The sequence below is a fragment of the Triturus cristatus genome, chromosome 1_1 (assembly GCF_964204655.1).
Source record: "Triturus cristatus chromosome 1_1, aTriCri1.1, whole genome shotgun sequence".
NCBI lineage: Eukaryota > Metazoa > Chordata > Amphibia > Caudata > Salamandridae > Triturus > Triturus cristatus.
The window spans coordinates 359,319,263-359,463,441 of record NC_140579.1 but is presented as its reverse complement, the minus strand read 5'-3'; the positions used below and the strand labels follow the sequence as shown (position 1 = coordinate 359,463,441).

Below are 144,179 nucleotides of genomic sequence, written 5' to 3'. Positions count from 1 at the left end.
TCAGACTTCCATGCTGTAAGGGACGTTTCTACATGGTCAACACAAAGCAGCTATCCTCAAATGACATAGTGGGACAATTATGTTTTGGGGGAAGGTGTCTCTGCTTCCATTTTCTCACTCACTAGACATGTCCATATCAGATTTATCCTTTTCCTTTTTGATGGATGTACAATAATCGTTTATCTGTCTGTGTTCCTTTCCAAGCTTGCTCTGAAGCACATAGAGTGTTGTATTTGGTAAGTGATACTTGCGCCAATATTTGTCTGATTTTGTAAAACCTGAATAAAGAATTGCAATACAATAACTGGTAGAGACATCTATCGACATATGAAAAACTTTTGACTGGCAGAGAAATATAAAGATGGTTGGGGCGATTAAGTTTGAAGAAATGGTTCAAAGGCCTCTGATACCAGCAGAGAGCTTGTCGAATTTGTTGTGGCCCTGATAGAGGTGCACTTAGTGTCAATAGAATGAATCAGAAAGCCAAAGAAGGTATTCTGTGATCTTCAAAGAGCGGTGTTAGTAGTATGTGAGGGCTGTGAGGGCTGTCAGATCAGTTAGTAAATATCTCCTTATACCTGTGCAACAGAATTTGTTAGTGAAGTTTGAGAAGGTTTTGCCTCAATGGACAGAGTTTAACTCATCTCTGTTAACACAATGAGACCTACAGCTCAGATTTGTTAATTTGAGTCTTCTTGGAGTCAACCAGGAACTCTCACTAAAGGCTTTAATATAAAACACTGCCAATACACAAACATGCTCCTGTCAAATGCAGGAGTAAGCGAATTTCAATGGAGAGAAGGTCCATAGAACACTCCAATATTTAATGTGGATATAAGAGAAGTGATGTGGTGCTTTTGGGGCTAGTCTATATTTGTCCAACCCTTTGCACCACACTCGATAGATGAATTAGCTTAAACTCAGCTAAGGATTTTCTGGCACAAAAAGATAAAAATCTCAACAAATCTCAACCCCACCACTCAAATAGCAAGGAGCCCACACCAATACAGTCATTGGTGTTCTTCAGGGGTTTTCCAAATTTTGGTACTGGAGTCAGTTGTAAATGGGGATCTGGCCAGTAGTGTCCAGTTTAGGCCAGGTTCACCGGAATCCAAAACTAATTTAGGAACAGACTGTTTTTATCTGTTTAATGGGGGCAGTTAAAGTTTGGGCCCAAAAACAACAGAATGATTATAATGTACTGACATTGGCTCCTAATCCAAAGACTGGATATCATGGTTTGGGAGAAATGCACTGTATGATACAGAACGACATGGACCATAATCCAAAGCAAGCCCAGAAACAAAGAAAGAACTTTTATAAGCCAGAACTGCACTTGTGATTTACTGGTCTGATTCACTTTATTCTGCGTTTAAAGATCTGGTGCCCATAACTTGGAGCCTCACTGTGATGATCGAAGTTACTAATGAACCGACTTGCCACGGCTTCAACACTTTTCACTGGGAACTGGACTAAACAATTTGTTCTCAACCTTGACTGAAAAGGTCAATATTCCTGGAACAGTATTGACTTAAATGATGGTTAAAATCCTTCTGGAATAGGACAACCGCTTGAACTCAAAATATCCAAACTCCATGCTAGGGTTGGGGGTATTAGTGTGGGCTACCTACTTGTCCTTCTGGGACTTTATAGAGGTTGATAGTAACACTCTAGCGGTACTAGATGACTTGATCCTGATGCAAGCTTACCAATGTGTTGAAGACACAGATGTTGCAGAGCTTGCTTTTTCTTTTTCTGGTTAGCTGAGCTGGGAATGACATTGCTGGCCTGCAACCTCAGCTCTTCTGATATCCTCATCATATATTTTTCAGTCAACTGGGCTTTATGAAGATTGTACTTGAATCAGATCTGGTACTCCTAGATAAAATTGTCTAGATCCTTGTGCATGTATGTAATCTCTCTGTCTTTCAATAGCAAAGTTGCTTCATTAAATCCTTCTCATAGCTTTCCGGGTGTAGGTACAGTCTAGAGAGAGAACAGCAACACAGATTAGGTCCAGTTACTGGTGAAATATCGTTGCAACTCTGGTGTGCAGGGTTTTCCTAGTAGAGAGACTAACTATAAAATATTGCCTGAGAACAACCAGTATTATTCCATCTTCGGTTGCCTAAGTATGGAAGCCAGAGCCAACCAGAGTTCGGCCTGTTTCAACTGTATAAGTGCTTCTCCGATCTCTTCTTCATCCTGTTTTCTATCTACCCCATTTCACCCCCTTGTACTCTAAATTATTGGCATTATATATCTTTGCCTTCTTCATTTTCCTTCCTTCCTAACCCCATGAATTGTTTACTCAGCCTTTTGGAGCCTGACGATCACTGAATCATTTCCGTCTAGTCTTACATGACCCGTGTTGGACCTATCAGCCTTAGGGTGGTCTCCCCCTACATTTTTGCCCTTGTGCCTCCCATTTTCACCGTACCTTTTTGTTGGACTTAGGCCTCTGGGCGCCTCACCACTGCTAAACAGTGCTGAGGTGCAGGTGCTCTCCCCTAAAATATTGCGACGCTGGCATATCTGTCCCAAGCCCCTGCTACTGCAGTGTGGCTTAACCCTCCATAGGCTAACATTGGGAACCCCCCTTATGGGATAATTTCTGACAGGGACCTAATAAATATGTCATGTTTGGTCTTGTTGGACTCGGGGTGGGGAACCCTTTCCATTGATATATGGGGTTTGGGCTCTACTCCTTTAGCAATCCCACTTTTAGGAAGTGGATATTTTCCTGCCTACATTTAGTCTGGGCACTGCAGTCTCCCCCCCCTCCCATCTACACACTGATAGCTTCCTGGGTTGGGAGATGGGAGTGGTGATTTGCACCTTCTCCCCTTGAAGGGGCTGTGAATGGCTGCCCACTGGAGCCTTAACGGCCCTGTTTCTCGTCACTGTGACAGCCAGGTCAGGTATGGTAGGGAACATCCCAGAACTCCCTGGACTCTTCCAGAAACCCCCTGCCCCCAGATCCTTCTAGAGACTTCTACCACCTTCCAGCAACTAGACTGCAGGGTATATAATGGAGGGTCCTGGCCTCACATCTTGGTTACACTCCTGGACCTGGACGAAACTCGGCTGGAGTGAGGACTGATGCGCCAGGAAGGATTACCATTTGGAAGGAGGCTGACTGCTCCCAGGAACTGCTGCCCCAACCAGCTGAGTTGCCCTACTGCCTGCTGATCCTGCCCTGCTGGGGAGAACTGGAAATAACATCTCCAGAGTGTCTCCACAACCCTTTTAAAGACTGCCTCTGCAGAGTTCGTAAGGATAACAACGTCTTTCTCTAAAGGAACGTGACTCCCTTCCAAGAACTGCCTCAGCCGCATTTTTGAGGACTACAACCTTCATGGGAACTGCCTTTCTGGATCTGCAACCTACTTAAGGACTGCCTGTACCAAAAGAACTTTTTTTGTACTTAAAATTATTCTCCACGCAGCGTGCCGGCAGCTGCGCTCAACGTGGGACTGACACCGCGATTAAAACTTGCCCGGGATCACCGCTGCGGGCCCGAGTCGAGCCGCAACCACAATTGCCCCCGAGATCACCAACGCGGCCCTGGGCTGAACTGGCACATTAAACTGTTCCCAGAGTCACCACTGCGGACCTCGGGCCAGGGAGTGAGTTACAATTGCCCCCAAAGTCACCACCGCTGCCCGAGTCAAAGCGAGTCAAAATCACTGCCGGAATCACCGTCGCAGGCCCAGGAGACCCGGGGAAACCCGTGCGCTGCCCCGCTGACATCAGGGCAGGGCCGCGCTGGAATTGGATGCAACCTCCCAGGAATTCCGCAGTGTCAGCATGCCGTGCTAGCATTGGTTCTGCCTCGAGGGCTTCCCCACACTTTGGCTGGGACAGGAAGAGCAGCGCTGGACTCGGAGAGAGAGAAAGAGAGCCCACCTGCTTCCCCCTGTGCAGCCGCATCAGGACTCAAGTGCCCCGAGGAACGGAGGGGCCTTGCACCGGTGTCTGTCTCACCCCCCCCCCGACTCCAGGTAAGACTTAGCGGTGGGCGCTAAGTCCCCATGGGTCTCCAAGCACCGGGCGGGTTGAGGGCATACCGGCCAGTGTGCGGGTAGTGACCCTGAAGGGCGGGCCTGCCGGGAACTGCTCCGGAGCATTTGTGGACCGGAGACCGTGGTGGGGGTACTATTTTACCGATCAGGCCTGGAAGGATTTAAAGCGCACTAGTCCTGATGAACCTTAATCACGAAGGCAGCCTGTGAACTGTCAGCGCCTCTGTGGGGGCTCAGCGGTATGATTGAGATCTGACTCCATAGCATGAAAGACTCTGCGCGTTAGAGGCAGCGCTAACATCAAAAGACCTCCTGATCTTAGCCTACAACTCATTCCCATGGGACTTTTAACCCCTACAAATCTCAGAGACTGAACCAGTGCCCACAGAGCGGACCCAAGAGACTGAACTGGTGATTTTCGTTCTTTATGGACAGTGCCCTTTACCAAAGACTCACCTAGGCCGGCGCCTCTATGGTTATCCTATACAAGGGAAGTCCTTAGCCCATGTGAATTTCTTTAGTATTGGTCTTGCATGGAAACTGGATTCATTTTATTATTGATCTGGCCTGGAAACTGGATTTATCTGATTATTGATCTGCCTGAAACTGAGATAAAGATATTTTTATTTTTATAATTCATTGGTGTAGTGTCTTTTTGTGCGTGTTTTACTGTGTACTGTGGGTGTGTGTTGCACAAATACTTTACACATTGCCTCTTAAGTTACGCCTTCCTGCTCTGCGCCAGGCTACCCTGTCGGAAGCGGTGGTCCCTATTTGGACTAGGGTGCATACCCCTGCCAACTAGAGACCCCGGTTCTAACATTGTTGGCAGCGGTGGGATTAGGACTTGTGCTTGTGTAACAGCACACAGTAACTCGGTGTACACCACAACCCTACACCTGACTCCACTGAAGTTTTTTGTCTACCCTCTCCAATTGGCATTTTTATTTTAAATTCTCCCTGACTGGCTGCTCTTTTTCGAAGTCCTTTTGCCTAAGTCCCGTTTGATTTTCTCTGCAAAACGTCTGAGGTCCTACCTAGCAAGATGGAATTTGTGCTGGCCAACCTGGAAGCTTACACGGTGGCGCAGCTCAAAGAATTCTGCGAGGAGAAAAGGGTGCCCTTCAAGTGAAGCGCCAAGAAGGAAGAGCTTCAGAAAGCCTTGAGAGCATGGGTAACGGCCCACCCAGAAGGAGAAGGGGATGGGCAGGGGTCAGAGCACGACGCCGCAGGAGATCTTGACCTACTGCACTTGGTGGAAAATGGCAATTTGTTACCAGGTACAAGGGTACCTTCCAGGGCAGGCAGTTGTGTGTCAGTAAGGACCCTGTCCTCAGAAGAATTGGAGGACAGGAGAGAGGAGAGACAGTTCAGATTGGAGCTTGTCAAGCTACAGAAAGAAAAGTGGGCCATGGAGCAGGATCGCGAAGAAAAGCGACTGGCTATGAGGGAAAAGGAACTTGCCCATGAGCTCAGCCTGAAGGAGCTGGAAATCCGAGCCCTAGAAGTAAGGGCCAACAGCAACAAGAATGGTGGCAGCGTACCTGCTGAAGCTTCACGTGTGTCCAGGGTCTTTATGCCTAAAGATGTGATGGCCAGTTTTAAGGTGGGGGATAATATTGACAAGTGGTTAGCAGCCTAAGAGGTGTCCCTAAGAGCCCATGGGGTCCCAGAGAGTTACTGGGGGGGGTGGTTTGTACAAGTACCTACCTCCAGAAGTTAGGGACACACTCCTTTACCTAGAGAAGGAAGACCAGACCAACTATTCTGTCATCAAAGCAGCGTTGCTCAAAAGGTTCGGTCTTACCCCTGAGAGGTATAGGCAGAGGTTTAGGAATAGCCACAAACTTCCCACACAGAACTGGGTAGATTTCTTGGACTACGCTTGTAAAGCTTTGGAGGGCTGGGTGCGGGGCAGCGATGTGCATGACTATGAAGGGCTGTATGACTTGTTCTTGCGAGAGCACCTTCTAGAGAAATGTTTTCCAGAGCTGCACCAACACCTGGTTGACCGCAAGTTGACCAATCCCTGGAAGCTTGTGGAGGAGGCGGACACCTGGGTCAGTACCAGGGTGTCCAACAAAGGTTCTGGGGGAACACCCAAAGGGGTGGTCAGGGTTCCCATCAGAAGAAAGAGGGGGGAGATAAAAAGAAAGAGTTCTCCAAAGGTCCCCAAAACAATTCACAAGGGAAAGGGTCTGGGTCCCTGTAGGAAGCGCTTCTTCAATTAAAAATGATGATGAATCCACAAAGGAGTAGTTTAAGAGGAGAAGTTTTAATTTCCTTACAAGTAACCCAAGACAGGTCCAGTTAAGCAGCAGATACACAATGAATAATGCACACAAAACATTCTAGATCTAAGAATACAGAAATCTTTTAATTCTATTAAAGGTATATGACATTAAACATACCTTAAACCACTCTCTACACCCCCCCTTCCTATAAAACAAAAAAAAACAAAAAAAAAACATTAATAATAAACAAATTCATCAGAACGAAAAGGTGAAGTTCTGATACGAGAACTGCATCTGACTTGAATGTTATCTCCAGATCCTTTGACATTACTTGGAGCATTTTCTGAAGCAAAATAAGTTATTTTAACATGTTTTCTTATGTCATAATTCTCCTTATACCTTCTTTGTTTTTCTTCCACATGTTCTCTAACTTTATGCAAATCAATAGTATTAAAATCAGTATTACCCAATTTGCTTCTCAACCATGATGGACTAAACAGAGAAACAGGTTTTCTACCACGTAGCAAAACATAAGGAGAAATATCTGTGGTTGAATGGGGAGTAGTATTATAACTCCACACCTTTTCACTTACATACTTGTATACATCAAGACTATTTGCCATAGCTGTTTGCACCCCTTCTTTTAATAGCCTGTTCGCTCCTTCCACAAGACCATTTGAGGCAGGACTATATAAAGGTACCAAAATGTGCTTAACCGAGACTTCACTCATGAAATTTTCAAACTCATTGGATACAAAATGAGTACCATTATCAGTCACAATTTTGGAAGGAAGACCTTCAATTAAAAACAAATGTTGTAAAAACGTAATAGACCTAGAATCAAAATTTCTCACAAATGAGAAATACAACCATTTCGAAAAATAATCAATGATTACAATAAAAAATTTATTATCACTCCCGAGAAGATTAAAAGGACCAGAAAAATCTAATCCTAACTTTTGCCACGGACCTTTTGGCCATTCAACCGTACATAGAGGAGAAGTGGGAGTACGCCAATGCTTATCAGAACACAAGCATTCTGGACATTTATCAACAAAAGACTTAACCTGACTATCAATACCAGACCACCAATACATTTCTTTTTTTTCCGAACAGTACTAGAAATTCCTAAATGTCCTTCATGAGCAAGGGAAATAATGTTACACCTCAGACCTTCAGGTGGTACTATTTTGTCTTCGTGAACTAGAACGTCATTCACTAAAGACAACTCTGCAGCAACTTGTGAATAACATTTGTCTTGCATAGACAAGCTTCTATCACAAGGTCAACCCTGAACTAAAAACTTCTTCACCCTTCCAAGACAAAGATCATCCCTATCACAATTAATCCATTCTTCCTCAGTTAACTTGCTAGAATGTGTCAAATCATTAATGGTGAAAGCAACATCACAATCATTGTCCTTAATAGGACTATCCATATCCACACCATCCAAAGGAATTTGTGACTAGCAGTCTGCTCTGATATTTTTGCCACCTGGAATGTATTTAATATCAAAGTTAAATTCTTGCAACCTAGCCAAGAGTCTTTCCAATCTTGAAGAAGCTTTGTTAGAGCAACTGTCCCCAAGCATATAAATTAAAGGTTTGTGGTCTGTGAACAGTTGAAACCTAGAACCCCAAATATACATCCTGAATTTTTCTACGGCCCAACAGCATGCTAAAGCTTCCCTTTCTATTGTGCTATAATTTGCCTCTGCTCCGCTTAATGTTCGGGAGGCAAATGCAACGTAAACTCTTGACTATTAATAATTTGACTCAATACTGCACCTAATGCTTTAGAACTAGCATCAACGGTTACGACACTAGTTTGACCATGAGTAAAAGCTCTAATAGCTGGTGCTTCCAAAATTAATTTTTTAACTGAATCAAATGACTTTGAGTTACATCAGACCAAATGTATTTGGCATTTTTTTTAAATAAATCCCTAAGTGGTTGCACGATTATGGCGTAACTTTGTACAAAACTAGCATAATACTCGCAAAGCCCTAAAAATGCTCTTAAAGCATCTTTATCTTGAGGTCTGGGAGCATCTTTGATAATTTTGGTTTTATACCATTAGCAGAAATATTGTGACCTAAATAGTCTACGTCTTGAGTGATAAATTTACATTTGTTCTTATTAACAGTCATACCAACTTCCTCTAACTTTTGCAAAACAGTGTCAAGTAGACTATAATGTGATTCCAATGTTGCAGTGTGAATCAAGATATCATCTTGAAACGCCTGGATACCATCAATATGTGAGAATAATTGGTCCATCAAGCGTTGAAAAACACTATCAGCGGATGCTAGTCCAAAGGGCAACCGTTTGTACATATAGACCCCAAAAGGAGTAACAAATGTGGTTAAGGGTTGAGATTCTTTTGAGAGTGGGATCTGATGGTACGCTGATTTTAAGTCTATTGTGGTAAAATACCTACTACCACCCAGATTCGCCAACATTTCCTGAATACGGGGTAGGGGGTGACAATCTACCACTATATTGCGGTTTAGAGCCCTTAAATCAGCACATAAACGGATCTCGCCAGAACTTTTGCGAGCGACAACACTGGTAGAAACCCACTCAGAGGATTCACCAGGTTTTATGATGTCTTGTACACATAAATCATCAAGCATTTTCATTAAATCGTCTCTGGCTGATAAAGGGATGGGTCTGCATTTTTGAATCACTGGGATAGCATTTTTTTTAAAGTTTAATGTTGTGTTGGAAGCCTTTAACCAAACCTACTTTGTCAGAAAACACACTAACATATTTGGTAAATAAATTCGCTAACACAGTATCATCATACGTTTTGACAGTATCATGTAAAATATACAAAATTGGCAAATCACCCAAGACAACAGGTTCTGGATGTCCGGTTTTCAAAATAATTCCTAAATTCGCTTGATCCTGCCAGCCTAAAATATCATGACCATTAACAGCCACGTATACTTTGGTATAAATAACTCTCCCTGTAAAATTGATGGAATCTGAAAAATATCTGCACATGATAATATCGAATTCCCCAAAAGCCTTGGGATTTACATCGGTGGGTTTAAGCAAAACTTTAGACCAGAATTTGTTGAAAGTTTTAACATCTAGTATCGTGATTGGAGACACAGAATCAGCCATAACATGCAAGTCAATAGGTCCTACAGATACATTGCATAAGGGACCTTTACATCTTTTAGTATCATCGTGTAATGTGTTAATTTCAATGGTAGACAATGTGTTGCTCATGGCCTGACACAATTCATCCTCATCAATATCAATGGAATTAACTTTCTTCTTATATTTAGCTGATCTACACACGGTATTGAAATGGCCAATCTTTTTACATATGTTGCACCTCTTACCTTGTGCTGGACAACTTGAATTATTGCCCATATGATACTTTGAACCACATCTGTAACAAGAACCCTTTTTTTCTACATTGGAATTTGGTCTAAATTTCGTAGAAACCACATTAACAACTGGTTCATTACCTTTAATATTGGGAGGAACTTGTGTGAGATCTAAATTGTTAGAAGATTTACTAGCAGAATCTTGTGTTAAAATTTTAGATGACATAACAGATCATTCAATACTTCTAGCAGTATCCATTACCTCATCAAGGGAAGGATTTTTGCATGTTAATATGCGCTCTTGAATTTTTTTATTATAACAGTTGTAAACCAATTGATCACGCAAGGCTGTGTCCAAGTATGAAGCAAATTGGCATTTTGCTGCCAAAACACGCAGAACAGCCAAATAATCTTCAATTGACTCATCTTGTGTTTGTTTACGCTTAAAGAACACATGCCTTTCAACCATGACAGATGGTTCATCAACGTAGTTTTTACCAAGCCTAGCTAAAGCCTCAGAAAAAACATTCCATGTTTTGTCACCAGATGGTGCTGGTACTACAGGTAAGTTATCAAATACATCTTGACCAGCACTTCCTAAATGATTGAATAAAAGTGCTTTTTTCCTTGAAGCAGAATATTTTGTAGCATCTATTGCCTCTAAATAATTATCAAAAATCCTGTACCATTTATGTCAAGGCACGAGAGGCTTACCTGGGTTTTGTAAGAAAGGTGGAGGCTGCATTACATTGTTAGAATTAGATGAAGCCATTATGTAAATACTTAAAACAGTAAAGTGTTGTGTATAAGTGCAATAAAACAAAATATAAGTAACATAAGAAAATGACCAGATAAATGTTAGAAACTGTATATAAGTTAAAGAGTCACAGCTGAATAATAAGTATCCAATCTCAGCTTCAAAGCGTGTGCTAATCACGGAAGAAAAGCACCGATGAAATCGACATCTGAAGAAACTTGAAGTTCATCTGATCAACAGCTTAGAAAATCATCATGTAAATGTTGGACGCGTGAATCTAAGATGGCCGCCACTGCGTGAATAACCTGATGACAGAGGACGTGAAGATTAACTCAAGCGTGATGATGATAGACGTGAGTAGCGTCTCTGACGTGTTGGAAGATTGTGCAGAGAAGGTTACGCAGACATCATTCTGAGAGCTTCGTCAAGGAATACTCGGGGCATTCACGAGTGAAAGAATGGATGCAATTTCAAACGAAAGCAATCAGCAAACGGTGGACAGAGTCAACGGTAACCAAAATCTTTTAGCTGGCGATAATTAAGTATTACACTCTAGCGCGCATAGAGTTATTTTTAAGTATGTGTGCGTCTGAATGTACAATTAAGCTGTCTTTGAAGAACAATAAAGTTGCCTTCAGGAATCGATAGGAAGATCGCAATCCGGAAAATAGTGCAGAATAGTCCAATGATAAGGATCACAATTCCACGGCAAAATGATAGCATGCAAGTAGAGACAAAATAACGAAGTATTCCTTAGGAGTATTTTTCTGAAGAATAAAATAAATATCTGGATCCAAAATTTTCCTCATAACAGTCGGTCGGTGGGTTTTAGTTTCAATCGTCGCCAATAAATGTAGGAAGCCCTTCTTCAATTAAAGATGATGATAAATCCACAAAGGAGTAGTTTAAGAGGAGAAGTTTTAATTTCCTTACAAGTAACCCACGGCAGGTCCAGTTAAGCAGCAGATACACAATGAATAACGCACACCAAACATTCTAGATCTAAGAATACAGAAATCTTCAAATTCTATTAAAGGTATACGACATTAAACATACCTGAAACCACTCTCTACAGTCCCAGCCCCAACCTGGCCACCGAAAGCCCACTTACCCTGACAAAGGTCAGCAGCCCAGAATTGTCCGTTGGTATGAGTGTGGTGAAATTGGACACCACAAGGGGGATCCCAAGTGTCGCAAGAGAGCATCACCTCCCACTGGAGGTAAAAACCCCAGGGTGGCTAGTGTAGTGCTTGGGGAGGAGCTGTCCCTAGATAATGGGAGTGAGGGGGCAGGGCTTGTCCTAGTGTCCCTGGGAGACAGTGAGATGGTTCCTAAGGTCCATGTGCCCTCAAATACTACCAAGTATAGGCAGTGGGTCACCCTCAATGGTCGGGGGGTGGAGGCCCTGAGGGACACAGGTGCCAGCATGACTATGGTAAGGAGTCAACTGGTGTCCCCAAAGCAAATAATTCCTGATGCATTCCACCCAGTTGTGATGGCTGACAACAGGGAGGGTCACTATCCCGTAGCACAGGTTCCATTTGAGTAGGGAGGGGTTTCAGGCCTTTTAAGAGTTGCTGTGAGACCAGCCATGCCAGTGGACTGTCTGTTAGGGAATGACCTTGAGCACACTGCCTGGAAGGAGGTAGAGCTCAAAGCACATGTGGAGATGCTTTGGTTACCAGAGTGGATCTGTGCTACCACACGGTCCATGGCTGCCCGGAAAGGGAGTCAACCAGGGCTGGAGCCTGGAACAATGGCCCAGCCAGCTGCTAAAAAGGGAGGAGCCCAAGGGTGTGGGAAGCCCTCCCCGGGGCGGTCACCCCGTGAGATGGATGGGGCACCTGAGGAGGTCACACTGGAGTCCACGGAGGGGACGTTGCTCCCTTGGGGGACCTACCTACCCCTGCAGAGTTGCAGGTGGAAGGAGGGCCCACCAGGGAGGAGTTTTGTCGGGCACAGAAGGAGTGCCCCATCCTTGAGGGTATGAGGCGACAGGCCGAAGCCCAAGCAGCAGGCAATGCCTCTGGGAAGTATCACATTTACTGGGAGGATGGCCTCCTTTACAGTGAGCCCAAACCTCCTGTGCATGGGTCATCAAGGGCCTTTGTGGTCCTCCAATGCTACAGGGCCTTTCTTTTGGAATTGGCTCATGAGATCCCATTGGCAGCACACCTGGGCCAAGACAAGACCTTTGCTAGGTTTGCACCACATTTTTATTGGTCACAGATGAGGGTCTCCTCAGATACCTTCTGCAGGACCTGTCTGACCTGTCAAGCTAGTGGGAAAACAGGGACCAAGCTAAAGGCTCCCCTGGAACCACTACCTGTCGTTAGCACCCCCTTTGAAAGGGTGGGCATCAACATTGTTGGGCCTATGGATCTGCAGACTTCTTCTGGTCACAGGTTTATCCTGGTGGATCACGCCACCCGGTACCCAGAGGCTATTCCTCTGAGAACCATCACTGCACCTGCGGTAGCCCAGACCCTGATGCGGATTTTAACCAGTGTGGGTTTCCCCAAAGAGGTTGTGTCCGACAGGGGTGTCAATTTCACGTCTGCCTACATGCAAGCAATGTGGAAGGAGTGTGGGGTTACTTAGAAGTTTTCCTCCCCTTACCACCCACAGACCAATGGTCTTGTGGAGAGATTTAACAAGACCCTAAAAGGCATGATCAGGAGTCTGCCTGAGGAAAAAGTGGGACATCCTCTTGCCCTGTTTGTTGTTTTCCTACAGGGAGCTACTGCAGAAGGGGGTGGGCTTCAGTCCCTTTGAGCTTTTGTACGGTCACCCTGTTAGGGGACCTCTCAGTTTAGTGAAGGATGGGTGGGAGAAGACTCCAAGGAGACTTCCCCAAGATGTAGTAAGCTACATGCTGGCCTTCCGCAGCCAAATGGCTAAGTTGTGGAAGCAGGCTTCTGACAACTTAGAGTCCAGCCAGGCGGTAATGAAGGAATGGTACGACCAGAATTCTCACCCTGTGGAGCTAGAGCCTGGACAGAATGTGTGGGTCATGGAGCCTGGAGAGCTCAGTGCCCTCCAGGACTGCTGGACAGGCCCTTATGAGATATTGGAGAAGAATGGTAAGTCCAATTACCTGGTGGACCTTAAGACCCCCAGACAACCCCACGGAGTGCTACACGCCAACCGCCTCAAACCCCACCATGAGAGGTCTGAGCTCACCTTACTGATGGTGACTGATGGGGCTGAGGAAGAGGAAAGCGAGCCTCTCCCGGACCTTTTTGCTTCTAAAGAGAAGGACGGATCGGTGGAGGGAGTGGTCCTCTCCCCATCCTTGACTCCTAAGCAACAGAGGGACTGCCGCCAGGTCCTGGAGCAGTTCTCCTCAGTGTTTTCCCTTATCCCTGGGATCACCCACCTGTATACCCATGATGTGGACACAGGAGACAGCCTCCCTGTCAAGTCCAGGTCTTACAGGCTGTCAGATAAGGTAAAGTCACTAAGATGCTGGAGTTGGGGGTGATAGAGCCCTCCAACAGCCCCTGGTCCAGTCCGGTGGTGCTGGTACCAAAAGCTGCCCCACCGGGCACCACACCTGAACTTAGGTTCTGTGTGGATTACAGAGGACTGAACTCTGTGACCAAGACTGATGCTCATCCTATCCCTAGGGCGGATGAGCTCATTGACCGGCTGGGGGCTGCCCGATACCCGAGTACCTTTGACCTTACGTCAGGGTACTGGCAGATCGCCCACACTGAGGGAGCCAAGGAGAGGTCCGCCTTTTCCACCCCAGAGGGCCACTATCAGTTTAGAGCGATGCCCTTTGGACTGAAAAACGCTCCTGCCACCTTCCAGCGGCTGGTGAACTGGGTTCTCTCCGGTTTAGAGGCCTTCTCTGCTGCCTACCTGGATGACATAGCTGTCTTCAGTAGCAGCTGGGAGGACCATCTGTGTCACCTCCAGGAAGTACTTCAGGCCCTGCAGCAGGCGGGCCTGACTATCAAAGCCAGCAAATGCCAGATAGGGCAGGGGTCGGTAGTCTACCTTGGACACTTGGTGGGCGGGGGTAAGGTGCAGCCCCTACAGGCCAAGATAGAAACCATCCTGGCCTGGGAGCCCCCCAAGACGCAAACTGAGGTCAGGGCTTTCCTGGGCCTCACAGGGTACTACCGCAGATTTGTCAAGGGCTATGGTACCATTGTGGCCCCATTGACTGAACTAACCTCCAAAAAACACCCTAGGAAAGTAATATGGACAGAGGCTTGCCAAAAAGCCTTTGACTCCCTAAAGCATGCCATGTGCACGGCTCTTGTGCTCAGGGCCCCTGACTTCTCCAAAGAGTTCATTATCCAAACGGACACCTCAGAGCATGGCATAGGGACAGTACTTTCGCAACTCAATGAGGAGGGCCTGGACCAACCAGTGGCTTTCATCTCCAGGAGGCTACTCCCCCGGGAACAGCTGTGGAGTGCTATAGACAGAGAAGCTTTCGCTGTGGTCTGGGCTGTGAAGAAGCTGAGGCCATACTTGTTTGGCTCCCACTTCCTGATTCAGACTGACCACTGGCCCCTCAGGTGGTGTAGTAAGGACTCCCTTAATACGTACATACATTGTTAAGTTAGCATAACCACGTTAGAAGTTAGAAAGCCATCTTGCTGCTTTTGCACACGACACTGCGTTCACATGTTATTGCTTAAACAAACTGCTGACTCGAGTTTTGCCTCACACGAGAGCAATCTGTTGTTACCATCCCGAGCTCTGCGAAGCGACCTTGGTCTGCACACGATGTGACAAACAGTCTGAGTTGTTAGACAATGCATGTTTTCCACTCTAGGTTGATCGACCCACTATTTAGTCATAACACACGAGCAGCTGCACATACCTGAAAGTTGGTGCTTTTAATATCACAGACATCATGTTTATTATTCAGACCGAAGACGAGCCTTCCTGCGAGAAGACTCCTGATGCTCCTGTGATGTGATTTCACTAAGCTGATCTTTGAGGTATGGGGTCCCCTATTCAAGCCTAAGAGACCTTCTGTTAGTCTAATAATAATATTAGCCTCTTAGTAAAGGGAAAGTGGTAGTATCCACTGTCATTATAACATGATCACCCCTTTTATATTCTATGGAATTGTAACTATGTTGATGGTTTTGATTTTAATCATTTGTCTGCTTGTATTAGCCAAAGTACTGCATATTAGGACACGTTGTCTATAAAAATAAACTCTTTTTATTTTCACCGTGTCTCTGTTGATTCTTGTTGTGGACTGATGTGAGAATAATATACGAACAGGTATTTCCGATTCCCACCATTCCTGAGTATGTACTGAGTCGCGTGTTCTGGGTTGTCTTTTCATTGGGACCGCCGAGCTAAATCTCGGATAACGAATGGGACACTTATGCTAGCCGGATACTGGGTTCTGGGTTCTGAGGTGAGTTTCTGGTACACCACAACTCACTGAGGTCCTGGGGTTCTACGCATAGTTCTGTGTATAAGCAGAATCCCTGCAACATGGCGCACCTAACGTTTGGTCTATGAGTTGAAACGCCTTAGTAGTGCTCGCGTTTGTCCACAACACCCTCACTCTTGTTTCCGGATAACAAGTCTGACGGATTTAAACCTACCTAGGTCTATTGATATAGGTTCTTTCAAGCTTGATAATTAAAAAGGTTAGTGAACCCTTGTGCTACTGATAGTTTCACGTGTATTGTCCTAATGTCGGTGGATATTGCGGCGCATAGCCGTGCGGCTCTGAAACGTCATTTGACGCAGTATGGGGTACCGGACACTGGTATGAACGTCATCTTTGTGGTGGGAGCCGATGCGGCTCATCCCTATGAGTTGTTCTACTCTTGGGTGACGATTCCAGCGGTGGGGGATGATGACACCTTTCATTCTTATACTGCCGCTGCAGTGCCGGCGAACTATACGCCGTATAGGACACAGGAAATACCAATATCTGCTTGGCAGCATCTTATTTGGTTTAATGGCGCCCTTCCCCATGTGGTTATACCGCCGAGAATGGGCCCTTTATCAATTGCAGGGGCCACTTGGCCGGTACTAGCCGGATTTACGCCTCATCCCCGTTACCTCACGGTGACGGTGGCTGAGCTGCGTGTACTACACACTGCCCTCATTACGGTATATAGGGCGTTGGTGCAGTATGTGTCGCGCAATATGCAGGCGGGGGCGCCTGCTGTTGCGGGACAGCCTACTGATCATCACGCGGTGGTCATTAGTCCTGTTATGGTCAATTCTGTTATGGGCAAGCGCCCCCAAACTAGGGATGATTTCCCCTTTTGGCTTGCTGAAAAATTTGACCAAATAGAAGCGGTTTACCCGAATACTTCACCTGTGGAGAAACACAGGATCCTCACCATTAGTTTGCCTAAGGACTTGGTCCCCCACATTGATGATTGTACAAATTGGGGCAAGGTCTTTGCAGCGACGTACGCGCAGTGCTATGGCACTCCGTCTATGTTGCAGCTGCCCTCCGTAATCAAAAGAGTTCAAGAGAACCATGGTGCGGAGTCTGCGATAGAGTTAGGGATGCGGCTCCTCGGGCAATTTGACCTGGTGGCTACCATGATAATTGGTAACCTGAAGGGTGATGCTTTGCATTTCCAGGTTCGTAATGAACTGAAACGAATTCCTGAGGAGGACAAACCGCAGGAATTTGCGAAAATAATCGCAGAGGCATATCGGGATTTGGGTCGTAGCTCTTTAGGAGTTAAGCCTGTCATAAAGAATCCCGATCTAAAACAGCAGGGTAAGGCAGAAACGTCTGGTAAGGACGACCGGCCCTTTTTTCCTAAACAAAAATGGCAGGTTAAACAACAGGGGAAGCAGCAGCAGCAGAAACAGGGCTCTCGGCCTGCCTCTCCCGTACAGTCAAGTAGTGAACGCACTTATGATCTGCGCGATCGTGCTGCTATAAAGTTTCCTGATAGATTTCAGGTTTCTGAACAGCGCTCTCCTCGTTCTTCACAGGAAACATCGGCTACACAGTCCGGTGGCGGAGGCGGTGGCAAAGGTCGGGGTGCTCCACAACAGCGTGACCAGCCCCGACAGACTGAGGGTAAAGGCAAGCAGGACGAATTTGCACGACAAAGACCCCCGTTTCAGAAGAAGAAAGTGGCGGCTCTGACGGCAAGGTATGCCTCAGATAGTGCGGACACAGCTTCGGAACCGGACATGGGCGCTGACGCTCCTGGACAGCGCAGCGGAAATTACCATAGTCCGTCAAGCTCTGCGTCCATTTCTGGCGGTGACAGCAACTGATATATCGGTTACTGTGGAAACAGCTGACACCAGAGTGGCTCCCCCTGATAGACTTTATGAAATAGTCTTATTAATTGAGGGTGACATACAACGTACAATAAAAGGGATTTTTTGGGATAATCTGACCACCTCCTATGATATCCTCCTAGCGGAGGCAGATTGGCCCCCAGCTTTCATTTTAGAGGCTCCTAGAGGGGAGGAAGTAATCCTCCCGTCCTTTGCGCACACAGTGCCTAAGGACCAAGCTGAAGTGTATGCTGAGGAGTGGGCGCTTGCGCTTGCGCCGGCGGTGTATCGTACTCAGGTGGGATGGGACAGATTGTCCCCCTGCCATGAGATTCCATTGCGGTCTATGCCCCAGCCTCAACCCCAATATCCTATGCGTCGTGAAGCGAGACCCCACGTCGCGGCAATCCTTGAACAATTGGAATATCAAGGTGTTATTGAAACATGTGTGTCCCCTATGAATAACCCTTTATTCACTGTAACGAAGCCTGACGGCTCGTACCGTTTAGTTTTGGATTACCGGCACCTAAACTCCCACTGCCGGACCTGCGCGGTACAAAATACACATAGCTCGGCTTTGGTCGACAGTCTCGTGCGTAAAAGATTTAAAACGACACTTGACATTTCCAATGGCTTTTTTAGCCACAACCTGTCCACACTGAGTAGCCAGTGGACAGCGTTTACTTCGGGCGGAAAACAAAAACAGTTTACAAGATTAGCCATGGGTTACAAAAATAGCCCTGGCGTCTTTTCTGCTCGCGTGGTTTCTCTTTTAGAAAGAATAGACCCCGAAGCATACTCATATGTTGACGATATCTATCTTACGGATGATGAGCTGATGCCGCATCTGTCTCGCGTTGACAATATTATCGTGAGTTTTGCAGACTATGGCTACAAATTCAATTTTGCGAAGTCACACATCGCAGAATATACGGTGTTGTTTTTGGGCTACGAGCTCAACAATGAAGGTAAGGGGTTAGCCCCCCACTTTCTGGAAAAGTGTGCACGCTTGAGTGCTCCTACGACACTGAAGAAATTACAATCTCTGCTGGGTTTTCTGAATTTCGGCCGTACGTATATTCCTGATTATGCCCAGCGTATCAAGCCGCTTTACGCCTTGGTACAGCCTTCATTTTCGAAGTCTAGCTGGCAGCTAGAACACTCTGCTATTTTACAGTCTTTACAGGCTGACCTTCTTGCTTCACAATACTTGCTGACACGTGATAACCGCACTAACCTGGTGATAAGAATAGTACCAGGCGCCGTGGGGTTCACGTATTTGACGTTTAATGAGGGCGACACAGTCCCCATTGCGTACAAATCCCACTTGTACACCTCTGCTGAATTACGTTTTTCCACGGTCGAAAAAGTTCTGACTGCTGTGCAGATGGCGATCCTCAAGGAACGCGCACTGTCGCATGGGAAACAGATTCTGGTTGTAACTCCATATCCTGCTTTAGAGGCAGTGACTAAAGCAAGTGTACCCAATTCTAAAGCTTTGCATCCACGGTGGATACAATGGGCTACAACACTGACGTCGCCAGACGTCACTTACATCTTTGATGCCTCATTACAGACTCAAGAGTACTTGCAGTATGAATTCGTTCATCCGGCACCTCTGTCTTTGCGCCCGCTCGAAGAATACCATTGTGTCATATACACTGACGGGTCTGCGCAACCCGCAATTGGATCGAAGCACGCTTATTCAGCGGCTTGCGCAATTGTCGTAGGTACATTCGTAAATGGTGAATTCCAATCTGATGCAGTGCATACGCAGTCATTGGGTGATTGTACCGCACAATTGGCGGAGCTCCGGGCTCTGGTGCTTGCACTGGAGTTTGCTGATCCCCGAGTCACTACTCTTATAGTAAGTGACTCCTTCTACTGTGTCCAGTCTTACAATGACAATTTACACTTCTGGTCTCAGAATGATTACCGCGACACTAAAGGTAGCACAATTAAGCATAAAACGCTTTGGGTTCGGGTGGCAGACTTTAAAGAACGTCTCCCTCTCGTAAGTGTTATACACACTCTTGGACACCAGCGGCTTGGTGTCCATGCTGTCGGCAACAGCTTAGCTGACGAGGCAGCGAAAACAGCAGTGGCTACATACTTAGTGGCAGCAGTTACAAGATCCAAAAGTAAGATTGATGATGACATCTTGGCAGCTATTGCTGCTACAGAGAAGGGAGGAGATTACCCGAAAGGTTTTCCCTCTCGGTATATTTATCATTTAAGTCCTGATAACGTCCCGTTAGTGAGGATTTACGACGTTGGTGATAGAATAATTCCCAACGCGGACTGCAGACCAGCACTGATCTTGGCTGCACATGAGGGGTTGGCGTCAGCCCACGCCGGTGTGTCAGCTACAATATCTCTGCTACAACAACGTTACTGGTGGTTTGGTTTATATAAACAAGCGCGCGCTTATGTTCTTGATTGTGACATTTGCCAACAGATTAAACCTTCTACTGTTGCGCGCCCACCACAGACACAGCTGTACATCTCTAATAAGCCATTTGGTTGTGTTTATTTAGATCACTGCGGTCCTTTTTCTTCTGATACTGCGTACAAGTACATCTTGGTTGCAGTGGATTCGTGCACACGTTTTCTATGGGTGTGGCCACAAAGGAGTGCTGACTCGCGGACTGTCATCAGGGATTTGCGTGTCTTTGTGGGAACTTTTGCGTGTGGTACCTTCCATTCTGATCAGGGCCCTGCGTTCGCCTCTAAGGCTTACAAGGAGGCTATGAAAAATTTGGGGGTCCTTGTCAAATTTTCGTCTCCCTACCGACCTGAGGGTAATAGTGTGGTGGAGCGAATGAACCGTGACTTAAAGCAATCATTGACAGCACGTGTTTTAGGCACAGGCCGGAACTGGCTAGCCCATTTGTATAACGTTCAACGTGCACTAAATAATCTCCCTAGAAGGTCTCTGGGTGGGCGGACCCCGTACATGATGCTCTTCGGAATCAGAATGTTTGTTCCAGACCTTGATGGTCTAGACATTGCGGCGTCGACCGCACCCTTTGACGTAGATGATCACTGTGCTGTTTTGCAGACTCTACAAGAAGCCAGAGACTCTCTTTCGAAAGAACATTTGCCCTCCACGTCTGAAGCTGAGGTTCAGATTCCGGTAGTTGGCTGGCTACCCCGAGTTGGTGATCTGGTCCGTGAGAAGGTGGAGAACAAGAAGGAGTTCGGCCCCTCTTATCGTGCACCAGTTCCAGTGCTTGGAGTGCAGGGTACAAGAACAGTCATTTTACCTCCACTTCCTGGTCGCAAAGAAAACAGGTACATCTCTATTGACAATGTCAAACTTCAGCGAGTGGCCGATACTTCTTAGTATGACTCCGGCAGTTTCAAGCCAGACAATGCAAAGAAATTCAATGATGGTTCCTGCTACTACCACCTTGTCTGATGTTGCAATCGAGATGCATTCAGTTACTGATCCCTTGCTGATACCACCGGCTGGTGGTTTGTCCGATGAGACTGAGTATGCTTATCCTACACGTGGACCTTCGCCTGTTTTACAATCTACAGCACTTGGCCAGTCACGTTTTTCCTTTGACACTAACTCTTTGCCCCCAACTCCCCCATCAAACATTGCTGTTTTTGTGAGCTGGTTTAAGAAGCATTTTTTGATAGCTCCTTGGACATACATCTGGTTGATGCTTTTTGGTATTTTTTTGTTTATGTCCATTGGATTTGTTGTAGTTTTCTTCCGTTTGGTGGATGGCCATTATCTCAAAGAGAGATCGACAATTAGACTTATCAATGGAACTTTGGCCCCCCACTCCTCATCCCACATCATGAAAAGGGACCAGACTTTTGTGAATATTACTGCCTGGCCCGTCATGGATGGAATCGCATGGGATGCTGTTAAATTTCAAATTCATGGGCCTACAGAGGTCATTAATGTGCCTAATGTATTTCGTGTTTCTATGGGTGATGTAGTTAAACAGAACATACGTTCTGATGATTGGGATGTACACGCCATTGAAGCACTGTTTTCAGATTTGAAATATTATGCCGCCTTTGATGCAGAGGATTTGTATGAAAATGCGGCTAATTATGCGGAACAGTATTGTTTTCAACATTATGGCAATCACTTCTTGCATAAATCAAATTTGTTTAGAAATTTTGTAAATTTTACCCAGTGGGAACATTGTCCCACCCCCTCGTTTGGCAGTTCACACACATTAGTTGATAAGTTTACTTATTTTACTGATTTCAGTGTTTCAGCCCCGGCTTCCTTTTATTTTAAAGTTAAGCCTGAGTCTGCCTCCAAGGTTAGACTGACACACACCAAATTGCTATATTCTAAGTCCTTTATGGATGAGTTGTCAATCAAAGGTTATGATCTATGGAAGGCTACTATTGATCTTAAGTCGGTTTGGGGTTCCAAACCGTGGCAGGTTCAGGGAACTGAAGCTTTACACCGTGCCTGTCTAGTACCAAATCATATGTTGTTTTTAAATGCAACCATCTTCCAAACCACCTGTTTCGGATTGGCCACTTCTAAAAAACTAAATTCGCCTTCTGTGCCGGATCTGGGTGCTTACCCAAATTGGAATAATCACACAGATCTGTCCCTTCCTGCTTTGCAGTTATTGGTTTCCAATTCGTCTTTCAACATTTCGAAATTTAATAGTGAGGGATGGTTAATTTGGCAAAGCAGTTCTGATACCTGTCAACGTCGTTTTCTAGGACTGAAACTGGGGTATACTCGAGATCGAGTGGACCCCCGGTTTGAGTCGTCACATACAGTAACTACATACTCTGTAGGGAAATTATGTCAGTCCTGGCTGCGACATTCCACCTTGGCATCTGTCAAAGTTAATTTATCAAAGTTACATGACAAAATAGATTTGAATGATTTTGTTAAAGGTCCTGTGGGTGGCAGATCCAAGAGATGGGCGTATGCTATTTACAACGAAGTATGGAAACTGTCGCAAATTGAGGCAGCTTCGAGATTGAGAGCTATTGATCAAGCTAATATGGAAAAAGTATTAGCAGTTATTGATAACAGCATTAACACTCTCTCTTCTCGCATTTATACATTAGATAATATTGTATCTTCAATTGTTGATATTGTGCAGGATGATATGTCTGTGTTGTATCATGGTCAAAACCAGTTGCGTTCTGTTATGCAGTTTGCTTGGACATTACAAACATTGAAGGCAGGGAAGGTCCCTTGGGACTATCTGAATACAACATCGTTATTTCTTCCTTTTAACCTTACTGACAAACAGCAGTTCATGTCCATGAAAGATGCTACATATTCCCTGCTCCATATTGAGAAGTTGGAGCCGTTACCTTTTTCTGTTGCGGAAGTCGATTCCGCTGTGTGGCTCTTACACGGATTGATAAGTCTACCGTTTGCGCTTTTTAAGTTTACCTCCTGTATGAAACACTATGCTCTGGGTAGATATGAACAGCTGGGTACCGCTTTCATACATGAAGTCTGGTCCCTCCCCTTTACGTATAGATGTACAAGGGACGGTACTGAGGTTTATCTGAAGGGTGAAGAATGTACAACGTCACCTGATCATTCTGTTGTATGTAGGCACATTCAATTGCACGGTGCTTGTAATGTACACGCTCCGAATTTGGCCTGCGTCCTCAAAGGTATCCCGGTACCAGTGATTACGCCATCTTTCACGCTGCTTGCAAACGGTAGTTATTTAATTTTAAACAATGAAGCTTGCTGCGGGATGTTAGTAGGGATCCCGTATATAGTAACTGTAACACAGAGGGTTGTCTGCTGCAATAACGTCCTGTTTCCACCCCCGCATGGGAGGCTGGATGCTTCTATCTGGCCTTCAATTCCAACCTTGAAAGCAGAGTTCGACAAAATGAGCAGAATAAGAGCGCTATTGTCCCAAAAGGAGGTGCCATTGACTTCCTCCCGGGAAACATTTGTCCTTCACGTAGCAAATACGCGCACCGAGGTACAGGCGCTTTTGAATACTGACCTCCCCCTGCATTTTGGTGCTTTGATCCAAACAATTTTCAATGCCTCGTCCACGACTGGCCTGGCTCATTTTTTTAAACTTGTGGGCTCGGACCTCGTGACCTCTTTTCAAACTATTTTTGGTGTGATTCCGGCATTTTTTCATTCTATTTTCTCCAGCGTCTTTGGAGGTGTCCCGTTAATTCTGGCTCTAGTGGCAGGTGTGCTGCTTTTACTTTTCATCTTGCGGAATGGCTGCTCTTTCTGTGCCACACGACAGCCTGTCCCGTCTGCAGCTTCTTCGTGACAGGATGCTTGATTACTATGGTGTCCTGCCGTTGGCGACTTTGAGCCTGGCATATGGATTATCCTTCCGGTATTCCTACTTCACCTGCGTGCAACCTGTCTTCCACTGCCTAGATTGTCCCTTTGAATGGCCTATGGATTTGTGTTTAACCAACATGGTGTCTCCGGACCCGGATTTTGATCAACTGATGAGGCCCTTAGTGTCTCACGAGTCTGCCTGTTCTGGTGTTCGGATTATGGCCTGCGGTGCGGCACATGGTATCCTGGGTAATTGGGACATCGTGAGAGCGGCATATGACTTCTTGAATATGAGTTACTTGGAAGTACACGCTGGTTGCCCTCTGATGGTGCTAGAGGCTCCGCTGATAGAAGAACACGTATGTTCCTTTTCTTTACTTAACTGGATGGCTGAAACTTTCAGTGGCCGTGCCAATGATTTTCTGCTGGAAGCAGTGGCCACATATGCTGCATATACTTTTATGGATTGAGTGAACTTTCGTCCACAGTGTTTTCCTCACGTGTCTTGAACTGTCCCTGTACGTCTGCACTTCTGCCCGGTGAGGCGTTTTTTTTTTTTTTTTTCTCACATCCCACGTGATGTTTGTGTTTTTTTTTTTTTCTCTCTACTTTTGATGGTTTTTTTTCAATTCGAACTTTTCCTCGAACTGACCAGTTCCTTTTTAAATTGGATACGCCTTGTTCTGCTCTGTCGCGCTTGAACTCTGCGTTCTCTCTTTTCTTGCATACTAAGTAGTGCTTCGATCAAGGGGGCATGTAGTAAGGACTCCCTTAATACGTACATACATTGTTAAGTTAGCATAACCACGTTAGAAGTTAGAAAGCCATCTTGCTGCTTTTGCACACGACACTGCGTTCACATGTTATTGCTTAAACGAACTGCTGACTCGAGTTTTGCCTCACACGAGAGCAATCTGTTGTTACCATCCCGAGCTCTGCGAAGCGACCTTGGTCTGCACACGATGTGACAAACAGTCTGAGTTGTTAGACAATGCATGTTTTCCACTCTAGGTTGATCGACCCACTATTTAGTCATAACACACGAGCAGCTGCACATACCTGAAAGTTGGTGCTTTTAATATCACAGACATCATGTTTATTATTCAGACCGAAGACGAGCCTTCCTGCGAGAAGACTCCTGATGCTCCTGTGATGTGATTTCACTAAGCTGATCTTTGAGGTATGGGGTCCCCTATTCAAGCCTAAGAGACCTTCTGTTAGTCTAATAATAATATTAGCCTCTTAGTAAAGGGAAAGTGGTAGTATCCACTGTCATTATAACATGATCACCCCTTTTATATTCTATGGAATTGTAACTATGTTGATGGTTTTGATTTTAATCATTTGTCTGCTTGTATTAGCCAAAGTACTGCATATTAGGACACGTTGTCTATAAAAATAAACTCTTTTTATTTTCACCGTGTCTCTGTTGATTCTTGTTGTGGACTGATGTGAGAATAATATACGAACAGGTATTTCCGATTCCCACCATTCCTGAGTATGTACTGAGTCGCGTGTTCTGGGTTGTCTTTTCATTGGGACCGCCGAGCTAAATCTCGGATAACGAATGGGACACTTATGCTAGCCGGATACTGGGTTCTGGGTTCTGAGGTGAGTTTCTGGTACACCACAACTCACTGAGGTCCTGGGGTTCTACGCATAGTTCTGTGTATAAGCAGAATCCCTGCAACAGTGGCTCATGGAAATGAGGGGCGAAAATCCCAAATTGTTGAGGTGGTCCATTTCCCTACAGGGGATGGACTTCAGGGAGGAACACTGTAGGAAGGTGGATATCTGACTATGGTTACCCCCAAATTTTTGCCTAGTGTCTAGCTGGTTTTTCGACTTAGTTGGCCTGAGATCCTGCCATTCAGGCTCTCAGGCTATCTGCTCTCTCTGTAAAATGGACTCCATGTACCCTAGGTACATACCCAATTGGTTGGATCACCCTGTCAGCCCCTGTACCAGTGTACACTAGGTACCCAGGGCATTGGTGTATCCAAGGCCTGCCAGGGGCTGAAGCATGTATTATGCCACCCCAGGCTTGGCCTAACAATCTGACACAACTGGCTGATCACTCAGCTGGGGTAAGTTGGTGTAATCACCTCTTACTTAGGTGTAGTATACCTATACCTAAACTTAAATGGGACACCTGGTAACCTATAAGTCACTCCTATGGCAGGCCTTAACAATCCTGAAGGCAGAGTGCTTGGTTCCATGTGAGATGGTGCTCTGGCATGAGCTGAGCCTGTCTGCAGTGGTCGGAACAACTTCCTTCTACTGTTTCCAGATATCGTCATACCATATACTCTTAAGTGCATTATGAACCTCGCGGTTAAATGCTATCTTTGGTTTGGCTTTATCAAAACATGTCGAGTAAGGTGTCATACGAATTGGAATACTAACCCCTCGCCAATTCTGGCGACGGGGTTAGCATTCCACCCTTCTAGAGGGACACGACATGTACAGTGCCTGAAACGCGGGTAAAATCAGACATAGCCTCAGCTCCACAAAATGGATGCTGCCACCACAGACACAAGTCTGCCCTCCTGCTGCTGGGAGTCCTTCCAGCTTGGGAGGTGTGGACAAAGGGTTTCCTGCCAGGGGAGGTGCGTGCACCACCCCAGACAGGATTTTGTGTATTGGTCAGGTAGGGCTTGAAAGAAACCAGACATGCCTGTGGCTCACAAGGAGCCTCGGTGCATATGCCAGTTCAAACCGGTCCTGGGGCACACCAGTCCCGGGCCTGGGGCGAGCTGGACAAAGGATTGGGGGTGTAACCACCCCCCTTCCTGGTCCCACCCATAGGGAGGGACCTAGCAGGTAGTCCGGCCCCTAGAATCCGAATAAAGGTAGGAGCTGTGTCCTAAGACTTTAGACATCCTGGAATCAACTTGAAACTAAGAAGAAGACGGGAACTTCGACATTCTGCTGCACAGAAGACTGAAGAAAATCTCCCCTGTGGTCAGGGAGTGACCACCTTGCTAACGCAAGCACCATCCAGCGCATCAACGTCTGCTTTGCCGCCGCCTCCCGCCGGAGCCCGAGCCCAGAGACTGACAAGACCTGGACCTCCAGACCTCTCACCGCCCGATCCACAGTCCCTGAAAAGAGGAGACCCGTGGAGGCACCGAGACACGTGGAGCCAGCCATCTTGGAACGACTACGACAAGCTGACCAGTGCAACAACCGAGGCTCCCTCCAAGTTGTGCTTTGGGTCCTGAGAAGCCCAACCCTCGAGCAGCATCTGCACCAAAGGTGAGCCCTCCAGCATCTCCACGATCTGCGTGGGGCCCTTCTGCATTTTGCCACTCGACGCGCCTAACCGGTTGCTGGCCCGCTGGCTAGTGGCCATCTTGGCGACGAAATCTACGACAAACACCGCTGGTCTGGTTGCTCCAGACTGGCCCTTGCTCCCCTCCAAAGGAGCAATCCATCTGACCTTGCTGGTCAGAACCAACAGCTGATTTCCGAATCCTCCTGCAATTGCTTTTGCCAAGGCTTGTTTGCTTCGATCAAGTCGCCGACACCGCCGACAGCGAGAGCCTGCGTGGGACAGCTCGTGAGCCGACTCCTGGACGTCGTCGACCTTCAGGGACCACGTGGCTGCGGAGACAAGCTACCCCTCATCACCTGTTTGCACCCGACATCGCCTGGTACCCACCTGGTGCCACGCTGGTCACTGGCTAGTGACTGTGAACACTGTCCCCTCTGCTTACAGGTCTTCAACATCTCCGATCCACTCTTGGATCCACTGCATCTCTTCCCGACCGACCGCCTGCAGCACTTTTGTCTACAGGCCCCACGGAACAGATAGAAGAAACCCGACGCACTTCGAGGCCTATGCACCCGCTTCCTGTGGGTGAGGTAAAGCTGGCACACCTGTGCCCAAGTGTAGTATTACATCTCTAGTGCCTGTGTTCCAAATCTTAAGTTCCTAGGTCATCCGGAAGATTCCTTTTGCAGTAACTTTGTACTTTTTACGCACCCATTGAAACCTATGGGAGCACGCGTGTGACTATTTGCTCTGCACACGCCACCCGTGGACCTCCTGGTCACTAACTGACGTTAGCTCCTTGTAGGCCCAGCGATTCTAGAGGCCTTAGGCCTTTTCCCTTTTCTGTTCGTGGTACTTATACCACTATTTTAGTATATGGTTTGAGTGGCCACCAGGGCCTATCCATATAAAGTGCAACTTCTGTGTATTCTGTGATAATCTTGTTTGACGATTTGTGCTCCTGTGCTCATAAAGAGACTAGGGGTTACTTTGAGAAATAAATACATATATATTTTGAATATATATCTGTGTGGTGTCCTTTCATTGGTATAAAAGGGGGTTGCATTTGGTAAAACAGCTGGCTTAACACGCTTCACGAGTTTAGCCTCAAAGACTGCTTAGCCTACGCTACCACTAGGGCAGCTAGTCCAAAAAGGTTGACTTACAACCACACCATAAGGGTTGCTTGGCATGGTACAAGGTGGTCACTAGAACTAGTGAACAGCATATACCAGGCCAACTTCTCACATTGGTGAGCAGCGGTTGGATTTGAGCTTGCTGTGTTTTACCATTGTAATCTCTTGGTTACCAATTGAAAGATCACATAGGTACCTGTAGGTACATATAAAACAAGATTAGATATACTTAAGTTCTACTGAACTTAGTTGTTGTAGAGCAAAGGGAGTAGCACACCCTGACTACAACTACTAGATAGGTTTAGTAGGTAAACCCAAGTGTAGGTAGATTGCAACACATCCACCCACACTTAAGAGCAATGGCCGGGGCAGAGGGGTCCACTGTACCCATCTCTGTTGAGAGTGACCCCCAGAGGGCACCATCCAGCTTTGCTACCCTTAATCAGAATGAGCTCAGGCATTTGGCAACTCTTAGAGGCCTTAAACAGCCCAAGAACCCAAACTCTGCTGAGCTCAGAGAGCTCTTACAGAATGATGAGAATCAGAGAGCACTCAAGAAAGCTTCCCAGTTAGCCCCCTTAGGGACAGGAACAGGAGGCCCCCCTTCTGAAGATGCCACTGAAGTACCCCTTCCCAATAGTCACCCCTTAGATGGGATGCCTACCACAGAGGAAGAAAGTGATGGGGATACAGATGTGAGTGGGGATGAAGGGAGAACTAGCCCAGTGCCAAGTGTTATACTTGGCCCAGCTAAACTAAGGCTATTGGGGACTGACAGTGGGTTCACCCCATTGGATCTCCCCAGTGGACTTAACACAGGGCTTGGAAGGCAAAGGAATCGCTCAGGTGACTCCAATGCTTCCCATGGCTCTAGAGGCTCTCAAGGTCACTCCAGAAGGAGACTGACCACCCCTCAGAGGAGGGAACATGAGGCCAGAATGCAGGAAGCCCAGCTGAGGATCAGGAAGCAGGAGCTAGAAGTAGCCCTGATGGAAGAAAAACTGAGCAAGGCTAGGCAGCATAGAGAGAGTGGGTCTATACCCACTGGTGGCAGCAATGTCCCTAGGGACAAAGATAGGGTCTTTGACAATAGGAACCTGTCCAAGATTGTGCCCCCCTACAAAAGTGGGGATGACATCCACAAATGGATGACTGCTCTTGAGAGAGCCTGCAAAGTGCAGCAGGTTCCTGAAGACCAGTGGGCAGCAATCTTATGGCTCTCCTTTGAGGGGAGAGGCAGAGATAGACTCCTCACTGTTAGAGAAGAGGATGTCAGAAATTACAGAGTCCTGAAGAGTGTCCTAGTTGATGGGTTAGGCTTAACCACTGAACAGTACAGGTTAATGTTCAGAGACACCCAGAAGACACAGACTCAGGACTGGTCTGAATATGTGGAATGTGCCACTAAGGCTTTGGAGGGTTGGTTGCTGGGAAGTAAGGTGTCTGATTATACAGGATTGTACAATTTGATGATGAGAGAGCAGATTTTAAGTAATTGTCAAAACCAGCTTCTCCATCAACACCTGGTAGACTCAGATTTGACCTCTCCCCAAGAATTGGGAAAGAGGGCAGATAAATGGGTCAGGACCAGGATCAGGCCTAAAAACCAGGGTGGTGACCAAAAGAAAGATACCACCAAGCCTCAAGAGAAGGGTGGGGATAAAGAAAAAGAGAAACCGTCCTCAGGGCCCCAAAACTCCACACAGGGTGGTGGGTCCCAAGCTCCCTCCTCTACCACAGCTAAAAAGCCCTACTGCCATGAGTGTAAAACTCCTGGGCATTGGAAAACTGACAGCGGTTGCCCAAGGGCTAAAAACAAAACTGTTCCTCCAATTACTCCTGTCACACCACCTATTACTGTCAGCAGTAATCCCCCAGGTGGTGGGAGTGCCCCCAGAAATCTGGGTGGGTTTACTTGGGGAACACAGGGGGACCCTGGCTTAGCCAATTCCCCTACAGCAACCACTCTTGTCTGTGATGGTGGCATGGGGTTTGCCAACTTCACTGCCTGTCCCAACACTTTGGGTAGGTACAGACAGGAGCCCTACATCAATGGTACAAAAGCTGAGGCCTACAGAGACACTGGGGCTAGCATCACAATGGTGGCCCATTGGCTAGTTCCCTCTGAGCAGCTTTTGCCCGGTTTCTCCTACCAGGTGACTAACATTGATGGCAAACAGAACAGTCATCCCATGGCAGAGGTATGTCTCAGCTGGGGAGGGGTCACTGGCCCTAAAAGGGTAGCAGTGTCCCCAACCTTGCCTGTAGACTGCTTACTGGGGAATGACTTAGAACTCTCAGCTTGGGCTGGAGTTGAACAAGACACCCATTCTAAAATGGTAGGCCTTTCACAAAAGGGTAGGGGGGTTGTGCCATTCACAACCCCTGTCCAAATAGATTTCCTCCCTGAAAAGGTTGGAAGGGCAGTGGTAGCCACAGCCCAGGCACAGACAGACTTCCCTGTAGGGACTGGCAGAGCTGTGACAGTCACAGCTCAAACACAAACTGAGTGCCCCCCTGAAAAGGTTGGCAAGGCTGTAATGGTCTCAGCCTATACTCAGACTGACATAGGTGTAGTGAAGCCTGAAACAATGGATCACTCCACACAAACTGAGAGTAGTGGGGAGGAAGAAAAGTCTCCCTCTCCCCAGACATTAGGAAAAGGTCAGCCTCCTCAGGGATCTGACCTCACCCCTTGTGAAGGAACTGCCCCAGAGGTAGCCAGGCCTGGCCTGGCAGAGCCTCTGATGTCAGTGGCCCCTTCCAAGGTGGGATCCAGTCTGGTGCAGGTAGCCTGCCTCTCTCTACCCTGCCTCAGTCAGCCCAGGGCTGCAGAGGTCAGGGAGGCCAGTGGACCCCCAGAGGGCCCCTGTCCACAAGAACCCCCCCATCAAAAGAATGAGGATTGCCTGGCTAGTAGCCCTAGTCAGGTGATGGGTAAAAACATTCCTGAGGGATCTCCTTTACAGGTAGTTAGGGACCTCCCCCAGGGGGATTCTGTTGGGCACAGGCAAACATGGGACCTTAGGGCCCCAAACCTGACCTGTCCCTCCAGTAAGCCCACAAAAGGGACCCAGCCTCCAGCTTTAGGTAGCCAGAGGCTGACCCTGAGAGCACAGTGCAACTCAGTTAAAGAAAGAAAGGCATCCATGGTGGAGGATGATCGGAGGAAGCTGAGGCCTCACTTTGAGGACACTCACTTCAGTACTCCATCTCAACACCAGCCTTTTACTTTGCCAAGACACACCACAGGTAGAGATTCCCTATGGTGGAGACCCTCTGATACCCTTAGGGTGAGGGATTGCTTAGTGGACCATGAGACAGGGGGTAACCATGCCAGTGCTGGTTCCTCCTTATATGGCCACTTGGGCAATATAGGCTTACCTGGTCAAGGTCAGCCTTATCTCCCTTCGTTTGGGGGGGGGTTGTGTAGGAAGGTGGATATCTGACTATGGTTACCCCCAAATTTTTGCCTAGTGTCTAGCTGGTTTTTCGACTTAGTTGGCCTGAGATCCTGCCATTCAGGCTCTCAGGCTATCTGCTCTCTCTGTAAAATGGACTCCATGTACCCTAGGTACATACCCAATTGGTTGGATCACCCTGTCAGCCCCTGTACCAGTGTACACTAGGTACCCAGGGCATTGGTGTATCCAAGGCCTGCCAGGGGCTGAAGCATGTATTATGCCACCCCAGGCTTGGCCTAACAATCTGACACAACTGGCTGATCACTCAGCTGGGGTAAGTTGGTGTAATCACCTCTTACTTAGGTGTAGTATACCTATACCTAAACTTAAATGGGACACCTGGTAACCTATAAGTCACTCCTATGGCAGGCCTTAACAATCCTGAAGGCAGAGTGCTTGGTTCCATGTGAGATGGTGCTCTGGCATGAGCTGAGCCTGTCTGCAGTGGTCGGAACAACTTCCTTCTACTGTTTCCAGATATCGTCATACCATATACTCTTAAGTGCATTATGAACCTCGCGGTTAAATGCTATCTTTGGTTTGGCTTTATCAAAACATGTCGAGTAAGGTGTCATACGAATTGGAATACTAACCCCTCGCCAATTCTGGCGACGGGGTTAGCATTCCACCCTTCTAGAGGGACACGACATGTACAGTGCCTGAAACGCGGGTAAAATCAGACATAGCCTCAGCTCCACAAAATGGATGCTGCCACCACAGACACAAGTCTGCCCTCCTGCTGCTGGGAGTCCTTCCAGCTTGGGAGGTGTGGACAAAGGGTTTCCTGCCAGGGGAGGTGCGTGCACCACCCCAGACAGGATTTTGTGTATTGGTCAGGTAGGGCTTGAAAGAAACCAGACATGCCTGTGGCTCACAAGGAGCCTCGGTGCATATGCCAGTTCAAACCGGTCCTGGGGCACACCAGTCCCGGGCCTGGGGCGAGCTGGACAAAGGATTGGGGGTGTAACCACCCCCCTTCCTGGTCCCACCCATAGGGAGGGACCTAGCAGGTAGTCCGGCCCCTAGAATCCGAATAAAGGTAGGAGCTGTGTCCTAAGACTTTAGACATCCTGGAATCAACTTGAAACTAAGAAGAAGACGGGAACTTCGACATTCTGCTGCACAGAAGACTGAAGAAAATCTCCCCTGTGGTCAGGGAGTGACCACCTTGCTAACGCAAGCACCATCCAGCGCATCAACGTCTGCTTTGCCGCCGCCTCCCGCCGGAGCCCGAGCCCAGAGACTGACAAGACCTGGACCTCCAGACCTCTCACCGCCCGATCCACAGTCCCTGAAAAGAGGAGACCCGTGGAGGCACCGAGACACGTGGAGCCAGCCATCTTGGAACGACTACGACAAGCTGACCAGTGCAACAACCGAGGCTCCCTCCAAGTTGTGCTTTGGGTCCTGAGAAGCCCAACCCTCGAGCAGCATCTGCACCAAAGGTGAGCCCTCCAGCATCTCCACGATCTGCGTGGGGCCCTTCTGCATTTTGCCACTCGACGCGCCTAACCGGTTGCTGGCCCGCTGGCTAGTGGCCATCTTGGCGACGAAATCTACGACAAACACCGCTGGTCTGGTTGCTCCAGACTGGCCCTTGCTCCCCTCCAAAGGAGCAATCCATCTGACCTTGCTGGTCAGAACCAACAGCTGATTTCCGAATCCTCCTGCAATTGCTTTTGCCAAGGCTTGTTTGCTTCGATCAAGTCGCCGACACCGCCGACAGCGAGAGCCTGCGTGGGACAGCTCGTGAGCCGACTCCTGGACGTCGTCGACCTTCAGGGACCACGTGGCTGCGGAGACAAGCTACCCCTCATCACCTGTTTGCACCCGACATCGCCTGGTACCCACCTGGTGCCACGCTGGTCACTGGCTAGTGACTGTGAACACTGTCCCCTCTGCTTACAGGTCTTCAACATCTCCGATCCACTCTTGGATCCACTGCATCTCTTCCCGACCGACCGCCTGCAGCACTTTTGTCTACAGGCCCCACGGAACAGATAGAAGAAACCCGACGCACTTCGAGGCCTATGCACCCGCTTCCTGTGGGTGAGGTAAAGCTGGCACACCTGTGCCCAAGTGTAGTATTACATCTCTAGTGCCTGTGTTCCAAATCTTAAGTTCCTAGGTCATCCGGAAGATTCCTTTTGCAGTAACTTTGTACTTTTTACGCACCCATTGAAACCTATGGGAGCACGCGTGTGACTATTTGCTCTGCACACGCCACCCGTGGACCTCCTGGTCACTAACTGACGTTAGCTCCTTGTAGGCCCAGCGATTCTAGAGGCCTTAGGCCTTTTCCCTTTTCTGTTCGTGGTACTTATACCACTATTTTAGTATATGGTTTGAGTGGCCACCAGGGCCTATCCATATAAAGTGCAACTTCTGTGTATTCTGTGATAATCTTGTTTGACGATTTGTGCTCCTGTGCTCATAAAGAGACTAGGGGTTACTTTGAGAAATAAATACATATATATTTTGAATATATATCTGTGTGGTGTCCTTTCATTGGTATAAAAGGGGGTTGCATTTGGTAAAACAGCTGGCTTAACACGCTTCACGAGTTTAGCCTCAAAGACTGCTTAGCCTACGCTACCACTAGGGCAGCTAGTCCAAAAAGGTTGACTTACAACCACACCATAAGGGTTGCTTGGCATGGTACAAGGTGGTCACTAGAACTAGTGAACAGCATATACCAGGCCAACTTCTCACAAACACCGACCCGGAGTAGATCACGCCAATGCTGACGGTCTCTAGGTTCTTCCGCCTTAGTGATGAGAACTCCCTAGAGGTTGGGTAGTTCTCCCCACTTTCAGCTGGGGGGGGGGACACGTGTTGGACCTGTCAGCCTTAGGGTGGTCTCCCCCTCCATAGGCTAACATTGGGAACCCCCCTTATGAGATAATTTCTGACAGGGACCTAATAAGTCTGTCATGTTTGGTCTTGTTGGACTCGGGGTGGGGAACCCTTTCCAATGATATATGGGGTTTGGGCACTACTCCTATAGCAATCCCACTTTTAGGAAGTGGATATTTTCCTGCCTACACTTAGTCTGGGCACTGCAGACTCCCCCCCTCCCATCTACACACTGTTAGCTGCCTGGGTTGGGAGGTGGGAGTGGTGATTCGCACCTTCTCCCCTTGAAGGGGCTCAGGGGCGTAACAAACACCCCCGCAGCCCCCGCGGTGCGGGGGGCCCCCACTCTTCAGTAAATGAAGGGGGCCCCCTCAGCTCTTCGGTAGAGAGCTGTGAGAGAGAGGCTTGCTCTAAATCAAGCCTCTCTCTCTAACTAAAGCAGCCTGCACAGAGCTCCTGCACTGACCCAGGACTGAAGAGAAACAATGTAACAAGTTACATTGTTTCTCTTCAGTCAGAGCCACCAGCCAGTCCCGGAACAAGGATGGGGGTGGGGGCCCCAGAGAGAGCAGGAAGCAGCACAGCATTCCCCACAGGGCACTGCCTCTGAGAAGGGAGAGGACAAGGATGGGGGTGGGGGCCCCAGAGACAGCAGGCAGGAGGCAGCACAGAGGAGAGCTGACAGGGGAATGGATGGGGGTGGAGGCCCCAGAGACAGCATTCACCACAGGGCACTGCTCCTCTGAGGCAGCACAGAGCTGACTTCAGCCAGCAAGTTTGCAGCTCCAGAAACAGGATCTGCTGGGACACATCAGAAGGTGAGAGTTAGAGCTATTGATGTTGTAATGGACAATGTATTTTACCTATACGTTTTCTGTTTGGAGTGGAGGGAATGTGTGTGGTGTCAATTGGACATATATGGTTTGGATTGGAATTGTTGGTTGTGGAATTGTGTTGCGTGGATTGGATCTGTGTAGTGAAATAATGTGGCATGGTGTGCAGTGCAATTATGTGGTATTGAGTGGAGTGGGATTGTGTTTTCTTGGAGTGGGATTATCTGGAATGGTATTTTGTGTTGTGGAGTGGTATGTAGTGGAGTTTCCTTATGTGGTGTGCTGTTAAATATTATAGCATGATGTGGAATTTGTGGTGTAGATTGGATGTATGTGGTGTGTTGTGCATTTGTGGTGTTAGTCTGAATTATGTAGTTTGTTGTGAATTATGTGGTGTGGAATGGAAATGTGTAGAGTTGAATTGTGTGACGTGGAAGTTGCGGTGTTGAGTGAAATTATGTTGAGTGGTAATATGAGGCATGGTGTGAAGTGTAGCTATGTGGAGTGTTGCTACGTGGCATAGACTGGATTTATGTGGAGTGTATGTATGCAGTATGGAGTAGAGCATAATTATGTGGAGAATAATTATGTGGAGCTGAGTGGTATTATGTGGAGTGTTATTATGCTGTGTGATAAATTGTGTGGGGATGAATTGTGGAATTGTGTGACGTGTGGAATTATGTGGCATGGTGTGGTGTATAATTATGTGCAGTGGAATTACGCAACATGTTGCAGAGTTGTATTTTGTGGAGGGTAATTATTTGTTTTAGAGTTGAGTGTAAATATGTTGTGTGGAGTGTAATTATGTGGTTGGGAGTGGTATTAAGTTGTGTGGAATGTGATTCTGTGATGTGGAATTATGTGGTATGGAGTGAAGTGGAAATATGTGTATTTTTTGGATTGTAATTATGTGGTATGGAATGTTGTAGGGTTAAATTATTTATAGTTGAATTGTGCAGTGTGGATTTATAAGCAGGGGCATAACACAGGCCCCAGGGGCGTAACACAGGCCCCCACAGCTCCCGTGTTGCGGGTGGGCCCCAGCGCTCCAGAGGCCCCCTCAGCGGTGCCAGCAAGCACCACAAATCCGTGACTGTCTGGGATAGTTAATTAATTAATATAGGTAGGTTATGTAACTTACGCTTGCTCTAGACTTTTCTTTATAAATTAAATGGTAACATTTAAAAAATGTTAATGGTGCACACTGTGCAGCGTGCAGATGTCTCCGTCGCCGCGTCTGCGCGGTCTTACTCTTCACCCTTAGGGTGCGGCTGGTGACCAATTGTCATGTGCATTGCTGACTGGTGAAGCGAGGAGTCATCCCAGAGGCCAGAGTGGAGACAATTGAGAGGTAACGTGCGGCGGCGACTACCTGCCATCATTTAATTATTTCTCTGGCTAGCCTTGTTTGCCCTGTCTTCTGCGGCTCGCGCAGGTGAGTCTGTTTGTTCGCCCAGTCTATGCCACCCCCCCGCAGACAAGTGCACCCCACCCAAAATTAATTGCGACGACCACTTGTGTGCGTAAGGTCTCTAGTTTAGTGTGAAGGCATTTAGTAAAAGAAAGGCGCCTTTGTACATGAAGGTTGTTTGGAAAATATGGGGGGGGGTTATGTTACACATTAAAGATTAAAAGTGCGTGTCATTAGTTTCACCTGCGATTTATATTGATTTGCGGATTTTACAGAAAACACAAAAATCGTCATTGAAGTTTGTGGGCGCAAGAAAATATACCCTTCACCTATGAATTTACACCTTAGTCTGTGACTTTGGGAGAAGTTTCCCGGTTTCGCCCGACTTTGTCAAGGCAAAGTGATACCCACTTCCCCCCAAAACTGACCCGATTTCTTGTCGCTGATTTCTAGTTGTCAAGTGATGTTGGTTCTGAAGGGGCAGGTCCAGCTGAACTGGACATCAGGGTGTGAGTGGGGCAGAGAGGGGGAGGATTGGGGCTGTGGTGGCAGTGGTGCTAAATAAATTGCAGCTTGCAGATAAAATGGTTTCTAGCTGAAACAGTTAAAAGTTACTAAAATACAGCACCATGCATTGCTGCACAGTCGAATGCCCTTCGCTAAAATTGACAGGCCACCTTTCAGTTACTCTTTGCTGTTTGGTTGTTAAACTGAGACTGAGGTGAAACATTTGCCAGAACAGTCTTAAAAGGTGCAAAAATTACAAAGAATTAAGTATAAGTATCACAAAATGTGCGGCATTAGACCGCATAATTTGCCTTTTCCTGCTGCATAATTGAGTACCTGCAGCATAATTCTCATGGCACTGCATACCATGTACTTCCCCCCTGTTTACTGCTGTCTCAAAGAGCCACCAATCCTACCCCATTGATATGAAAGGAAAAAAATAACATTTACAGCCTTTCTATGTTACGAAGCATGTTCTACCAGAGGTTGTACGTGACTTCCGTGGAAACGGGCACCAGCGTGTGTAACTGTCTTCTCTTTCTGGACTTTTTTTTTTAACGCCAGCACAACCTACCTCACTTGCGACCTTTGATCTGTGGGGCGCTCCATGCACTTTCCCGCCCTGAAGCCGTCGTACTCCACTCAGTAGCAGTAAAAGGATCAATGTTTCTGGTCCATAAATGGCTCCAAATCCCTGACTCTGTGGGTGTGACAAGATCACCCAGCATCCTGCCCCAAACACCTGCCAGCCTCACAGACCTCTCCAGGCAGAGAAACCTGCCAGCCCCACAGACCTCTCCGGCCACAGAAACCTGCCAGCCCCACAGACCTCTCCAGGCACAGAAACCTGCCAGCCCCACAGACCTCTCCGGGCACAGAAACCTGCCAGACTCACAGACCTCCCCAAGCAGAGCAACCAGCCAGCCCCACAGACCTCCCCAGGCACAGAGACCTGCCAGTCCCACAGACCTCTCTGGGCACAGAAACCTGCCAGCCCCACTGACCTCTCCAGGCACAGAATCTGTCATCCCCCACAGACAACTCCAGGCAGAGAAACCTGCCAGCCCCACAGACCTCCCCAAACACAGAAACCTGCCAGCTTCACAGACCTCCCCAAGCACAGAAACCTGCCAGTCCCACAGAACTCAAGCAGAGAAACATGCCAGTCCCACAGACGTCCCCAGGCAGAGAATCCTGGCAGTCCCACATACCTCTACAGGCATAGAATCCTGCCAGACCCACAAACCTCCCCGGCTAGAGAAACCTGCCAGCCCCACTGCCCTCTCCAGGCACAGAATCTGCTATCCCCACAGACCACTCCAGGCAGAGAAACGTGCCAGCACCACAGACCTCCCCGGAGACAGAATCCAGCCAGTCCCACAGATCTCCCCAGGCACAGAAACTTGCTAGCCCCACAGACCTCCCCGGGCACAGAAACCTGCCAGTCTCAAAGACCTCCCCGGGCATAGAAACCTGCCAGCCCCACAGACCTCCCCAAGCACAGAAACCAGCCAGTCCCACAGACCTAAACAGGCACAGAAACCTGCCATCCCCACAGACCTCCCCAGATAGAGAAACCTGCCAGTCCCACAGACCTCCCCAGGCAGAGAAACCTGCCAGTCCTACAGACCTCTCTGGTCACAGAAACCTGTCAGTCCAACAGACCTCCCCGGGCACAGAAACCAGCCCGTCCCACTGACCTCCCCAAGCACAGAATCCTGCCAGTCCCACTGACCTCTTCAGGCATAGAAACCTGTTAGCCCCACAGACCTCCCAGGGCACAGAAACCTGCCAGTCCCACTGACCTCACCAGGCACAGACACCTGTTAGCACCACTAACCTCCCAGGGCACAGAAACCTGCCAGTCCCACAGACCTCCCCGGGCACAGAAACCTACAAGCCCCACAGACCTCACCAAGCAGAAAAACCTGCCAGCCCCACAGACATCCCCAAGCACAGACACCTGCCAGTCCCACAGACCTCCACAGGCACAGAATCTGCCAGCCCCACAGACCTCCCCCAGCACAGAAACCTGGCAGTCCCACAGACCTCCACAGGCACAGAATCTGCCAGCCCCACAGACCTCACCAAGCATAGAAACCTGCCAGCCCCACAAACCTCCCCAGGCACAGAAACCTGCAGCCCCACAGACCTCCCCAGGCACAGAAACCTACCAGCCCCACAGACCTCCCCAAGCACAGAATCCTGCCAGCCCCACAGACCTCCCCAGGCAGAGAAACCTTCCAGTCCCACAGACCTCCCCAGGCAGAGAAACCTGCGAGTGCCATAGACCTCCCCAGGCACAGAAACCTGTTAGCCCCACAGACCTCCCAGGGTACAGAAACCTGCCAGTCCCACAGACCTCCCCGGGCACAGAAACCTGCCAGCCCCAGAGACCTCCCCGAGCACAGAAACCTGCCAGTCCCACAGACCTCCACAGGCACAGAATCTGCCATCTCCACAGACCACTCCAGGCAGAGAAACCTGCCAGCCCCACAGACCTCCCCAAGCACAGAATCTTGCCAGCCCCACAGACCTCCCCAGGCAGAGAAACCTGCCAGCCACACAGACCTCCCCAGGCACAGAATCCTGCCAGTCCCACAGATCTCCCTAAGCACAGAAACCTGCCAGCCCCACAGACCTCCCCAAGCACAGAAACCTGCCAGTCCCACAGACCTCCCCAGGCAAAGAAACCTGCCAGCCCCACAGACCTCCCCAGGCAGAGAAACCTGCTAGACCCACAGACCTCCCCAGGCAGAGAAACCTGCCAGTCCCACAGACCTCTCCGGGCACAGAAACCTGCCAGTCCCACAGACCTCTCTGGGCACAGAAACCTGCCAGTCCCACAAACCTCCCCGGGCACAGAAACATGCCAGTCTCACAGACCTCTCTGGGCACAGAAACCTGCCAGTCCCAAAGACCTTCCCAGGCAGAGAAACCTGCCAGTCCCCACAGACCTCCTCGGGCACAGAAACCCGCCAGTCCCACTGACCTCCCCAAGCACAGAATCCTGCCAGTCCCACTGTCCTCTCCAGGCAGAGAAACCTGTTAGCCCCACAGACCTCCCAGGGCACAGAAACCTGCCAGTCCCACAGACCTCCCCGGGCACAGAAACCTACCAGCCCCACAGACCACACCAAGCAGAAAAACCTGCCAGCCCCAGACATCCCCAAGCACTGACACCTGCCAGTCCCACAGACCTCCACAGGCACAGAATCTGCCAGCCCCACAGACCTCCCCCAGCACAGAAACCTGGCAGTCCCACAGACCTCCACAGGCACAGAATCTGCCAGCCCCACAGACCTCACCAAGCATAGAAACCTGCCAGCCCCACAGACCTCCCCAGGCACAGAAACCTGCAGCCCCACAGACCTCACCTAGCACAGAAACCTGCCAGCCCCACAGACCTCTCCAGGCAGAGAAACCTGCCAGCCCCACAGACCTCCCCAAGCACAGAATCCTGCCACCCCCACAGACATCCCCAGGCAGAGAAACCTGCCAGTCCCACTGACCTCCCCAGGCAGAGAAACCTGCCAGTGCCATAGACCTCCCCAGGCACAAACACCAGCCAGTCCCACAGACCTCCCCAGGCACAGAAACCTGTTAGCCCCACAGACCTCCCAGGGTACAGAAACCTGCCAGTCCCACAGACCTCCCCGGGCACAGAAACCTGCCAGCCCCAGAGACCTCCCCGAGCACAGAAACCTGCCAGTCCCACAGACCTCCACAGGCACAGAATCTGCCATCTCCACAGACCACTCCAGGCAGAGAAACCTGCCAGCCCCACAGACGTCCCCAAGCACAGAATCTTGCCAGCCCCACAGACCTCCCCAGGCACAGAAACCTGCCAGTCCCACAGACCTCCACAGGTAGAGAAACCTGCCAGCCACACAGACCTCCACAGGCACAGAATCCTGCCAGTCCCACAGACCTCCCTAAGCACAGAAACCTGCCAGCCCCACAGACCTCCGCGGGCACAGAAAGCTGCCAGCCCCACAGACCTCCCCAAGCACAGAAACCTGCCAGTCCCACAGACCTGCCCAGGCAGAGAAACCTGCCAGCCCCACAGACCTCCCCAGGCAGAGAAACCTGGTAGACCCACAGACCTCCCCAGGCAGAGAAACCTGCCAGTCCCACAGACCTCTCCGGGCACAGAAACCTGCCAGTCCCACAGACCTCTCTGGGCACAGATACCTGCCAGTCCCACAAACCTCCCCGGGCACAGAAACATGCCAGTCTCACAGACCTCTCTGGGCACAGAAACCTGCCAGTCCCAAAGACCTCCCCAGGCAGAGAAACCTGCCAGTCCCCACAGACCTCACTGCCGGGGCATATGAGAACGTTTTTCTATTTTTGGGCTGTGGCCAAAATAGAATAATCTTACTATGGGCTAATTATTGTTGCTATGTCAGTGCAAAATGAATTTGTTCTGTTTTTTACCTGGTGTTAAAGTGGATGTCTTATGGCCCGAAGTTGTAGGTCTGTTGTTTTTCTAATGAGATAGGTCCATAACTGAATTAAGAGGCATGTCTGATATCTTCACAGTGGCGTAAGATAAGCCCCCGCAACCCCCTCGGTGCAGGGTGGGCCCTCAAGCTCCAGGGGACCTCCTCTGCAAAAGTGGTAGGTGGTGGCCCTGGGAGGGGGCCCCCTCCGTGTACTTTGCAGGGGGGCCCCCTCAACTTTCATTACGCCACTGAAGGGGCTGTGAATGGCTGCCCACTGGAGCCTTAACGGCCCTGTATCTCGTCACTGTGACAGCCAGGTCAGGGAAGGCAGGGAACATCCCAGAACTCCCTGGACTTTTTCAGAAACCCTCTGCCCCCAGGCCCTTCCAGAGACTTCTACCACCTTCCAGTAACTAGACTGCAGGGTATATAAGGGAGGGTCCTGGCCTCACATCTTGGTTACACTGCTGGACCTGGACCAATCTCGGCTGGAGTGAGGACTGCTGCGCCAGGAAGGATTGCCATTTGGAAGGAGGCTGACTGCACCCAGGAACTGCTGCCCCAACCAGCTGAGCTGCCCTACAGCCTGCTGATCCTGCCCTGCTAGGGAGAAGTGGAAATAACATCTCCAGAGTGTCTCTACAACTCTTTTAAAGACTGCCTCTACAGAGTTCGTAAGGACAACAACCAGAGGCGGCCTTAGGCATGTGCAAGCTGTGCACCTGCACAGGGCCGCCAAACCCCAGGGGCCGCCACGAGGAATCGGATACAATACATATTCGTGGCGGCCCTTCGGAGGTGCAAGGAAATGAGCCCTAACGACAGTCTGCAGCCTTAAACGACCTGTCCCCGGGGCCTGATGGAGCATTCTTAATAATGCTACGGGTGATAATGAACGTGGCTGCTCGTCTCGCTTGCTGGGAGCAGACAAAGCCTTTGTTGCACCAACAGGCGAGCTTCCGGCTCCGAGCAGTGCATCCACGTCCCGTCTGCAATTGAGCGGAAGCGCCTAAATAAACCCAGAACAGCTTCGAACGGCAAAGCAGCTGGTTGTGTTTTTTTTTCATTTCAGAAGCGAGACAATGGGAGGTGTGAGATTGGGAGCTTGTTTGTAAGGGATAGTAAATGAGGCCGGAAACATTAAGCTTTGGAAAGCAGTTTGTAGCACCCGGCGGAGAGATAGGTAGCTATTACAGATGAAGGGGGAGAGAGCGCGGAGAATGGGGGGAAGAGGGGTATGAGATACAAAACGGAGAGGTGAGGAGATAATGGAGCGAGAGACACAAGAAAGAGAAACAGAGAAAGGGGGTGAGATACAGAGCGGGCTGGGGAGGGGAGAGGGGAAGAGGAGAAAGTGAGGAGCAGATGAGATACAAAACGGGAGAGAGAGAGGGGTAATGAGGGAAAAGAGTTTGGAGGGAGAGAGAGAGGAAAGAGAAGCAGAGGGAGAGGGGGTGTGAATGAGAGAAGGGAGGGGGAGGAGGACTGAGGGGAAGAAGGGGAATTGAGAAGAAAAAGAGAGAGGGTAAGAGATACAGAACTAGGGAGGAGGGGAGAGAAAGAGGAAAGAGAATAAGAGAGAGAGAGGGAGGAAAAGGAAACAGAGAGAGATTGGGTGCGACATACGGAGGGCGGAGTGAGGAGAAAGAGGGGTGGAGAGAGGAAAGAGAATCAGAGAGCGAGAGAGTGAGAGAGTGATGTGAGAAAGAGAAGGGGGTTAGAGGTGAATGGGGAGAAAGCCAGGAGAGAGAGAGCAACCGAGAGAAAGGGCAGTGAGAAAGAGAGCGGTGAGAAGGAGAGAGGTCAGTGAGGGACAGAGTAAGGCGAAAGGGAAAAGAGAAAAAAGCTGTGGGAGAGAAAGAGAGAGAGAATTGGGAAAAAGAGGGAGAGAGGTGGGGGAGCAGCGAGAGAGAAGCAAGAGAGAAGTACTTCCTTGGTGGAGGGAAGGCATCGGAAGGAAAGAGCATAATGAGGAGAGAGGAGTTGGAAAAGTGGGCGAGAGAAGAAGCAAAGGGAGGGATTGGGTGATAGAGAGGGGACATGAAGGACAGAGAGGTGGTCGAGAGAGGGGGAGAGTGCGGAGAGAGTGGAGAAAGGGGGTGATAAGAAAGAGATAGAGGAAAGCGAAAGAGGGAGACAGAGAAAGAGGTATGGGAGAGAGAATGGAGAGAGAGGAAAGGGAGAAATAGGAAGAGAGCGGTCGGAGATGAGAGAGTGAGGAAACAGAAGGGGAAGAGAGAAGAGGGCACGAAAGAGGGAAGAAAGGAGAGAGGTGGTAGAAGGTGTGTGTGTGTGTGTGCGTGTGTGCATGCGCGCGCACGTGTGTGTGTGTGCGGGCGTGCGCTGTTTGGATGGTGTAACAGAAATTTCCATGGAGAAGTCATAAGCATTGACAATTACTCTGAGTGTACTGGGGTCCTTCTCTTTTTGCTTTTTATTTATTTACATTTTTGTCTAATGCCATTGAAATGCTAGAATGATTTGTATATGTATTGGATTGCAATTGTATTAATATAGTGCCTACTCCCCCTGACGAGACGCTGAAGTGCTTTGCAGTGTGTTGCACACTCCTCCAGAACCCAGGGTCAGTGGTTAATCCAGTGGTTATTGGGCTTGTAATGCACTTTCGAGACAACAGCCCTTCCGTGCGTTCACTCCGGAGGGCTGTAAAATAAAATCCACTTGTCCCTTTTGGTTCCAGTAATGTGACAAATTGCTCCAGCTTTATTATTATGTAGACTTTAAATATGTCATCTCTGATTTTATCAGGGCTTTGATCAGGGTTTGAAAGATAAGCTCTGATTTTGCTATCACAAATTTACACACAAGGATTGAAGCAGGATGGTGTAGTTCCAGGGTTGGAATACCTTTATAAGTGTGTACATCCACAAACTTACATATTTAAGGGTATTCTCCAACACTCCCCAATCTCTCTCCATACTGGAAAAGGTTGGAAATGACTCCTGTCAAGGGCAGGAATAAAACATTTTCCATGGTGGGAACAAGGGAGTGTAGGGAAATTGAATGAGCAATCACTCAGCAGATTTTTACATAAGCAAATAAATGTTTGTATATTCGCTTATTCAAAAATGAAATTCACAAAAGTTTGTTGAGAGTACTGTTTTCAGGCTTGGCTCCGTAGACTCTTGTGATTTCCTAAAAGTTGTAAAGCTGCACCAATGAAAGGACGTGTACCTTTGTGTGCACATATGTGATTATTTTTTTTTTTTAAGTAGTAAAAAAAAAAAAAAAAAAAAAAAAAGAATCAAGCCCCTACTTTAGTTTCTTTTTTCCATAAGGTACCTACATGAGTTTTACACCGAATCTCTATTATTCATCTTTTTTTTTTAATTGGCATGCGTCAAACATGTTTTAGTAAATGGTCTCTCAGACAAGTTATATTTAAAGTTGTACAATATTTTCACAAAATAATTTTTTCATGGTGCATATTTTTTGAGTACGTTTTAGTTTGACAACAACCAATCTTGCTTTTATGCTCCCGAATGTATTATGCATAGAGTTAGGGATCATTCTAGCAGCATTATAATTTATAAATCTTCTCAATTTTTTTACATCGTGCACACAAGAGTTCAGATTTTTATACCGGAACTACTGTCATTAAGGCAATCTGAGCTCACAGCATTTTCTTAGAGTGCTTGTGCTTATTGCAAAGGTTTTAATATACATGAATCATTTCTACAAGTTTGACCAACTTGCACATATAGATTAAAATCTCGTTTTTAGTGGCTGGCAGACAGTCTTTTTTTTTTTTTTTAAGAATCTTTATTCGGTGATTAAAAAACACCATAAAAGCACATATATATACATGGGTAAAAAGTCATTAAACATTAATCGAGATCCTTGTACAGAGTTAGTGCAAATAGAGATACCGACATACAGGGTCATAAAAATAGAAAATCCAAAGTCTTTCATTCCTCTCCCCTAGTCATCTTTAATCGGACCGCAACCTTAATAAAATTCATAATACAGCACAATGTTAGTGGATCAGAGGCTTTTTGCAAAAAGACTAATGCGTCCCTGGCACGTTCCTGTTGGGCTTTTTTTAAAATAATTACAAGAAATCTGCTCCTGGGCATAGAGAAATAGGGACAGAGCAAAACAAAATGGAGGGAATCCTGCGGAGACCTGTTGTCGCAGCCGCGGGGTCCCTTCTGCTCAATTGACGTGGTGAAACCTGCTGGTGAGGCCAACATAAAAGGAAGTAAATTCAGTCTAAAACGGCACATAAGAAATCTATCCTGTGCATTATGCACAAGATACAGATAAGGCTCCATACCCTCCACACTCTTTACCAAATTATGAGCCCTCACCGTCTTTTTAACACCTTCAGCCTCAGCTCTACATTGGGTTTTCCGCTCTAGGAAAATTTCCCCTACTTGTTTCTTGTGCTGGGCTGAAATTGTTGTGGGGTTCGTGAAGAGGTTTCCAAAGCCTAAATCTTCAAGGGTGTTTCTTACATATTTAAGCCAGGGGATGCGCATACAATGGGTCCTATCTAAGCAGTCCAATAAAATTTCTCTGCTTAGATGCGCATCTGGATTAACCCATATTTTTAGCCAGGCCATAATTGGCCTAAGTTTTAACAGGTCATCCAAGTATGGTCTCCCTAGCTCCCTATGAGCTATGATTCCAGCGGTACTTGGTGGTGCCCTCAGGATAGATTTCAGATATTTGTTTTCTTCCTGTTGGATTCTAGTGGTGTTCACAAAGCCCCATAGATTTCTTTGGAGCATGATACGGAGCCATACAAGTTCATCACCTGTTCCGGGCTCCATCTACCTAGCCTCCTTCCATATCCAGCTATAGCCCCATTAGAGGCAATCATTTTGCTACAACGATCCGCCACTAGAGAGTTAAACTGCAAAACGCCATCAAAGGTTACTCCAAGATAAGAGAACGTTTTGACCTCCTCTAAAGTATGGGTGCCTATTGTATAAGTAAATTTAGAAGAAGGTTTTTTGCCGGCCAGGAGTACATATGATTTGCCCAGGTTGACAGATAGATCCAGTGTACTCATGAACCTAACAAACCCGTCTATCAGGATTTGTAAGCTTCGGGGTGTGCGTGCAAGCAGAACCGCATCATCTGCGTAAAGCAGAACAGGAATATGCCGCGCCCCGACCCTTGGGGAATCTGCCTTTAACCCCAAAAGGAACTGCTCCAGGTTATTGATATAAAGGGAGAACAAAAAAGGGGCAAGAATGCAACCTTGTCTGACTCCACTCTTACAGGGAAAAGAGTCAGACAATCTTCCCTCCCTATTAAATCGAACCTTGGCCGTGGTGTCGCTGTGTAATTCCCTTAATATGGTAATTAAACCACTCTCAATCCCCATGCTTGACATCATATCCCACAGCTTTCCTCTATTGACGTGATCGAATGCTGCTGCCAGATCCATGAATCCCATATAAATGGGTTCATCACTGGCCAGAGTATATTTGGCAGTCAGCATGTAAAGGTTCAGGCATTGATCACTGGTGGACCTCCCTGTCCTAAACCCGTATTGAGTGTCCGAGAAGGTGTTATTCTCTTCGGTCCACTCAGACAGTCTGTTGAGGATTGCCCTACCCAAAAGTTTAGCCGATACGTCAATCAGGGAAATGGGCCGGTAGCACTTGGGGTCATCCCTATTGCCCTTTTTGAAGATTGGCACGATGATCGCTTTAGACCAGGATGGCGGCAGGCCACAAGTGGTCGCAGTATTTATGACCCTGGTCATCAGCGGGGCCCATAGTTCTATATTACTAAGAAACAGGTCAGGGGGAATTCCATCCGGCCCCGGGGCTTTATTTTTAGTCAGACCCTCCATCCCTGCAGTAATCTCCTTAAGAGTGAATACTACCGAGGGAACCTGACTTGTGGTTACGGGTGACTCTTCATGGATACCGGACTCATGGTTATATAGACCCCTAAAGTGTGTGACCCACTGCTCCGGGAGGATGTTATCCCCTATCTCTGGGGCATCATTTTCTTGACAGGTCGGTTTATTAATGATTCTCCAAAATCCCGCTAGATCCCTTCTTTCGCCTGCCTCTCTTAAGTCTGCCCAAGCTTCTGCCTGCAGGGCAAGTTTCCTCCTTTTGGTCTCTTTTTTATATTTTTCTCTGCATACCTTGATTTTTTGAGGGTCCCTTGGTTTTAGCTTAAGGGAGCATTTCAACTCCCTCAATGCCTTAGAACAGTCTTTATCAAACCACCGGGGATTTACCAGATTACGTGTGGGCGCACTGGTCCTAAGTAGGCCATCGACCAGGTTAGCGATCTGGTCAAATGCTTCCAGTACCCTTGGTCCCTGGACTTCTAGGTCTAGACAGTCGTTAATGGCCAGTAGGCCCTTGTCACCCAAAATTTTATAAAACTTTACCCCATCTATTTTGGACCATTTCAGTCTCCTACCTTGATCTGTGACCCTCTCCTCAATTGAGCGGTGGACTCTAGTTCCAGCACCCACCCTATACGAGAGCATCAAAACAAGGGGATTGTGGTCACTGAAACTGCTCCAATCTATCCCTACACTGATTATTTTGTTTATCAGGGATCTCGAGGCCAGAATATAATCTATAATAGATGAGCAACCCCTGCCCTTGAAAGTTGGTAGAAGTGTACCATCCGACTGTGGGTCTATCATATTAATGGTATGCTCTAAGTCGTACTTAAGCCGAAGCAACCTAAGAGCCAACCCAGTAGGCGTATGAGAAAAATGCGGCCCCTTCTCCATTGGGCATTGTGACCAGTCTGTGTTTACCTTAACCAGTGCCGGACAGAGGTGGCAATTAAAGTCTCCCACTAAAAGCAGCCCGTGCGGCGGCCCCTTATTTTGGAATGTTGTTTCTTGTCCCAGCCTATGGTCTAGTTCAGCTAGTAGCGGGATATGGTTGTTTACTATCTCAGTGTTATAGATGTTAAAAACAGAAAATCTTAACCCCTTTCCAAGGAACCGAACTACCTGAATCCCGTGTGAGTTCCAATCTGGGGAGGACCAGGAGCCTGGGAGGTCTAAATCTACGTAGATGCACAAACCGCCCATTGCTTTCCCTGATCTGGATTTTCGGGCGGGGACAAAAAAACACTTGTACCCCTGTAGATGGTAATTATTCACCAAGGCCCATGTCTCCTGTACACATATGACTTGAAATTTTCTAATAAAATCAACCCATTCCTTGTTATTAAATTTACCCGCTATGCCTGCTACATTCCAGGAGATGAATCTCACTCCCTCTCCCCTCCGTCTTGAACCCCCCTGGGGCATTGATGGTATCTCCTGTATTGACCCTTGCGTAACCAGCCCATGTCCCCTTCCTATACATTCTATGGCTGTAGCGTTAGGTTCAGCAAACATGGAATTCCCCACACCACTCGGTAGAGTTTGCTGAGCCTGAGAGTTTTGCTCCTCCACCACCTCTACCAAAACGCCCTTATCCATGTAACCCTGGAGGGCATTATCTGTTTGTCAATCCACCCCCTCTAGACCGTTCAGGCAATTAAACCGGTTATAGGTGTACAAGGGTGGTTCTGGTCGGCCAAATAGTGGCCTAGGGTTGAATGCCCAGTGTCTCCCCCTCCTGCCAACCCTCTCCCAGTTGTCATGAATTTGGGGCGGCTGCAATGGGACTGGAATAATGGGGAAAAAGAAAGATACACGAAGGGTTTGGATAGTGGATTCTCTGGATCTATTCTTCCCTTGGCATATGTAGGACACGGTTCCTGTGTCCCTAAAACTCACCAATATGCAGTCCCCTATAATAGATTTGTATGTTCTCCCCACCCATGGCACCCTTCTTACCATTATGATTTTGTTATTAAGGTGTGTCGGGAGGGGTCTGTTTATGTTTAACCACTTAATAACCCTACTTTTCAGGGCACAAAAATCCTCAGTTTCACCTTCTTTGAGTGGGGGGACACCCGCCATGACTACAGTGAAATCATTAGTCTCTGGGGGTAGGTTAGGTCTGCGTGGTCTCAAGGGAAGCTTCATTAGGGGAGTCTGTGTGGTACTATCTACCGGCTGTGCTGGATGAACAGGGCCTGAAGGAGGAGTAGGCCTGTTAGAGTTAAGGGGCTTAGTTGGTGCAGGCTTGGGCCTTAGGGGTTTTAGCGGGGCCGCCGCATTTGCGGCTTGTGGAGGGACTACGTTTGCTGCACTATTTACAGGCTGTTGAGGGGCTATTGTGGCGGGGGTAGATTCTAGATGCCTTCCCTGATGACCAGCCGGGATTTTCAGACTACCTAGTGTGGCCTCCAGAATAGTTAGTCTGATCTCAATCTTTTTTATACTCTCGCTAATCGGTAGTAATAGAGACCTTAGCAAGAATTCCAGATTTCCAAGCGGGACAACAGAGAAGGGGACATTAGCGGTACTAGTTTCTATGTCTTTTATCAGGGCGGGAGCTAAATCCTCCCGGGCAATAGATTTGGGGTGTGATTCAGCCGGTAATTTCGCTGCTAATGCGGGGGGTTTTGAAGATTTCCCAAAGTCCGAGTGAGAGATCTTGGGTTTACTCCTTCCCTGGGCTCCCTTCGATTTCCTCCTACGTTTATTAGGAGGGGGCCCCGGTGCTCCTTGTGTGGTGACTGGCTTGGGTTTAGCTTTCCTAGCCTTAGAGGCTGGGGAGGGTTGGGAGACTAAATCAATGGTCACCCTTGTAGGGCTTGGACTGGTAGCTGGGACTATACTCATGGCTGCAACTGGTGGAGTGTTTATACAATCCCTCAGCAGGAGTGGGACCTCATCTATTAGGGACAACTCCTCCCTGGGCGTAGTGGGTTGTTCTCCAAGGGGGATGTTTTTCAAGTTATCTATTGAGCGTCTCCGTTCTGCCCTTAACCGGGACAGGTTGCACTCTTTGTCCCCCTCCCCCGCCGCCCGGGAGAAATAATTCTCTAGGGTCCTATTTTTAACTCCTCCCGGCTTCAATGGGGTACTCTCCCTTGCCGGAGACGGCATAATGTGAGTGATGGATTATAATCGGCAAGGGGCTGTGACAGTAAATAGGACCAGGGGTCGAATGGATGACCCAAGAGAGTAGGCCCAGCCCGGCCTACTCCGGCCTCTGACGGCCACAGACGGTCCCGCCCTTGTCCCGGGCTTCTCCCGGGACGCTCCCGCGTGCGCTCCCGCGCAGCGGGAATAACAGATTGAAAAAATAGAGACTCTCGTTAGTGGGGGCGGGGCAGGCAGGGAGAGCGGCCCAGATGATTGTAATTAGGGCTGGCGGGGACTCCTGGGAGAGGTAGTCCCGGTCCCGCAGCTCGCAGCCCTGCCCACACGCACTCACACCCACTGCAGGCTCCGCTTTGGCAAGGAAACAACTCCAGGGGTCCAAAGGTCCAGGACAGCACACCCCTCGAAGCGGGACCCGCGAAGCGGGTTCCGCGAGGCGCTGCAAGGAAAAGCAGCAGTCAGGGCAGCAGTTCTCCACACACACCAACAGGTCAGCCAGGCGTCCCAAAGTATAACGGAGTCCCAAAGGTTTTAAATTTGTTGGTGGGGGCGGGGCAGGCAGGGAGAGCGGCCCAGATGATTGTAATTAGGGCTGGCGGGGACTCCTGGGAGAGGTAGTCCCGGTCCCGCAGCTCACAGCCCTGCCCACGCGCACTCACACCCACTGCAGGCTCCGCTTTGGCAAGGAAACAACTCCAGGGGTCCAAAGGTCCAGGACAGCACACCCCTCGTAGCGGGACCCGCGAAGCGGGTTCCGCGAGGCGCTGCAAGGAAAAGCAGCAGTCAGGGCAGCAGTTCTCCACACACACCAACAGGTCAGCCAGGCGTCCCAAAGTATAACGGAGTCCCAAAGGTTTTAAATTCGTTGGTGGGGGCGGGGCAGGCAGGGAGAGCGGCCCAGATGATTGTAATTAGGGCTGGCGGGGACTCCTGGGAGAGGTAGTCCCGGTCCCGCAGCTCGCAGCCCTGCCCACGCGCACTCACACCCACTGCAGGCTCCGCTTTGGCAAGGAAACAACTCCAGGGGTCCAAAGGTCCAGGACAGCACACCCCTCGAAGCGGGACCCGCGAAGCGGGTTCCGCGAGGCGCTGCAAGGAAAAGCAGCAGTCAGGGCAGCAGTTCTCCACACACACCAACAGGTCAGCCAGGCGTCCCAAAGTATAACGGAGTCCCAAAGGTTTTAAATTCGTTGGTGGGGGCGGGGCAGGCAGGGAGAGCGGCCCAGATGATTGTAATTAGGGCTGGCTGGGACTCCTGGGAGAGGTAGTCCCGGTCCCGCAGCTCGCAGCCCTGCCCACGCGCACTCACACCCACTACAGGCTCCGCTTTGGCAAGGAAACAACTCCAGGGGTCCAAAGGTCCAGGACAGCACACCCCGCGAAGCGGGTTCCGCGAGGCGCTGCAAGGAAAAGCAGCAGTCAGGGCAGCAGTTCTCCACACACGCCAACAGGTCAGCCAGGCGTCCCCTGGCTGGCAGACAGTCATGTTACACCAATCCATACTGTGCTACTGTACACTTGCAGCTAAAGTGTTTATGCTGCAAGGGGATAGGCATATTATCCAGTGGAAAACTTAAAGATAAAAACTTGTTGTAGTTGACCAAAAACAATATGTTATGGGCATCGGGCTACCGGAATTCCACATGCCTACACACTGTCTTTTTTTTGCTGAGATAGGTGAGAGAAACTTTTCTCAGATGCTGATTATGCACCACACTTTTGATTGACCCTATCAGCAAGTTGTGTGTGAGAGCTCTGCAGTAGAATAAAAAAAAAAAATTGAACGTGTTTCGCTTGGTGTCCCATTTTGGTTATGCTTTTGTTGGTACTTGAGGATTAAAAGGGACATTTATGTGACTTCTCAGAATGTTGCGCATTTTTTGCTAATTTTGATATGGTGTGACTAGCGTCAGGGCTATACTGGCCTCAATGTGAAATAGCAAAGTCTCTGCTCAGTTCAGTGTAATCCTCTTTGTAAGCAACACAAAAAGATGATGGGTGGAATGCTGAGGATTGTCAAACATTCACTCCTAGTCACAGATCTGGGTTAAATCCATTATTTTTTTGCTCACCAAGTCACCCCAGTTTGGGCCCAGCCATTTGCAAATCAGTCTTGATCCTGCTCCCCATGGGAACAGTCCAGCCTGAAGTTCCAGGCCAGGCCCTCCCAAGAATGGACAACAAGCATTCTGCAACTGGTTACTGGGTATCCCCCCCTCAGCAGCCAGGCTAACTTGAATCCAGTGGCACAGTGAGCATTGGACCCTCGTCTGGGCATACCTTTCCCTCTTAGGGTGACTATAGCAACACAAAAAGATGATGGACGGAATGAGGAACATTATCAAACATTCACCCCTCAGCCACAGATGTGGGTTACACCCATTGTTTTTTTGCTCACCATGATACCCCAGTTTGGATCCAGCCATGTGCAAATCAGTCTTGACCCCGCCCTTCATGGGAACCCCGCTCTTCATGGGAACAGTCCAGCCCAAACTGCTAGGCAAGGTCCTCTGTGGACCAAGCAAGAAGCATCCTGGGACTGGTTTTGGGGTATCACCCTTCATCAGCCAGGCTAACTTAAATCCAGTGGCATAGCAAGCACAGGACCCATGTCTGGTCATACCCGTCCCATTTAGGACGCTAAATGCGAAAAGAGCAAACAATGGACGAAATGCTGAACGATGTCAAACACTCTGATACTCCGAAATAGGTTTCCATGGTTGATTCATTATTCCAAAGAGCTCAAAGGAAGGAACCCTTATTATATATACTATTACTGTGAGCACAGCTGTAGTTTCTGCTCCTTATAAATGGTAATCTATTTCATATACTTTTTTTTTCTAGCTTTTCACTGATCTCGTGGAAAGAGAAGACTTGGCTTTCGAGGGATCAAAAACTCATTTTTTTGTTCTTGTATCTGTACCGTTGATCCAAAAATATATTTCAGATTTCTCAATTATAGGGATTCATTTGTAATTTTACATTTTAAGTAGTCAAATTAGTCAATGAGAAAGCCATTTCAGTGTCAGCTTTCAGAGCACCACAAGGTTGTTCCCTTTCGCACCAATCCGATGCTTTTCCTCTTTGTTTTTTTTTTTAAAAACGTTTTTAGTGGCATTTATAGGTAATAATATACACATGCACAGGTGGTATCGCCATTAACACAGAGACTTACATAGCAAGAGCGCCCAATCGCAGCCCTTCCGATCTCACAGTCTCGTGGGCGCTCAGGCCATCCGACCCTATCCTAAGTAGGGCTGCAGGTGCGTGGCCGGGATCAGCCGCTGGGTATGCCCTACCGAAGCGCGCCCTGATCGCCGCGCCGCAGGGGCGCCGTGCAGTGTGATTGAACCCCTTTGGGTGGTGCCTCGGGGGCTAGAGAAGTGCAGCCAATGAGTAACTATGAACAAACTGGGGGCAGGGAACCAGGGGATGGGGGTGCACTAGGTCGTCTATCAGGAATGCTTGTGGCTATGCGCTCGAGAGCTGGATCAACGTGAGAGAAAAAGGAAAAGGGGGAGGTTCGGGGTGGTCACGGATGCAGAGAGGGGGAGGGGGCCGGATGGGCTGGGACATCGGTCGCAGCCTATGAGGGATCTGGCGGTGGGGCCTGTGATGCCTGCCTCTGCGAGGCACCGGGTGCTTGGATTGCCCGCGCCGCTCCCAGGGTGGGCTCCGGGGTCGCTGGCGCCCCCAGGGGATCAATCGGTTGTGTACGCGCCGCAGCCGCTGTTTCCTGCGTGAAGGCGTGCAATAACATGGCCCAGGGCATGGAGATCGGGTGTTTGCGCATCCCTCGGGCCTCCTCCGTTCTAAGTGTAGTCTCCTCCGCCTTGCCCCATTTCTTGACCGCTCCCACCCATGCCGCTACCGGGGGCCCCCCCGGCGCCTTCCAATGCATAGCGATGCATCGTTTAGCGAGGAGCAGCATTAAGAAAGCGAACCTCCTTTCCACTTTCTGCGACTTGTGTCGTGCATGAATACCCAGCGCACACGCCTCCCATGTGTCCAGGTCCCGGAACCCTGTAACCGCTTGTAGGGCAGTGTGAATGGTGTGCCAGTAACTGTAGAGCGTTGGACAGTCCCAAAACATGTGCTTAAACGAGGCAGCGGGCTCTAGACATCTAGGGCAACCAAACACCCCGTCGGGGAAATATTTCTGCAGCTTTTCGGGGGTCAGATACGCCCTGTGCAGGATATGCAGCTATATGTTCTTGAACCGATAATTGCGGGACACTTTTTTGGTGTATTCCAGGGCCCTGGCCCACTCCCTGTCATGTAGAGGCCGTTGGAAGTCATCCTCCCAGTGTTCCGGGAGGGTCGCTAACGTAGGACTCCGCAGGGATCTCACCGCTTTGTAGATCCACGTGACGAGATGACGACCCGGCCCCATCTGCAGTATCGCATGAATGACCGGGTGTGTGGGGGGCTCCGTCTCGATCCCTCCCCACTGCCTGCGGCAGTCCGTGAGGAGTGCTTTTCCTCTTTGTTGATAGTTGTATAACTTTCCTGACTTTTACTTGTCATTCTTATGGTACAAAATGCAGGCACATCCAGCATGCATACATCTGGTGCCCTATTTAAATTCTCAAACGTCTCCTTCCTTGCATTAGCCTGTATAATGGAACTAACATTGCAGTAGTTGAATTCTTGTAGCCTCTCATGCTGTTTCTAGTTCCATAGTCCTCTTTCCAAGCTTGTTCTTGCCACCCTGCAATGGCCTCTAGTTTCAGCTTGGTATTTCAGATCCGCTCCATCTTCTGTTGCAGCCTGTGCTCTTGGTCCGTGGTTTGCAGTTTACTCGAAAGGGTGAAACAGCGAAAGCTGGCAAAACGCAGCGGCAAATTTTGGCAAAAGTTAAACGCTTGTGTCACGAGGCGGCTATGCAGTGTCTGCAACAGAGATGGCCATGCGTAAGACACCATATTTGATATGGTATCGATATTACTGTTTCCAGGCAAAGAGCCACATATTATTTCTCTGTGGGGGGGCTGTGGGTCCGGGCCCCCCTGTCATGGCCCTGCAGCCGTCTGTGCCAGTCCCTCACGTCGTGTGTCACAATGCCCTCCTCCTCCTAAATGTTATCGTTCTGAGACGAATTCGGAAGGGTAGGAGCAGCCGCAGGTACTGGTCATCCAACGCCTTTACTGGACGTTTTATTAAAACACCTTCCTGAGCTCCGCCCCGCCCGGACCCCCTCTTCCGGGGCCCCCTACCTACGCTCCCTGCAAAGGGCCACCCTGAGCCTAGAGCCGCCCCTGCAACAACGTCTTTCTCTAAGGGAATTACCTCTGCAGAGCTCACAAAGGCAACAACGTGACTCCCCTCCGAGAACTGCGTCAGCCGCATTTTTGAGGACTACAAACTTCATGGTAACTGCCTTTCTTGATCTGCAACCTACTTAAGCACTGCCCGTACCAAAATAACTTGTTTTGTACTTAAAATGATTCTCCATGCAGCATGCTGGCGGCTGCGCTCAACGTGGGGCTGGCACAGTGATTAAAACTTGCCCGGGATCACCGCTGCGGGCCCAAGTTGAGCCGCAACCACAATTGCCCCGAGATCTCCACCGCGGCCCTGGGCTGAACTGGCACGTTAAACTGTTCCGAGAGTCGCCACTGCGGACCTCGGGCCTGGGAGTGAGTTACAATTGTCCCCAAAGTAACCACCGCTGCCCGAGTCCAAGCGCGTCAAAATTGCCGCCGGAATCCCCGCCGACTGCCCGGGAGACCCAGGGAAACCCGTGCGCTGCTCCGCTGATGTCAGGGCAGGGCCGTGCTGGGATTGGTGCGACGTCAGCCACAGGCCGCGCTGGGATTGGGTGCAACCGCCCAGGAATTCCGCAGCGTCACCGGCGTGCCGCGCTAACATTGGTCCTGCCTCGATGGCTTCCCCACGCTTTGGCCGGGACAGCGAGAGCGGCGCTGGACTCGGAGAGAGAAAGAGAGCCCTCCTGCTTCCCCCCGTGCAGCCGCATCAGGAACGGAGGGGCCTTGCACCGGTGTCTGTCTCGCCCCCCCCCCCTCCCCCCGACTCCAGGTAAGACTTAGCGGTGGGCGCTAAGTCCCCGTGGGTCTCCAAGCACCGGGCGGGTTGAGGGCATACCGGCCAGTGTGGGGGTAGTGACCCTGAAGGGCGGGCCTGCGGGGGACTGCTCCGGAGCATTTGTGGACCGGAGACCGTGGTGGGGGTACTATTTTACCGATCATGCCTGGAAGGATTTAAAGCGCACTAGTCCTGATGAACCTTAATCACGAAGGCAGCCTGTGAACAGTCAGCGCCTCTGTGGGGGCTCAGCGGTATGATTGAGATCTGACTCCATAGCATAAAAGACTGCGCGTTAGAGGCAGCGCTAACATCAACAGACCTCCTGATCTTAGCCCACAACTCGTTCCCACGGGACTTTTAACCCCTACAAATCTCAGAGACTGAACCAGTGCCCACAGAGCGGGCCTAAGAGACTGAACTGGTGATTTTCGTTCTTTATGGACAGTCTCCTTTACCAAAGACTCACCTAGGCCTGCGCCTCTATGGTTATCCTGTACAAGGGAAGTCCTTAGCCCATGGGAATTTCTTTAGTATTGCTCTTGCCTGGAAACTGGATTCATTTTATTATTGATCTGGCCTGGAAACTGGATTTATCTGATTATTGATCTGCCTGAAACTGAGATAAAGATATTTTTATTTTTATAATTCATTGGTGTAGTGTCTTTTTGTGCGTGTTTTACTGTGGGTGTGTGTTGCACAAATACTTTACACATTGCCTCCTAAGTTACACCTTCCTGCTCTGCGCCAGGCAACCCTGTCGGAAGCGGTGGTCCCTATTTGGACTAGGGTGCATACCCCTGCCAACTAGATACCCCCGGTTCTAACAACCCGCCATCTCTCCTCCACCATTAATCACCTTCCACACACTTACTCAACCCGCCATCTTTCCTGCAATCCTCATTCTACACCATGAATGAATAAAAACTGCCTATAAGACCTGATCTCTGACACTCCAGACCTTCTCCTCATCAGTTTACATGGTTGTGGGACAATGCAGCCCCCAAAATGTACTACACCATCTCACCTATCAAGCAAATCATCGTAAGAAACCAACCTACTGAGTCCAATGAAGCTGTAGTCATCATCTTCAAGAACTCCTTACTTCAACCAGTTTTCAAGAATTTTCAACATAAGAATGCAGATATTTACTTGGCAGCTGCTCACTTTCCCCACCACACTTCACTTCTACTGGTCAACAAAATGCCCCGATTAATTCAGTAATTTCAGATGCCCATCTCAGTCTCATTGCTGACATTGTCATCATCCACCACAGCCATTGCATTTTTGGGTTTGACAAATTACTGTCCTCAAACAAGATCTTTCCTTGTGAACCAAGAAACTATGAACTTTTTTTTAACTGTACACAGGGCATAGACACCCTCTACATGATCTTTACCATGGCAGGACACTTCAGTGTGAAAGCAAATCAGCTCATTACCTTCAGTGACATCCACAAGATTCACTTTGATGTCACTCTGCCATCCGCTTCTGTTTTATCACTTACAGGGGAAAGAAACTTGACTGAATCACTCTCCAATCACTACTGGTTGATGCATTACAAATTACCCAAATAGTAAATGTGGTCTAGTTACCATGCTCCAGCAAATCCAAAAAGCGCCTTCCATTTTCTACATATAAGGCTACAGGACCACATATATTCTATTTCATTGTTATGTATTGCAGCATTTATATATTGTGCATACTACTCGTATGTAGTGCACTAAAGCGCTTGCCTACATGAGCAACATGCTACACTACGTAGGGGTGTGGTTGGAAGGATGTTGTTTTCATCCTATGTGGAAAGTGTTTCCATGTTGTGCATGATGATCACCGAGGTGCGATTTTTCATGTTATGGGACGCAGCATGTAACCGTGTTGGATGATGAATCATAAAAGATAGAAGCACAGTTTTATGGTTTTCAGTATGATGTTAGCAGGTCCCTTTATGGTATTATATATAATATTGTCTCCATAGCTGGTTATGGCACTGGGTTGTCCAATCTGTGAGTTATTGTATAGTTGTGATTATGAGCTGGCATGGTTAGGGGGAGAGAGAAATGGAAGGAGCTGTAAGGATGGAAATTATTGTTTTTTTTAATATATTTGAGTGTCTATATGAGATGTAAGAAGGGGTCAGATTGGATACAATTTGGGACCTGCAATGAATGAACTAAATTAAAGTAATCCAAAACTGTCTCTTCAGTTATTCCATGCCTGTTCATTAGGTGACGTTTGTGTTTTGTTGCTGTACAGTGCTGGTGATGGGCAACCCTCATAACAGATATGTATTACATTAATGTATTAAGTATAAGTTACAATTTGTTGCTGACTGCTGCATATTATAGTTCTAATATTACTGTGGCCCATACCAGTTCCATTTGGAAGCACATAGCTGTATAAGGTCATATCAACCCATAGCTCAGCCATTTTTGCTTACCTGCATAATAAAAGCAGTTTGCTGGTTGAGTTGTTTGCAATTCGCGGTTTGTAAGTTGAGAATTGCATTTGAGGTTGAAACTGTTTTCTGGGCTCTGTTGTCTGCAGTTGGTTAATTTATCTAGGAAGTAGCCAAGTTTTCAACTGTCTTTGGAAGTGCATATGCTCCTGGTTGCTTCTAATGCTAGCTGCTAGTGGGTTCCAGAACTTGGCAGCTTGTACTGAGAAAGCAGTGCCTCCTACAGATGCCTTATCATAAGGTGGAACAATGATAAGTGGTGCAAGCCTGGAGTGCAGTGTTCCATTTGTTTTGAATTGCTTGAACTTAACTTGCAGGTATAGTTGTCCTTTTCCTTGGTAGGCTCTGTGGACAATGCAGAGTGCCTTGAACATTGTCCTTCTGGTTACATGTAGCCAGTGGATTGATTGCAGGACAGCAGTCATGTGTGCTCTTGGTTGAAAGTGGAGAAGTAGCCTTGCAGCAGCATTTTGTATAAGTTGTATTTTGCATATAATTAATGCGAATGGTAACGACATCTGACCATGGTATAGGCTGTTGACAAAGTCACGGTTGGAGTGTACGAGCATGAGGATGGCTTACAGTTCATGTTGGCTTGCAAAGTATGGGACGATGTGATGTAGTGTTTTCATTTTGTAAAGGAACTCTTTGTGACATTGTTAGTATGAGGTAGCAAGGATAAGTCTGAATCCATGGTTACTTCTTGGTCCCTTACTACTCTTGATGTTGTTGGAGGGGCTTCAATGTTCTTAGGTCATAAAGTAGTAGGTTGGTAGTTTTGCCCTTATCCACAAGTCATAATCTCTGTCTTTGCGGTGTTGAGCTTTAGATAGTTCTTAATCATTGTAGGAAGGTGGAATCTGACTATATGGTTGCCCCCACTTTTTTCCTGGTGTTTGAATGGTTTTTGACTAGTCTGGCTGGGATCCTGCTATCCAGGACCACAGCCTAACTGCTTACTCCCTTAAATGATTGGTGTGCATATTAGATGCACTAGTGATTGGATACTGTGGTGCCTTATGAGCCCCTAGTATATGGTACCTTAGGTACCTAGGGCATTGGTACTTCACAGGCCTACCAGGGGCTGCAGCATGTATTATGCCACCCCTGGGAAGCATTCTCAATCTGACACCACAGGCCTGCTACTGCAGCCTGTGTGAGGTAGTGTTAGCACTCCTCACAGAGGTATAGGTTCCTATATCTCACCATACACACACATATAAACCTATCAGTCACCCCTATGGTAGGCCCTATCAATCCCAAGGGCAGGGTGCATGGTTTACTATGTGAGGGGGTGCTTCTGCCTGAGCAGGACCCCTCTGCAGCTGGCAGTCTATTCTCTGCTACTGTTTGTGGATGCGGTTAAACCATATACCCTTCTAGAGGGGACGACATGTACACACTGTACTACACGGTAGAAATCATCTAGAGCCCTGGCATCACAAAATGGATGCCACCAGCACAGACACCGGGCTGCCCTCCTGCTGCTGACCGAAACTCGCAGTGGAGGGAGCCCAACAAAGGGTTTCTTGTCACAGGGAGGTGTCACCACCTTCCAGACAGGATTTAGTGTATTGGAGCTGGGTGGGTGCACTCTTAGAGTGCTTTGAAGTCCTGCACTGGGGGAGCAGTAGGCTCCTCTGTGCATATGCCAGCTCAAACCGGTTCAGGGGCTACCTGCCCCTGCTCTGGCGCGAAACTGGACAAAGGGAAGTGGGTGTAACAACCCACTACCCTGAACCCCCTAGAGGAGTGGTCATAGAGCTAGTCCCTCCCATATTTTCACTATAAGATACCACACATTGCCAATGCAATTTAGATTACACCTGGGCGACGCTCTACGAAGAAGAATCCTGGCCCTTCAACTTTCTACTATCTCTAGAAGACCGAAGGATCTCCCTTGGAGTCAAGGAGTGACTCCCCTGCTTGGCAGGCACCAAAACTACTGAACTACGGTTGCAAACTTTACCGCTCCCGCCGGAGCCCGAAGTCCCTGCGTCCCCTGAAGCGGATTTCCTGACCTCTCAACGGCCATTTTGAGTCCCCAGCGAAGCTGTGGCATCTGGACCCCACGAGTGACGAGGAACGGCAATACCAGGGAACCGTGCACTGATTTCGAGTGCAAGCCCTAAACTACGTCCAACGAAGTTGTGCTTTGGACCACTTGTTGTCCAAGTCCCGTGCAGGTCTAGTACCGAAGATCAGCGGCCTACCTCGTCCCGAGTGACCGTGGGCTGTTGGTGAACTTTTCCTGCAAAGGCATCTTCGCGGTTGCATGCCCGTTGGCTAGCGACTCTCCAGAAGACTTCCACATCACCTTCAAGGGCTCGCCTGGTTGCTCTGGGCCTGCCCTCACTTACCCTCGCTGGGTAAGTCCATCAGACCTTGCTGGTCTGCTCCATCGACAATCTTCCATCCACACGAGACTTGCAGTTGCCAAGGCTTGTTGGCTCCAAACCGAGTGCCGACACCGTCAACAGCTGCAGACGTCGTGGGACCCTCCGAATCCAGCTGCTGGTCTTCCTCGATCCCTCCTGGTCCTCGTGAGAGAAGAGACAAAACGACATCAGCGACCTGAAGAGACGCGACAGCTGTGGTCATCCATCTTGCTGGCCACCGGTCACTGGCAAGTGACTTTGAACTCTGTCCCCTCAATTTCTAGGTCTTCTGCAACTCCAATCCATCTTCAGATTCCAGCGGACACTTCTCTCGACGACACAAGCAGCAAGTCTTCAGCGATCTCCATTGAAAACAGCATCGCGACCCGACACCAAAGGACACGTATGCACCCGGCTTCCCTGGGTGAGGTAACTCTTGCATCACGGTGCCCAAGTGTGCATTGGCTCTCGAAGTACTTACCCTGTAAGTTGTTTGCTTGTTGTCCACTCCGAAGTGCCCTAGAACTGTAAAATACAAACCGCGACATTTGCCATTGAAACCCGCGTGTGTGTTTAGGCACTGCACGCGTCTCCTGTGGGCTGGTTACTTACCTGCTACCACTGCAGAAGTGAAGCCCCAGCGATTCCCAAGGCCCTAGGCCTCTTCATATTGCAAGTCGAGTTTGTTAAACCACTATTTTAGTATATGGTCTGGTACGCCCCTAGGGCTACAGCCATATTTGTGCTTAATTTATTGAGAACTGTTGATCTTTTGAATGTTTACTTGGGTCTAATCTCATAAAGAGATTAGTAGAGTATATTTAGAAATAAATACATATATATATGATATATATACCTGTGTGGTGTCTTTTCATTTGGTAATTCAAGAGATTATAAGGTAAAACAAGCTGCTTTACATTCCTCAGAGACTTAGCCTGAAGGCTGCTCTCCACAGCTACCACTAGGATAGCTTTCTTTAAAAGGTTGTCTTTAAACCTATCTACCAAGAGTCGAATTGGACTGGTGCAAGGTGGCCACTATAACTAGTGACTAGCATATGCCAGGCCAACTTCTCACAATCATCCATTTTGAAAATGATTTGGGTGTCATCTGCATACTTGTAACAATTAAGGTTGTAAGATTTAGTTAGATTTGGTAAGGGCTCTGCAGTCTCTCTATTGACTGATTGTGACCACTTGTAGCTCTTTCAGGAGTCTCTACATCACCCAGTGGGTCATTTACCTTATAAGACTAACCTCATGCACCTTAATATGAGGCTTATCTTGCACAATATAATGGTTCAGTCCTCCAAAGATGCAGTCTTGATCATCCCTGCTTTCATAAAAATGCATTTTGATGCTATCTATCTGTGAAGACAGCAACCTCTGAAGCTTTCTCCTTGGATTCATGAAAATAATCCACTTCAGAACTTCAGGAGAGCAGTAAGGACACTGTTGTTTCCACTCAGATAATCACGCACAGGTCAGATTACAGGGGGATGGCACCTATCCAGAATCTTGTTTTACATTTTATACTTATATCCATGCAGTGAATGCAGATGAAAGTGACCTGATTGGAGCATTTCTCAGAACCTTCATCATTACACCTAATACTTTTCATATTATTTATATAGGCCAGCCTACATTCCCACACTTTACCAACCAAGCACAACTAACAAGAAGATGGTATGTGTTTGAAAATGCAACTCAATTTCTCTTAAATCCTTGCTTCACGCCATGCTTGGGCACGACCATAAGTTCAATATGGCACAATTTGAGCACCACATGTTCTGCGTTTATTTATTGTAATACTGCTACATATTGTCTCTATCTTGTGCCTCTGTTCTACTCCCCACAAATATTACTTACGCCTGTGTATTAATACCTGCTTAGCCGAAATGTGTTATATGATTGCTTGTGTGATGGTCATCTGATTTATGCAGTTACACTGTCGTCTACATCATGTCATGTATACTGTTTATATGAAAAATTAAAACCTTTAAATGAACGGATTCAAGGAAAATAAAACAATTTGAGCACACCTCAAGCCCTCATGCATAACGTCCAGTATTTCCCGTATAGGCCACACAATGGCAACTGTGCACAATAAACAATGTTGCCTTTTATGCAAAAACTTAGAAATGCTTTGGGACAGTATTGGGTGTATGACATGCTATATAAATCATCCTGCAAAACAACATAGCACAATTTTAGAGATATGCTTCCATGCCAGGCAGACCTTTCCATATGTTCCTATTTCCTTGAAGACCAGTTGCAACACAGGAAGTGGAGGGTGAGTGAGTTTCACTAGAATGGGGAAACGTAATCTGACAAAAGGAATTGGCTGGCAGCTTTCTCCCCATACACACGCTATAGTTAGTTTCAGAGAGGGGGATCTTGAAAAGAGTATGTGCAGTCTAGCATATTAATCTTTTACTAAGATAGTCTTTTAAGAAGGTCCCCATCTTGTGCAGCATGCACCTGGGATCAAATGGAATCAACCATCGACCTAATATCAGTAAATCACACACTGTCAGACAGAAGTGGAATCAGTGTTTACCAAGCTGACTCAGTGGGTGCGTTTCTATAACAGTGAAGTGCTTTGGAAATAAAGTTGCATTGAGATATATATATTCACTGAAAAAACCATAGGTTTTAGGGACGTTATAGTTAGTTGGACATTTCACTCCTACAAAATCATAGAAATTCAGCTGTTCTAGTTAGTTCAGCTAACTATAACTCGCGCCCCCGCAATGCACTGCTGATGACGTCACATATTACATCATTCATGACATGGTCAGTGACATCACTGATGACATCTCAAATTACATCACTGATGACATCTCCAATGACATCATCTAGTGACTGAGTTTTTTTTATAGTTTAAATATGTATTATATATATGGCAAGGTGTATTGAAGAATGAGTCGGTGTATGAGTGTCTGAGTGATTTAGTAGGTGCGTCACTGACTATAAGTGAGTGATTAAACATATCTTACTGAATGCATGGGTTCCTGACTAAACTGTTTGAATGTCTGTATCAGTCTGTCTGTTTAAGCTGCTGCTTGGGTTGGTCAGTAGCTACACGAGTGTCTATATGGGTTATTGATTAGTTGCCTGAGTGTTTGTATGGGAGATTGAGTGTGTGTGTGGGTGGGTGGGAGGTGTGTGACTACGCATAGATGTGTGAGTGGTTGGGTGTATGGGTTGAAGAGTGCATGTGGAAACAGATGTATAGGTGGGTGAGTTTGTGTATGGGTGTGTTGCTGAGTGAATGGATGTCTCAGTGTTACATGTCCAAGTAACTACATATCTAAAAAGCAGTGCATGTGAGAGTTGCAGTATATAAATGACTATACATGTGAGTCAGTGATTGTGAGTCTGGCTCTATGGATAAGTGTATACTTCTATAAGTGATTGTATAAGAGAGTAAGTATGTGTTAGTATCTGTATGAAGAAGTGAGGTGGTGTGTGTATAAGTGTATAGGTGAGTAAATGGAAGTTATTATTTATTCTTTGCATGACTGACTAGCTGTGTGAGTAACTCTGAGTGGTGGTGTGTGAGTGTCTGTGTAGTTATATGAGTGCATATGATAGTGTTGTATTGATGAGTGACTGCATGCATGAGTGATTGTATGGGTGAATGAGTGGATGTGTGTGTAGACCTAAGAACCAGTGAGTGGATATGTAGTAACTGGTATAGGTGTGTCTATGGTTTCAAAAATGGTATTCTGGAGTGGGTGTATCAAAGGTTCTATTAGGGTGTGAGGCGGTGCATCAGATTATCACATGGATGATGTCATCAGTGATGTCATTTGAGATGTCATTAGTGATGTCATCAGTGATGTCACCGACCATGTCATGAATGATGTAATATATGACGTAATCAGCAGTGCATTGCTGGGGCGCGAGTTAAAGTTAGCTGAAATAACTATAACGGTGGAATTTCTATGGTTTTGTAGGAGTGAAATGTCCAACTAACTAACTATAACGTCCCTGAAACCTATGTTTTTTCAGTGAATTTGTAAGGTTTTTTAAATGCTAATTTCTAACTATAACGTACCTGAAACCTATGGTTTTTTCAGTGAATTGAAAAGGTTTTTTAAATGATATTTTGTAACTGTTATATGTTAAAAATATTTTTATATTGGTTTTTATTTGTTGTAAAAATAATGTAATGTTTTTTAAAATATATTTTTTTATTTATCTTTTTGCAAAAAAGTGGAGTGGCGTACCGATCGTGTCCCTACCTCGGTGAGTGAGCGGATTCAAGCCGCCATATTGGTGAAGTCGTGGAGGTTGCGCGTTTGATATGCGATGGGTGCGTGGTGTTACGCCCCCTGTAATGTCACGTACGTAGGAGATCGCGCTGGGTGCGCGACTTACGTAAAATATTATTATTTTAAAAGTCTATATGTATAACTTTAATATGTGTTTTAAATCAAGAGATTATGTAAACTAATTTGAAGAAGCATATATTAGTAATTTTATTAAAGGTATATTATTGTTAAGTAAATTTTTCAAACTTCGCGATCAAAGCACGGTGGTATGTGACAGGTGCACGGTGTCTGGCCCCGTGTATCGTCACATACGTATGTGGTCGCGCCAAGATTACTGAACTGTGTATATATATTGCTCAAGGAATTGTAGAAGTGCATGAGTTAGTGCCTGGGGCACTGCGTGACTACATGGGTACTGACTGGATGATTAGAGTACTGCAAGGTGACTGCATGGTGAATTTAAAAGTGCTTGGGTTTTGGCACAGTGATTAGATAAGGACATGGGACTGGCTGAATGATTGGAGGAATGCATAGGTAGTAACAGGGAGATTACTGAACTGTATATGTAGTGCTCAAGGAATTGTAGAAATACATGAGTTAGTGCCTGGGTCATTGCATGAGTACATGGGTAGTGACTGGCTGAATAGAGAACTACAAGGTGACTGCATGGTGTATTTGAGTGGTTGGGTTTTGGCACAGTGATTAGATAAGGACATGAGACTAACTAGATGATTGGAGGAGTGCTTAGGTAGTAACAGGGAGATTACTGAACTGTATATGTAGTGCTCATGGGACTGTAGAAGTGCCCGAGTTAGTGCCTGGGTCATTGCATGAGTACACTAAACATACATGCAACTGTATAAATAGTAACTCATTACATACTATCTACTTAAGTACATAAGTGCAACATGCCACAAAAGGTATTATATGGTGGTTTATTTTTAAGTTACATCTTGACCATTCAATCTACAAATATGCGACATCATTAAACTATACCTCGCAACAGACTTAAGAAAGAAGAGCAATTAACAACACATTCAATGATCATTTTTAAAACCACATATATCTTCAGCTTTGTATCTAAAATTATGTGTCATTATTCAACTAATCCTTTCCTTAGACGACAAAAAGAAACCTAATTAACAGCACCTTATTTCACTATACTATCTTTAATTATATGCCGTAATTTAACTTTACCTTCTGTACAGAATATTAACAGAAACCTAATTAATAACACCGTATATGATCATCTTTGAAACACCACAGTTGTACTACATCTTTACCAAAGTATCTATAATTATGCAGTAACATTCAACTATACCTTTGTAGAGCGAAGGAAAAATGAAGCCTCATAAACTACACCTTATATGAACATCTTTCAAAATGCAAATTTATACTGCATCTTCAACCAGCTATCTAAAAATATCAGGCATCATTCAGCTATACTTTTGAACAGACTTAAAAATATACATATTACTGTACAGACTGTTTTTTAAACAAACTTCCAGTACAATGAAACTAATTCCAATATACATCTCTACATTTAATAATATATTTCAAACAACAGTTTTAGAAACATTTTAAATCTTTTTTAAATAAACCTCAAAAATATATAACTCACCTTGCAAATAAATCTGTTGAATGAAAAATCTCACACACTCGGACAGGATTTTCTTTTAGACACAGTCAATATAAATCACCAGACTCTGCAAGGTGAAACCAGTAATGGCAAGGTTTCCCTCTCTTTTTCCATACAAATACACATAAGCAACAAATGACATTGCTTCCCAAGGATTTTCAAATTGTAAAACACATTTCCATTGGTCACAGATAATAACCCTTTTCAACTGACTTTTTCACCCCTTCTCCTTAATGTCAGTTTCCATAGCAACAGGTCATGCAACATTCAACTTAACTGACAGGTCACAAGTTCACCACACAATGTTGCAAATGACAACAGCAGGTGTGGTTGGCTTCGCAAAACATGACCTTATCCTTTCTGCTGTACCTTCCAAATACTTTTTACTAACCAATAAGAAACTTGCCTTTTAAACAAAGTAAAATGCACCCTATTTTTGAATGTACATTGTTCTTAATCAGCCGATCAATTCTCTACTTTCTTAAAAACACCATCTTGTCCACCATTTTAGATATCGCTCATTCTACCAACAGACTACCTCAACTACAGACATCTTTTCATTACCTACAATCATCACTTCAATATGCTTTCAGTGTGGATTGTTGGGCACAGCTATGTTTTCTGTTGCAAAAGGTATGCTGAACGCAGAGGTATTGACAAAGACCTAGCTTTGCAAAATGTAGACATTAAATGGATTGGACAGAGAGGATTAAAGTGGCACCAATTGATGCCTTTGGTTAAAACCTTTTTGCATCTCTAAGCCCCTGACCTCATAATTGTGCACTGTGGAGGCAATGACCTATGCACATTGACTGGGGTAGGTCTGGAAATGCTAATGAAGGGCACCTTTGCAGAATTGATGTTGCTTTCCCCCCAAACTGTCTTTGTATACTCTAACATATGCCAAAGACAGAAATGGAAGTGGTCCGATCAATTTTGTCCTCAGATTGAGAAAGCTAGAAAAAATGTCAATAAAGCTGTTTCTGCTTACATGAGAGACCATAGGATGGGCTCCATCTATAACAATAATATTAGTTTCAATATGAATGGCATCTACAGAAGTGATGGAGTACACTTCACTGATGAAGGCAACGGAGTGTTTCTCAACAACCTGAAGCTATGCATCTGCACTTACATGTTGCTACAACAATTGCCCAATGAAAACAAGGGCTCTTTTTAGAGCCACTCAATAACCCAACTTATAACCTAGGTTCATATGAATTTTTGTAAAAATATTTTGCTTGGAATCGCACACCCAACATGACTACAGGAGCCGTGCACCCCTTGCGTTCACAGCAGGGGGCCACGCTGGGAGCCACGCACACCTCCCATTCACACAAGGGGGCCGCGCTGGGAGCCGCACACCCCTTGCGTTCATACTAGGGGGCTGCGCTGGGAGCCACCCACCCCTTGCGTTCACACTAGGGGCCGCGCTGGGAGCCGCATACCCCTCGCGTTCACACTAGGGGCCGCACTGGGAGCCGCACACCCCTCACGTTCACACTAGGGCACTGCGCAAGGATCGCGAATCCAATCTTTGGCGAAAAAAAATGTCTACTATTATTAATTTATATTCGGCCTGGGGACCCCATCCCCCGAGACATGCCAAATAATTACAATTTTTTTTTTTTTAAAAGGAAGGGGGACCGTGTGGCCCTCCTCCCAGGCCATTTTTGGCCCCGGGGACCCCATCCCCCGGGGCATAGCCTCACACATGGGAACCGTGGAGGGGAGCCCCAATGCCCCACGGTCCCGTCGGTTCCCCGCTTCCTGCGGGAGTTGGCATTGCTTTTCTACAAGGGGAGCTGCTGACATGCAACTCCTCTTGTGGAAAAGCAATCCTGCTTTGCTTCATAGAAGCAAGAGCAGGTCTCCCTGCTCTCGCTTCCATGAAGAAAATGTAGGAGTTCGCAATCACAGGGCGGGAGCCCCACGGCTCACTGTTATTGCAAACAGCAGTGTCCCGCGAGTGGGCACCCTGGGACACTGCAAGAGCCGGCCCTGGGGGGTGGCAGTCCCCAGGGCCTTCAAGGGCTCCTCGAGGGGGGCGGCACGGCCCCCTCCCTACTTTTCAATGCCCCGGGGAGGTGGTGGTCCCCAGGGGTCTGCAATGGACCCCCGTATTTAAATAACTTCCAAGGGAAGGTGGCGGTCCCCGGGACTGTGGGGGCCCCCACGGGCCCCCATGCATGAATTCGCAAGTGCCCACGGGACCCGGCCCACCCGGGGGCTTTTTGAAAATAACAGTATACGCTTCTTTTTTAAAAACATTCCCGGCAGGGGTCGCGACCCCAAAGCGACTTCTTCTGCGTTTTTTTAAATAAAAATATATTTTTCTTCTTCGGGGTCCTTGTGGGACCCCCTTAAGCATCCCTAGGGGGGGTCAGGGTGTTTCTACCCTGCCCCCTTTTCTTCATTTTACACGTTGTTTTACTGTTGTCTTGTGACTTGATTCCTCCGAGTCACAAGATGGCTGCCAACAGTTCCTGGTTTGGAGTGTTGGCAGCCAATTGGAATGAAGCTTGTGGTTGGGAGGGTTTGCGAACCCACCGCGTCCCTAGGTATAGATATTTTTTCTTTTTCTAATTTCCCAGGAACGACTCAACTGATTTATACCGTTTAACAAAAGGGACTCTTCCTGAACCAAGGGCTACCTTTTTTGCCAAATTTGGTGCAATTCCGTTCAGCAGCTCGGGCTGTAACCGTGTCTAAAGTTTCCCATGGAAATTAATATGGGGAAAACGTGTTTTTGGACACCCCTTTTTTCTCTGCCCACGCTTGATGAATCACCCTGAAACTTTCAAGACCGGAGCTGACCGGAGCATGTCCCGGTGCTTTCTGGGGTTACCTCTTCTGATCTTACATCAGTCAAGTTTGCCTCCATATCAGGCAAAGGGGCTTCGGAAGCAACTGTTACAACGAGGTCACGAAAATCCCTAAGGGATTCAATCTTTGGGGAAGCCAGCCTCTTTGAAGACTGGGGTATAGATCTTTGGGTCCCACCACAACAAAAATATTCCCACGTTCTTCAGGATGATCCAGTGAGGCCGTACATCAGAGTACAGAAGGGAACTCTGGGAGCAACCCATGTTTGGCTGCCAGACGCTTCAAAAGCGGATAATCTCATCAACATTTCATGCAATAACAACCAACGCTTGGTGAGCTGTAAACCTAGTCTCTCTCCCTTCCAGTATACCTACAGCTGCCATGGGCACTCCCAGGGAGAGCCTCCAACCATATGCTCCCAGGAGTATCCTTCCTAACGGCTCAGCCAAGTGGTCAGATTCCAAACTGACCATCTCTTCTTGGAATGCTGCTGGGCTAAAGTCAACCCTTTCATCCACATTAGCAGTGGAATATCTGAGCAAAAGTGACATTATTTGTTTTCAAGAGACCTGGTCTCTATCTCCATCGGCTCTCCATGGCTATTATGAACTCTTTCAATCCACCTGCCAGCCTAATTCCTATGGAAGACCTTCTGGGGCCTCTCCATTTTCATCAAACATAGGTGCAAAATCGCAGCTACCCCCCTCTATGGGAATTGAACGGCAGGGCAAATTGTACTAATTACCGGTCTTTCAACTTCAATCAGGGCCTTTCCTTTGCTTTTAATCAACTATTACCACAACACAGCTAAAACATCAAAACCAATGGCAACAGCCCCTATTGGTCAAAAATCTGAAAGAACTCTTATTGGAATTCACTTCTGCAGAAGTCCTGTTATTGGGCGATTTGAACACCAGAGACCTGGGATTCAACGCCCATTTAGTCACCAAAACTAAAGAGCAAGAAGTCATGATCACCTTTTTAACCAATTACAATTTACGTTCTGCGAAGCAAATCGCATTGGAACAGGATCCTGGTGCCCATCTGTCTCCAACATTTAAGAACCTCTCGACCATTGACTACATTTTTGTATCTCCATCTCTGGCAAGCAAGTTAATGATGATGGAAATCTCCACTCGTACCGATAGCGACCATAACCCTTTTGACTGTAACAATGGATCTGCAAGCTTCTGTTGCTGCCGAAACAACTGAAGTGGGGCATTTAACACAGGTCGAACTTCACACACTAGTCAGACGATTAAATGGGACGCTTCGAGTGCCGATAAGGTGGGCACCTGGCTCATGGGAACAACTCCAAATTTTATTCACAATCCTCCTACAGACTACCATTACTGGTGGGACAATGCCATTGCTAAATTATGAAACCTTTTAACAGGCCCTGAAGCTCACCACAGACTCCTCAGACCTCGCCCCCAGCGGATTTTTTGACCCGGTGTTGGCCATCCAAAGAAGAGCCCTAAGGAGGGCTGTACGCCTGCACAAATCGAAAGGCACAGAGCTTTCTGCTAATAATATGGCCTCACTGCGCAAAGCCTATAAAAAGGAAAAAAACCTGACCCACTTTTGGAACTACATAAACAAGCTTTGTTCCTCCAACAAGAGCAGGGGGGAACGCGGTCCGTGAAGAAGTCTGGTCCCAGTATGTGATTCAACAATACTGCTGTGATACCTTGGATCCTGCAGAGAGCGAAATTAGGGATCCTGCTGATACTATGCAGATAGAAACCTATGAGGTCACTATTCCGGCCGAGGTCTGCAAGTATTTGAAAGCCATGAAAAACGATGGTGCTCCCGGGCCCAACGGCCTTCCATCTGCGGTATTCAAATGTGCGCTGGAAGATTGGGCTAAGCGATTAGTCCCTTTATACAACTACGCATTTACTACCTATCGGTTACCAGACTCATGGAAAGGCTCGATCTTATGCCCAATCTTTAAGAAAGGAGATCCCTCTCTTCCAGCTAATTACCGACTCATTGCCCTATTACATCTTAAGGCTAAGGTATATGCCCGGTGTCTTCTCAGGTCGCTAGAAAAATGGGTAGTGAATACAACATTCTACCATACTTTCAAACTGGGTTTCGATATTCGGCCCCCACAATAGATAACATCACCTCCCTAGCCATCCTGAGTCAATAAGCAGCGCAAACAAATCCACTCCCCCTCTATTGCTGCTTTATAGACTACAGACTTCGACCAAGTGTCTCGTAACACTGTATGGAGGAAATTGGACAAGTGGGGGATCCCTCAGAGTTTGCTAGGAGCCCTTATCTCCTTGCATAAGAACACATGGGTATAAGTCAGAACTTGTCCAACGACGGACTCTGCAAAAATTCCAACTTCAGATGGCCTAAAGCAAGGATGTGTTCTTGCTCCCCTCTTGTTCAACCTTTACACCGCCGATCTGGGAAGATTCCTGGAGAAAAGCAGTCTCCTTCCGCCAAAACTGGGCCTTGCAAAAACGAACCTGCACATTCTGCAATACGCCGATGATATTGTCATAATGGACCAGGCAAAATCTGGCCTCCAAAGAGCCTTGAGTACGGTCCACAAATATAACACTGCTAACGCTCTAAAAATTAACCAGGAGAAGACCACGGTCTTGATTTTCGGCTGTTGAAAGAAAAAGAAAAGTTTAACGTGGAACATTGGGCCCGCAAAGATCAAAACAACATCAAAATACAATTACCTGGGGGTCTGGTTTAGCGAGTCTTCCAGATCATCAGTCCACTTGGCAGCCTTGAAAAAGAGAGCTGGAGCAATAACATACTGCCTGACCCGACTCAACCAGTCCCTGAGTAGTCCTTCTGCCGAACCCATTCTGAAGGTGATTAAAGCCACTCTTCTCCCTACCTTAAGTTATGGGCATCAGGCCTTTCCTGGCACATACTCGGCCAGTTTCGACCACGCCCAGGTTTCCATTTATAAAAAAATCTTCCATCTCCTGAATTAAATCCACAGGGCAAGACTACGACTGGAGCTGGGCCTTCAAAGACAATCGATTTTCTGTGAGGCTGACACCCTGAAATACTTTATAAGGACATTAAAAGCTGCAGACAACACCCTTAAAGCCTGGTTAAAAGAAACTCTTGCCTGCTCTGGGAATTCGTGGAACCGTCAAATTGTAAAGGCCATAAGAACGCTACATATCGACGAATCATTACTTACCGCAAATACTATTCCATACACAGTCTGGAAAAGGGTTAGCAACAAGCAGGTCGGACACATTTCCTACCAGATGGACATCCAGGTCCTAAAAACAATAACTGTCCTGCCTCCCCTGAATGACTCATACCTCCCTGGGGAACCTCAATGTTACCTTTTGGATAGTCTGAACACAGTGGCCCGTAATAATATAATGTTCATGCGCCTCTTAGGTTTACGCTCCACTGCCTTCAACCGATGGGCTCCAACAAGCGAGGAGGGGGCCTGCAGACTGTGCAACTACAAGTCTGAATCATGGTTGCATCTCCTGTCCTTTTGTCCCGCCCTCGACGCCTCCAGAAGACATCTTTTAAAACCCTTATATTTAAAAAGGGGCATCAGTACATGTTGGGAGGCATCTGCCCTCTGCTTTACTTCCCTAGACATTCAAGTGCTTGCAAGGTCTGGAAAACTTGTGAGACTCTTGGACAATCTGCTTTCACCCTCTCCCGTCCCTGCCGTACCAGTCCCTCCCCCCCAAAAAAACTTATCACTGACTTTTTTCGCCCTCTGCCCTAGCTTCCCTGTAGCAAACTATTTTATCCTTGGCTTTGGAAACCTGTCACGTGATTATAATAGTAAATATAAGACTGCCTCGTCAGTAATATGTCTCTGAATTTAAATTTGATTGTTTTCTTTGCTATTGCTTTTAACGTGGTAACGGCGCTATGCTGAGATTTTATTGCAATGGTTTTAACTAACTGTGCTAATTTAATAATAAACTATAAACTAGACAGGAGCTGACCGGAGCGCCCCACTAGTTTTGAAAATTTCTCGAAGATTCGTCAAACGGCGTCAAAGTTATTGGGAAAACAAAAAATGCTTTTCCTATGGAAACTAGGTCCTAACTGGCGACCAGTAGGTAATTAAAATATATATATATATATATATATATATATATATATATATATATATATATTTCCCTGAAAAAACCATAGGTTTCAGGCCTGATATAGTTAGGAATTAGCATTTAAAAAACCTTAGAAATTCACTGAAAAAAACAATAGGTTTTAGGGGTGTTATAGCTAGCTGGACATTTCACTCGAACAAACCATTGAAATTCCTCCGATATAGTTAGTTGTACTAATTGCATCTTGCGCGCCCGCAATCCACTGCTGATGATGTCACATATTACATCATTCATGACCTGGTCAGTGACATATTTGATATTATTGATGCACACGCTACAAATTAAACCATGTCTTAACACTGGAATGAAAATATCCAAATGAGACTTCTGTTCTTCTTGTTTATTCACAATAGAATCTTCCAATCCCAACGCATTTCGTCGTTTGAAGGGATTAACCCATACGACTTTCTCAGGGCTGGAAGCAACACAAATATCAGTTGTTGGAAATTAAAGTGATAGTAAGTATTATACAGATAATACCCCCAAAATCGTGAATTTGTGCAGAGGAATCAAAGGTGCTAAATATTAAGGATCATATACAGACAAGTGCTCAGTAAGTATACATGTGTATAGAAGTTTGTTAGCTCATCAACAAATATGGGAAAGATCACTGTCTAAAGAAATTCAATAAAAGTAATCAAAGTATATTCCTGTGAACACAAGTTATTATGTGTTATTGATTCACTCACCAACCCTAGTGAGTAACATGCTCTGTGCATCAAAAACAACATACATATAGAAATTCGTACCTCTCTTGTCAAATTTGAAAACCTATAATAATACACATTAACGTAATTACTAACCACGTCACACATGAGGCAAGGCAAATCAATACGCTGTTACTAACGACAAATATCAATACCTTCCAATGTCTTGTGTAACTGCAAGGGATATCCTCCAAAAATAAGCTGGTACGTAACCCTTAAGGTAATACTCTCAAATTAAGTATAAAGAACCAAATTAAAGCTGACCACAAACACACAGGTGAATAAATATCTGTTCTTACCTCGATTCTAATGTCCAATTGTAGTAATAAGTTGACACTTCAAAGAGTATAATTCTGGGCAAACCATGGGATATCGGGCCTGAATTTTCGACCATCTGAAAAAACGTTATACACCGAAGTGTCTCAATATACTGATCACAAAATTGTTAAAATTAACCCTAAACTCACATGCAAGCCGAACTCTTACCCAAATAGCGGCATTGCCGAACTGTATAACGAAGCAAAAACCAAGCAAGTTCGTTTCAGCAAGATAGTCCCTGTAGTACGAGGACCTACAAACAAAAGGAACCTGTAATTAACCAAACTACTAAGGTAGTCCAGGAACCATAAATATTAACACAACGTGAAATCTAACTCACCTTAAGCGGCTCTGTAAACCCGAGTGCAGGTAATGAGCGTCGCGAGTGCTGCACCGTAACGTTACTTCCGTGTATATAAAATAGTAGAAATCAAGAAGGTGACTACCCCAAGAATTATAACGTGGGCGCCATATTTAAATATTGTCAAACCTCGTATATCTGGTGCTAAAGAAATGCCACCGAGGGATATAATATCAGTATATTTCGTTGCCACATCCAACATTTATTATGTATGTAGTCAAAGAGTAAATAGGTAAATAAAGCGTCATTAAACATTAAGTTGTAAATAATTCCTAAATAAACGGTTCTTGCGAACACTAATAGAGACAATCGCAAGTCAATGGACTACCAGTAGTGTGATGAGTAATTAAAGGACTAGTGCCTCTAACCATTCTAAAATTATGACACTATATACTACGCTGAGTAGATTACTGAGAAGGTTAAAGTATCAAAATAACAAGTACCTTAACCACTATATGTCTCAGTATATATTGTGTGTTTTTGGTAAGCAGAATATTACTTCTAGAAAGGTTAAAGTGTCAAAATAAGTACTTTAACCATAATTCCAACCGAGTTGCTTTTATAAAGCACATCATCATAGGTTTATATCTCTAGTACCGATCCAAACAAAAATAATGTAAGTTATAACAAAAGTATATAGTATTATTATGATAAAGTTACCACAATTGTATGCCCATATGTGACGAAAGTATAAAGTCGCTATATATTGAGTAACTCTATACAGAAATACCCAGACTGTCTAACACCATAGAAGGTCTGTTCATAATAATTAGGCCGAAGATATGGTCATACTAAATAATGAGTTCACATGTTCTCTAGTATTAATCGCCTAAAAAGTACTGTAGCTCCTGGTCATAATTAAGACCATCCTCCACGGCCCTCAGACGCATGATCCACCTTGCCTCATGCCTACGCAATTTCAGCTCTTTGTTTCCACCACGAGGATCTAATCTAACATGATCAATGCCAAAAAATTGAAAAGATTTAATCGGACCTTGCGCTTGACAATTGTAATCATGTTCGGCAATAGGATATCTCGCATCATAATTTTTGATTGCTCTCATGTGTTCACTAACACGATCTTTTAGAGCCTCAATTGTACTGCCTACATAAATTCTTTCGCATTTACACAATATAATATATACAACATATTTGGTGCTACAAGTTATATTCAAAAGAATATTGTACAAACGACCATGCTTATCCTTGAACTGTTTCATTTTGTCTTTGGCATGTTTACACATGCTACAATGTCCACATTTGAAAAACCCCTTAGTAAATTGCGAGAGCCAAAACTCTTGCTTTTTGTCAAAAGGGTAACTAGGACTTAACATAGATCCTAAAGTCCTACCCCTACGAAATGTAAGCTGCGGTTTGTCCGTTAAAAATTCTCGCAAGGTCCTATCTGCTTGATAAAATATGCCAATGTTTATTTAGGCTTTTACGTAGAGTCACACTAATCGGAGTGTGATCTGTGATCATTCTAATAGGTGGTGTGTTTGATGTAATAGTTCGACTAGGCATTAAGGTGGATTGCCGTTTAATCTTTAACACTTTGTTTAGCTGACGCAATATCATGTTTTGAATAACCCCTTTGGGAAAATCTACTCCATGTCCTCAATACATTTAACAAATTGTTTATTTTCACTGCAATTACGTCAAGCTCTAACCATTTCTCCAAATGGGATTGCTCGTATCTGATGTCAGGGGTGTGCACTATCTGCATGCAATATAGCACTGCACGATGTGGGTTTGCGATACATATTACTATGAACCTTATTGTCTTTAATATACAGCTCTACATCCAAGAATACCACTTTTGATGCACTTGATAATGTTGTGAATTTGATATTCAAATTATTATTGTTAAGATAACCAACAAATTCTTGTAGCATCATTTCAGTACCTGTCCAAATCATAAGACAATCATCTATAAAACACCCCCAATATAAAATGTAATCATGCCATTGGCTAGCTGATGAGCCCCATATCCCATTTTCTTCCAGCCAGCCCATAAATAAATTGGCATATGAAAATTTCGACCCCATGGCTACTCCTTGAACCAATCTTGTTTGAAAAGGAAAAAAATTATCTAATAATAATTCTGTCAAGGTCAGGAGCATTTGGGTATGTTCCCAATGACTCGCCGGTTTTTTTAGACAAGAAATATTGTATTGCTTGCAAACCCAGATCGTTGGTATGCTGGTATATATTGATACCACGTCAAGTGTTACCAACCACATACCGGTTTCCCATGTCGCATCTCCCAGTATATTTAGATTGTGCCTAGTATCTTTGATATAGGAGGGCAAATTAATGACCAGTGGTTGTAAAAATAGGTCAACATATTGGGATAGACGTTCCGTAGGTCCCCCAATACCTGACACAATTGGCCTCCCTGGTGGAAAAGGGAGGTCGTTGTGGATTTTCGGTAAAGTGTACAAACAAGGATAGCGAGGGCGATTAACCTTCAAATACAAAAATTCGTCATCGTCCAATAAGTGATTATCATGCCAATTTTTCAACAGACCATTGATCTTAATTGTAAGAGAAAACACAGGGTTATGTGCAATCTTCTGATAACATTGTACATTGTTCAGTTGTGAATAAATTTCCTGTTCATAATCATTTTAATTAATTGCAACCAAGTTGCCCCCTTTGTCTGCTTTTCTGATAATCAAATCAGGGTCTTCTGCTAAAGTTCTTAATGCTTGTCTTTCATGTGTCCTCAAACTTTCTTTCTGATATCTAAAGGGAAATTTGATGTTTTTAACAGTTTTATCCAGATCATTAATAACCAAGGTATGAAATATTTCAATATTATTACCACTTACAAGATTCGGAGACCACCGAGATTTCTCTTTAAGACCACTAGATATCGAAAAGTCTGGTCTGATATCTGAGTCTAAAAGAACCCTCCCAATCGTGACTGGATCCTCCTCCCTTTCTGTAATTGTAAGTAACATCATAGTATCCTGTATATCATTAATAGATATTACATTAGACAATGGGTTATTCAATGGTGATATAGTTTCTTTATTAGGTTTAGGATTCAATGCAAAGTATTTTTATAATTTTAGACGTCTCACAAATTTGAATAAGTCGATTTTGGTGTCACAGATGTCCCCTATATAATATGGACAAAATCCTAGGCCTTTTTTCAATAACCTGATCATTTCTTCTGTAAGTATCCGGTCTGATAAATTAACCACTTCAACCTCCCCACCTGCTACTACTTCTGATCTTTCTTGTCCCAGGATCGTGTTTTCATCCCTGTTCTGTCTCCGTCTGCTACCGCTCCTGTTGCCCCTCCTTGTTTTCTTATAGTTTCTGTTCTTTTGTTCAGCTCTCGATTTCCCCCTTTTGATACGATTCACTTCCTGTAGGAAAGATGAATTCCCTAAACCTGTCTTCCCTCTACACCAGACCCCCCTTCCACATCACTACCACTAGTGGGTACTGTGTTTAAGGAAGTATTACTTGAACTGGTAGACTGTGGTTGAGGAACTTGTTTACTCTTGTCAACAGGGATAAGGTAATCATATTTCTTAGCAAAAGTAAAAACTCTGCCACTATTATAGTCACCCTCATCCCTCTTTAACTTCCGTGCCTTACGTTGTTTAATATCATTCTGTTGATTCAAAAGTACTCCCTTCAGTATTTCATGATTCTTAGCTGTCACTTCTGGCATGTTTAGAGACACAATCTCCCCCTCTAATTGTACAATTTCAGCCTGTAATTTCTGTACCTTCCTTTCAGCATTTTCAATAAGAATTTCCATTAGTTTCATGGAACTTGAAGTAAGTTCTTTCTCCTGAATTACAAGGAGGTCTAAATATACTGGGAGATGTGACATGGGAAACCGGTATGTGGTTGGTAACACTTGACGTGGTATCACTATATACCAGCATACCGAACGATCTGGGTTTGCAAGCAATACAATATTTATTGTCTAAAAAACCGGCGAGTCATTGGGAACATACCCAAATGTTCCTGACCATGACCGAATTAATATTAGATAATCATTTTTTTCTTTTCAAACAAGATTGGTTCAAGCAGATTCAAGGAGTTGCCATGGGGTCGAAATTTTCACCGGCGTATGCCAATTTATTTATGGGCTGGCTGGAAGAAAAGGTGATATGGGGCTCATCAGCTAGCCAATGGCATGATTACATTTTATATTGGGGGTGTTTTATAGATGATTGTCTTATGATTTGGACAGGTACTGAAATGATGCTACAAGAATTTGTTGGTTATCTTAACAATAATAATTTGAATATCAAATTCACAACATTTGCAAGTGCATCAAAAGTGGTATTCTTGGATGTAGAGCTGTATATTAAAGACAATAAGGTTCATAGTAATATGTATCGCAAACCCACATCGTGCAATGCTATATTGCATGCAGATAGTGCACACCCCTGACATCAGATACGAGCAATCCCATTTGGAGAAATGGTTAGAGCTCGACGTAATTGCAGTGAAAATAAACAATTTGTTAAATGTATTGAGGACATGGAGTAGATTTTCCCAAAGGGGTTATTCAAAACATGATATTGCGTCAGCTAAACAAAGTGTTAAAGATTAAACGGCAATCCACCTTAATGCCTAGTCGAACTATTACATCAAACACACCACCTATTAGAATGATCACAGATCACACTCCGATTAGTGTGACTCTACGTAAAAGCCTAAATAAACATTGGCATATTTTATCAAGCAGATAGGACCTTGCGAGAATTTTTAACGGACAAACCGCAGCTTACATTTCGTAGGGGTAGGACTTTAGGATCTATGTTAAGTCCCAGTTACCCTTTTGACAAAAAGCAAGAGTTTTGGCTCACGCAATTTACTAAGGGGTTTTTCAAATGTGGACATTGTGGCATGTGTAAACATGCCAAAGACCAAATGAAACAGTTCAAGGATAAGCATGGTCGTTTGTACAATATTCTTTCGAATATAACTTGTAGCACCAAATATGTTGTATATGTTATATTGTGTAAATGCGAAAGAATTTATGTAGGCAGTACAATTGGGGCTCTAAAAGATCGTGTTGGTGAACACATGAGAGCAATCAAAAATTATGATGCGAGATATCCTATTGCCGAACATGTTTACAATTGTCAAGCGCAAGGTCCGATTAAATCTTTTCAATTTTTTGGCATTGATCATGTTAGATTAGATCCTCGTGGTGGAAACAGAGAGCTGAAATTGCGTAGGCATTAGGCAAGGTGGATCATGCGTCTGAGGGCCGTGGAGGATGGTCTTAATTATGACCAGGAGCTACTGTACTTTTTAGGCGATTAATACTAGAGAACATGTGAACTCATTATTTAGTATGACCATATCTTCGGCCTAATTATTATGAACAGACCTTCTATGGTGTTAGACAGTCTGGGTATTTCTGTATAGAGTTACTCAATATATAGCGACTTTATACTTTCGTCACATATGGGCATACAATTGTGGTAATTTTATCATTATAATAGTTTATACTGTTGTTATAACTTACATTATTTTTGTTTGGATCGGTACTAGAGATATAAACCTATGATGATGTGCTTTATAAAAGCAACTCAGTTGGAATTATGGTTAAAGTACTTGGTATTTTGACACTTTAACCTTTCTAGAAGTAATATTCTGCTTACCATAAACACACAATATATATTGAGACATATAGTGGTTAAGGTACTTGTTATTTTGATACTTTAACCTTCTCAGTAGTCTTCTCTGCGTAGTATATAGTGTCATAATTTTAGAATGGTTAGAGGCACTAGTCCTTTAATTACTCATCACACTACTGGTAGTCCATTGACTTGCGATTGTCTCTAATAGTGTTTGCAAGAACCGTTTATTTAGGAATTATTTACAACTTAATGTTTAATGACGCTTTATTTACCTATTTACTCTTTGACTACATACATAATAAATGTTGGATGTGGCAACGAAATATACTGATATTATATCCCTCGGTGGCATTTCTTTAGCACCAGATATACGAGGTTTGACAATATTTAAATATGGCGCCCACGTTATAATTCTTGGGGTAGTCACCTTCTTGATTTCTACTATTTTATATACACGGAAGTAACGTTACGGTGCAGCACTCGCGACGCTCATTACCTGCACTCGGGTTTACAGAGCCGCTTAAGCTGAGTTAGATTTCACGTTGTGTTAATATTTATGGTTCCTGGACTAACTTAGTAGTTTGGTTAATTACAGGTTCCTTTTGTTTGTAGGTCCTCGTACTACAGGGACTATCTTGCTGAAACAAACTTGTTTGGTTTTTGCTTCGTTACACAGCGCGGCAATGCCGCTATTTGGGTAAGAGTTCGGCTTGCATGTGAGTTTAGGGTTAATTTTAACGATTTTGTGATCAGTATATTGAGACACTTCGGTGTATAACGTTTTTTCAGATGGTCGAAAATTCAGGCCTGATATCCCATGGTTCGCCCAGAATTATACTCTTTGAAGTGTCAACTTATTACTACAATTGGACATTAGAATCGAGGTAAGAACAGATATTTATTCACCTGTGTGTTTGTGGTCAGCTTTAATTTGGTTCTTTATACTTAATTTGTGAATATTACCTTTAGGGTTACGTACCAGCTTATTTTTGTAGGATATCCCTTGATAACAGATAACTTTTGAACCCTCCTGAGGCACAGCCGGGAGTAGCAAGGAAAACTGAGCATAACTTTGTTTTAAAAGTGTAAAATTTCACTTTGCTTTTAAAATCACTCACCTTCCCTGTCACATCACTGCAGTGTGCAGGCACCCTTTCCTGCTGAAAAACGAGCACTGGTAAGGGCAAAAACGCCGTTTTCCCGCCAACTTCATTCCCCTCTCCCTGACTGGGACACGCCCACCTTGAGGTCACGTCTCTCGCATTGCTCCCTCCCTACAAATATGTGCATGTTCCGGAAGCGCAGCGGGCGCGACGAATGCGCGCCAAAGGCGCGCATAAGGCAAGCTCGTCTGTGCTCGTCCGTGCCGAGACCGGGCCAGGGGCCAGAACCTCTGATCAATCCCCGCGACAGGCTCCCCACATCTACCCCAAATCTACATTGATGGCACTGCGCACGCCTAACACCGACTGCGCTCAATATAATCCACACCTATGGTCAGATACCACAAAATTTACATGTCCCCACTGTAACGTGAAGCTACAGATAATGAATGAAAAAATCAAAACTCATGCTGTCACTGCATCTATGTCTTCCGACATCACCGCTGCACTAATCAATGCACGATCTCTTGTCAAGCACCGGCAAGAAATACACGATCTTATTATCAACAACAACCTTGATTGTCTCATTCTCATGGAGACATGGACGGATGGAGCATCCGATCCTGACATGGCAGTTGCGACCCCCCCCCCCCCCAGCCTATAACGCCTATCGCCTAGATAGAGTGGGGCAGCGCGGAGTAGGACTAGCCATCATCGCCCGCGTCCACATAACAGTCAGAATATCTCACATTCACTCCACCTCCTGCGAAGCCCTTCTTTTTGATCTTAAACTCACCCCATCGTTTCATTTTAAAGGCATCTTACTATATCGACCACCAGGCTCTCGCACCAACTTTCTAGCAAATCTGGGTGCAATACTAGAAGCTCCAGTGCTGGAAGACTCATTTACATTATTGGGCGACTTGAACTTCCATCTTGAGAATGCATCTGACAAAGATACCCAGTCCTTGATATCAGACATGCACACCATGAGTCTTCGGCAACTGGTAACCACCCCCACCCATATAGCCGGTCACACGTTAGACGGCATTTTTACTAATATGCAAGGCGTTAATATAATAGATACCTTACCAATGCCATGGACCGACCACTTCGCCATTTTTATAAAAATATCAGTCACATTAAATAGACTCAGACCCCACTCTGTACCGAAACCACAAACCATCAAAGTTTGGAAGGACATCGATCACGCTGAGCTAACGAGCCTACTTGAAAAAACTCGTCCTGACTCAACATTTGATCCAAACTTGGCCACACGACAATTTCAGGAGTGGATAGGTACCGCCACCCACTCCTTAGCCCCAACTAAAAAACTCTCTAGAAACAGAGCAACGCCATCAGCCCCATGGTTTACAGAGGAGCTCCGTATTAAGAGGCAATTCTGTCGAAACAGGGAGAGACATTGGCGCAGATCCTACAGCGCTGAAAGCAAGACCAGCTATAAGGAAGCACTCGGACAATACAAAGCTCTTATTGTCGAGACAAAAAAATCCTATTTCACTGAACAAATCAATTCTGCTAAAAACTCAAGTAAAAAACTTTTTGAGATAACTAAGGTCTTAGCGGGAAACGCACCGGACCTGAATTCTCCACAATCCCAAGTCTTTTGTGATTCTCTGGCTGATTTTCTTTTTCACAAAGGTAAATGATATATATCAAGCATTCTCCACAAAAACAGTAATCAGCCCCCCCATATCTAACAACGGGACCAACAATATCGAACTTTCTCAGTTCTTAGACCTTGGAGAAACACAAATCAAGGAAACAACGGCCACAATCAAATCAGGCTCAGCATTAGATCCTTGTCCTCTAAAAGTCATTCGTCCGATCATTGACTATCTCTCCCCTCACATTGTATCAATCTGCAACACAATGTTCAGAACTGGGATATACCCAGACTCCCTTAAAAATACCTTGGTCAAACCCCTACTTAAAGTTAATTTGGACCAGGACCAACCAAAAAACTACCGCCCCATAGCCAGTCTCCCCTTTTTAGCAAAGGTAGTGGAAAAGGCTATGAACTCACAACTCTCAGAGTTCATAGAAAAACATCAACTACTGGACAACACCCAATTTGGTTTCTGCAAGTTCCACGGAACCGAAACTGCCTTAATAAAAGCTACAGAGGACATAAGAGTGATCCGGGACCAGGGAGGTACAGCAATACTCGTACTGCTCGATCTGTCGGCAGCCTTCGACACGGTCGACCACAAGATCCTGGTCGACCGTGCCGAAAACCCGGGCATCCGCCACATGGCTAGAAATCTGCTCTCCTCCTTCTTGGCCGGTAGATCACAGGTGGTCACACTGGGGCCCTTCCAATCGCACAAGCTGTCACGACCGTGTGGGGTTCCCCAAGGCTCATCCCTTAGTCCGACACTATTCAATATCTACGTGTCGGACCTGGCCTCTGTCATCAAGGCCTATGGGATGAGCCTTACTTCGTACGCGGATGACACCCAGCTTGTGTTGGCCATTAACGGGAATGGAGACAAGGTAGCGGAAAACTTTCAAGAGGGCATGCGGGCGATCGGTGAGTGGATGGCCTCTAACTGTCTAAAGTTAAATGCCGAAAAAACTGAGGTCGTCATATTTGGACATCTCTCCCTAGGATGGTCAAACACCTGGTGGCCCACCACGCACGGAACATCACCTACACCAGCCATCACCGTCGGAAATCTGGGGGTGATTTTTGACGATAAATTAAATTTTATGGCCCACTCAAATAAAATAGCAGCAACAGCCCATCACAAACTTAGGTTGATCAAGAAAATCATGCCGTTTTTACCAACCTCAGCAGGTAAGACGCTGGTAAGCGCCCTCGTGCTGTCATCTCTTGACTATTGTAACGGCTTATTCATCAACGCCCAAGCAAGAGTGACCAACAAAATGCAGACCATCCAGAATGCTGCAGCCCGCCTCCTGTCTGGAATCCCTAAGTTCTCACCAATCTCTGAGACTATAAGGGACTTGCATTGGCTCAAGATTCGAAACAGGATCAAGTTTAAAGCGCTGTGCATACTCTATAAAGCATTGCACAACTGTGGTCCACATTTCCTGAAATCCCATCTCATATACCAGTCCTCCATAAGATCGCTCCGATCTAACAACCTTAAAATCCTTCAAATACCACGAACAAAAACAGTTAACTGGGGCGATAGACGCTTCCTTGTGGCAGCTCCCAAGTTATGGAACTCCCTGCCAGCATCCATCAAAGACAGCCCATCCCTGATGCATTTCCGTAGTAAGATAAAGACCTGGCTGTTTGATCAAGAATAGTTACCGGCTTAACCTCGGGAATACCTTCAAAGTTTCTAGCGCCGAGACGACTACGGGCAATTGTACGCGCTGTATAAATCTCAAACATAAATAAATAAATAAATCCCTTGCAGTTACACAAAACATTGGAAGGTATTGATATTTGTCGTTAGTAACAGCGTATTGATTTGCCTTGCCTCATGTGTGACGTGGTTAGTAATTATGTTAATGTGTATTATTATAGGTTTTCAAATTTTCGACAAGAGAGGTACGAATTTCTATATGTATGTTTTTGATGCACAGAGCATGTTACTCACTAGGGTTGGTGAGTGAATCAATAACAGATAATAACTTGTGTTCACAGGAATATACTTTGATTACTTTTATTGAATTTCTTTAGACCGTGATCTTTCCCATATTTGTTGATGAGCTAACAAACTTCTATACACATGTATTCTTACTGAGCACTTGTCTGTATATGATCTGTAATATTTAGCACCTTTGATTCCTCTGCACAAATTCACGATTTTGGGGGTATTATCTGTATAATACTTACTATCAGTTTAATTTCCAACAACTGATATTTGTGTTGCTTTCAGCCCTGAGGAAGTCGTATGGGTTAATCCCTTCAAACGACGAAACGCGTTGGGATTGGAAGATTCTATTGTGAATAAACAAGAAGAACAGAAGTCTCATTTGGATATTTTCATTCCAGTGTTAAGACATGGTTTCATTTGTAGCGTGTGCATCAATAATATCAATTATTTACATCAATCTATGATTGAGCCTTTTGGGATTTTGGGTGGTGTTCCCTATATTGATAGCACCGCAGATGATTTCTAATTATACTAAATAACTTATGTGGAATCTTGTTTGTAGCGCCATTTCGCCTTTCACACCCACTAAGTATTCAACATGGTCAGTGACATCACTGATGACCTCTCAAATGACATCACTGATGACATCATCCAGTAAATGTGGTTTGGTTCGTTATTTAAATATGCATTATATATACATATAGCAATTTGCATTGAAGAATGAGTGGATATATAAATATAAATATCTGGATGGAGGATTTAGTAGCAGTGTGATTGACTGTTTGCTTGACTAATTTATAGTGTCTCACTAAATATATTGGATAGTGACTAAACTGTGTGAATATCTGTATCACTTTGTCAGTTGTTGTGTAAACTGCTGCACCAGTTGGTTACTAGCTACGTGAAAGTCTATATTAGTTATTGATTAGTTAACTGAGTATTTGTATGGGAGAGTGAATGTGTGTGTTGTTCGGTGGGGGGTGTGTGACAGCCCAAAGATGTGTGAATAGTTGATTGAGTAGGTATATGAAGTTAAAACTACATGTTTGTAAGACCTGGGGTCTCCAGGCCCTAAGGGGGTAACGTGACACGAGCGGCTGGGCACCCAAAGGCTTGTGTGTAAAGCGACCATACAACACACGCATCCTCTGAAGCAAGGAACGCCCACAATAAGGGACGCCACACTGTAGAGATTTATGCAAATAACTCAAGTTTATCCAAGCAGTTCAAGATAAATGCAGTTCATGGGATATCAAGGCAATTCATGAGATATAAATGCACTTCATGAGATATAAATGCAGTTAATGAGATGACAATGGCAATTCCCTTATGTCAGCGTTTGATCCGCCAGTACCATATTCACGAGTATGATATTCACCAGTAGGTTATTCACCAGTATGTTTCTGGCGGGCTCTAGGCCACCCTTGTATATCTTACTGCCCGTGGTAGGGTTTGGGGACTGTAGCGCCACTCCTGGGGGCGTGCAGGGACCCAGGGCAGACCTCGCGGGCCTACCGCTACCTTGGTTACCTGTAGCGCCTCAGTGGCGATCACCGCGCTCTACGCCCTAAGCGGGCTTTGTACACCTCGGGACAAATCTGACGAACACCTTCAGAGCAGAGCATTAGAACATAGCGCCACTCGTAACCAGCACGCAGTGAATACTTCAGCACTGAGCATTAGTACATAACGCTACTCGTAATCAGTAAGCAGTGAATACTTCGGCACTGAGCATTAGAACAGAGCGCTTCTCGTAATCAATAGCAATGAATACTTCAGAACGGAGCATTTAGAACATAGCGCTACTCGTAATCAGTAGCAATGAATACTTCAGAACGGAGCATTTAGAACCTAGCGCTACTCGTAATCAGTAGCAATGAATACTTCAGAACGGAGCATTTAGAACCTAGCGCTACTCAGTAATCAGTAGCAATGAATACTTCAGAACGGAGCATTTAGGACTTAGCGCTACTCGTAATCAACAGCAATGAATACTTCAGAACGGAGCAGTTCACGGAGCACAACGATTCTTGCGGAGCGAGCCTCTCGCACTCCGGTGCAGTTCGTGGGGCACAGCGCTCCTTGACAGTCTGCAGAACAGGGGGGCAATCCCTCGGAGGGGCCACATTTCTGTGTTAACGGGGGACTCCCACGGAGGGGGAACCAGGGTCTCAGGGTGCGGTGCTGATCCCGGTCGATAGGGGGCGCACCGGGGTCCTTCCCAAGCCTTCCGGCTCACCTTGATCACGACGTCTTGAGGCGTCTAACCCAACTCCGGCCTCCGCAGTTGATCCTTCCACGACGGGGGCAGGCCACGGCCTCACACACCTCTCAGCAGCTGCGACGGCAGCGACGGGGCCCCGGGCTTCTCCGCAGGCCTCGCCTCGATGAGGGGCACTCTTCCGGTCTCCGGGCCGCAGCGGTGAGCGCGCTTCAGCCTCCACGCCACCGGGGGGGGGGGGCTCAAATTAAGCTAGGGAGCTCCGCGCTCAACGGAGCATGCTGCCGGGGATCCCAGGCCAGGTCAGGGAGCGCAGGGGTCACAGCGCTAAGACCTGGTTGATCCTCAGCGATACCACAATCGGTTAGGCATGTAGTTTCGATGTTCAGTCGTGACACAAAGTCACAGCATTCAGTTTCAGTATTCAGTTGTTCTATAAAGTCTTAATGGCGCAGATGTCTCTGGCGCCCTTGGGGGTTCTGTTCCTGGGGGGTAGGGAATGAGTTGGCGACTAGGTCCTTCCTAGTCAGGCTGGGCAGAGGTTCCCTGGGTCCTCCTACTGCTGGGCAAGATCAGTGGGTTTCACAGTATCCCTCACTCACTTAAGAGGCAGCACCTAAATACATCCTGTCACTCTCCGAGGCATAAGTCCCTGGCTAGGCCCTACCGCCTACACTCCTGCGTGGATTCTCCAGCTCTGCTTTACCCCACTGGCCAACTGACTAGAAAAAGTTCCCCCCCTCACTTAAGTAGCCCTAGGTCAGGTGACCTCTAGCCAAGGCGGCAAAAGTAAAACCACACCTCCCTTCTAGAAGGTTCCAGCACATTCCAGGAGCTTCCCCATTCTACCTATGGGACAAAAAAGGCGGGCTGGTGTCGCAACATTGTTGTGGGGTTCCAGCCAGCTCCTGGCAGCTAGGGTGCTACTAATAAAGACCACTCTGCAGTAGCAGGGGTCTGTGGCAGCCATCTTGTGAGAAGGGAGCACCTGCACCTTAACACTGATTGGCAATGAAAAGGCGCCCGGAGACCTAAGTCCAACATCAAAATGAGGGTGGAAAAAATGAGGCACGGTCAAAAATAGATGGGGAGACCACCCTAGGGCTGACAGGTCCAACAATGTTATAACAGTTGTTTGGGTGAGTGAATATCTTTATGGGTGTGGTGATGAGCCAATATATGTCTCAATGGTACATGTCCAACAAACTAGAAAAATAAAAGCCAGTGTATGTGTCCGTTGTTGTATATAAATAAGTATACATAAGACTCAGTGATTGTATGAGTGACTGTATGGATAACTGTATACTTGTAATAGTGTTTTTATAACACACTAAGTAGGAGTTATTATCTATATGAATAGATGAAGTGGTGTTTTTATAAGTGTATAGCTAAGTAAAAGTAAGTATGATCCGTTGTTTGCATAAGTGAGTAGGATGACTTCATAAGTGATTGGGATGTGTGCTGGTGTGTAATGTCGATATAGGTGTATAACTATATTTGATAGTGTTCTGTTGATCATTGACAGCATGTATGAGTGAATCTATAGGTAAGTGATTAGATGTGTGTATAGATCTAGGAATCACTGAGTGGGTGTTTAAAAACTTGTATTGGTGTGTCAATGGTTTTACATCTGGCACTCTGTATTTTACAGTGAGTGGTGAAAGGTTATACTAGTGTATGATGAGGTGTATCTGATTGTCACGTGGATGATGTCATCAGTGATGTCACTGACCAAGTCATGAATGATGTAATATGTGACATCATCAGCAGTGGATTGCGGGCGCGCGAGATGTAGTTAGTACAACTAACTGTATCGGAGGAATTTCAATGGTTTTGTTCGAGTGAAATGTCCAGCTAGCTATAACACCCCTAAAACCTATTGTTTTTTCAGTGAATTTCTAAGGTTTTTTAAATGCTAATTCCTAACTATATCAGGCCTGAAACCTATGGTTTTTTTCAGTGAATTTCAAAGGTTTTTTAAAATGCTAATTCCTAACTATATCAGGCCTGAAACCTATGGTTTTTTCAGTGAATTTCTAAGGTGTTTTAAATGACAATTTTTTTTTTGTATTTTTTTTGTATTTTTATTAATGTTCCACAGACATCCACAAAGAGATGGTAATACAATTGATTTTACTAAAACAAATTAAAAAGAAAGAGGAAAAAAACCCAAGAAAGAGTTAATCAGTGAAATAATCAATTAACGGTTGCCAAATAGCAATACCAAATTTCCTCTTACGTGGTTTTTTCAACATATACATGCTAATTTCCAAATTATAAAAATTAAATAGTTTGGCCCGCCATAGATCAAAACTCGGAGCTTCAGGTTGTAACCAAGCAGTTGCAATAGTAAGTTGTGTTACAGCAGCAATAATAAACAGAAAATAACGATAATTACATAAAGATTGTCCCTCCTATAGATCTCCTCCAATCCCTAATAAGATCATACTTGAAGAAACAGAGACCGGTTTGCCTAAGATATGAGACAAAAAACTTTCAATTTGATTAAAAAAAAGACGTAAAGCAGGGCAGCAATAAAAAACATGTACAATATCAGCATTGCCCGCTTGGCAACGAAAGCATTCTCAATTCCCTAAATCTGGGGAAGAGTTGCCCCATTTCATGATGACCGCGGGAGTGCGGTATAAATTGAACATAGTTTTAAAGTGCTGAGCTTTTAACGAGGCAGAATGCAAAGTCTTGTGAGCGATCCTGATAGAATCTTCGACATGAATAGAAGAAGATGCTAACCGAGTTCTCCACTTCACATTTGTTTTATCCAAATCATCTGCTCTGGAATCCAGTAATATATGGTAGATGGAACCTATTCGTAGTTGAGAGCTTATAGCATCAATAATGCGAATGGAGACAAGATGAGAAGTGTGTTTATGGAGGAAGTCCCGGATCTGAAGAAATTTAAAAAATTGATTATTAGCTAAATCAAATTTCTTTTTAAGTTCATCAAAAGAAAGACAAACACCCCCTGCGGAAACGAAAGCCCCAAACTGTAAAATCCCTTTAGAATGCCATTGACGAACAACTGAATCACAGAAAATAGAAGGTAAAAGATGTGGTGCAACAAGAGGAGTATAAATAGTATATTTAGAAATATGGAACATCTTTTTTAAGAGTTTGCCAAGCAGAGAAAGCGGGGGAAATTATTTTGAAGCGGGTGCGCTTGTAATAACTACCATCAACCTCAATTTGCAAACAGTTCTTAGCATAACAACCAAGCGCCATTTGAAAGATTGATGGAGCTTCTGCTAAATTACCAACCTCTTCCCCCATAAGAAGGATGCGCATCTTCAAAAGTAAACAAGACATTTGGTATAGCGCAAAATCCGGCATTCCCCAGCCCCCACGGTCAAATGGTAATGTCATCAAGCGGGAAGCTCTCCGAATCCTCCCTGGAGCCCAGATATATTTTTCACATAGGGATTGAAGCTGTCGGATCTGTGGCTTGGAAACTAATAGAGGGACAGCACAGAAAAAGTAAAGTAGTCTTGGTAGGATAACCATCTTTAAGAGATTGGATCTGCCCACAAGAGTAAGGTGGAGACTCTGCCACGAATCCAAAGTGGATTTGGTTTTATCCAAAATATCATTCCAATTGACTGAGATAAAGTCATCCAAGTTGGATCTGATCTTGATTCCAAGGTACACCACTTCTTCCACTACCCTAGGATTAGACACTGTGGCTAAATTCATCCAGAGACATTGAGTCTTGGCGGTGTTTAGCTTATAGCCAGAGTATCTGCCGAAGGAGATCGCAAGATGTTCGATAGCCGGCAAAGCGACCTCCAAATTGGAGGTAACAACAGTAATATCGTCCACATAAGCAAGAACAGTGTAGGGCAAGTTCTGAGATATAAAAGGGGGAATTTGGGCATTTAGCTCCAACATTTTCACAAAAGGATTAATGTAGAAAGCAAAAAGGAGAGGAGAGCAGGAACATCCCTGACGGGTCCCCCTGCAGATCTGAACCACCTCCGATTTGATTCTCATTGCGCATATCCTTGCTGTAGGGGCCTGATAGAACACCTGGAGAGCGCGAATGAAACCAGCACCGAATCCCATGCGCATCACTATCACCCAAAGAAACCCCCATGAAACCCAGTCAAAGGCCTTCTCGGCGTCTAGCAGGACGAGACCCAGAGATCTGGACTCGACCTGCGCGACGTCGAGGAGAGCAACAACCTGGCCAACATGGTCAACTGTACCTCGGCCGGGGACAAACACATGCTGCAGCGGTGAAACCAGTTCAGCAACTAACGGAGCCATTCGATTAGCAAGAAGCTTGGAATACAGTTTACCGTCGCAATTGACCAAGGAAATCGGGCGATAAGACCCCGGCTGGTCAGTAGGCTTCCCTTTTTTAGGAAATATAACAATATGTGCTTCATCCCAAGAATGGGGGGGGGGAGATCCCTGCCTGGCCGCCTCGAAGGCATTCAGCATATCTTCCCGCAGTTCAGAAAAAAATACCTTATAAACCTCCATAGGGAGAGAATCTGGCCCAGTGGCCTTGCCCGAGGGCGTTTTAAATAACGCCAAGTCAATTTCTTCGATTGTTACTGCCCTATCCATTCTCTCGACATCCACCGAGTCCACCTGTTCCCAAGTCAAAGCAGGTAGCCCCAGATCGATAGGAAGATCCCCAGTGTTCGATTGGGATTATAACTCAGAATAAAAATGATGGAAGACCTTCACGATAGTGTTGTATAACAGATAGTCTGGGGTTCGTGAACTAATATGCCTTGAGCATCATAAATGGCGTTGATCGTTGAAGCCTGGCTTTTGGCACGTATTCTTTGAGCCAAGAATCTCCCTGAAGATTCACCAAATTCATAGAGTTGTCTCCTATAAAGATGGTGTTTAAGCACCATCTCCTGCGCCCATACAAGGTTGATATTGGCCTTGCATTGTGCGAGTTTATCTAGACTCACTTTAGGATCAGTTGCTGCCCGTAGCTGAAAAGCTAGATCCAATTCAGCTTTCCTCGGGTGAGAGAAGAGCTCTAGCATTTTTTGTTTAAGTGATTTTTGTGCAAACAGACCAAAGCTAAGAACCTCACCTCTGAGACAGGCCTTAAAAGCGTCCCATACCCCCGCAGGGGAGGCAGAACCACGATTACACAAAAAAAAATCCTGAATCCATTTTTTCATGTGAACCAAAAATAAGGGGTCATATAACAGTTTCCTGTCAAAAGAAAAGGCCTTGGCACCTCTAATGGTAGCAACGTTACGAAGAGAGATGACTACAGGGGCATGATCAGAAAAAAGTCTCGGGAAGATTTGAATTTGAGTGCTAGAAGCCCAAGCAGCTGGCACCAAAAAGTAATCTAAACCGAACAGTTTGTTATGAGGTGAAGAAAAAAAAGTATACCCAGGATCCTGTGGATAAATCGTGCTCCAAACATCTGCCAATCCATGGTCCTGAATTAAATTCTTAAGCGCTTGAAAAACTTTGGGTTTGCGGCCTTTATAGACACAGGAAGAACATGCCCAATTACCAGTTAGATTAATATTCAAATCTCCACAGAGTATTGGTAGTGAGGGCCAGAGAGCAAGTTCCCCGTTTAGAAAATTAAAAATATCTGGTTCATCTAGATTAGGGCCATATACAGTGCATAAAGTGAATCTTGTCCCCCCCCACTAAACATTCAAAGATTGCCCACCGGCCAGAGATATCAACCGAGGAGCGCCCCGGAGGGACTAGGGAAGGTTGTGCTAAAATAGCCACCCCACGCTTCGTATCAGACTGTTTGGAAGTAGCAAGTATGGAATATCCTAAATCAGCCAATTTCTGCCTATGAGACCAAGAAATATGCGTTTCCTGCATACAAATAATATCAGGAATAGTAATTTTCAGTTCTGCTGGAATCTTCTTACACTTATCGTAGTTGTTGAGGCCACAAACATTGTATGTACCTATTCTAATCCCTTTATTAGCCATAAGCCAGCATGTTCTAAGTTACCAGTACATATAAACCTACTCAATGAAACAGAAAATAAGCAGTGACAAAAAAAAAAAGTAAGTCTAAACGTGTTCTGTGAAACAATATTTTTTTTATATACTCCCCCCCCCCCTAAACCCTTACCCTTACATTTCCGAATTGTACCATCGAGTGGGGCCAGATTCATAAAACCCCCCATTAAGCAGTCGTCTATCTCGCCCTGGCTGGCAGATCCAGCCTCATACTCAGCCCAGTCTCTACTAGTAATATCGTCATCCGAGGTCGATGATGCGTCTGAAAGTGAAAAAAAATTATCCAATGCTTCAGTATCTTGGCTGGGTTCAGTTCTCCCGCTGCCATCGGCCGCAAGTCCTGCCCCGATTGCCCCACTCTCCAGGATAGCACCCAGCGTTTCTGTAGCCCTGCCAGAAGAAACTGCAGAAACAGTAGGGACTCCAGATCCCATAATACATCCTGCCGGTGCGTCAAACAGCCTGATGGTCCGTCATAACTTCAGCGGGTACTGTATCTTTAGAGATTAATGCCCCCCCATTATTTTGAACAAGAGAATGAGTCGTATTATGCACAGTCAAGGGGGGGGTTAAAGACGCCTCAGAAGGTAACCCGGAGCTGTCAAGCTTGGAAGTGTTTTGAGTTTGCGCCGTGTTCTTCAAAGAGCGTTTCAAAAACAAGGGGGCAGTATTCTTAGCAAGATTTATAGAAGCGGAGGGGGTCTTACCGGTAGATGTCTTCGCCGAATCAGTGAGGCCTTCAGGGGGGGATTTATGCGTCTTCAGAGCCCCCCCCCCGGATTTCCTGAGATGTCAATGCCCGCTGTAGGCTGAGTGTTGCGGAGTTTGCTGCTCCTTGCAGGGGCTTTAGTAGTTAACTTGGGTGGCATCTTTCCCCTGGCTGTCTGGGGATTACCGACGACCGAAGAGGAAAGAATGGTGAGAGAGCGCCGAGCGCAATGGCGAAGAACTCCAATGGCCCCAGGACGCCAGTTGCTTCTGCGCGTCGGGATCAGTAGAGAAGCTGCCGCGAGCAAAATAATCACCTCTTATGCACAGCTAGTCCAGAAGTCCTGCATATCGCAACCAAAAGAGTCGGTCTTCGCCGTAGAAAATGTACGTAGGGGAGCGCCAACACCAGGGAGCGTTCAACCCAGCTCACTCGACCGACAACCAAGGACTTACCCAAATTCCACAACACTTTGGGAACATGTATATGTATAATCTGAAAAACAGTCTTATTAGAACAGTGCCTTCTTTTACAATGTGCCAGCGTGTTCCCTGAAAGTGTAAAGGTGGTTTGTTGTGCACTTCATTGGGAGACATCTGTCACGCAGGCACATTATTGTTCTTAACAACAAAACATCAAACTAAAGCATTTAAAACATGAAGACCTGTTGACAAGTGTTGTGAGTGCCTAGGTATAATACTTTTTGACTAACAACTTGAATTATGTCAGTTGTCACATGGCCATCCGTTACCTGATGACACAGTTGGCAACACATCTGACCCACTGCCTGTCATGTGGAGTGGCACACATGTCCAAACCCAGGACAATGCATAAGCTAATGGGCCTGCAATTGTGTTGTAAAAAGGCATACCTGCACTGAGGAGACACCTCATGGCAAGCCAGAATGTCCACACAGATGTCAGCACACAAAGACCAAACTACGTAGCATCTGGACCACACACTGGTGCAAAAAATGTATGAGCAGGAATCATGTATTTAAACAATTTACACATGCTGAAAAGCACAAACATTAAACCCTTCACAACATCACTGGGTCACTGCACGTTGAGTCTCTGTCCAGCCAACTATCACACACAGGTCAGACCTGGCAAGGAGACATAAGAATTGGCCATGTAGGCCTCGCCCGCAAAAATCCCCCAGACCTGAGACCATGTGACTGAGACAGATCAAGAAGTGACCCCTCTTAATTAGGGTTTACAAAAATGTGCTGCAAGAATTCCCAAATGTACTCCACATCACCTTGTGAGGCTGGCAACACCTATTTGTGACAAACAACCATCAACAGATAGTTGTGAATAGACACACAGACACTGCCCAGTGTGAGTATGCCCAAGCCAAATGGGGTCTCCCTGTCCAGTGGACACATGTAGCACACTTTGTATAAATACAAATGAGGCCAGGGAACAATGCCACAGAGGCAAACCTATGCTGAACACACTGAGAATGGACACAGTGTTGGATGACACACATGAATCATAGGCAAGGGTGTCTCAGGGGACTGTAGTGGGCACACTGCTCCTTGTTCCTGGAATGATCTGACTGTAACATGAGCAACCGTCCTGGCACTATGCATATCTCCCACTCATGCACATCATGTCTGAGGCCACAACATTGGTCATGCATGCTGCAAGTGTGTTCATTTGAAATCTCACACTCCTATGTTGACTCATCATCATTGGCAACAAATATGGACCCCCAACAGAGTAAACAGGACAGGGCACAGGCAAGGTACCAACACATGTCACAGACCACCCTCGCACATGATGCAGAAAGCAATGTGCACTTGGATTAACTGGCAGCCTAGATGACCATGTGCAATTGTGATTACACACAGACCAGGGGACACATGTCAAGGAGGGGAAGGGATGAATAAGAGCACCGGTTGACTATGGGGAACAGAATATGCACTGCACATATAAACCCTGGCAGTGTATCCAGGCTACAGAGCACTTCCAAAAGCTGGAGACACACAACACAACAAACAGACATGTACCTACCCCCTCCTTGCTGCTGTCCCTCCTGTAACTGCCTATCCAGGTCAGGGAAGACCACCGCCAGGACACGCATCATGTGGGTGGCCAGGCGTCGGCGCCCGCCGTGGGGGCGTGGAGGTGAGAGCCCCAGCTGGACCCGGGCGATCCGCCAGGTCCAGCACCGGATGTCCTGCCACCGTTTTCGGACTTGGGCTAGGCGCCGACTGCGACCCCCCCCCCCCCCCCCCCCACCGATCTCGCGGCCCTGACAATCTCCTTCCAGATCCCCCCCCCCCCCCCCCCTTCTCGTAGGCAGTTACCTGTGAGGATGACAAAGTGAGACAACATCACTACACCTGCACCATGTCACAGAGACACACATTTGAACATCTTTGATATGTTGAACAGGGCATAGGATGCTGCCTAGGAATTGCATCTTTCTCATAGACATTGGCCTCTGTGGAAGCCCCAATGCACTACATGGCATTGAAAGTACACAGGTGGCAGGAGGGGTGCGACACACTCCCAGATCATGGCACACACTGCATCACATGCAACACCAGGCTGATGGACAGCACCTCAAAGCAGTTACATGCCCCAGGCCACTGACGCAACCTCAGCAGAGTACACAGACACACACATGCACAGATCAATCACCTGCCATTGGCAACAGCGGATACAAACCTCACTCTGCACATGTGCCACTTGCCTGTGGGGTATCGCAGGTGTCGGGCTAGCTCAGCAAGTCAGACACACAGCACGGCTTACTTCTCACATCAGATGGGTAGAGCTGTTGCCTCCTCCATGCAGCTGTGGTGCAACACTTCACATAGACACTCACCCACATGACAAGGAACATTCACACACATCAATGTCCAGGAGGGCTCACACATCACTCTCACCACAGCTCCCCTCATATCATACACATCTGTGGGTACAGTCACCTGTCACACCGGGGGGGCCACTGAATCACCTCAGGACAATAGCCAAAAAATGCCACCAAGGATTTGCCAGGCTGAATGTGTCATGCACTATGCAGTGAATATCACAGTAAGCACAATGCAAGTGAGGAGTGCACACAGGAACTACATCATGCTCTGCATGAGAGACATAAGCATCCCCCCCCCCCTCCTGGGACCCACTCTAAACAACATTGCATGTCTGTCACACCTGGACACAATGCCAGAAGTGACAGTCACATAAAAGGTGCACAGTGAACGGTAGTGGAGTCAGCACTCACCTGCTCCCCTGGTCTCCCATACAGCTTTGGGTACTGTGGGAGGAGGACATCCAACAATGCCTCATTCTCCAAGTGTGAATGACTGGGCCCTCTCCACAGTACGCGACATGGTGCCGGAGGAAGCACAGACAGCAGCAGTGTGGTCGACAGGAAAGTTGTGCAGGCAAGTGCCCTCTCATAGGTTCTGGCTGACTTATATCTGTCTTGCTGGGGGCTTTCATTTACAGAGTGATTGGTCAGACTCATTTGCATCCTACGTTTCCTCCAATCCCTTTAAACATACACCAATGACACGAATTTGCATGGTTCAAATTTTGAGCATCATAGCAAGGCAAACACCACTTTGCAACATTGTAATTTTTGGGCCAACTGACTTTTCAAGCCCACATGATGGCCACATTGCAACTGAAATCTCTGTATCCATGATAACCAGCATGCATTTTGGGCCTAATACTTGTCCCCTATGTAATTTTTGAATCCAAAAAACATGTACAGTGCGTTTCACACGTACCCGTACGGCACCACTACAATATTGATACGCACCGTACTCACACATCCATAGCGTGGGTACGGTGCGTATCACTGTTGTAGTGGTGCCGTAGGGGTACGCGTGGTACATACCGTACACACGCTCGGAGAGCGTGTGTACGGTCCGTACCATGCATACTCCTACGGCACCACTACTATAGACTATGGAGGTCTCCGACTCGCACAAGGCTGTACATCAAGTCATTGTCATTGCAGACTTTCATTTGCAGGGCCTAGGTGTGTCAGGCAGTGATATTGCACGTCTTCTCATGTAGTTGCACAATTGATGTGGGATGACCTGTGTACACGTCATGTGTGATGGGGCACTATGTGGCACACTTCCCCTTCACACTTTACACATGTGTGTCTGTAGTACAAACGTGTCAAGCACAGCATCACTGGTATGGCACAGTCACCACCACCCGCAACTGTCCCCTGATGCCAGGGACAGGGACACTAACAACTGACATTTCACGATCAGCGTGCCCCGATGTGACTATGTCATGTGTGTGTCATGTGTTCCCATGAGCTTGCTGTTAGTGTTCTGTCAACTACATCTGCTGTTCCTGCATACAACATGTGTCTGTGTGGAGATGGTCCTGGCACACATCTACGCACAATGATTCTCATGCGTTGGCTGGACACAGGCAACGTCCCTCTGGGCACACCGTAGCAAGCGAAAGCTGAGCGCGTTTTAAACCTACAGTCAGTTTCTCTAATCTACTACAAACCATTGTTGACAAGGCTGTGGAAAACTGGACCATCGATGAGAAAACCAAAAGATTCTTGATCACTAAGCACCCTAGAACACCCACCCTCCACATGTTACCTAAGATTCATAAGGACCTCATGAATCCTCCACTACGTCCAATAGTATCCACAAGAGGCAGCATACACGAAACAATTGGCAAGTTTTTGGATGCTCATCTTCAACAGTTTGTTTCATGTATAAACACCTACGTTAAGGACACCACGGATTTTTTACTCAAGATCAATCAGGTTACACTGCCCAATGATGAAGAAGTGTGGCTGTGCACCATTGATGTCAAGTCACTCTATACCACTATTCCCCATGATTTAGGGATTGAAGCAATTGAAGAGGTACTACTTCATTCTGATCTGGACCATGATTTACAAGTTTTCTTGATGGAACTTCTCACCTTCACACTGTATCAGAGTTATTTCAGATGGAATAACAATTTTTATCTACAGCTCACCGGTACATCGATGGGCAATTGTGCCGCACCCACCTACGCGAATTTGTTCATGCATGCATTTGAAAGCAAATTCATTTTGAGCTTGGATACATGGAAGGAACATGCACGTCTGTTTCTGCGTTACATTGATGACATTTTCGTCTTATGGTTTGGCACACTAGATTCTCTCAAGACAGCCTTGACAAACCTTAATCAGATCAATGACCGTATTCAATTCACTTTCAATTTCCATGATACATCTATAACCTATTTGGCTGTCCAGCTGGCAATACGTGATAACCAACTCACCACCACTCTGTTCAGAAAAAACACCGACCGCAACAACCTTTTACATTACACCAGTTTTCATCAACCGGCATTGAAGAATCATCTACCATTCTCACAACTACTTCGGGTAAAAAGAATTGTGTCAGATCATTCAGAATCACAAGATCAAATTCAGGCCATGGCACATCGTTTCACCACCCGTGGGTATCCGCAGGAGGTTGTTTCCAACGCCATTACAAAAGTGGCCAACATACCACGTGGAAGGTTGTTACAACCCACTGTACGTAAAGAGCAGCATCGCATGGTAATGGTTTCCCGGTTTTCCACCATGAGCCATAAGTTCAAACAATCCATCAGAAAACATTGGCCAATGTTGACTTTTGATACTGATTTCAATGGCATTTTTAGCAATCCACCGATGTTTGCTTATACCAGGAGCAAAAACATTCAAGAGCTAATCCGACCTAGGATTGAAGCACCCATCACTCCATTCCGAGGAACAGTCCCCTGTCTAAACTGCAGTAACTGCAATAATATCATCAAGGGTAATTCAGTTGCACATCCAATGAGAGGCACTCCCTCAAACTACATGTCAATGCCACTTGTGACACCAACAACGTCATTTATCTACTGAAATGCCCCTGTGGCCTGGTATATGTTGGCAAAACTCTAAGAAAGATCAAGACACGTATACTTGAGCACAAAAGTAATATACGCATTGGCAATTTGAAATCAACTGTGGCTACTCATTTTCTTGAAAAACAACACAACATTGCGCAACTGAAATTTTTGGTCCTGGAAACTGTGACAAAGATGGAGGGCAGAGACACTGACACCTTCTTACTACAACGTGAGAACTATTGGATTTACAAACTGGACTCTCTGAAACCTAAGGGTCTGAACGACCGCTTGGAATTCGCTTGTTACCTATGAATCAGGACACTTTCATGTGCATGTTTACATTTCTTTTTTACCATTTTTTATCTTTTTTGTGTATCCTTCTCCTATATCCTTTCTTTGCCACCTTTTTTTTTTTAATGATCTTTTCCTGTATCATTCATGAAGCATGGTGGGACCATGTTTATGTAATATGTTGTGACATTTTCCTATCGTTTTTGCTCCTTCACCACTCCTTGCAACATGGCGCCGATTATTCCCGTTGGTGTAAGATGTCTATGCGGTTTAGCAACCTTGCATCACTTCCGGTTTGTGCCGGCTTTTTTCTTTTTTGATATACGTGCTTTATTTTGAGCAGTCACACACTCAACCCGAGACCGTTGACCGGCATTGCTGTATTAAACAGCACGAAACGCTGAACTACCGGCACGAGGTAAATGTTTGTTTTAACCGGAGCACTTGTGCGTTTAGTCGTTTTCACCTCAGTTCACGTACCACGAATTGTGAATATCACTTGTTTCACTTTTTCGCCCGTAGTTTGTATATGATTAACTTGCACATGACGCATAGACGTTGCAAATACTTTTTTCCTTTGCCTCTCCTGTTTTTTAATGTTCACGGAATATGGTTTTGTTTGGGTCCACTTTCTTTCTTTCTCCTACCTTCGGCAACTTATTATTTTTTAATCACTGCAATTCGAGTAACACACATTCGTCCCGCACGGCACGTTCTATCTGCTTTTCATTGTGATTATCCATTGTAGTACATGACAGTGTGGCCACTTAAGTATCTTGGTACTAACTGCAACTTCATTGGCAGGGTCCTTTTTCGGCTTTTGTTGTATGGCATAATCCCTCATTGTAAATGTTCAGTTACATATGTGTATCTCTTTGTTTAGATTCCCCTGATGAAGGGCCAGATGGGCCCGAAATGCATTGGGATCATGTTAATCAGATGATATGGAGTGTACATAATATCATCATCATTGCATCTAAAGCACATGAAGCACTTTGAAAAAAATCATTGTTCAATAAAACTATTGACTCTAAGTATCTACTGCATCCCTACTCAATGCAGCGTTCAATTGGTTTAAAATGCTCTCAGCTTTCGCTTGCTACGGTGTGCCCAGAGGGACGTGGCCTGTGTCCAGCCAATGCATGAGAATCATTTTGTCTTTTCACACTCGCAGGGTTACGAGAGTGATACCTCAGTGGCACCCAACAAATTCTTCATTTTCACCACTTGCCAGGTCTGTGCACGACCCGACTGCTCTTTGGATCTTCAAACACATCTACGCACACCATGCCACATGTGGATTCCCACGTAAGCAGGGTCCGTATGCATCGGACATCATATTTTTACATGAGGACATATCTGCGTCGTCTCAATGTCTGTGTTTTCTTTTTTCACATGTACCCCTTCATCGCAATGTGTTTGATCTGTACATTTGACATTCCATGTGACCTGTGCGTCTAGCTTGCCGTCAGCTGTCTGTATGAGATGACATCCTTTAAATGCAGCTATGTGGATGTATGTCACTCCTGTGATGTCTCTGGCTGTTCACTCAGACTGGCCCCAAGCTCGTTTCAGGGCATGTCATGTAGACTTGCCAATCAACGGGTGTATCTGGCTTTTCGTAGGAGTATCACCAAGCTGGCATACGTGTCCTGGATGTATTGCACAGACCAGACTCTGTATTTAGCTGATGTGTAGTAGCAGTTTAGCATGTGCTCTGTTCATTGATATTGATGTTGTTATGCTCTCAATCTTCGTTATTCAATACAATTTTCTGCAGGGCACCGCCTGTCCCCCGACCAATGCCAGACTTGGCTGCCATGAGGGAACGTGCCTGCATCCGACGTTACAGATTCACTCAACAGTTGATTGAGGACTTGACTGACAAGCTGGCACCACACCTCCAACCGCGACACAGGTATCCTACTGCGCTGACCCCCAAGATGAAGGTGATGTCAGCCCTAATTTTTTTTGCCACAGGTACGTTTCAATTCACCATAGCTGATGTTGGTGGCATGTCACAGACAATGTTCAGCCGTGTCCTGCGTGATGTTTTGGCAGCCATGTTGGAGCACCTTGATGAATTCATCCATTTTCCTACTCCTGAGGAGTTGACAGGTGTCCAGGGTGATTTCTATGCCCTGGGAGGGATGCCCCATGTCATTGGGTCCATTGATGGGACACATGTGGCTTTGGTACCACCACAGGCACAGGAGGTAGCCTATCGCAACCGTAAACATTACCACTCTATAAATGCCCTTGTGGTGTGTCTTGCTAACATGCTGATTTCCCATGTCTGTGCACGTTTTCCAGGGTCAGCACACGATGCCTACATCATGAGGCGTAGAAGGGTGCCACAAATGATGCTGCGGCTGCACAACGAACGAGCATGTCTTGTTGGTGGGTATACTCTGTTTGTCCTGTGTGTTGCAGTATCTTTGGCTCTTACGGCATCTCCTGACCCACTTATTTACATGATGTTTCCATGTAGGGGACTCTGGCTATCCCAACATGCCATGGCTGATGACACCTCTCCGCAGCCCAAGAGCAGCTGCAGATCACCGGTACAACAATTTACACGGGAAGACAAGGCGAGTGATTGAGAGGACGTTTGACCTCCTGAAGAGCCGATTCCGGTGCCTTCACAAGACAGGCGGGTCCCTCCCAAATGCACCGGAGAAGGTTTGTATAATCTTCCTCGTGTGCTGCATGCTGCACAACATGGCAGTGGAGAAGGCAGGAACATCCCCCCCCCCCCCGTGGAGGATGAAGGGCTTGGTCACGAGGCAAGTGAGGAGGAGGAGGAGGAGGAGGAGGAGGAGGATATCCGGAGTCAGCTCATACGCAACTTCTTCTCATAATGGTGAGTCACTGGGTCTGAGTATGCACGCTTGAACCCTTGGGTGGCATGTGTTGCAATGTGTGTGTCCAGCTGACTGTATGCGAAGTGACTTAGATGTGTGTTCTGATGTGTCACTCGAGTGATGATGTCATTCCCCACATTTTAGCAGAGACACTTTCTTTTAAATTAGCATTGGGACAACATTGTTCATGTTTAGTAAATGACCATGTATGCGGAGAAAAATCTTTTAGCTGACTTCTTGTGTGTCTGTCATTCTCAGGTTCTTGCGCATGTTGTCTGCTCGTGTCATCGTTGTCCTCCTGCTATTCCTCATGAGTATTGCAACGTGTGCTGAATCAGCGTTCCATGCACGGACATGGGAAAATGTCATTTTGGGTAATGATTGCAGCAAGGCATTTTGGGGGTGGTACGTGTTTGGAATGTGTGGGGACTGCTTCTGTGCATGTTGTTACCATGCATACATGTCTACTCACCATGGGGCACATAACATGTAGCATGACTCCCATGAATTGACAGTCACCCTTCGTGACAGTCATCTGTAATGGATTTTGGATTCTGATGAAGGCATCAATATGTGTAAAACTTCCCTCTGAAACATACGGGATGCTACGGGTGGACATAGTCTGGGACATCCCCATAACAGGCTCAATGGGGAATTGCAGCCTCTCCGTGTGCAGTAGGAGGGGTTTGGCTCATCCCCTTAACTTGTGTGCCAGTTCATTTGTATTTACAACATCCGTGTTGTGAAGGAGGTGTCCAGCGTAGGTCCCACATGTTCAGTCAAATGACCTGTAAGTCTGTTCATATTGATGCATTTCCCTTAGTGTGAGTTTGAGTAATAAAGATGTTCCTCACCCTCCAAAGTGCCTCATCTCTGTCAATGCAGGTCTCTTGCCACTTTGCATGCGTCATCTCTGGCATAGTTGTCAAAGATTGTGCATATGAGTGTATGTGTAGTTCGGCAACATGCATGCAGTTCTTCATGGCTAATAACCTCTATTGTGCATGAAGTCCATGGTTGTGTATGTATTTGGGCAGGTTGCTCCCCCCAACGGGCCGTCAACGCCTGCTGAGGGTGTGTCTCCTGTGCGACGCTCGGCCTTCTGTTTCCTGATCCTGTGTCAGTCATCTTTGGTGATTGTTCATCCATTTTCTCTGGGTGAACCATGAGTAACCTGACACTCCTTCCTTTACGTACGCCTGTTGCAGTTGTCCTTTCTGACATCCTTGTCTTTGTGTGCTACTTTCTGCCTAGTTTCCAGTACATTCTGCTTGCTGCTGTGGCCCCTGCGGCAAGGGCCCACCAGGTTCCCGGATTCTGCAACCCACATGCCTCCAAGATGCTCCTCCCTTCCTCCCTCCACCCATTCATTAGGCTGTCATCAGCTTGTCTGTGCCACTGTTGCGGCCACGCCGTGCCAAAGGCAGGACCGTCAGCGCATGCAACGTGCACATTGCATGACCCTCATGTCCTTGCATGACCCACATCACACAACAGTCTCATGTTGCAGCCACCCTCCAAGCAATGTCCAACCGAAAATCAACCGCCTGCTCTCAGGCATACCCTAAGCGCACACACGACACCTTCGCATGCTGAGTGTGCAACTCAACTGCCTACACAGCGCTGCTTCGCATTCCATGCCCTGTCACACCAACCAGGTCATGTCCCTCCTACTCCACACCGGCTCCGTCCAACAGCACGCCATTGGACTCTGTTACCTACTCAACACAACAGGCCCACACATCACCTTCATGACAGTGACCTGGATAAAAGCATCCTCAGCACACAACTTCTTCATTGCCATCTCAGACGGATACAAGAGCACCCGCAGGGACGGCACTAACAATCCTGGAGGATGAATTGATATCTATTCACAAGTATGCACTCAGGGTCACAAATCCGGTTTGGCACAAACCCCCTGCAAACCCTCAGAGTAACATCCATCTACAGATCTCCAGGCATACATCCACAATTCTGCAAAGCCATCAACACGTCCATCTTCACGCACGCCCTCACATCCACAGGATACATGTGGCTGTGGGCCAGAAACTTCTGGCTGGATGAGAACCACACCAGCATCAATCATTGGTCCATCCACATTAGCATCCACGTCTCTGACAAGCAACACACTGCCCCACACCCCGCTACCAATCCCCCAAAGATGCTTGATGTAAGTCAACACAGACATGCTGTGTGGGACACTGGAACCAACACCACCGCCACACCCTGCAACCTCACACACTGGATCAGCAACCGATCCAACAATCTAGCCACATTGACGGACTTTCCTGTGACGCACAACAACAGTTAAGCCACCTGGGACAAGGCGGACCTACTGGACTCATACACGTCTAGCAGGACTCTTGTGCACAGCTTGCAACACAAATAACCATCAGTGGCTTTACAACCCTGGAAAACGGCACACACAGCCATCACCATATCAGCAACAAGGACAATTGGAGATCCTTTAGATGGGGCTGAGGCAAAAAAACGCACGACATCATGGAGCTCATCAGCATTGTGAGTGCACTGACATCAGCTCTCCATCCAAAAGACACCCCACCCTTGCAAGGCTGCGCCAATCCCTTGCAACTTTCTACCACTGCAAGCTCATGGACATACACGCAAGCCTTGGCACACAGAGGCAGAACACCCTATTATACGCGGGACCAACCCCCCTCAGGTTTTGGACTTCCATCATCAGGAAATACAACACCCGGCTCATGTGCAACATCCCCTGGGGATCTCCATCAGGCCCCTTCCCACACAACCTCTCAACCACATCATTCCCCATCCTTGTAGCCCCCGTCCAGCACGTCATGTATGTATCATTGGAGTTAACCACATTCCATGGTAGATAGAGGCATGCAGTAACCCAGGCCCTTCTTAGACAACGGACGGCAGGAACGCAGGCTCTCAAGGAATATCACCGTGCTTCCCTAGCCAGCAAATGTCATCAGGAAGACGGTCAACGAGCAACTGACCAACTTCCTCCACGCAAAGAGCTCCAGGAAAGCTGCACAAGACCATCTTCCACAGTAATCACCCCACTGCAACAGTCATCATTGCCACCAACACCGACAACTTTGCCCTGCTCAACAATGGTGAGGCCACCCCCCCTTGACCTCTCCACAGCATTAGACACGATGTGCTCACACACTGTCAGCTCACACATCTCCAACACTGGTATCCAGAGGATGGACCAGGATGAAATCACCAAGTAGCTCACCAGCAAGGCCATGGAAGTGGGACTCAAGCCTTAAGCATGTAGTACAGTGGCGACATCTGGCACATGGCCCAGGGCTCATCTCTCAGCGTGTCAATCTTCAATGTGTCCATGACACCCCTCTCCACCATCACATGCGCACGCAACCTCATCATCTCGTATGCCTTTGACAGCCAGCTGCTCCTCACCCTCACCAAAGACACAGCCATTGCCAGTTCCAACCTTCAAGAAGGCATGAGGTCCGTTGATGAATGGCTGAACATCATCCACCTGAGGCTGGACTTGGCCAGGACTGAGGTAATCATCTGAGGATTGTCCCCTTACAGCTGGGTCAACTCCTTGTGTCCCACCCGCCAGGGCACTGCACCAGCACCCATCGGCCACACACGCAAGATGGTGGTCATCATGGACTCGTCGCTCACAATTGCCATGCAACTCACCAGCATCTGTACCTCATGCTGCAACACCCTCCGCATGATGCACATGATCCACAGATAGATCCACTCCAAGGCAAGACAGACTATCCCCCAGGTCCACGACACCAGCCATGTCAACTACAGCCCCGCCTTCTACAGAGCAAGAACAGCCAAACTCCCGGAGAACTTGTCCACATCCAGGGTGCATCTGCATAACTCAGCTTCAACATCCCGCGCCCCAGCCACATCCCCGTCCACCTGAGATAGCTGCAATGGATCACTGTCTGCTGCAGGATGACCTTCACACTCCTCACCCACACTCAGGAGGCAGTCCACAACCCCAGACCCCAAACCAACCTTGGACGTCTGTCATCCAAGACCCCGTTGGGCCAACTCCGTGCATCCAACCTTGCCCTGGCCACCATTCTTCACATCCACCGAACTGCAGCATGCAGGAGATAGTTCTCCCACCTTCCCAAGCATACCTGGGACTCCCTCCCCGGGAACCTCCACATGAGCCATGACCTCTACGCCTTAATGATACTCTTCCAAATAGGTCTGTCTGCACAGTATTGCAAGCCCCCCCCCCCCCCCTCAGCAGCTTGAGGCCATCACGGGTGAGTATTGTGCTCCATGTCTCTATTGGATGATACATTGTGACCCATGTGTGTCCTGTACCGGACTCAGATCCAAGGGTATGGATGGCTGGAGTTAGTTCAACACTCAGGCATAGTTTTACATTTCCCCACACGTATGTTGTGGACTCGTGCAAAATGACTGCAACATCTAATTAAAGAAATTTTGTTTTATTCTCGGTGGGGGCGTGTTTTGTGGGAAAAATAGGTGCTATACAGTGTGCCTAGAATCCAAAGTTCACAGGGGGAGATAGGATCCTTGCCTTTTGAAGTCATCAGAGTCCAGAACACAGTGTTTGTCATCATTGGTCAGACTGTGACCAGCAAGTCCATATGGCAGAGAATTTCAGTGAATGAGGTGATGCTGTTGCGCATGAAGGCCAGGTGCCAGGCCAGGTGACATGGGAGATGTGGATGGTCCGCTGCCTCTCACGGTCTTTTCCATGGACGACCCACCTTCCTCGCGGGACCCTCAGATGCAGGCCTTGACGATGCTTGGGATGCTCAGTCGGACGAATCCTCCTCCTCCTCCCTCCCTGTGGCTGGTGGTGATCTTCGCCTGGTGGCACAGGGAGGGTTGCCCATGTTGTCGGCGATCCGATGGAGTGAACGGCTTATGTCCGTTTGCACCGCCAGGAGCTCAGCCAGTCTTGCCTCCATCCGTCCTTGGTGTTCTTGTTGACTGGCGTGTTGCTCGGCCTGCTGGTTCTTAATCTCTGTGAGGGTCTCCACTACCTGGCTGATGGCCCTGGTGTCACGCCAGTATGTGTCCATGATGTTTCGTATGTGTGACATACCAGTCCCTTCAGCTGGCTGGTTAGGTTCTCGCCTCCGCCTGCTTCCACTCCCACCACCCCTGCCCACACGAGCCTGGCCTGCCGTTGTGGGCACATTGGGTCTACGGGACCCCTGAGTGATGGCAGTTGCGGGGTTGTCTGCCTCCTCCTGGGTGCCCGGCGAACCTTGTCCCTCCAGGTCAGACTGGCTCAGTTGTTCAGTGCGAGCAGGGCTCCTGGGTGTCTCCTGGGATGTGGCAGGAATGGGGGTGGTGGTTGGCACAGATGTTCCTGAAGCAGGTGCTGCAGGGGCTTGGACACCAGAGGGTCCAGGTGGGTTGGGGTCATCCTCTGAGTGTTGAGAGGCGTCGCTGCCGGTGGGCTCAGGTTCCTCCCGAGCCTGGGACTGTGATTCTTCACCCCCATTGTTGGGGGGAGATCCATCAGGTTGCCCTGTGTGTGAGAGAGAGACAATGTTTAATGCTGTTTCATGCGACATCCATGTTTCATACATATTCAAGTTGGCACAGTTCCTCCAGGTAGTTGTATGTGCCTAGCATTCTCCTCAATGATCACTTGTGGATGGGTATGTTGCGGGGGACAGATTGATATGTTCTCCTGAGTGTTTGACATGTAGATTTTTGGCTTGGATGCTTCTTTGGCTATGGATTGATCTTGTTGTGTCACATGTCCATTGTGAGAGTGGGTAAATCCATTGCCTGCCCCGGGGGTGTGTGCTTGTGTAAGGGGTGTGTGTGACGGGGCCTGCTGGTGGGTGTATTGTGATTTGGCAGTGGGTCTCCCAGGTGATGTATCTGTACCCCCATGGAGCATGCTGCCATGACAGTGAGTGTGAGTTCCTGTACTAGATATCTGAGCTTGTTGTGTTGGTGTTTGAGTTTGCAGTGGTCACATGAGGGTCTTGTGCTGCCTACAGCAGGGCCAAGTGTCAGCTACCTTGTCAGTACTTTGCCAGTCCCTGTGCATTGAGCATGGTGCATGGGTATGTACCTGGGCCATATGGGCTGAGGGCAATGGTGTCTGATTCAGAGTTGAACAATGTGTTTTGTGAGCCCCACCCTCCCAGCATCCCAGACATCCAGTCTTGGGTTAGTGCTTCGTGTAGCCTGGGACATAGCATTGCCTTGCTTTGTGAATGGGGCATACACATGTTAGTGGCATGAGCGTTGTTTTTGAGTGTGGTTGTGTCCGGTGAGGGCTTGGGGGTAGTTGCGTGCATTTTGTGTAGTTGGGGTGTGGATGCCATTCCCCCCCCATATTCCATGAGTTGTTTGTGTACTTACAAGGCTCTGGAAGTCCTTGAAGTCCGTGTACTCCCACCGGCGGAAGCAGGGCCATCACCTTCTCCTCCCAGGGATGGTAATGTACCGGTCTGCGGGGCAGCCCACCTCCAGTGATGTTGCTCTGGGCGTAGTCCTCGTTCATTTTCCGCTTGACTGCCCTCCGCAGATCATACCACCTGGCTTGGCATTCATTCCTGGTCCTTCTGATGGGTGCAACAGCATTCACCCCATCGACGATCCTCTGCCACAGGCTTGATTTTTCGGCTATGCTGGTCTGTCTGACCAATGTTCCAAAGAGCTGTGGCTCGACTCTGATGACTTCGTTGACAAGGATGTCCAGCTCCTCCCTTGTGAACTTTGGATTCTTGTCTGTGGGCATGGTGTGGGGTGTGGGTGTGGATGGTTGTGGGTGTGTGGGTGTGAATGTTGTGTGTGTGTGGGAATGTATGTTGTGTGTGTGGGAATGTGAAGAGGGGGTATGTGTGAAGGAGTTTGTGTGAAGGTGTATATGTTAGGGTGTATGGGTGCAGTTGTTGGGGTGTGCTCTGTAGCTGCAGTGAGTCTGTTGCAAAGGCTCATGGTTTGTGTGTGTGGGCCCTTTTTATTGGTCCATTTGTGGGTGTGCCTGAGTTTGAAATGTTGGTGGGTGTGTTATAAGAGGTGGTTGTGAGTTTGGGCCTCTGTTTGCCTGTTTGGATGTGCCAGGTCAGTCATTTTGATGTTTTTTCTACTGTAGACGTGTTTTGTGGTGTTGTGTGAGTCTAATTGACCCTCCTTGTGCTGTTTTACAGTGTCCTGGTTCAGTATGAGCCGTTTTCGCGTATGTAAGTTGCGTACATACGCGATGTTGTTGTACCGTGCTCGCATACGCAATGTTGTTGTAAGGTCCATACATACGCGATGCTGGGGGACGGGGCTGGGGTACGGTGCGTCCAAGTACGGGGCTGGGGTACGGTGCGTCCAAGTACGGGGCTGGGGTACGGTGCGTCCAAGTACGGGGCTGGGGTACGGTGCGTCCAAGTACGGGGCTGGGGTACGGTGCGTCCAAGTACGGGGCTGGGGTACGGTGCGTACAAGTACGGGGCTGGGGTACGGTGCGTACAAGTACGGGGCTGGGGTACGGTGCGTCCAAGTACGGGGCTGAGGTACGGTGCGTCCAAGTACGGGGCTGAGGTACGGTGCGTCCAAGTACGGGGCTGAGGTACGGTGCGTCCAAGTACGGGGCTGGGGTACGGTACGTACCAGTACGGGGCTGGGGTGCGGTGCGTACCAGTACGGGGCTGGGGTGCGGTGCGTACCAGTACGGGGCTGGGGTGCGGTGCGTACCAGTACGGGGCTGGGGTGCGGTGCGTACCAGTACGGGGCTGGGGTGCGGTGCGTACCAGTACGGGGCTGGGGTACGGTGCGTACGAGAACGGGGCTGGGGTACGGTGCGTACAAGAACGGGGCTGGGGTACGGTGCGTACGAGAACGGGGCTGGGGTACGGTGCAAACGAGTACGGGGCTGGGGTACGGGGCTGGGGTACGGTGCGTCCAAGTACGGGGCTGGGGTACGGTGCGTCCAAGTACGGGGATGGGGTATGGTGCGTCCAAGTACGGGGCTGGGGTACGCTGCGGACATACGGGGGTACGTGCGGACATACGCGGGGGGGCTGTACGACTCATATCCCGGGCACAAGTTTACCCGGAATACAAGTGGTACAGAGTTCGCTATGTACGGGACGTTTTACATATGCTTGTGTATTCGGAAGGGCAGTACGGATCGTACTTGTGCGCTCGGACTTCAGTTTTACGATTTGTACGTAAAACTGTCCGGGTACGTCTCGTAGACCGTTTCCTGATACGAATCGTATGTATTTTTCACGTACGAATCGTACTTCACCGGTGGGGCGGGGAGGTGTACGATTCGTACGTAAAAATATACGGATACGAGTGGTACGGGAATTTTTTTTACCCAATCGGCACCTTAGTGTAGCTGGTGTCATTGACTGTTTGCAGTTCCATGTATACCACAAACAACATAACTTTTTTTATTTTTCCAAAACCAATCGCAGTTAGTTACTTTTTTTTCTGAAAGTCACTACCTAATTTTAGTTCCCTGCACATATCCAGAGTCCTTTCATCTTCAAACCGGCCTCCTCCTGCTGAAACCTTTTCCGGTGTGTTATTCCTGCTTGTCTCCAAAATGTCCAGAGTCTGGTTGTGGGCCACAGTTTGGGTCCAGAGAGAGTGCTAGAAAAAATTACATTAACAGGGACCTAGGTGTACCTAATGTAGACGTTACATGGCCACAGAGGATTAAAGTGTCATCAATTGCTGTCTTTGGTTGAAAGCATTGTGGAATACCAATATGCAGACCTCATGATTGTACACTGTAGTTGCAACATTCTAGGAACAATTACTGGGGTGGTACTGGAAATCTTAACGGATACATTTGGTAAATGGATGACACTTTTTTCCCACATACCGTATTCGTCTTCACCAACATTTGCTAAAGACTTTTTGTCCAGAGATACAGAAAACCAGGAAACATGTCAATAAAGCTGTGTCTGCTTTTCTCCACATTTCAGGGTGCTCCTCAACAACTTAAACTACTGCATCCTGTTCTAGGTGCAGTTATCATCTGCACACTAAACACTGAGGTTCTTTCAGAACCAACCCTTTTCCCTAACAATGGTTCCTTTTGGTTTCAAATTCTTTATTTTAATTTCTCATCTAGATTCGCGGATCAAATAAAGGTTCTGCTGGCTATGTTGTGGGTGGATCCACGATAGATCCGCAGATCCATTCCCAACAAAATGCCCAAGTTAAATACAAAACAGCGACACATTTAATACAAACATATCCTATTGCAATTTATACAACTGCATCACTGCCTGTGCGTGAGTAGCTGTGTAAGTAACTGTGTGAGGGGCTATACGAGTGTGTGAGTTGGTTTGTTAGTAGCTTTGTGGATCCATAAATGGAATGGAGTTACTGGGTTTGTGAGTGAGTGTGTCAGTGGTTTTACTGTGTGGGTCTGTGCCTGGGTATGTAAGTAGCTGCATGGCTGTGTAAATGGGTTTGTGAGTGCATGTGTGTGTCTGTGAGTGCATATCTGAGTGGTTCTATGGGTCTGTGAGTGGATGTATCAGTGAATATATTGGTGTGTGAGTGACTGTATGGGTGTGTGAGTGGGTGTATGGATGTGTGAGAGGTTGTGTGGGTGTGAGAGCAGTTCTCTGGGTCTCTGAGTGGAAGTAGCAGTGACTGTATGGTTGAGTGGGTGACTGTATGGGTGTGCGAATGGATGAATGGATGGATCAGTAGGTGTATGAGTGGCTGTGTGGTCCTGTGTGTGGGCTTGTAAGTGGTTCTCTGCATCCGTAAGTCAATGTATTGGTGACTGTATGGGTGTGTGAGTGAGTATATGTATTTTTAAGTGGGTGTGTGAGTGGTTGTGTGTGAGTGTCTGTTAAAAGGTCTGTGAGTGGGTGTGTGTCATTCGCTGGGGCTCTGAGTGGATGTATCAATGAATGTATGGGTGTGTGAGTGTATGAGTGGGTGTATGGATATGTGAGTGGGTGTGTAAGTGGTTGTGTGGGTCTGTGAGTAGGTGTGTGAGTGGTCCTCTGGTCTCTAAGTGGATGTTCCAGTGACTATATGAGTGTGTAAGTGACTGTATGGGTGTGTGAGTGTATATATGTGAGAGAGTAAGTGAGAGAGTTTGTGAGTGGGTGTATTTTTTTTTTTTTTTATTGAGGTCTGGATCTTCAGATCCGTTGGGGTCATATGAGTGTCCCTGCTGAACACCACAATGGATCTGTGGATCCTCATGTGCCTGAAAGAAACATTTTTGGTCAATTTCTTTCCCATGAGGGGTTCCTCACAGACCACTCCATCAGTTCCAGGAGGTCAGGGTACCTTTACCCTGGCCCCTTCTATCAGTTGTAAGTTTATTTTTCCTACCCAGGAGCTGAGTCCTGATGTACAAAATGGCCACCGCAACTTTCCTCTCGGGTTGCGCCCAGTCAATCATGGGGTTGCTGTAGGAGCATAGACCCGCAGCTCCACAGCAGTGGATCTGCGTGTCTAGATATACATACATTTGTTTTTCCTGTAATATCTCAAAAAGAACTGAACAGATTCACACCACATTACAAAAAACACTCTTTCTGGACCAAGATATAGCTATCTGCTAAATTTGGTGTAATTCCTTTCAGCAGTTTGGGCTGTAGTGGTGGCTAAACGCCCGATGAAATATGGGGAAAACATTTTTGGGGAATCCCTTTATCTCTGCCCCCACTTGATGAATCACTCCAACACTTTCCAGATAGCAGCTGAAGTGAGTTGCAAACTAGTTTTGAATTTTTTTTAATATGTTTGAGTAAGTATATATATATTATGTACTGGTGGTTGCCAGAACGTAGTTGTAGTTAGGCAAAAACGTTTTTGTTTTGCTAATAACTTTGGCGCCATTTGACAAATTTTCACAAATTTTTCAAAACTAGTTTTCCACTCCATATTATTATTATTATTATTATTATTATTTAGGCATTTGTTAAGCGCACTATCACCATTGCAGGCATCCTGGCGCTGACTGGATCAGAAAGAGGCGTGAAAGTGAAACACAGGAGCGGGAGTTATCAGACAGTTGTTTTGGGGAATAACCAGGTTTTTATCCTTCTCCTAAATGGGAGAAGTTCAGATATGTGCCTAATATCACCTGGGAGCGTATTCCAGAGCTTGGCAGCTGTTACCTCAAAGGATCTGCCTCCGGATCTGACTCTCTTGAATCTGGGAACGACTGCCAGCTTGGCCTCAGAGGAGCGAAGCTGCCTGGCTGGAGTGTACCAAGCAAATTTCAATTGTAGGGAGGCAGGGCCAATTCCATGGAGCGCCCTAAATGTTATACAAAGGGCTTTGAATTGTACTCTCTGCCTCACCGGCAACCAGTGGAGTTTGCTCAGAGAGGATGACCCGTGTGCTCTTCTAGGAAGCCGCAAGGCCAGCTTAGCAGCTGCTGATTGGACCCTTTGGAGCCTGTCCAACAAGAATCCAGGGGATCCCAGCAGAAGGGCATTGCAATAGTCCAATCTGCTGAGGATGGTACATCTTACCACTTGGACGCGAGCATGTGGGGGAAGGAGAGGAAGGACCTTCCTTAGGGAACGGAGGATGGCAAAACAGCAAGCAGTAATCTTATGGATATGCGTCTCCAAACTGAGCCTATGGTCCAGCAAGACCCCTAAGTTACGGACTGATTCCACCGGCCGGACTGTAGTCCCAGTTTCAGGGGGCCAGAAATTATCAGGGAAAGGCCCGGGAATCTTAGTTCCAGTGCTAAAGAGCACCTCCGTTTTCCCTGCGTTGAACTGAAGGGAGTTGTCCTTAAGCCAACGAGAGGTGTCACGCAAGCAGTTGTGAAAGACCTCAACCGATGAAGAATCCTCTCCCTCCAGGGAAAAGATCATTTGCATGTCATCGGCGTAGTTGACAATTTTAATATTAAAGCTTTTAATTAGCGTAATCAAAGGTCTGAGGTAAAGGTTAAAAAGGATTGGGCTAATTGCTGAGCCCTGGGGGACCCCATGTGAAATCAAAGTAAAAGCTGACTGAAAAGGAGGGATGGACACCGCCTGCTGCCTATCCAGCAGAAATGAGTGGAACCACTGCACTGCCGACCCTCTTACTCCCGCCTCAAGCAACCGCTTCAGCAAAATCTTATGGTTCACAGTGTCAAAGGCGGCAGACATGTCAAGCAGGATCAAAAATGTTGCCTGCCTTCTGTCTGCACGCCTTTGAAGCTCGTCCATAGCGGTGATTAGGGCGGTCTCGGTTCCGTGGGCGGGCCGGAAACCGAATTGATCATCATCTAATAGTTGATGACATTCCAGATGGTTGGAGAGGGTGTTGCTAACCCATCTTTCGACAATCTTGGCTGGGAATGGTAACCGGGAGATTGGACGATAGTTTTTTGAACAGTCCGGGTCGAGAGAGGGGTTTTTTAGCAAAGGAGAAACTAGCGCCCGCTTCCATTGAGCTGGAACAGTCCCAGTTGCAAGTGATTGATTGCAGATCAGATGGAGGGATGGAAAAAGTTCCTTCTCAAATTCCTTCCATATTTTATGTGGAACAGGGTCTAAGGGAGACCCCGAGGAAATCTCTCTGGCTAGTTTACCGAATGCTTCGTACGTAAGAGGTGGAAACTCGAGTAAAAGATTATTCGAAGCCAAGGTTGGCCCTGCAAGTTGGTCCACTGAGGATCCCAGTCTCAGGTCGGGGGGAGGGATAGAGTCTGGCGAGACTTCCAGATCCCTAATGATGAGATCAATTTTTTCCTTGAAGAAAACAGCAAGGTTCTCGCAGAGGTCTTGAGATGGAATGATGGAGTTTTTGGCGCATTCCGGGTTGGTGACGCTATTCAGTATATTAAAAATGTTTCTGGAGCTGTTGGTGGAGTTACAGATCATGGAGAAGTAGTAATCTGCTTTTGATTTTTTAATCAGGTTCTTATATTCACGAAATTTATTTTTCCACAGCTCCTTAAGGGTTTCTGAATAGTCACGTCTCCACCTTCTCTCGGCTTGTTTGCAACGTTGCTTCAGATCTTTTAAGGTATCGTTGAACCAAGGAGCAGAGTCATTGCCCTTACAACTACGAGTTTTTAGAGGGGCAAGAACGTCGAGGATAGTTGTGATACCTGTGCAAAGTGAGGAGTAGTTTTCAACTACCTGTTTTTCCTCATCAAAGAGTTGCTCCAACTGGAACACATCCCCTATGGAGTGCTGACGAGTAAGAGCTTTCCAGTCTCTGCAGTTAATTTTACTGGTCAACCCAGGAGCCTTGTGATGGCCATCGTTCAAGTGTATAAAAAATTTGAAAAGTGAATGGTCTGTCCAATCCATAGGTAGGGTTTCCACCATCACTACTAACTGGGGACCTGCGAACAATAGATCTAAGAGGTGTCCGCTTTTATGGGTTGCTCCAGTGACCAACTGGGAGAGGCCGAAGTTTTCGCAAGAATGAAGTAAGTTACGGAGACCAAAGTCGAGAGCGCCATTGCGCCAGAGGTTAAAATCCCCACGAATGATCAGTTTGTGATGGGAGAGTGCGATATTAGTCAGGGTGACCAAGAGCGCTTGTTGTTGCTGAAGGCTAAACGCACCAGGTGGGCGATAGCAGACTATCCCGGTGACAGTATTTCCGGGGTGGGTCTGAATTGATAATCCCAACAGTTCAGTGCCTTCGGTCGGGTCTAGAACAAGAATTTTAATGTTACAGGATGCAGTAAAAATGACACCTACCCCCCCCCCCTCCTCTCCCACTAGCCCTAGGAGTGTGAAGAAATTTATACCCTGGAGGACATGTAAAGCCAGGATCAACCAGGCAGTCAGGACGAGTCCATGTTTCCGTCATGAAAAGGACATCTAGTTCATGAGTTTCAATAAGTAGCTGGATCTCTATACTATGCCTAGGCAGGGACCTTACATTCAGAAGCCCACATTTTAACAGATTATTGCCCAGAAAATCGGCTCGCGGGAGGGCTGCATGTAACAATGTGAAAGTGCCTTTGTCTGCATGTAGCTTACCCAGTTGTAAGAGCGCCTCTCTAGAGTAGGGAGGGCCAGCCGGTGGCATGCTGGAGTCTGTTGGATCGAGACAGGCAGCATAGCTGACGCAGGGCGCTACCTTGGCGCGGACGGCCTTGCCTTAGGCGCGCCTTTGACACGCAAACGGCGCGCCTGTTGCGCTCGTCCGCTGCGCGTCCGGAAAAGGCACATGATTTATGGAGAGGGAGATAGGGGAGGGGGGCGTGGCCTCAAAAAAGGGGCGTGGCCTCAGCGAACGCCGCTGATGGCGGCAAGAGTAACCCTGTGCAGCTTCCGCGGCAGCGCTGAATCTGCTGCGCGGCCTGGTCAGGAGCAATCAAGTTACCTGAGAGGTGCTGGAGGGGAAGAAGGGTGAGTTATAAAAATACAGTAAATTGTGACACTCAAAGTTTTAAAACTCCAGCTGCTACCTGGAAGGTGGTGGGCTGTTCGTCAATACTCCAAGCCAAAAAGAGCAGATAGACACAGTAATAACAGACGTATCAAGCAGTCAACCCACCCTCACAGACATAGATCTAAGTGATCGAGAAAGGAGTTCATAATGTAGCTCCAAAAGGAAAGAAGTTATTTTTTTAAAACCAGATATGCCTCACACTCCAACAATAACAATGGGAAAAGAGCAGAGAAACATCAAGAAGAAGGAGAAGAGGATGGCAAGAGGAGTAAAACAAGAAGAGGGAAGAGAGGAAAAAGAACTACAGAAATAGGAGTTCCCACAAGAGGAAACTTGAAACAGAGCAAATAATACGAAACCCAAGAGATGAATGTCCTCAACCTCTCACAAAGGGCCATGACAGACTCGGAGACAACCCTTTTGAAGAAAGGCTTTAACTTTTGCTCCACCACGCATATTGACCTAAACCAAACAAGAATTGAAGAAAGTACGTATGAAAGATTAAAATGGTGAAAATGTTGGCAGAATCAAAGCAAAAAACAGGAGATGTTACTCCACAGGAAAAACCAACTATTGATCTTATGTTGGAGGACAGACTTGGGCTGATCACTCTAATACATTTGGAAGAATCAGCTAATGAACAGGACTTATTGAATCCGGAGAAGGTAATAAATCCCCTACCATAAGCGGAAATCCCCCCAATAATATCTGTGTTCGAATCTACCACCTGGTAATAAGATTGATCTCTTCCATGAAGCTATAGTACATGATATATACAGTGTTCATCAAAGAACCTAAAGACAATCTATCAAAAAATGACAGGGAAGCTCTAAGGGAACTACAACAAGATGAAACCATTGAATTAAGTCCGTTGACAAGGGTGGGAACATTATAATCCTAGATAGGAGTGATTACATCAAAGAAGCAAACTGTCAACTCTCAGACAAAAACCGTTATATGAAGCTGACATGGAATCTAATCGAACAATATAAAAAGGAATTACAAGTTAAACTAAGTCAATGGAGGGACTCAAACTTAATTGACTTGGATGAACAAAAGTATATGCCAGTAGAGAATCTCATCATAAAATTTTTTCATTCATAAAACTTCTGAAAAACCACAAGGCAGACCAATAATCTTGGCAAAGATCATTATTTGAACCATTTTCAAACTACATTGACTACTTTTTGGCTCCATTAATGAGAGATCTGAACTCCTATCTGAAAGACACTGGTGATCTATTGCAACATCTATAGGAAAAACCATGGCAGGAATCCTATAAACTCATTACAATAAGACGTAACCACACTATACATAAGTATAGAAAATGACATAGGAAATAACGGCATGTGAATATTTCCTAATAAAGAGAAACATCCATTTTGCTCAATAAACAAATGCTACTTGAAATAATTGAAATGTGCTTTTTTTAACAATATCTTCTTGTTTAACAAGGACATATATAAGCAAATAAGAGTAACTGCCATGGGATTTTCCACCTCCTCAAGCTCTGCAATCTTAACAAGGGGGTGGTGGGAAAAATTCATTGCATTGGCACGTGAAAATGACAGACATGTGTGCAATATAATCATGTGGCTGTGATTTATAGATTTGTTTATTATTTGAGATGGAAGTATAGAGGATTTTGAAAGATACTATGCCATCCTTAACAACAATGTGGCAAATCTCAAATTCACCTATGAGATAAGTGACTCAAAATTACAAGTTTTATATACAGAAAACTACATAAGTGATGGGATGATACATACAATATTACATAAAAAAGTTACAGCCACCAACGCAGTCCTGCACTCGGAGTGCTTTCACCAACCATGTTTGAAATGGAGCATCCCCTATTGGAAAGTCCTGTGAGTAAAAATAAACTAATCACAGGAAACCGAAATGGAAAAACATAGCTTGGCAAAAAAGAAATGATTTTAAGCGATAAGATACCTGAACCGAGAGCTAAATTCAGGTCTGGCAAAAGCAAAATCAATCAATAGACTACACATTTTGAAAGGCAGAAAAAAGCAATTAGAGACAGCTACAATCCGACTTATCACCGTTTCTGCAAAGTCATATAATCTTCGCCAAATTCTAAGAAAACATTTGGGTCTCATGAAATTGGACTTAATGGTCACCAACATAATTGCCAATCACCCAGAAATCACGTTCAGAAGAGCTGGGACCTGGAAGGAAGTGGTACGCAATCACTTCATTTTGAAAAAAGAGAGCTGGATGACACATCCAGGGTTCTGGAAATGCAAACCATGCAAAGCATGCAAGATCGCAGAAAACACACAAGACTTCCTCACAGCTAGTGGAAGATCAAGCAAAATATCACATGTAAGAGCAAGTATGTAATCTACATTCTAGATTGTCCATATGAACTGAAATATATTGGAAGTACAATTTTCTAGAAAACGTATCCTGGAGCATGTCAGAGCAGCAACAAACCGAGACAGAAGCAACACAGTTGTCAAACATATGGAACAACATCATCAAAGTGACTGGGAACAACTGAAATTCTATGCTGCCGAGCGACTAGAGCAATCTGAAAGAAAGGGAGACAGAGAACATATCCTAAGACAGAAGGAACCATGGTATATCCAGTTGCTACGCACACATACACCTAAAGGGTTAAATCAAGATGAAGAATTGTCTTTCCACTTCTAGAAAGACAATACATCAATGAGGAGGAGCATGATATCTGGAAGTCAAATGTTGGTCGTAGAACTGGAAAATCTGTGGGAGAATGTGTTGACACTGATACATCAGTGTGAGGCCTCCCCAGAGGGGGAAAGCAAAAAAGAAACAATGCTACTTGCATCAAATAAGAGCTTGGAGCATGAATCATACATTATATACCATGTGAAGACACAAAAATGAATTATGAAAGAATCATATGGGAGATTCCAATAAGAAAACCACTAACAGGTGAAATACCATGAGATAGTCCACAATGTCTCAAGTTTTGTAATCCTGATCTAGTTGTATCATGATGAATGAATATGCAAGATTAATCAAGGGGAAATTTTTATATACGAAATCATCAAGGTACTAGTGCAAAGACCCACTAAAGACCATGGGAAATGCAAACAACTACAAGGACCAGCATGCAATGTGCGGGCAATCCAGGCTCTAAGAATACGCAGTAGTGAAAATCTACAAAGTGGGCAACTCAAATCCCTTAAACACTTGAATGGAAAAAGGAAATAATCTATGAGTGGACACAAAACAGTAAAAAAAACTAAGAAGATTAAGAAATTAAAAGAGCGTGGAATGCACTCGTAATTCAAAAAAGATAAATAAATGAACTGCATGTCCTCAGAAACTTTGCATGTCTTTTATTCACTTTTGTTTCACTTATAGAACTTGGCCATTGAATGAATGAGACTACTAATCCCAAATTGGAGAAAGTCTTGGTAAAAAATGGAAAATAAGGGTTATTTACAGCGAAGTAAGACTGCAACATTAAAGGGGACCGAAATGCATTGGGCATTTGTTTGATACTGCATGACTTCATAAATTAAATGAAGAATTAATCCTTAAATGGAGAGAGCGACTCGTTTTCTGGTTTCGAACAGCAACATAATTGATCAGATATTTTAGTTGCACTGTCCAGCCACAGGAGTCTTACACCACTGGGGAAGGAAGAACGACGAAGCCCCAAAACACAGAGGACCAGTTGGCGCATACATGTATGTATATTTATGTGTATATATATGTATGTATATAAATTCACTGAAGAAACAGGGATGTTATAGTTAGGCTCAGATTTCACTTGTACACAACCAGTGAAATTCAGCAGTTATAGTTACCTGAGTTAAAAGCAACTTACGTCCCTGCAATGCACTGCAAAGTGAGAAAGGGACCCACGTCTGGTGTCAGAAAAGTTTCAGGGCTCTGTCCATCAACTTCTTGTGTCTGCTTTATTCACCCTAAGTTGGCTGGGTATGCCCAGATGTGGTTCCCTTGCTCACTTTATCACAGGATTCAAGGTAGCCTTGGTGATGAGGGGGTTTACCCAGAAACCAGTCCCAGGAAGCTTGTTCTGGTCCAGGGAAGAGCTGGCGTGGCAGTTCAAGCCATACTGTTCCCACGAGGAACAGGGTCAAGAATGATTTGCAGATGACTGGGCCTGAACTGGGGTGGTGAAGTGAGCTAAAGAACGATGATGGATTCAACACAGATCTAATAGTGACAGGGGGTGAGTGTCTGAAATGTCTCAGCGCTCCGTCCATCATTTCCTTGTGTTTGCCAAGAATACTTTATAGACAGTTATAGAAAGCATAAGAAGACAGCTGTTTACAACCATAGGGTCAATGCTTTGAATGAAAGGGTGAATAGAGTTATCAAGGAAGCTATTCAGTTGACTACAGCAAACTATAAGCCAGGAATCAAACTGGTCAACCAAATGGTGTGGCCTTATAGAACCATTAAAAATTAGGGCATTGTATGTTTGACTATTGAATTGCTGAGGGGTAGAAAACCTATACTGAATTTTCAATAGGAGTTACTGAGAAAGTTGTTGAACCTAACCATGTGCAAATTGGAAGTAAGATAAGAAATAAGCAAATGGAAATCAAAATGTATTATGATCAACGTTGGTGGACAAAGGTATTGGAAGTAGGAGAAGGTTAAGTTATGAAGATTAGACTTCTGTAGGGGGTACGCAAGAGTAAGTCAGGTTATTCTGTCCACTAAAATAGAGTAGGAAGGAAGTATGTTGGGGCATATCAGCAAGGCGAGGCGATAGAATTATTGCTGCTTTTGCGGCCGTTTTCGGCCGAAAAGTGGCGATAATTTTATCGCCTAATTAGCAAGCTCACGCTAACGCGTGAAAACTTGCGTTAGCGCAAGAATTCCTAATGCCCAGCTTTGCATCTCAAATGAGATGCAAAGTGGGCGTTCCTGACCTAACATGACAGGAGAAATGTCGCTAAGCGACATTTCTCCTATCATCAAGCCCCACGCTATGAAGCATAGCGGCAAGAAAAGTAGCGATAACCCCCTGTTATCGCTACTTTCCTTACGCCTGCTTCAGGACTGACTTAGCCATGATATAATATGGAAGGTGGATATCCTGGCTAAGTTTGTGGGGCCCTATCAACCAGCTAACGCCACATTGCGTGAGATTATCGCTGGGTTTCCAGCGATAATCTCACGTTAGGCAGTTAGCGCAAGTATTTTTATCGCTTTTGAGGTAAGCGTTGCTAATAGCACACTATCTCAGCGATAAAAATCCACGCTAGCCAGCGATAATTATCCTAGCGCTAAGTGCGCTTAGTGATAATTATCGCCGGTTGTTGCTGATATGTCCCTTAGTAGTGAATGACAGATCAGTATGGAATAAAATATAGAAACAAACAACACCAACGACGGACCAAGGTTAAGCACTTCAATTCCTAAGTCCACGAAGAAATTTTTAAGAATTCGGTGCAACAACTTCCAACATCTGTCGTTGTTAGATGTTCAATAATCCAAGAAATTTAAAAAAAAGGAAGGTGCACTCAGAGTTAAGTCCCAATAACAAATATATTCCAAAGCAGTATTTTTCTTCTTTTTATTTTAGAAACAGCAAACAGCCAACGCATTTCGTTCCCTTTGCCACAGGAACTTCTTCAGGGCTGTAATCAATTATAAGACAACATGTATAAAGACAACATATATAAGGACACCATATATAAAAAAAACAATCAATATATATATAAATTCATATAGCAGTTTTTTAACATCAACAAGACTGACCTCACATTATATACACATATATACATAAAAAAACATAAACACGTGTATATTTAATTCAAAGAACCACATAAATCACATGAATAACAAAGCGAATGGCCTATGTCACATATTTATAAACAGAAGTGGGAAAACTCGACACATATACATTATATCATAAATATATGTAAAGAAGGAAGAAAAACCAAAGAAAAAACCAAAGAGAAAAATATACCAAACCCAAAAGAAACTGCAGAATATACCTATGACAAGTCTCACTTAATGATCAAAAGATAACCAGATGGTCTGACCATAAAACATACATCATATAATAATTCCAGGTAAATATACCAGGAACTTGCTGTTCACATAAGCAATAAAACCACACTTTTAAATCCATTAAAATCCAAACATATGTAAAAGGGATGACTCCCCCTATGTGACTTTTTGCAAAAATTACATGAAATCAGCATATAATTTAAATTATTTTCTAAATGTAAAAAGGTCATTTTCACAAAAAACAATATATAAACCTACCAGAGTTGCTCACCTTTAGTCAATAAATGTATAGAAATCCTTCAGTAGGACATAAATGAAGTGGGGTGCTCAGTATTCAGAGTGACGCATAGAATATAAAATCAAATCTGAAACACAGAACACAGATCGAACACAACTGCAGATAACATATTTCCAAACAGAGGACTAAGAACCAATTTCTTCGTGGACTTAGGAATTGAAGTGCTTAACCTTGGTCCGTCGTTGGTGTGGTTTGTTTGTATATGCTTATTCTGGACCGTTCTGCACTTGTTCCCTCTTACTATTGAACCAGTATAATGCAGAGATTTCAAGATGGGAGGGAGGAATTGGCCCTCAATCTCTTTGGCACTGAGAATACAAGACAACCTACTCAGCAAAGTTCTATAACTAGTACAAGTCTGAAAACATTATTTCTTAGACTAGAACGTTTGAGAAAACAGGAGCTCTCCCGGTGGTGGGATGGGGTAACTCTCCAACAGTATCTTGAGAATAAGAAAGTCCCAAGAGGAATTCGGATACTGATTTTTCCGACTTTTGAGGATCTTAGTAGTGATCTTCTAAAAGATTGGGAAGGAAATCTGGAAAGTGCATCAGTGATCATGATGCAGATATTAATTAAACATGCCAAAGAAAAGGGTGAAAAACTCCAAGTTGAAATAGAGACTTTGGAAAAGGAGATTAATGGCCTAGAACAGAAGGATCTCATTGAACATTTTTTTGCTATTCTAAGAAAGGTTATGGAGGACCATCAATTGTATCTGAAAGATAAAAAATTAAAGAAAATAAAGAGAGATGACCGAGACTATAGAGATGGGCGGGTGTATACATTCGCAAAGAAGTTTGATAATATACAAGGTACAGAAGAAAAGAAAAGGACCAGGGAGACTAGGGAAGAAAGTGATGATGCACGCTCTATTAGTGGCATCTCGTCCTCCTCCCTAGAAAGTACTACATCGGATTTGTTACGTGAGGTCCCTTTAGGGGAGGCAGCTTCTTCGTTCCAGAAGGAGCTTGCAAAACTGCGGATCAGCAGCAGATTACAGCAAAAAAGGGACCTACCAAAACTAGGCGGGGAGGGCGTAGGGACAAAGGCAGGTTCAAAAGGAAGGGGGAACACAGCAGGACAGGTCAAGAAATAATCTATCTTCCTATCCAAAACTCAATGTGGCTTAATGTTACATCCAATGAAAAAGATCTGGAAATTGTAAATTTGTCTAATAAAACCCTTGATAAGGATGAACTGGCAGTGTTACATAGGGGCTTAAATTTTTGTCCAACTCAAAGTGGTGACATGACTGATGTACATATAGATCTTTTTAAGTTTGTTAGAACTCTTAAATTGAAAGACCATTTTTCTCAGGTTTATCCACAGAATCCTGAGCAATCTTCTGTTTCTCAACAGATGACGCATACAATTTCTGACATACGTATCATACATTGTCTGATGACACTCGATACTAATGAGGAATGTGATATGAGATCTTTAATGAACAAACTTGATATTCCACAAAACTATATGATGGATAGTGGTTTAAAACCTAAATCTAAGTTCATACCAGTTATGAATTACCATCGGAATATTGATGCCTTTTATGATAAGGTCAGTTGTGATCTGTATAATATGGAAATCGCAAAGAAATTCACCCCCTTTGTTAGTCACAACATTACCGCCCAGGAGAGAAAAGCCCTTAACAGACTTAAACTTGACAAGAGTATTGTCATTAGGGAGGCAGATAAGGGCGGTAATGTTGTGATTATGAACCACTGTGATTATATGGGTGAGATAAATCGCTGAGCAATGAACCCTGTTATCTACAAATTGTGGGGAATCCGATAAATAAGCTAACAACGAAGATTAACATGAAACTAAGTGAATGGAAGGACACTATGCTACTTACAGAAAATGAATTTAGATATCTTAGAGTAGAGTGTCCGAATTTCCCTTGTATTTACATTCTACGAAAAATCCACAAACCTGACACATTCCCCCCTGGTCGACCTATTATTTCGGGGGTGGGCTCACCCACCGAGAAACTTTCTGAGTTTGTTGACTTAAGACTCCAAAAACATGTGGTCAATCTTCCATCATATATTCGGGACAGCAAGGACATTTTAGTTAAGTTTAAAGATTATGAATGGTCCGACGAATTGTTATTTGTGACTTTTGATTTGGAAAGTCTTTATATGTGTATCCGTAAAGATCTTGGAACCTTGGCAGTTCAGTTCTTCCTCGATAAGGAAAGTGCTGACCAGTATGCTTTTAATTAAATGGTCATGGAGATGATCAATATTATCCTTTGCAATAATTATTTTTTATTTGACAAATGTTGGTTTCAACAGATCCTTGGTACTGCAATGGGCTCCAGGTTTGCTCCCTCTTACGCTTGCCTCTTTAAGGGGTGGTTTGAGAGGGAGCATGCCTGGGGCAGAGGTGCCTCCCCTGGACGGATTTTATTGTGTTCTGGGGTAGGTACATTGATGTTATTTGCTTATGGTCAGGGTCTGTGGAATATTTTACTTATCTGAATGATAATCAATACAATGTCAAGTTTACAATGTCCTTTGATAGAGAAAAGATAAATTTCCTAGACATAAAATTTTATGTCAATGATGGCAAAATACATAGTACCCTCCATAGGAAGGACACAGCCTGCAATGGGATTTTACATGCCGACAGTGCACATGCACGGTCGGTTGTCAATAATATCCCCTAAGGGGAAATGACTAGGATAAGAAGAAATTGTAGTGAAGATGACACATACCTCTATCATCGCAGAATCTAGAAAGAGGTTCTTACAGAGAGGCTATGACGGAGAGGTCTTAGATAAAGCTATTGAGAAAGTACAACGTCGCACTAGAGAAGACATCTTGCGACAGACACATAAAAAAGATGTGGTAAAGTAAACACCGGTTAGGTTTATAACACAATATAACACTAACAGTAGTAAGATCTTCAATATCCTGAAAAAAAATTGGCGCATCCTTAGGGAGGTGCCAGGGTTAACGAGTTGCCTCACCAATATGCCCTCGGTAACATATAGAAGAGGTAAATCATTGCGTAATGTTTTATGCCCCAGTTACGTGACCAATAAAGATGTTACATGGTTACCGTCTAAACCGAAGGGCTTTTATACGTGTGGGATGTGTAATGTGTGCTCGTATGGCAAAAATAAAATATCAAAGTTTGCCTATAGTACAACCAATATATATGATATAATGCACTTTATTAATTGCAACACCACGCATGTTATTTATGTAATAGGATGCAAATGTGATGTCATATATATTGGGAGCACGGTTCGTCCCTTAAAAATTCGGATACAGGAGCACCGTAGGGCTATTTTAAATGGAGATCGGAAATATCCCTAGAGTGAGCATTATAGGGTCACACATCCTGAAGATAATACGTTTTGGTTTCATAGTATTGATTATGTTCCTATTAACAATAGAGGTGGTAACAGGGAACTATTGGTTAGACAAAAGGAGGCAAAATGGATTTGCAGATTGAGGGCCACACAGATGGGTCACAACACTGATAAGGAATTACATCATTTCCTAGGTTAAATTGTACCACCTAGTGATTTTTTTCCTCCTCGTGTTGCTTTCCTGAAATCAATATTTCTTTGTCAAGAACCTATTATGTTTGTAGTTGCTACGGATGTAATTTGAACAACTATAGAGGTGTTTTTCATGCTTTCCATGTTTTGCTCCGCAATGTGTTGAAACTAAAATTCCATTGTCAGGATTATTGTATGAATGTAGTGACGACAGATGTAATTGGAACAACTATACAGATGTCTTTGACAATATTCTTTTCTTCCCTGAAGTATCCATGATCGTTCTTTATTTATTTTACATTAGCTCGCCGTATCATATATACATCTATACATGTAAAATTGTTGGAAGTATTGAAATCAATATTGTGATGACTGGAGCTTTGTTTTAAGTATTTGATGTTTTTATCTTGACATAGGACTATGTCCTAGAGAGAAATGTCTATTTACTGATGAACATGAATATGATAACTTGACAGAATTTGGTGGACATACATCTGCTGTTTTTAGATTTTAAGAAACGTTCTTTGGGCCAAAAAATTTTTGTATTTATAAATATTTGGCTTTATATACATAATTTAGTTTTTTTCTATCTTTATTGAGTTATTTATTTCGCTTTTTTGATCTATTTTGTAATGGGAATATATCTCCCCTGGATTACTGATATACACTTCATTTTTAAGTCTCTATGTCTCGTTGGAATATGTAATTTACATGATATATTTGAGAAAATTAGATTTTGTTATCATGACTATTAATTATGCAAAATACGAGAGCGTAAATTGCCATTGGACGTTTATTTTTGACTGTTTATTTTAAGATAATATTTTTTGAAGCAGAATAAGCTTTCAGATAGGTTATGGTTGTCTGATTTAGTGTGATTACTTTCTGATATTCATTGTTATTGCCGTAATATCACTGACTTCAATAGCGTTATTTATATATACCCCTTACTATTTACATAGGAGTATTGGTTCTTCTTTTTTATTGTACGTGAATTATAAAGTTTACAGGTTTATTTACTATAATTTTGATTTGATAATCTCTTGGACTCCCTGATAATGCTGCTATTATTATTTTCGTACTACTAGAACCGCAAAATATCTGGATATTAGAATATGTCTCAGTGGACATTGAAGATTACTACAAGATGGCCGCCGTATTTGATATTTATTTAAACCGTCTTCGCTTGTAGTTACTTCCTGCGTACGTACAATGGTACTACGCGTTTACGTAAGCTTAAGGTTTTAAAACAACGGTGCTCTTTCGTTATTTGTCGCTGCTGGTTATCATGCCGCCCGTCACGTCGGGTTTCTTTTGGTAAGTTTTGCTGGGGGTGTGTATTGGATATTATATAAGATTTGCGAAGAAATGCCTCGTGACTTTTTGTGATATTGGTGTTACCCAATTGGGTTTGCGTGACGGTGTGTGCTTGGAGTTTACAAGGAATTTCCTTGGAACTCAGTGGCTCTAGTATGTCGTTCTCTTTGGATCTATGATGGGGTATTTTTTTGAGCAACTTTACATTCAAAGAGCGGTGCCATTAATAATAGGATAGTTATGAGAGTGCCTTCGGTATATTTCGGTTGATGTGCACTTGATATTTTTGTTATCAGTTGCTAATTGTGCCTGTGGACATAAATTTGTGAAGGGTTTTTGTATAGTGACAACCTTTATAATTGGGTTCTAGCAATGCGATTATTATTATGTATATAATATTATTTTGGCGTTTGGTATGAGGTCATGTGTTGGCATCTGTTTTTTCTTGCTTTGTTTAGTTTTTCAAACACTTACACGTCCTGTTGCCTTTCTGAGGGATTATATCTTTACTTTCAGTACTGACTTCCCCTGGGGGGCCTTGACCATACCTTCAACCTTGAGGGTGAGTCTATGGCTTTTCAGATGTGTATATATATTAGGTTCTTAGTCCTCTGTTTGGAAATTTGTTATCTGCAGTTGTTTGATCTGTGTTTCAGATTTGACTTTATATTCTATGTGTCACTCTGAATACTGAGCACCCCACTTCATTTATGTGCTACTGAAGGATTTATATACATTTATTGACTAAAGGTGAGCAACTCTGGTAGGTTTATATATTGTTTTTTGTGAAAATGACCTTTTTACATTTAGAAAATAATTTAAATTATATGCTGATTTCATGTAATTTTAGCAAAAAGTCACATAGGGTGAGTCATCCCTCTTTACATATGTTTGGATTTTAATGGATTTAAAAGTGTGGTTTTATTGCTTATGTGAACGGCAAGTTCCTGGTATATTTACCTGGAATTATTATATGATGTATGTTTTATGGTCAGACTATCTGGTTATCTTTTGATCATTAAGTGAGACTTGTCATAGGTATATTCTGCAGTTTCTTTTGAGTTTGGTATATTTTTCTCTTTGGTTTTTCTTCCTTCTGTACATGTATTTATGATATAATGTACATGTGTCGAGTTTTCCCACTTATGTTTATAAATGTGTGACATAGGCCATTCGCTTTGTTATTCATGTGATTTATGTGGTTCTTTGAATTAAATATACACATGTTTATGTTTTTTTATGTATATATAATGTGAGGTCAGTTTTGTTGGTGTTAAAAAGACTGCTATATGTGTATATATATATATGTTGATTGTTTTTTATATATATATGTTGTCCTTATATATGTTGTCTTTATACATGTTGTCTTATAATTGATTACAGCCCTGAAGAAGTTCCTGTGGCAAAGGGAATGAAACGCGTTGGCTGTTTGCTGTTTCTAAAATAAAAAGAAGAAAAATACTGCTTTGGACTATATTTGCTTATTGGGACTTAACTCTGAGTGCACCTTCCTTTTTTTTAAAAATTTCTCAGTATGGAATAAAAACAGGGCACTGGTTGTTAATGGTTCCCCAATTGACAAAGAGGTACATGTTAATGAAAAGTTTAAAAGAAAAAAATCATAAAGACTAAAATATGGTACACCAAAACCAAATAAGGTCTATAAACCAGATGTAAAAATATTGAGAAAACCTAAAATAGAGATAAAGGAACGTAGCAGATTTAATGATTTTCAATTGTATTGATATCAAATCAATCTTAGATGGAAAATCAGTTGCTTAAAGTGCTGTTCTGGGGTGTCCTAGCTTTGATCTATGTGTCAGAATCTTATTTCAATGCTGGAACGTCACAGAATGCCTTTATCAGAATCCTTATCAAACTCCTATATGTTCAATAATGTGAAATAGACATGGACTTTCAAAAGCTGTTTGTTTCTGTTGCCGTTTCCTCAGACAGCCATTATGCAAGATCGGCAGCCTTCATATACCATCCCATTGTTTTATAGTCCACTTTATGGCATACCTCAGACCACCTATTCAATTTTTATCATTTTTTAATTCTGACACCAGAGCTAAAATTAACATACATTTTTTAGGTACATACAAGCATTTTCAGTTAAAGACCTGCAAGGCACAAACCTTGTGAAACCTCTGCATTATAGAACACCTCTTAAGGACATAAACTTGTTAACCAGCTATACATATGAATTAAAAGTGCTCTGGTCAAATGCAATAAAATCTAATGTTCAGACAAGTTCTCAGAAAGTATGATTTAACTTCAAGGAAACGGCATTTGATATTGTTCATCTCCAGCATTTTAAAAAAATGAAACCTTGTGGTGTTGACTTGTATGTGAATCCGCACACAGTGTGTGTGTGTGTGTGTGTGTGTGTGTATATTTATATCCACATTCCTCTGTTTGTGTCAGTGGAAAATAAAACCATTGCAACAGCACAGCAAAACCAACTTCTGCTTGAGCTGCTGCCCTTTTGACTTTCCCAATACTTATGTTTGTGAAATTTTAATGTATGAAGTTGTGTATTTATTGAAAACAAAATTATATGCATCTCCAAATTGCATAAGTAGTCCCTGGCACTGATTGGGACTACTTTTCATGCACCTAGACAGTACAGCAGTCCCATGGATGAAGAGGGGTAATTTAAAGCCCTAGTAAATTCGTATGCATATACGTATGCATAGTATATCTATTTTTTCCTTTAAAAAAAACAGAAGGTCTTCGATAATGCCACACCTAATTAGAGCCCCCCTTCACCCACCTTAGAACCTTAGTGTCCCCTCAAACTGGACTACTTACAGACAAAGCAGGTACTAGCACCAAAGAAAGTTGGAGGGGCCACACTTTAATTGAGCCAGTGCCAGTAGTGCAAGAGGGTGGCTGTAACTGCCTGGAAGGAAGGAAACATCGCAGGAAAGATGAGTTGAGGTAAGTCAGTTTATTCATCCCAAGAGGAAGCTGTTGCAGCACTCTGCACATCCCAGCCTGTTCTTATTATCCCGCCTAGATTGCCATCACCTCACAGCACCCCTACATTCTATGACGCAAGATGCCACACACCTCCCTTCCCACAAACCATACAATGAATAAACCGAGAATGCAACAATAAAAATAAACCTATAAAATAAAATGAAATACCCTCATAAAAAAAACATACCAACTTCATGTAAAATCTTAAATACCCTAGGGTATATCTGACCCTAGGGTCTTAGGGCCATAATTTTCCAAACGACCCTACTGTTCACTAATTTTAATATTCCTGCCAGACCCAAGAATAAAGGGATACTGGGGTCTGACAGTGGATTTTTAATCTTTATCCCCCTGGCCAGATATACTATCCAAGTGCTCCCTGAAATATTGGTCGAGCCCACCGCGACTTATAGGGGTCACGGTGTCCCAATGATGAAGCATGACACCACTAGGGTGTGTGAGGGAAAATAAATAAAAGAAAGGTCTTTTCCTACACCACTCTACGAGTGGTTGCTTCACTTAGGGACATCTCATTATTTCTCCCTCCATAACTAAATCTTTCTTACAATCAATAACTTGGTAAGAACAATAGTGGAGTACTTTAACGTGGACTAATACTCAGAATCAGGAGGGTGTACTCCCCCCTTTCTCCTCTTGGCCCCTCTAATATTAAGGACCTCACGGTTCTATATATTTAGGGGCAGATTACGATACCGGGTCAGACAGCTGTCCGTAGCCTTACCGTGCGACCGATACGTACCCGTAGCCGGTCCGTCCTGTAGAGTAAGTACTATGTGCATAACTGCCAAAAACACGACCGACGCGTAGGCTGTGATTCAAGCTCCATTCCCCGTCCGAGCCGGAACTCCTAACGCTGAACCGAGTCGCCCGGAAGCAGTATCCATAACAGTTTCCGGCATGACAAGTACGATGCGTACTTCCTACGCGCCGGATAGGTCGCTCGTACGGGACGTCACAGCATCCGGAAAAGAAGCATAACAGCTACGATTCGCGCCACAACTCAGTACACGGCTACAACACGGCCGAGCTTGCAGCGGGTACGAGACGGGGCAACAAGCAGCGTGTATGACACAAATACATCATGAATCCTATTGCGCAGGTCATACCAGTACTCTACATCTATGACCGGATCAGGAACCGGCGCAGGCGGTAAGTCAGACACCTACCACATAACCAAACGACACGTACCCGCAAAATGGCACACACACACACGGGATCCACATCCTGGCCACTAACAACAGCCCACCATAGGGGTTGCATGGCCAGCACCACTAACACCCCCACCCATAGGGGACCTGTTGCCCATCACCTGGCCACTAACAACAGCCCACCATAGGGGTTGCATGGCCAGCACCACTAACACCCCCACCCATAGGGGACCTGTTGCCCATCACTACTGCCACCCCCAGCCATAGGGCTTATGTTGCCCATCACTACTGCCACCCCCAGCCATAGGGCTTATGTTGCCCATCACTACTGCCACCCACAGGGGACCTGTTGCCCATCACTTCTGCCACCCCCACCCATAGGGACTATGTTGCCCATCACTACTGCCACCCCCAGCCATAGGGCTTATGTTGCTCATCACTACTGCCACCCCCAGCCATAGGGCTTATGTTGCCCATCACTACTGCCACCCACACTCATAGGGGACCTGTTGCCCATCACTACTGCCACCCCCAGCCATAGGGCTTATGTTGCCCATCACTACTGCCACCCCCACCCATAGGGACTATGTAGCCCATCACTACTGCCACCCACAGCCATAGGGCTCATGTTGCCCATCACCCCTACCACCCACACCCATAGGGCTCATGTTGCCCATCACTACTGCCACCCCCAGCCATAGGGGACCTGTTGCCCATCACTACTGCCACCCCCAGCCATAGGGCTTATGTTGCCCATCACTACTGCCACCCCCAGCCATAGGTCTTATGTTGCCCATCACTACTGCCACCCCCAGCCATGGGGGACCTGTTGCCCATCACTACTGCCACCCCCACCCATAGGGACTATGTTGCCCATCACTACTGCCACCCGAGCCATAGGGCTTATGTTGCCCATCACTACTGCCACCCCCAGCCATAGGGCTTATGTTGCCCATCACTACTGCCACCCCCAGCCATAGGGCTCATGTTGCCCATCACCCCAGCCACCCACACCCATAGGGCTCATGTTGCCCATTACTACTGCCACCCCCAGGGCTTATGTTGCCCTTCACTACTGCCACCCCCAGCCATGGGGGACCTGTTGCCCATCACTACTGCCACCCCCAGCCATAGGGCTTATGTTGTCCATCACCCCTGCCACCCCCAGCCATAGGATGGGTGATGTACCACACATCCAGCATAGTCCAACATCAGGTATGTCAGCAAAATACACCCCCCCCTAATATCATGACAACAGTGTGTAGTCTGTGACAAATGCCCACAACAGTGATTATGACTTCGAACATACAATGTAACTAACAGCACATGTGTGACCAACACATGAGTGTGACATACACAAGGCAAGCATCCCTATAGCACTGTGGCAATGTAAAGAGAACACCCCCTCACTGTGTAGAACAGAAGTTAAGTGGGGGCTTCCAAAATGCAGCAGATGTTGAGCATTGTGGTGATGGGGACTAACCCCCCCCCCCTCCCCTCATCACAGTGACCAAAAGGTAAGTGTCATCATGGTCAAAGCTGCTAATAACAAACAGCATGTATGATCCCTGCTCCCAACACATTAAACACTTCTGGGGCAAACTAGTGGTTGTGTCCCATTCCCACAGAGATGTGGTGAGGCTAACAGTGCTGTGAAAATATAACACACTCTCGGCCATGTGCAGACAAGCACCACACATGGGGGCTGACCATGCATACAGTGTACAATGACACAAGAACAGAAGTGACCATCACCAAGCATGCACACATCTCGAAAATAGACACACTAATCAAAACAACATGTGTAGACTGTAGGTGTCAGCTCACAAACTTACATTCCATGCCAGCAATGGCACCTAGCAACCAGGATGAATGTGCACAATTATGTGATATGACTCACAGGGACAGCAGGCAAAATCACAGAAACAGCATCCAGACAATGGCCCACAACAGCAATACCAATGCACTGGTGCAGATGCACAAACCCAAACAGGCAAGCTCACACTGCACATCTGACACAGCATGTGTGTGTCACAGTATCCCCAGGCAACTACACAACACATGAGGGGGGCTGAACCACAGTGACACAGATGTGGAAACAGTGCCATACAAATGTAAAACATCATTGGGACACCCTCAGTGGGCAATCAAGCATTGGGAGATGAGAGGGAGCACAACAGACACATGTGACACAAGCTGGAATGAACACCAACTAACACAGCAAGAGACTGACACACAACAGCACTACCCCCAGGGACCAGACATTGGGGTGACACAAGCATGCATGACACCTCCACTGTGAAGACAAAGGCAGATGTCGTACAAACTGGGAGACCCAGACATGTGTCCTGTGCCACAAACGTACATCACACATACACAAACACAAATCACTCAGCATGGCCCCTCATCCATGGACAATTGGGAGCTAGGGGACCATCCATGCAAACATTTACATCAGTCCACCCTCAACACCACACACCCTGAACTGCAACAATGTGTATCTGTGAAGCCCACATGGACAGGTGACATTGCACATGCACCCATGACAAACACAGGAATGTTGGGAGGAACTAAGGTGCACAGACACCTCACACAAGGACAATTTACAACCCTGGGGAATGACAAACATACTGCACAGTATGCGGTACATGGCCATGACCTCAAAGCTCACGTAACCTTCAGAATCCCTGCCACAGTCCCAGGACAATGCAGAAGCCAAGGAGAATCACAAGGCACACATGCTGACACCTGCCAGCATAGCTGCTGTGAACCCGACAAGTGGGAGCAGTCACACGCACATACAAATGTCTCAATCACTGAAAGGTACTACCTAGGGACAACTACATGATGTAGCCAATAAACAGGTGCCTTGGGGAACCCTGACTGTGTCCAATCTGTGTCTGACAACATCACCACCACTCAGAACTGACAAATCCCAATGATGATACACCAATTAACAGTAGTGTGTCATGCACCCACACATCTGGTAGCCCATTGGAAAAGTAGTGGGATGAACCCAGTACCACTCAGCAAGCAACAACAACAACAGGAACATATCAATGGAACACTGTGTATGAACAAGGATGTGGACACACACACACACACACACACACACACACATGCTCCTACAACACACACCATGGGCCCAGGCCCTGTCACTGGACAACACACTTACTTGAGGGGACCCAACTCCTGTGGAAGCCCAGCTGTGCCAAACATATTCACCGCATGTCTCACTCATGTCTGCAGAACATTTGGTCAGTCAGCCATCAGTTACCACACAATGAAGGCTCTGGTCACAACAGCCTGGGTATGTGAGTCTCCCCTAAGTCATCTGCACATACCCAAAACATATGTCTAGCAAGTTGCACAATGGACCCAGTTGCTCCTATACCAATGATACCCACACCTGTAGGTCCAGTGTTGATGAGCACAAAGTCTGTGGAAGTGACAAATTGGACAATGTGAAACACATCATATGTGCAGGGGTGCAAGCCAGAGATGTGATCATGCAAATGAAATGTTCACAGAGATGTCCACAAATAGTTGATCCTGACACCCCCAGGTAGCTGCAAAGGATGACATGGATACCCACCAGAATAGGATGCATATCTCATGGACGACAGGGCGTACTTCACAGCGCCACATCAGTATTCAACATTGGAAACCAAGCATCACAGGTGCAAGGGCATGTTAAACATCATCAACATAATGTACAGCTAAATCTAGTTCACAGGGATAAAGAAAAAAGCTTTATTCAGCATATTAAAAGTTAAACGTCTGTTCAAATATGAGGCCAATGGCCAGTCCGTGTCCAAATGCCAAGAAGGGAAGTAGAGTGACAACTGTCACACCTTGCTTGCCTGCACTGCTAAGGACCAGGGTCCTCCCCTCGGAGGGGCATACATGGGGGCAGGCCAGGCACCGCAGGGACAGGATCAGGGCGCAGCAGAAGGAGGCAGTGAAGAGGTGGTGGATGCAGGCGAGACACTTGCAACTGCAGTGGAGCTGACTGAAGTGGTGGGTGCTGTCACAACTATGGGGAACAAGTCAGATGGGGTGGGTGCCGGCACAACTCCAGTGGGCAGGTCAGATGGAGTGGATTGGGTCGTGGACTCCAATGCAGTGCCTACAACCATGGGAGTGGAATGGGGGCAGGTGAGGTCGGCAGGGCAGGGGGGGTACACGGTCCCCACATCAGTGGCAGTAACCGTCTGACCAGCTGTGGACGAGCAAGTGCTAGGGGGGGATGGCCTTAGCATTTTGGGGATGGTGTATCTGTGGTGGGGGAACCCGGGGCAGGGAGTGGCAGGGGAACCTCTGAAGTGGTGGCTTGGGGGATGGAGGACGGAGACTTTGCATTGGAGCTGCGTGGTGGCGGGGGAGTCTTGCTCTTCTGGTGCCGGGGGGACTTGCGGGTGGGGGTCTCTGTCTGACTGCGCCTGGGAGAGGGTGTCCGGGTGTGAGGGGCACTCCACTCTGTGTGAAGGGACTTCCTTTTCCCCTTGTAATCAGGATCTGCTGGGTCGGTGGAGAAGAGGCCAAGGTCACAGAGAAAGAACTTCTGGGGAGATGGGGTTGGAGGTGATGCAAGGGAAGGGGGCTGGGAGGGAGCGGTCTTGGAGGAATGCGGAGTGGTTGTGGATGACTGTGTGTGTGTCTGCAAACCAGCCCCTGTGTGTGTGGTATCAGTCCCCTGCGTTTGCTTGTGTGCACGTCTAGACCTTGGTTTGGGTGTTTCTGTGCTTGGGACAGGTAGGCTGGTAGGAATCGTGGGTGGTGCAGGGGTAGGAGGGGTGCGGGACTATTGGTGGAGGGACACTGCTGCCGTCAGGGAGGAGGCCACGGACTGATTGGTCCTCTGTAGGGCAGACATGCCCGAGGAAATGCCCTCCATGAATAACACCAGTTGTGTCAACAGACCTGTGTGTGCATGAAGGACCTTCAGCATCGACGTCTGCCCTACATGGATCTGTCGAAGTAAGTCCACAGACTCCTCACTCAGGGCAGCAGGGGACACAGGGGCAGGGGGTGCGGTGCCTGGCACAAAGGAGACAATGCTCACGAACACGGGAGCCCACAGGGACCTCTGGGATGGAAGTCGATGGGAGGCTGGTGGTGGTGGTGGCGGTGGCGGGGACAGCCTCACTAGCTGGGGTTTGGTGGCTGCTGACACCCGTCTCCACAAGGGAGTCCTCTTCAGAGCTGCTGTGGCCCTCAGCTGGGGGGGATGGTGCTGACGACTCCTCTGTGTGGCTACACTCGCCCTCCGTGCCACTGGGTCCACCCGACTCCTCTCCTTCTGTCCCTGTAAGGCTCTGTGGCTCCTCCTGGTCCGTGGAGCTGTCCCCTCCTGTGGCCGTGGATGTATCTGGATAGGAATAGGAAGTAAGAGAACAACATCAGTCACCTGCACTGACTGCACACACCACAGTGAGTACATCACCTCACAGGGCAAGCCCTGGCATCATCAGCTGAACACAGCTCAAAGTGCCAACACTGTTTAGAATAAGAAAATTGTCATTCTCAACATTAACCATGGCACACATATCCCTCCTTGACTTTCACACATATGTCTGTTGCATGTTGGATGCTAACACCCCAATGTGCCAACATGCACCACCCCACATTACAAGTGAACATGTAGGATTATGTCACTATACACACAGCACATCTCTTGCTACTGACTCAGTACAGGTGTCCGGATGAAGGGATGGGCAGAGACTCATTTCACATGCTTGTGATGCATGCCAGCAACACACACTATGATGTTCTCATGTCCTGATGGGCAATGCCACAATGGGGTGCATGGTGCACACTTGAACACAATGCAGGATCACTCATAGCAAGTTAAATGCCATGGCACTGGGATGCCCTGAAAGTCAGTCAACACTGTCTCCTGTCACAGGGGCAGGGCATCCAGACAACAACAATATGCATTGACTCACAATCCTAGCTCAGGGGTAAAGCTAACTCTGCAGATGACCGGCGCACTTGCCCATCCCATGCAAACAACATATCCAGGACCCAGAAGACCCCACATCATGCAAATCAGACATATGAGTCTGCAAACACAAATCCTTGTAAATTAACACATCACAGTCTGCCATGCATGTAACCCAGCTGCATGAAGGACACAGATGCATACACCACTGTGCGCTGTCAGATGATCACACACCTATATGTCACACAGGTCTTGTCTCTCACAGTCACATCTCAGATGTCATGCTGACCCTCTTAATCATGGACACCCCAGTTGTACGTAATGTTGCAGGGATTCTGCTTATGCACAGAACTATGCGCAGGAACCCAGGCCCTCAGTGAATTGTGGTGTACCAAAAACTCACCTCAGAACCCAGAACCCCTTATCCGACCAGCATCAGTGTCCCATTCGTTATCCGAGGTTTAGCTCGGCAGTCCCAATGTATAGACAAGTGACTTAGTGTATTTCTCAGGAATGGTGGGAATCAGAAATACCTTTTCGTAATTATTCTCATACCAGTCCACAACAGAATAAACAGAGACACGGTAAAAGTTTAAAGAGTTTATTTTATAAACCTCGTGTCCTAAGATGCAGCAGTTTGGCTAACATAAGCAGTCAAACGATTAAAATCAAAACCATCAGCATAGTTACAATACCATAGAAAATGAAAGGAGTAATCCTACTAAAATGACAGTGAATCTAAGCCACCTTCCTTTCGCTAGCAAACTAATAGTATTATTATTAGACTAGTAAAAGGTCTCTAGGCTTGAAGGGGGAACCCCATACCGTAAAGATCAGCTCAGTGAGATCACATCACAGGATCAGCTATGCTCTGCTCCTGGGAAAGCTCTTCTTCCGAATGTAATGAAAACATGTAACACTGCAATATTAAAAGCACCCGACTTTCAGGTATTTGCAGCTGCGTGCATGTTATGGCTAAATAGTGGGCCGATCAACCTGAACTCCACAACATGCACCGTCTAGCGGCCCAGACTGTTTCTTTACACTGTGTACAGACCAAGGTCGCAGCTCACTGTTTGGGATGTGAACAACAGACAGTTCTCATGTGAAGCAAAGCCGAGTAAGCATTTCTCAATTGAATAACATGTGACTACAGTGTCGTGTGCAAAAGCAGCAAAAGCGGCAAGATGGCTTTCTAACATCTAATGCGATTGTGCTAACTTAGCATTGTACATATATAGATAACGATCTTCACTACACCCCCCTTGATCGGTCACTAACCAGTAGGGGAGCACTTGCAAGAACGCAGAGATCAAGTTTGATAGAACGGAACTAAGGGCATCAACTGTAAGTCCATATAAGGGAAGTCAAAAAGTTTGAGAAGAAAAATGCAGAAGAAATTAAAAAGGAGTATAAAAAACAATGTAGAGGATAAAAAAAAAACATCATTGTAGGACGAAATGAAAGTACAAAACTCAATCCATCAATGTATAGGCACAATAAGTTGCAAAAGCTTCCAAGAGGAAATCATTGGAACGTTCTGCAAAATTATCTGCCATCCAGTTCAGCACGGGGAAGGAACATACATGCTCCTCAACCACCGGAGCCTCCAGCACCAGACGAGGACAACTGGCGTGTTCTTGCTAAGAAGTCAATCGCAGCCGTTCCGATGTCCCAATTTCCAAGGACTCCATGTGCTGCTCCACAGGCCATAATCCCGACGCCAGAACAGTCCAACTCATGAGCCACTAAGGGGCTCATCAGCCGATCATAATCCGGGACAGGAGACACCGAGTTCGACAGACACAAATCCAGAGCCCATTGGAACGGACAATCTAGGCAATGAAAGACGGGCTGCACACAAGTAAAGTAGGGAAACCGGAAAGACAATCCATAGGCTATGCTTAAAGTTGCCAGTGGTAAAGTGCCATAGTATTCAAGCATCCGGTTACGAAGATGGAGCAGCCGGGACCTGTTGTCGTGTGACGCAAGTTGTGCATCCATAGCGCAGGGCGCAGATCAACAAAAGTATTCCAGCTATGAGGGCGAGAAGCAAAGGGAGACCTCCGAAGACGCTGGAAAAAATAGAATGAAAAAAGGCCGGGATCACACCAAAAATAGTTTGAAAGGAGGTCACGAGGCCGGAGCCCACAATTTAAAACAAATGAGCCATGCCACTTGTTGACGAGGCATTAAAGATAGTCTTAATCAGGGTCCCAAAATGAAGTGGGAGATCAGTATTCAAAAGTGCGTGCACCTCAGTGCGGGTGTTTGCTACGTGAAGGACAAATGTTTCCCGGGATAAAGTCAACGCGACTTCTTTTTGAGACAATAGAGCCCTTATTCTGCTCATCTTGCTGAACTCTGCTTTCAAGGTTGGAATGGAAGGCCAGATGGATACATCGAGCCGGCCATGCGAGGGCGGGAAAAGGACGTTATTACAGTAGACTACTCTCTGCGATACAGTCACTATGTAGGGAATTCCCACTAACATCCCACAGCAAGCTTCAATATTTAATAGCAAATAACTACCGTTAGCAAGCAGCGTGAAAGACGGTGTTATAACTGGCACAGGAATCCCTTTCAGGACGCAAGCTAAATTAGGGGTGTGCACATTACATGCACCATGCAATTGAATGTGCCTACACACAACAGAGTGATCCGGAGTGGAAGTGCACTCTTCAACTTTCAAGTAAACCTCCTCATACATCTATACGTGAATGGGAGTGACCAAACTTCGTGCAGGAAGGCAGTACCAAGTTGTTCATATCTGCCTAGAGCATAATGTTTCATGCACAAACTGAACTTAAACAGAGGGAAAGGTAATGTGATCAACCCATGTATAAGCCACACATCAGAATTCAATTCAGCAACAGAGAAAGGCAAAGGTTCTAATTTCTCAATGTGCAGTAATGAATATGTAGCATCTTTCATGGACATGAACTGTTGTTTCGCAGTTAAATTAAAAGGAAGGAACAAAGATGAAGTGTTCATGTAATACCAAGGGACTTTCCCTGCCTTTAACGTTTGCAAAGTCCATGCAAAGTGCATAATAGAACGCAATTGATTTTGACCATGATACAATACAGACAAATCATCCTGCACAATGTCTACCACAGATGACACTATATTATCTAAGGTATAAATTCTGGAAGACAGGGTGTTAATGCTATTATCTATAACAGCCAATACCTTTCCCATATTTGCTTGATCAATAGCACGCAATCTGGATGCAGCCTCAATTTGTGATAACTTCCAAACTTCGTTATAAACAGCATACACCCATCTTTTGGACCTGCCAACTGCAGGACCCTTAACAAAATCATTCAAATCTATTTTGTCATTTAATCGTGCTAAATGAAGTTTAACCGATGCTAAAGTGGAATGTTGCAGCCAAGACTGACATAACTTCCCTACCGAGTAGGTAGTTACAGTGTGCGAAGATTCAAAACGGGGGTCTACACGAACCTGTGTATACCCCTGCTTTAAATCCAAGAACCGATGTTGACAGGAGTCTGAACTCGTCTGCCACACCAACCACCCTTCCGGATTCAATTCAGAAATATTGAAGGATGTGTTGGAAACATATGTCTGCAACATAGCAAGGGACAGATCCGTATGATTAGCTGAATTAGGATAAGCACCCAGACCCGGAATGGAGGGAGAATTTAATTTTTTAGAAGTAGCCAATCCAAAACAGGTGGTCTGAAAAATGGTCGAATTTAAAAATAACATGTGATTCGGGATATGACAAGCACGATGCAAAGCTTCTGTTCCCTGTACTTGCCACGGTTTGGAGCCCCAAACCGATTTAAGATCGATAGTAGCTTTCCATAGATCATACCCTCCAATTGCCAACTCGTCTATAAAGGACTTGGAATACAACAATTTGGTGTGTGTCAGTCTAACTTTAGAAGCAGACTCTGGCGCAACCTTAAAATAAAAGGAGGCCGGATTTGACACACTGAAATCAGAAAAATAGGTGAATTTATCCACTAACGTGACGGAGCTGCCCATCCTAGGGGCGGGACAGTGTTCCCATTGTGTATAATTTACAAAATTTCTAAACGTATTTGCTTTGTGTAGGAAATGCGTGCCATAATGTTGATAGCAAAATTGCTCATCATAATTAGCAGTATCTAAATACAAATTCTCAGCATCAAATGCAGCATAATATTTCAAATCAGAAAACAGTGCTTCAATGGCTTGAACATCCCAGTCATCCGAGTGGATGTTCTGCTTAACGACATCGCCCATAGAAACACGAAATACATTTGGCACATTAATTACTTCAGTGGGGCCGTGAATTTGAAATTTTACAGCATCCCAAGCGATCCCATCACGTACAGACCAGGCAGTAATGTTCACAAAAGTCTGGTCCCTTTTCATAATATGTGATGAGGAGT

At 46.0% G+C, this 144,179-nt stretch overlaps 1 long non-coding RNA gene across 1 annotated transcript; it reads left to right on the top strand.

The window, feature by feature from the left end:
• Window positions 1-56,667: 56,667 nt before the first annotated feature.
• Window positions 56,668-131,956, top strand: LOC146870209 (uncharacterized). Its single transcript, XR_014959356.1, has 3 exons — window positions 56,668-56,823; window positions 65,887-66,016; window positions 131,059-131,956. It is a non-coding gene; the product is annotated as an uncharacterized LOC146870209 (long non-coding RNA).
• Window positions 131,957-144,179: the final 12,223 nt, after the last annotated feature.